Genomic DNA, 137,227 nt, shown 5'->3' with positions numbered 1-137,227 from the left:
AATGATTGATTTGACAAATGTGGCCTAAACCAAATGTGGGTTTAGGCCACATTTGGTTCAGAGAATGGTTTAAGCAATTCAGAAAAACTGTAAATGGAACAACAGTTAAGTTAACAACAACAGTTAACCATGTGACACACCAGGCATGCTACCTGGATCAAACGCTCAAACATATTTAAGATAAAATAAATAATATTTTAATCCAGGTCTATTTAGAGTCTACTTTTAGTGAGGGTGGTGAATCATTGGTCCTAGTCATTGGGTTTCCTCTTCATGTCACACAGGTAGGAAAAACAACTATACTAGGCAGACTACAAAGAGGTACTCTCTCACATACAGAACCCAGGAGGAACACTGCTCACCACAAGATGGCAGTGCTAAAATATCTAAAAATGCAATAACCAAGACAATTCATCATAGAAGCACTGAGTGTTCATTTTGTGTGTTGGTGTTATGAATGTTAATTGAAGTCTGTGGTATTTAAAACAAAGTAATTGTTTTTGGTAATGCTACTATTACTACCACCACTACTACCACCACAAACACTACTATTCCCACAAGTTGCACTCCCCTAACAGGTAAATGATTTACTCAGTATTCTGAGTACAAATAGCTTGAAGAGAAAACAATTGCTATTGGGATTAAAATGAGTAGCCTAGTTGTTAGTGCATTGGACCAGTAACCAACATTTTCCTAGTTCCAATCTGTTGATCTACCCTTTTGCCAGGTACTTGACACAAATTACTACAGGGTCACCATCAAAAAGGACCGTTCCTCTGGCCATGAGCCCACTCTGCAGTGGTGCCTCAGGGAGAGTGGGATATTCAAAAACTATTTCCAGGACACACAAGTATAATACACCTTACATGACTGATATAAGCACTCCCCTAATAATGTATTATCAACTGAAATTCTACCAGTTCTTTATTAATGTACAATAAATAGAGGATCTGACAGTGGCAATGCACATTAAATAAATCTTTTAGTCTCAGAATTGTTTACGTAGAATTTTTTATTTGCAAATGCAACAATTGTAAATGAGTTTGCATATACACTGTTAAAATGTCTTTGATCATGATAAACTAAAATAATTAAGTTATAGAAAAGTTGTTGCCCATATTATCAGTGTGTGCAAAAATACATCTATTGAAAATGATATTCTGAATTCTATAAGTGACGGACTATGGACAGTGCTGGGTTAAAAATGGTTTCTACAGCAGCTGGTGCTTTGGTAGGTTCCTGATTGCCGAGGGACTAAGAGATTTGAAGCTGTTGTAAAAGTAAACTGTAAAAGATCCATGAGTAAGCAACAATGCTACTTCTCACTTCTTACACCGGAGATTTGTGACTGAAACTATGACATCAAAACATGTTGTCTACTAACTAGAATAGACTGGGAGCACCTTACCGTTTGGTGTAATTACTTTATTTGTTCAGGTGTTGTGTGTATTGGTCCAATGTGTAGCTGTAGTGCACATGTGCATGTGTATGTGAGGGCACCTGTGTGTGTGCTCATGTCTGCACATATTCTGACATGGCAAGGAAACAACACACATGCTTGCATGTCCTTCTGCCTGGCACTGAAGAGACAAATGGGCCCTTTCGTGATAATAGAAGCATTGCTCCAGAGGCAAGTTGTAAATGGTCCATTGGGCTCTGGTTAAAAGAAGCATACTAATTTAAAAGGAAGAAGGTGCCATTTGGATGAAAGCCTATAACTGATTTACCCACCAGTGTGGGCTATCAGACAAGATTAGACTATCAGTTTATGTTCTTGGCATGGTTGCTGGAGAAATGAGCAGCTACCTAAGGCAGAGAAACTGCTGACACGTCATTGGGTAGAATCAACATCCGATAGGGACAGATTGCACAGAGGACATTGTGGCACTCACTGAGACACACACACAGAAAATACACACACGCACTTCCGTGTGCCAGTGCAGAACATACACATATCCCATGCTACGATTTTATATCTCTCTATTTACTTTCCGTTAAGGATGACTTCTGCTTGGGTTAGAGAAATTATGCAAATGAAAAGCGATCCAATTTTCTGGCATCCCGTATGGGTAATTTCATATTAAGGGGTTGTCAAACAGCATCCTGTCAGAAGAGACCTTACATGACAGGTTAGCGAGTAGGATGTGGGGAGGTAAGGAAGGGGTAAGATCAGATTGATTGAGCGTTGGTACCTGTAGGACCCGTAGAGGACAAACTGCAAGATGTTTGACGAACAGTTCTGTTGCTCTTGTCTACCAGTCCACCATCTACCCATATCTCCCTGTTTCCACAAGCTCCATGAATTGTGTCCATTATAATATGATATGTGGTATAATATGGTATTCCTAACACCACAGTCTGGATAATAATAGTCTGAATGGTAATAGTAACTACTAAAATATAATAGTTAATGTGATTCCCACAAATTCCATTCTGTTACCAAAGTTTTTATTATGGGTATAATGCTTTACAGAAATGAATTTTATTCAAATTTCCTTGACTTCTCAAATTTAGATGCTCAGCTTAATTATAACATATTGCAAATTGTGAGACCAGCAGCTCACATTAGTGATTTAATACATCATTTTAATTTTTTCCATGAGTCCATTTGAACTTAGGCCAATGCAAGTCCTGCTCCCTATGGCGAAAAGCCCTATCTTCCCCTCTAACATTCATAATATCTTAAAACAGAGGAGATATGAGGATTATTACAATACACTGGAAAACATTTCTTTAAATATTTTGGAGGAGACATTGGCTTGAAATTAGTGAAATGATATGACAAATTACAAATTACTTGATATTCAAGGCATATTTTCTAAAATAAATTTAGCTTGCTAAACAAGAAAAACAAGATAAATATACTTGATAGGACATATCTTTTCTGCAGTGTAGAGAATGTATACATAAAATAAATCTTCCTTTCTTGGTTTGCTGAATGACCTTCCCAGAAATGTTTTTTCACATAAGGCTACTGATGAGACTATGCTTTTATAACTGTTCGACCTTCAATGTTTGACACATGCATACGAATATGCTCCACCAAATTTGCTCCACGTGCAAACAAGTGTATTGTGCAAACAATTTTGTTGCTAACCACTACACTTCAGAAATTTACATTTAATGTATGTCAGTATAGCCTCTATCCTGAACAAATCTTCTTTTGCCATTGGCCATTTTAACAGGTTCTTAGCCAGTAATAGGCTTTACCAGTATCTACTAACTTACTGGAATAGTCATAGGAATTGAGCAATTGCTAGCGAGTCTGCCAAAGCTATTTAATTTCATGGCATAAGAACGTATTTTCTTTCATGGCATTACAACATACTTTTTTCTTTCATTCGTGAATGACATTGATACAATAACTATCAAGAAAGGTAACAGAAAATTTCATCAAGTGAAACGACGAGAGAATCGTGGAAATAAAATAAATAAATGTTGTTGTTCACAATAGTTTTGAACACTCCACGTGAGAAGCACTGTCTTAAACCATAAAGCCATGGCATTACGCATTTCACCAGTTGCTAAACACTATTGAGCATTGTGTTAAACTGTATAACGTTTCTTATTAAGTTTACTTTCACCAGAAATAGCGTCTATGAGCTGTTAGCTGTTTTTTTCCACTGACCGTTTGAACAGCTTATTAGCCAGTGTTCTGCTGTCCTGCTTGTAATATTGGACATCTTTAATATATGTCTATAACCCTGGTCCCCACCATGCCACCATGTAGCAATGACCAGTTGTCCTGAATCACTGTGGACAATGCCAAGCCGGGCTTGGGCTTCCAGGTCGACTCAAGCCCTTTATTGGCCTTGAAAGCCATATTTAATTTTATCTTTAGGATGTGCACATGGTTACAGCACATACCTCATACTGAATGTCAGCAGTTGGCAACTGCATTTGGCTACAAGCCAAATTTGCACTGAGCGAATATTTAGTATATGTGTATGTATGTCGGACCATACAATACATTTGAGTCTTAAGTAGAAATTGGAAATTTATTTTTATTTCCAGGTTTATCCCTGAGGCTTGACACTCACGTTCCCTATATCAGAAGAGGGGACATTTGTGGTGTTTGGCACGTGTTGTCCATGCTCTCATTCTGTGTCAGAGAAACAAACACTCTATCTCTGTCAGTTGCTCAGTGCTGGCAGATCTAGTCATAATGTGGCTGAGGCCAGGACTCCCATCCACTGTGTGCCTGGATCTCTGCACCAGTCCTGATTTATTTATCCCCTGCCTGGATAGTGCCTGGCCCTGCTGACGCAATGAAGACCCTAACCATCCCCTTATGTAAGACAGCTCATATGGAGGAAAAAAAATCCCAGAAAATAAAAGGAAAATTGTGTACAGTTGAGTTCAGGGAATTTCTAACTGACATTTGATTGAAATGTTCTCTTTCAAAGACAGTGAAAAGTGTGTATGTTTATGTGCATTTTGTGTATTTGTAGGTGCTAGCCTTAGTGTGTTTGTGTAACTAAATCAATATGTGTGGCAGAATGTGCTGTCAGTTATCTTCTTCAAACCAAAGGTGTCATTGTGGATGAAAGAGAGGAAACAAAGCCCCCTCCATCTGATAGCACTCTTATCCACTCAGTGAGTTTGTCCATGGCCACCTGACCAGCTTGAGTGCTTTGTGCACGGCTGTTTGTGCTAGTGTGTGTGTTTGTGTGTCCATGGCGTGTGTGTAAGAATATAGCCTGTCGTATTGTTGGCTTGTTAGATACTTGGTTAGATAGTGAGAGGAAAAACATGATCTGTATGAATAACACACGCATGTTTATTTCCAACTTACTCAGAAGTGTCACAGTGATCAAGTCCCTCCTCACCTCATTTGTCATATCAAATTACATGGCTTGTCTCTCTGCAAGTAAATAAACCCCCTTCATGCTTTAACCCTCCCTCTTTAATAGCACACATACACACAGACAAACTCTCCTCCACCTACCTCCATATTGGATCTTAATTTGCCTTTTATTTATTTTCTCTTTAGAATTCTCTTTAGAGTCCTCTCTCAGAGTCATCACACTGTTGTCACGTCCTGGCTGTGCCCCTAGCCATCTCTGTGCTGGGCTCGGGGCATAGCCAGGACAGGACAGGAGGTGGCCTTTAGCCACCTCTACTCCTTTTTTTTGGTTTCCCCAATTGGAGGCAGGTGTTAGTCATTGCCTCCAATTGGGGACCCTATTTAAGTTTAGTTTGTAGGCCCCAAGGCGTGGTTTATTTTGGTTTTGTTTATCCTGTGTAAGGAATACCCACGTCACTGGTTGCTGCTTTTTGTTTTGTTGGAGTCCTGCATTCTTTATTTTGTATTAAATGGATTACCTTACCTACCTCTACTCTGCGCCTGTGTCCTCTTCATCCCACGACCGTGACAGAATAAACCACCACAAAGGGACACGGCAGAAATGGACGGTAGGGGAACTCCTCGGTTGGCCTGACAGCGACACTGAGGAGGAGGAGGAGAACCCCTACCGTCCCCTGCGGCACACCGGGCCAACACAGCGTCCACCCACAAGGAGACGTCGAAAGAGGCGACGGAAGCAAACCTCCGTGTGTCCGCCCCAAGAATTTCTTGGGGGGGTGCCGTGGAGGCAAGCGGAGTGGCAGGACGCGGCCGTGCCACCCGTGCTCACGTGTGGGGTAGTCCAGGTGCCCCAGCCCTGCCCGGTGCCAGCTCCTAGGCGTCGGGCAACAACGCCGGTGGGGCCTATGAGGGCTTTCCCTGATGTAGGGAGGTGCGAGGACTGGTGGGGCTATTGGGACCCGCCGTACCGGTTCTCGCAGCCAGCGCCCCCTGCTGCCCGGGAGCCGCAGCCGGCGCCGCCAGCGCCCCACACTGCCCGGGAGCCGCAGCCAGCGCCCCCCGCTGCCCGGGAGCCGCAGCCAGCGCCCCCCGCTGCCCGGGAGCCGCAACCTGCGCCCCCCGCTGCCCGGAAGCCGCAGCCTGCGCCCCCCGCTGCCCGGGAGCCGCAGCCAGCGCCGCCAGCGCCCCCCGCTGCCTGGGAGCCGCAGCCAGCGCCCCCCGCTGCCTGGGAGCAGCAGCCAGCGCCCCCCGCTGCCTGGGAGCAGCAGCCAGCGCCCCCTGCTGCCCGGGAGCCGCAGCCAGCGCTCCCTGGGAGCCGCAGCCAGCGCCGCCAGCAACCCCTGCTGCTTGGGAGCTGCAGCCAGCGTCCCCCGCTGCCTGGGAGCCGCAGCCAGCGCCGCCAGCGCCCCCTGCTGCCCGGGAGCCGCAGCCAGCGCCCCCCGCTGCCTGGGAGCCGCAGCCAGCGCCGCCAGCGTCCCCCGCTGCCTGGGAGCCGCAGCCAGCGCTCCCCGCTGCTTGGGAGCCGCAGCCAGCGTCCCCCGCTGCTTGGGAGCCGCAGCCAGCGCCCCCCGCTGCTTGGGAGCTGCAGCCAGCGTCCCCCGCTGCCTGGGAGCCGCAGCCAGCGCCGCCAGCGCCCCCTGCTGCCCGGGAGCTGCAGCCAGCGCCCCCCGCTGCCTGGGAGCCGCAGCCAGCGCCGCCAGCGCCCCCTGCTGCCCGGGAGCCGCAGCCAGCGCCCCCTGCTGCCCGGGAGCCGCAGCCAGCGTCCCTGCTGCTTGGGAGCCGCAGCCAGCGTCCCCCGCTGCTTGGGAGCCGCAGCCAGCGTCCCCCGCTGCTTGGGAGCCGCAGCCAGCGCCCCCCGCTGCTTGGGAGCCTCAGCCAGCGCCCCCCGCTGCTTGGGAGCCGCAGCCAGCGTTCCCCGCTGCCTGGGAGCCGCAGTCAGAGCCGCCAGCGCCCCCCGCTGCCCAGTGGCCTCCGCCGCCAGCTCCACCCGCTGCCCAGTGGCCTCAGCCGCCAGCTCCACCCGCTGCCCAGTGGCCTCAGCCGCCAGCTCCACCCGCTGCCCAGTGGCCTCAGCCGCCAGCTCCTCCCGCTGCCCAGTGGCCTCAGCCGCCAGCTCCACCCGCTGCCCAGTGGCCTCAGCCGCCAGCTCCACCCGCTGCCCAGTGGCCTCAGCCGCCAGCTCCACCCGCTGCCCAGTGGCCTCAGCCGCCAGCTCCTCCCGCTGCCCTGTTTTCGCCGCCGCCAGGACCCGCCGTGGACTGGCCGCCGCCCGGGCCCGCGGATGACTGGCCGCCGCCGCCCGGGCCCGCGGATGACTGGCCGCCGCCGCCCGGGTCCGCGGATGACTGGCCGCCGCCGCCCGAGCCAGCGGATGACTGGCCGCCGCCGCCCGAGCCAGCGGATGACTGGTCGCCGCCGCCCGGGGCCGTGGATGACTGGCCGCCGCCGCCCGAGCCAGCGGTTGACTGGCCGCCCGAGGCCGCGGATGACTGGCCGGCGCCGCCCGAGGCCGCGGATGACTGGCCGCCGCCCGAGCCCGCAGTGGACTGGCCGCCTTGTCCCGCAGCGCCTTCACCTGCCCAGGAGCCCCCGCATCGTCCTACGGCGCCCTCGCCTGTCCCGGCCTCAGCGGCGCCCTCGCCTGTCCCGGCCTCAGCGGCGCCCTCGCCTGTCCCGGCCTCAGCGGCGCCCTCGCCTGTCCCGGCCTCAGCGGCGCCCTCGCCTGTCCCGGCCTCAGCGGCGCCCTCGCCTGTCCCGGCTCTCCCTGACCCTCCGCCGGCTCTCCCTGACCCTCCGCTGGCTTCCCCGTCTCCGGCTCCTTCGCCGGCTCTCCCACAGGGTTCTGACCCTCCGCCGGCTCCCCCGGCTCCTGCTCCTCCACCGGCTCCTATTCCCCCGCCGGCTCCCCCGTCTCCTGCTCCCCCGGCTCCTGCTCCCCCGCCGGCCGTCAACCCTCCGCCGGCTCCCCCGGCTCCTGCTCCTCCGCCGGCTGCCGACCTGCTGCCGGCTCCTATTCCTCCGCCGGCTCCCCTGTCTCCTATTCCTCTGCCGGCTCCTATTCCTCCGCCGGCTCCCCCGGCTCCTACTCCTCCACCGGCTCTCCCGCCGGCTCCGGACCCTCCGCCGGCTCCCCCGGCTCCTGCCCCTCCACCGTCTCCTATTCCTCTGCCAGCTCCCCCGGCTCCTACTCCTCCGCCGGCTCTTCCGCCGGCTCCGGACCCTCCGCCTGCTCTTTCGCCGGCTCTTCCGCCGGCTCCGGACCCTCCGCCGGCCCTTCCGCCGGCTCCGGACCCTCCGCCGGCTCCCCCGGCTCCTGCTCCTCCACCGGCTCCTGCTCCTCCGCCGGCTCCTACTCCTCCGCCGGCTCTTCCGCCGGCTCCTGACCCTCCACCGGTTTCCCCGTCTCCTACTCCTCCGCCGGCTCTTCCGCAGGCTCCTGACCCTCCGCCGGCTCCCCCGTCTCCTATTCCTCCGCCGGCTCCCCCGTCTCCTACTCCTCCGCCGGCTCTCCCGCCGGCTCCGGACCCTCCGCCGCCTCCCCCGGCTCCTGCTCCTCCGCCGGCTCCTATTCCCCCGCCGGCTCCCCCGTCTCCTGCTCCTCTGCCGGCTCTTCCGCCGGCTCCTGACCCTCCGCCGGTTTCCCCGTCTCCTATTCCTCCACCGGCTCCCCCGGCTCCTGCTCCTCCGCCGGCTGTCGACCCTCCGCCGGTTCCCCCGGCTCCTGCTCCTCCGCCGGCTGTCGACCCGCCGCCGGCTCTCCTGCCGGTTCCTGTCCCTCCGCCGGCTCTCCCGTCTCCTGACCCTCTGCCTCCCTGGCCTGTCCCTGCGGCTCCGCCTCCCCGGCCTGTGCCGGCGGCTCCGGGCGCTGAGCCTCCGCCGGTCCGGGTGTGGTCGTCCCGGTCTTGCGGTCGGGAGCCCGCGCCTTTGGGGGGGGGTACTGTCACGTCCTGGCTGTGCCCCTAGCCATCTCTGTGCTGGGCTCGGGGCATAGCCAGGACAGGACAGGAGGTGGCCTTTAGCCACCTCTACTCCTTTTTTTTGGTTTCCCCAATTGGAGGCAGGTGTTAGTCATTGCCTCCAATTGGGGACCCTATTTAAGTTTAGTTTGTAGGCCCCAAGGCGTGGTTTATTTTGGTTTTGTTTATCCTGTGTAAGGAATACCCACGTCACTGGTTGCTGCTTTTTGTTTTGTTGGAGTCCTGCATTCTTTATTTTGTATTAAATGGATGACCTTACCTACCTCTACTCTGCGCCTGTGTCCTCTTCATCCCACGACCGTGACAACTGTTCTCCTCTCTTTCAAGTAGCTCACCACAGATGACCTCTCAGACGTGTCCATGTGGGAAAAATGTGTCTGTCTTTTCCATAAGTTAAATAGATTGGCATTTTGCTAAGGGATGTTGGATGATAGGTAAAGCCATATGCCGACTGGGACTACAAAGTTCCTTTCTCAACTGTACCCCAATAAGGATTATAATATCAAATCCTAACTTTAACCCCTAATTTAATAGCTAAATCCAACCCTTACCTAGACAATGTTGGTTTAGGTTTCATACACTAGTTAATAACATTTCAACCACATAACTTAGTTTGATTTTGAATATGTGATAGGTTGTTGCTCTTTCTTTGTCTCTCCCCCTATTCAGTACCCATTTGTTTCTCAATCTCTTCACCCCCCTGCCGTCTCTACCCATTTCCCACCCCTTTCCCCACTCTTACCCATCACCTCCCCTTACCCTATCCCCCTCTTTCCCTCAAAATCTCTCCTAACCATGCCGAAAGAAGTCGTTCATCCTTTCACCGCTGAGTTATTGCTCCTATTCCGTAGTGTGCCATTTTCAATCACTAATTGATTTCTCTCACTCTCAGCTGCTTAATGTCCTAGGGTGGTTATGGCTGCCTCCCCAATAGCATTGTATTGCTTCCTCAATGGGCACCCTATTGACATTTTTCTGCTGGACGGAAAGACGAACACAGTAAAATATAAATTTCTAAAACTTCAGGGAATGACAGTATTTTTTTGATAGTAGATGCATGTATAGAACAGGGACAAGGATTAAGTTCTGCACAAGGTCTAGCAGAGATTTTCTTCTTTCTTCTTTGACCCAACCCCTTCCAAATTGGAGAAGGGTGGGGGGCTTGCTTCCATGAGCACCTGGAGAGCAAGAAGGATTTAATCTAGTAGCCTTTTGATTAGAGATCAGATGCCATTACCTAGGGTAGCTGGGGTACCTGCCATCCCGGGACAGAGGGGTACTGATTTGTTCCTTTTATGGTGATCTGATCCTTCACATATACAGCTCAGAGGCAAGGTGCGATGGATACCTTCCGCTCACCGCAGTGCAACAAGTCTCTCTATCCTTTTAACTTTCTCTTTTTCACTTTCTCTTCCCCCACCTCCTCTCTCTCCCTCCTATTTTCTCTCTGATCCTCTCCCCCTTTCCTTCTCTCTTTTACACTCTGTCTGCCTGTCCCTCTCCCCTCCCATATGAATGCCTCCCCGGTGCTCCCTCATGCTCCAATCGGCGGACACAGGTTCTGTTCAGCATTAGGGGGAGCCAGTTACGAGTGTGTATGTGTATGTGTGTGTGTGTGTGTGTGTGTATGTAGAAATATGGACCAGTCTACTGAGCCGAGGTGAGCAATGCTCTTCCATTATTGCTCATTGTTTTCAGTAATGCTTTTGTTTGGCCCTTAGCTGGGAACAACTGAGCAAATGCATTTAAATTGCTTTCAGTTGTTGGACATACTAGCTGTTCCCTGCTGAGTTAAATGGTGTTTGATGTACCCGTCTCTGTTATCATCCAGTATGCCAACATAATTGTTGCTCTTTCATAATTATATATATATATATTTTTTATTCCTCTAACCAAATTTAGTATTTAGATTAAACAGTTCTAGAAAGGTCCATATAGTGTGAGGAGTGATGTTTCTGGAAATTAGTTAAGGCTGTTGTATGCTTGTTGTAGCCTCTGTGTTTGATTTTGTATTCCAGCTAAAGGTGGGTGAACACTCCATGCATCGTGTGAGATATTCTGTGACAGTCAATCGGTATAAGTGGGTTGGGAGGGGGATTGCCAGACATCAGAGACCTATCTTTGATTGATTGGATATTTTATTGTGCCTTTTGGTGACATTAATCTAGCACATAAAGCAGCTCTAGACACACACACACACACACAAGTTAAAAGAAACAGGATCCACAACACTTATGGACATAAGACAACACATACTTCAAACAGACATATAGGCCATTTATCAATCCGTGTTTTTGTCCATTTTTGTGTTCTTGTGAACAATGGTTCCAGAAAATGGTTCCTGTAAATCAGCATCTGAATATATTTTAATGAGAAATGGGCATTGTAGTCGCTGAATATTTGCTTATTTTTTCTAAGAAATGGCTGATTTATAAATTTGCTCAAACTTTTCGATCAGCTAGCTAACATAGTGGAGAGGCTAGTTAACATTAGCTAAGTAAGTTAAGTAAGTTAAGTAATTACAGAACCGATTGAGAGGGACAGCTTTTTTCAAAGGCGTATTGCACAATAGCCAAGTACACATGCATCTCAATCCAGATAGGCGCGTTCTCTGTCCTTGCAATCTTGCAAGACCATTCTCGCAAGGACGCTTGGCAAGAAAGTTCTTCTCAAGGACACAAATACGTTCTTAGTGTACTTGATAAACAGCCATAGTTAAATCCAGCAAACAGGGGACAGCAAGGGGACCACAAGACACCATCTTTACTCTCCTGGGACATGCTAACAAATCATTTTGTTGGCAGGGAAAACTGCTTGTCTGTGGTTGTGATTTATGGTTCATCTATAGATTTTTAGGTATTTGGTGCTTGATCGAATTAGTTACTTGCTTTCCTGTTTTGTTCTGCAAAGTGACGTATGTCTGACTGTATTTTTGATTCAGGATTGGGTGTGTGATTTCTGTATTGATCTGTATGGCTTTGTGGATAGCTTTGGCTTCATAGTGGGGTGAGAGACTTTGACTTTTTGTTGCAATGTTGACTGTTTTGTGAACTGTGTATTTGCTAATTATTGACAGGCATACAGTACCATAATTATTAATGCCATACAAGGAATTTATTTTGTATAGTATAATGTGTCTTAGACTTCCAGGTTGACAGTTGATGATTGCAACCAGTTATTCTGGTGTTAAGTTACAAACGGATGTTACTCAGGCTCAAAACATTTTTTAGTTTTCTTGTCAGTCATTACACAGAAAGATCCTCTAAAAACCAACACCAAAGCAATTGCTATATTTTTTCTTTCCGTATGCCTGTCTCTTGACTGTATCTGGCCATTGTCCATCATAAATTAATGTGGGTGCCCTTCATATATTGAGCAGTTCTAATAGTTATTGATTGTGTTTATTGATGTTGTCTGCATTTTTAAAATATGTTCCCATCAATCTCTATTATGTGCATCAAGGTCATGTACTTTAATTAGACCAACAGAAACATAAGTTGTCCCAGAACCAGGCAAAAGAAAATATTGATGCATTATTGAAGCACCCTCTTTCTGTACCCTTCTCCTGACTGATATCTTTCAACAATGAGATCTCTCTGATAATTTGGAAGCTCTCTGCAGACCATGGCTTTTGCTCTGAGATGTAACTAAGAAAATGTCAGGAAAATACTAGAAAAACTGAACTTTTTTTGTGATTAATCGGAGTCATTTTAAATGATGGCAGGTGTGTAATGACTTCTATTTAACATGAGTTTGAATGTGGTTGGTTAATTATGAACACAGCCACATCCCCAGTTATAAGAGGATGTGCACACTTATGCAACCAAGTACAGTTGGGAGAACAAGTATTTGATACACTGCCGATTTTGCAAGTTTTCCCACTTACAAAGCATGTAGAAGTCTGTAATTTTTATCATAGGTACTCTTCAACTGTGAGTGACGGGGTCTAAAACAAAAATCCGGAAAATCACATTGTATTATTTTTTAAGTAATTCATTTGCATTTTATTGCATGACACAAGTATTTCATATCAGAAAAGCAGAACTTAATATTTGGTACAGAAACCTTTGTTTGCAATTACAGAGATCATACGTTTCCTGTAGTTCTTGACCAGGTTTGCACACACTGCAGCAGGTTGACCAGGTTTGCCCACTCCTCCATACAGACCTTCTCCTTCAGGTTTCGGGGCTGTCGCAGGGCAATACGAACTTTCAGCTCCCTCCAAAGATTTTCTATTGGGTTCAGGGCTGGAGACTGGCTAGGCCACTCCAGGACCTTGAGATGCTTCTTACGGAGCCACTCCTTAGTTGCCCTGGCTGTGTGTTTCGGGTCATTGTCATGCTGGAATACCCACCCACCAGCCATTTTCAATGCTCTTACTGAGGGAAGTAGGTTGTTGGGTTTACTGATATTTAAAAATTTACTTATATGCATTAAGAAATCACGCCCCTCAGCGCCCTGATAGTGTCAGACATTTGATGTTTCCATATACATCTGATTCTGCAATGTAACATGCAAGTACATTCAGTTTGGCCAAACAGTGGTGGCATTACAGCCATAACATAATCTGTTCTTTGTCACTCAGTGAGATTACATTTGGTACACATAATCAGGGTTGTGATTTTAGTGTGAATGATGTTTCAAGTTGGCGACATGGGGGAACCATAGGAAAGGAGAAAAACATATATGTCGTATTGCTTGCTATGGATATACAGTGGGGAGAACAAGTAATTGACACACTGCCGATTTTGCAGGTTTCCCTACTAACAAAGCATGTAGACGTCTGTCATTTTTATCATAGGTACACTTCAACTGTGAGAGATGGAATCTAAAACAAAAATCCAGAAAATCACATTGTATGATTTTTAAATAATTTTTTTACATTGTATTTCATGACAAGTATTTGATCACCTACCAACCAGTAAGAATTCCGACTCTCACAGACATGTTAGTTTTTCTTTAAAAAGCCCTCCTGTTCTCCACTCATTACCTGTATAAACTGCACCTGTTTGATCTTGTTACCTGTATAAAAGACACCTGTCCACACACTCAATCAAACAGACTCCAACCTCTCCACAATGGCCAAGACCAGAGAGCTGTGCAAGGACATCAGGGATAAAATTGTAGACCTGCACAAGGCTGAGATGGGCTACAGGACAATAGGCAAGCAGCTTAGTGAGAAGGCAACAACTGTTGGCACAATTATTAGAAAATGGAAGAAGTTCAAGATGACGGTCAATCTCCCTCAGTCTGGGGCTCCATGCAAGATCTCACCTCGTGGGGCATCAATGATCATGAGGAAGGTAAGGTATCAGGCCAGAACTACACGGCAGGACCTGGTCAATGACGTGAAGAGAGCTGGGACCACAGTCTCAAAGAAAACCATTAGTAACGCACTACATCGTCTGAAGTTTGCCAATGACCATCTGGATAATCCAGAGGAGGAATGGGAGAAGGTCATGTGGTCTGATGAGACAAAAATAGAGCTTTTTGGTCTAAACTCCATTCGCCGTGTTTGGAGGAAGAAGAAGGATGAGTACAACCCCAAGAACAACCCCAAGCCCCCTTTTTCTGCAAAGGGGACAGGACGACTGCACCGTATTGAGGGGAGAATGGATGGGGCCATGTATCGCGAGATCTTGGCCAACAACCACCTTCCCTCAGTAAGAGTATTGAAGATGGGTCGTGACTGGGTCTTCCAGCATGACAACGACCCGAAACACACAGCCAGGGCAACTAAGGAGTGGCTCCGTAATACAGTTTTAACACAGAGACTGAAACATGGGTTGGTCAAGGCTTTGAACGCATCGAGATTTCACGCACCGATGACTGATGTTCACATGGCTGCTGAGAACTTTCTGCATGAGCTCAAGTTGGAGCTGAACATCACACAAATACTGAGTGAGAACAGGGATGAATACATGGACAAATTTAATGAGGATGCTGATTGCGACACAGTGGCGTCATGGTGCCACGATAGCAAAGAGTCTGTTGTCTAAGGATGGGTAACTTCAGTTCTCATGTTAGCATGTATATAAACACACACTATGAGAAATCTGAATGTTTGTGAAACCTTTCTGAATATCTTGGGTGTGTAATTTCGAAAACTCAAATAAAACGAGGTTAAACGTATTCATTCTCATTATTGCTTGAATGCTCTACGATGTCTGAACAAGTTATGAAAAGTATTTACTACGACCCGGCAAACCCTGGTGCATATGTGGGTAGAGAGGGTTTGAAAAGAGCATACTTGGAGAAAACCGGGGAGCTCCTCAAAAATGCCGTGGCCGATGACTGGCTGCTCGCCCAGGATACATACATGCTACATAGGCCTGTAGTTATACATTTTCAAAGAAACAGAGTTATTGTTCATGATATAAATTCACAATTTTAGCTGAATTTGGTTGACATGAGTGCTTACAGTGTGGAAAACGATAACATGAAATGTATGTAAACAGGCATAAATGTAATACGCAAATACACATGGATTCGCGTGCTGAGAAATAAAAGCACTATCGAGGTAAAGCGAACATTTGAAGACATATTAAAAGAAGGAAGAACGCCACAAAAAGACCAAATGGACAAGGGGAAGGAGTTTTTTTATTCACATTTTGAAATGTTGATGAAGTACAACATAAAACATTTTGTTACAGGAAATGATGTCAAAGCGAGTATCGTTGAGAGATTTAATAAAACAATTAAATCACAAATGTGGAGGTGTCTCTCAGCTGCCAACACTCATCTCTATGTTGAAGTTATTCAAGATTTAGATACAACCATAGCTACCATTGGTCTATTAAGATGAAGCCTGCTGACTTTTGTGAAGAAAATGTTAGATTAGTTCTCAAGAACCTGTATGGTACTACAATAATGAGAAATGGTAATCACAGCTACAAGTTCCAGGTTGGGGATACTGTGAGACTCTCAAAGCTGAGAGGTGCGTTTACAAAAGGCTATGAAAAAGGGTACACAGATTAATATTTTACAATAACAGAATGTATTCCTCTTGTACCTCCTGTATATAGAATAAAAGATTACGATGCTGATGTGATAGTTGGGACCTTTTAGGAACAGGAATTGCTGAAAATAATCGTGGCTAAGGATAAAACTTTTAAAGTGGAAGCAGTTTTGAATGAGAAAGTACAGAAAGGGAAGAAAATGTGTCTTGTGAAATAGCTTGGTTGGCCTAAGAAATTCAACAGCTGGATACCATCGGAACAAGTGGTTGACCTAGAAACTGGATAAAACTCCAGGATTTAAAGGATCACGTCATTTACATTGACTGCGATCAGCATGGGTGATGGTGGCTTCTACATAACGCTGCTCAGTAACTCATCGAGACATGTCTATCCAAGCAATACGAGTTGGAGCTATACCACAACATTTGCCAAAGGTCTCATCTCATCTTCATACGCTTATCCGGTATCGGGTCGTGGGGACAACAGCTCCAGCAGGGGACCCCAAACTTTCCTTTCCCGAGCCACATTTGCCAGCTCTGACTGGGGGATCCCGAGGCGTTCCCAGGCCAGTGTCGAAATATAATCTCTCCACCTAGTCATGGGCCTACCCCGAGGTCTCCTCCCAGCTGGACGTGCCTGGAACACCTCCCTAGGGAGACATCCGGGGGGCATCCTTACCAGATGCCCGAACCACCTCAACTGGCTCCCTCTGAATTCCTCACGGATGACTGAGCTTCTCACCCTCTCTCTAAGGGAGAAGCCAGCCACCCTTCTGAGGGGTAACGCCTCATTCCCTACCCGGAGGAGGCACTCCATCGGTTTCCTGCTGAGAGCCATGGCCTCAGATTTAGAGGTACTAATCCTCATCCCAACTGCTTCGCACTCTGCTGCGAACCGGTCCAGTGAGGGCTAAAGGTCACAGACCGATGATTCCATCAGGACCACGTCATCCGCAAAAAGCAGCAATGAGATCCCCAGACTACCGAACTGCAACCCCTCCCTACCCCGACTACGCCTCGATATCCTGTCCATAAAAGTTACAAACAGGATTGGTAACAAAGCGCAGCCCTGGCGGAGGCCAACCCCCACCTGGAACGAGTCCGACTTACTACCGAGAACCCGAACACAGCTCTCACTTTGGACATACATGGATTGGATAGCCCTCAGAAGGGACCTCCTCACCCCATACTCCCGCAGCACCTCCCACAGTATCTCCCGGGGGACCCGGTATGCCAAAAGTATAGATTTGAAAGGCGATTGGGAAGTATCTTTAATAGAGTTACAATACCCGCATACGTGTAAGACTTTTACATGGGCCGCATAGTAAAACTAGTGACAGAGATCAACAGTTATATAAAACCACATGGTGTATGGGTGGGGTATGACAAATTTAAAAACAGAATGTTTCTAAAAGGTGAGCCCCATTTTAGTTTGACATTTTTTACAAATGTGGAACAGATATTGGGCTTAAAACCAGGCGAGCGGTGGTACACCCCATGGTACGTAACATTCCCCACAGATATTCTGGCTGGGTTTAACACCCTATACATCTACACAGATATAATTGATTATCAACATGTTGGTGACAGTCATGTCCCACTTTTGCAAACTGTACATATTGCAGGGAAAAAGAACAAAGTTGTCACAATAAGCCACACTACGTACCTCTTAGTAAGAGTCAATTTAATGAGATCTGTATTGAAGTAAAATCTGATCAAAACCAGCTGGTTTCATTCGTAGTGGGGAAGGTGATTGCAAAATTACACTTCAAACTCGTCAAACATTCTTTTAGAATTTAAGATGCAGCCTCAGAAACTCTACGATGATCCTCAAAGTTATGTTGAATACTACACAACACAGGCCGGTAACGGTTTACCGGGGTATCATGGTAGCGCTGCAATGTATGGGGCTGGTCTAGAAGGCCTTTTCCGAGGGCTTTTCCGGATGGCAATACCTTTGTTGAAACGAGGGTTCTCAATAGCAAAACCACATCTGAAGAATATAGTTGGCAATGTTGTCAACAGTGTTATGTCACGACAAACAAAACAACAGGACAGTTTTGGATTGATGGTTATGACACAAGGTGTTAGAACGAGACCACCTGGTAGGAGGAGCCTATCAAAGAGTAAAAAGCGCAAGAGTGAGACAAAAACAAAAGCCACGGTTAAAAGAAGACATACAGCTCAGAGGACACTCAAAGGGAACACGGCAAAGCTGATTAAGAATATATTTTAGAAAGATGGCACTCCTACACCGTATGTCTGGTGAATGTATGAAAACAGAGTTGGATTTATTCACAGTTCCATCCACACAGACATCTATTGAGAAAAATACATACCAACCCTATCAGCAATATCAGACGCAGCCCCTCTGGAGTTCTTTATTGCGAAGACTACGTTTATCTAAACAATATTTTGTTATACCTTTGTGTAAAAGTCACTAAACCGGACAGAACTAATATTGATGCCGGAGCACATGTTGGGGTTATCAACTATCCGATAGCCACGCTATTTTCACAAGTGGATGTCTCGTTGGGTGATCGTTTAATTAGTCAGAGTAGCAACACACCCCTACAGAGCCGTTATAGAGAGCATTCTGAATTATGGATGTGATACATTAAAGACACAGTTTTCAGCTGGTTTGTTTTACAAGGATGCCGCAGGTCACATGGATGTTACAGACCCTGCAGGTGAGAATGATGGACTTACGAAAAGAGCTGCCTATTCAGTGGATAGTACAACATTTGAAATGATTGGCCCTGTTCATAGCGATATCTTCTTTCAAGAGAAACTCATGTTAAACGGCATTGACATAAAAGGTAGGATGGTGCGCGGTAAAGATGAGTTCTGCCTTATGGGGGTCGTGGATGTGCGTTATCGTTTGCATATATTATCAGCGTTACTATAAGTCAAGAAAGTGTCTGTTTCGCCAACTGTGAAACTTGGACACGCTCAAGCGCTACTCTCAACCAATGCCAAGTACCCGATTGAAATAGTGTGTATGAAGACATTTCGTTTACCGGCTGGGGGTCTCGTTTGCAACCAGGAAAACCTATTTTTAGGACCTCTGCCAAAATATATTGTCATCAGATTGATGGACAATTACAGTTTTACCGGAAGTTACACAAAAAATCCATTTAATTTCAAACATTAAAATTTGGAGTTTATGGCTATGTATGTAGATGGTCAGCAATTTCCTAGCAAACCATTCCAACCAAATTACACAACAGGGTCAGCAGTGCGTGAATTTTTCCAATTGGCCTTAGCTTCAGGAAAACACCTAAAGGACCAAGCCTTGGCTATTGAAGTTTTGGAAACCCCCCAGATTTCAAGTCAATCAATGCCTTTCTGAAAACCTGTGATTATGTGGAATACAGTTCAAAACAAGTACATGACATGGTTTCAACCACTTGTAGAACCACTGTCACCATCTGGTAACTCATCGGTCAAGTCACCCAAGAATGGGCCCAGTGGGGGCATACAATCCCCATGGCATGTGACAAAGATCACTGAATCAGTGTCTGTGTAGAGTACACGTCTATCCAACTTCTCCAAGAGTGAATATAATTTGAGTCTAGCATAAGCGGTTGTGAATGCGGCAATACAAATTTTGTCGTTACGTGCTTTGATTGGTGTCCGTTTTGTGTAATGCCACTATACCATCACAACTGTGTCTGAGATGAAAGAGAAATAACCAAATTCTATTTCACTGGAAAAAAGGTAGTGGCTAAACTCCGGATCTGTAATTAACATTGTGTTCATAAGGTTAGTCCGCTCACCCATCTTACCCCAAAGACTATTCATTGCCAATTTAGCCAAAGATCGCCTTGCACTGTTTACAACAATGTTTTCCCTGTCAAGCTGCTCACACTCCTTTTCATGATATTCACAGATATACTGGTCTTTAGCCTCATAGTCAACCACAGATGGCGGGAAGCCGCTAGCTTCCTGCTTGTGCTTCAGGAATGTTCTCATGTAATCTGATGTCCTGGTGAAATCCCAGACTTCAAATATTTTCACAATGCGATAACCTTTCTCAACAGCCTTAACCAGCTCAATAGAAACCCAGGTACCGGTTAAAGATCTTTCTGAATGAAAAGATGTAAACAATCAGTTACCGGGTTTTCAGACTCTGCACATAATCTACACAAGGGAAAGAACATCTCACCGCCAACACTGTGCGGTAAAACGGGGCGATAAAGGCCTTTCGGTGGACACACCCTAGCCTTAACAATACCAAAGTAGGTGTCTAGTGTTTTAAAATCTCGAAAGATTATGTCTGGATGCCCAATCGGATAAGTCTTTGTCTTGTTGCAGAATGGGTAAAGACTACAGGCATCGTTATACTGAATAGTCTCCTCTTCTCGAGCCGGAAACTTCAGATTAATTGCATTAGTACGACCACAAAGGTCTTCAAGAAAGCTTTGACATCTGCGGATGTGTTTTTAAGCTGATTCCACTCACACTCCCATATGTACTGAACATGTAGGTTGCGTTGTTCTTTTAAAGCCTCTAGCTTTGTCAGCCAATGCTGGTGCATCAACCCGTACTGAATCTTTGTCACTGGATTGATGCTTGCTGAACAATGACACTTTGGGTGACCATGCCAGAAACAGCATAGAAATTCATAGGCCGTGCTCAACCCATCACGTTCATCATATCCATCAACGTAGTAGGCACCGATTTTCACTTCACCCTTGTTCAGGGCGTGCTGTATTGATATATTCTCATCGGAGGCCACATATTCAAGCCACTGGATTGAGCTGTTTGAGAACGGTTGTAGTTGTCTGAGGGGACCAATGCAATGGTGTCCTTGGTGAGGAATCTGTTGCAAAAGACTTTCATGCAAGCCGAAGCAATCGTAATTGACCGGAATGGGTCAACACCACCACACCCCAGGAACTCGAGTCTGTAGCGCATACAACCCTCTCTCAAGATGACCACATCATTCACGCAGTAAGCCTTCATTTCATCCTGCATGACAAAGGGGTCTGCGGAAACAGTTGCATACAATTGCTAAAACTCATCTTTTTCTTTAGCCATCATGGTATTCACACCGTAGTAATGCGGTTCCAGATTGGGGCCAGCATAGTTCTCATTCTCCTTGATGTTAAACTTGTAAGGAAAGTAGCCTTTTTTCGAATCCTTAAAACCCATAGCACATGGCAAGGCCGACAGCTTCATAGGTAGGAAGCAATGACTATCAATGTATCTCTGATTGAATGTGCTGTCTGTAAAAATCATGAGCTTGCTAACATTAGCAATAAGTGTCGTGCCAATACCATTGTTAGCAAGGTATTGCATCAAGATGTAACCATCGAAACCTTTAGAGTTGTGTGCTATAAATGTGTAGTCATATTTCGGTTGCCTAAACTTTTTGAAAAAGCAGCGACACAACCATCTCTGGCTGAACACCACGTCTCGTTATCAAAGCTTATTGCGCACACAAAATTTGCACCATTCACCGGATTGGCAATTGTCTCAATCATAAAATATGTAGCGCACACTGGGGTCCTCGGGCTTGGAGGGTTTTATAAAACACTGATGATTCATTTCAACCGCCAGATCCACGCTACAATTGTGACATATGTTAGCCGTGCACCTGTGCGCTTTATAGTTGGTAATACTAACATCGTAATAACGGCCACAATCGACACAGTATTTCTTCAGGTCACACCTGCTAACCCAACGATCCACACTTTTGTGGTGCTTGTTGTGGAAATTCTTGAACTGGTGTATTCTTGGTCGTCCTATACATGTATGAATGAGTTACTAGTCAAAGATGCTGAGAGGGATCTGGTGTTGACTAGGAGACATCCTTGACCGGCACCAGCGGATTAGAGGGTTACTCGTAAATCTGTATAACCCTTTAGTGTCTCTGTTGATTGTCCAGACATTTTGTCTCCTCAGGAGTTGAGAAGAATAAGGTGGGGGGACAGCCCGCCCTTTGGGTAAATGTTACACAAGACAGATGGGCAACAACTTACCACACTCAAAATTGCTTAAATCACCTTTCTTTCCCATTCTGACATTCAGTATGGAGTTCAGGAGATTGTCTTGACCAGGACCACACCCCTAAATGCATTGAAGCAACTGCCATGTGATTGGTTGATTAGATAATTGCATTAATGAGATATTGAACAGGTGTTCCTAATAAACCTTTAGGTGAGTGTACATCTGACTTTTACGTTCTGTTACACTGGCCTGCCAAGAAATGGTTCATAACTGACTGACTGTCTGATGTTTGGAGGAGCAGACCATTTGTGATGACTTTAGAAGTACATCTAATTGGAACCATGGAGAGGACTTTTCAGTGAATCGAGTAATTGGCATGAGAGGACTTTGTAACAGTGACTAATTGAAGAATGTATTCAGTGATAGGTGTTAACACACTCACGTGTCGATGATGCATATCCCATACTCTCAATATATGTGTCACCTGAATTCATTTCCTTTGACCAATGATTTTAACATAAAAGGTTTTGCTGTACTATGTTATGATTCTGTATAATGAAAATGTGTGATCTTGGTGTTTATACGAAAGTAATCGTCTAGAAGCATGTAAATGAGGATCCAGACATTTCAGATTTGTTCCGTTCTCTAATCATTAAGGGTAATGATATTGACTGGGTCCTGTTGTAAATGAGTACTGTTTTGTTGCAGTCTACATCTTAATGAGTAAACTGTTTAAGGGTTGATACCAAGGGTTGATTTTGGTATCAAGAGGATGGATTGTTGTGGAAATTATTGAACTGATGTATTCTTGTTCGTCCTATACATGTATGAATGAGTTACTAGTTAAAGATGCCGAGAGGGATCTGGTGTTTGACTAGGAGACATCCTTGACCGGCACCAGTGGATTAGGGGGTTACTCGTAAATCTGTATAATTATCCCTTTAGTGTCTCTGTTGATTGTCCAGACATTGTGTCTCCTCAGGAATCGAGAGGGATAAGGTGGGGGGACAGCCCGCCCTTTGGGTAAATTTTACACAAGACAGATGGGCAACAACTTACCACACCCCTTCTAACATTTGAAATAAATACGGATTGATCATGTCTTACGGCAGAGACTCCTCGGACGATTATGTTTGTAAGCGCTTTGACGCGTCTCTCTTATTTGCAAATAATGAATAAACTGTTATATTGTGCCAAGATAATTTTGTCTTTGTTTCTTACTTCTTTAAATGTCGATCGATTGAATTACCATCACATGCTTCAAGCGTTTATGCTGGCTATAATAAAAATCAGTCAGGGCACTGCTTTGTGTTACGGGGTTGGGTATGACAATCTTCATGAAGACAGTCACTACAGCTATGTTTACAACCATGATCACCACGGGTGTTGAAACCAGTGTAGCACCAGTCACAGACATAAGACACACCCAGAAAACCCGTCAGATTCATGATGCCATAGAAATGGTTATCGTGTAAGTATATAAAGACGGTTCTAGGGTGGGTGTCCTCGCTGTTCTGAAACTTGGTAAAGTGACCATCCCGTGTTCGGTAAAAGACAACCATTTTACACCCTGTCATTTCTTCAAAACTAACAATATCTGTGAATGCCCATCAACATACCCATCAAACGAACAGAAAAAACATGTAGAATCATTATTCACTTTTTTTTATTGATAATCTGCTCTATCAACAGTGTTTGAGCTTTACGTCGCGGGGCACCACCCTTGCAGTTTTTGACAATTTGTACCACCAGCTCCAGTGATTCATTAATGATAATCTCAGCATTACTCTGCATAACACTTTGAAGTAAATTACCAAACGTGCGTTCATTATATTCATCCGCTCTCATGGTCACATGTACGGGGTCTATCAGAGATTCACCAATCAACTCAATCTGCAGACGATCACCAGGACCGTGTACAAAGTCTGAAGCTCTAACGATCAAAGTATCCAAGCCTGCCATAATACTTGCATATAATGTGCCAAAATCACCAACTTCAGTATTTTGTACATTTATCAACTGTCGTAATTCAACATTGTCAAACGCATCATAGCTTTTTCACAAACTGCATTGTGGGATTGTTGAGATTGCGGATTGTTGACGAGCTGTACGCTGCCTGCTGTTACCTACCTGGCTACCTGCCAAACTTTTTTTCGAATTTACTCTATATAAACTAATTGGTCACAATTCTATTTTAAGAGTTTTACCAACGCAATATTTTTATCTGTTGACTTCTTACCCAACTTTACTACACCGGGACTCTTTTTGGACATAATTAACGGAACTACTCACCCCTGAACACCCGAGGCTAAGTATCATTAAAATGCCTTATCACAGTAATTGTTGTAGCAACAACACGGAGGAGAACTATCGTCTTCAGTTAAAGATAGCAGAGTTAGAGGCTCAGCTTCTGACGCAAATGTCAGGCAAGGATTATGCTAGTGTAGAAATAGAAAAAACTGCGTCAGTGCCACCAGGAAGAAACTATAGTTTTGTTAGCCCCCCGGCACAGCTCCTGCAGCCGGGCAAGAACTTTCTCTTGGTCACTAGGGAAGAAATGCCGTCGACCAGTTAAACCTGAATCGTTGCTAAATCCAACTGAGACTTTCAACAGGTTTCTCCCACTGGAGTCGGAGTCAAGGCCCGAGCCGTCTTCGGAGGGGAATGATCGGCAGGCATTTTCTACCGGTGGCCTTGAAAAACTGAAAACTTTAGTCATTGGCGATTCCATTACCCGCAGTATTAGACTAAAGAATCAGCCGGCGAACGTACAATGTTTAACGGGGGGCAGAGCCACAGACGTAGCCGCAAATCTGGGGTTGGTGCTAGCGAAGTCTAAAACTGGCAAGTATAGAGAGTACAGAGAAATTGTTATTCACGTTGGCACCAACAACGTTAGGATGAAACAGTCAGAGGTTACGAAGCAGAACATATCATCAGCATGTAAACTAGCTAGAAAGATGTGTCAGCATCGAATAATTGTCTCTGGCCCCCTCCCAGCTAGGGGTGGTGACGAGCTCTACAGCTGACTTGCGCAACTCAATCGCTGGCTGAAAACGGAGTTCTGCCCGTCGCAGGAGGTAGAGTTGGTAGATAACTGGCTTTCTTTTTGGGACTCTCCCAGAAATAGGGCCAGGCCTGATCTGCTGAGGAGCGACAGACTCCATCCTAGCTGGAGTGGTGCTCTTCTTTTATCTAGGAACATTGACAGGAGTCTCACTCCTATAGCCTTAACATGAGATAGGGTGCAGGTCAGGCCGCAGGCTGTTAGCCAGCCTGCTAGCATAGTGGAGTCTGTTGATAAAATAGCCAGAGTAGTTAGTACAGCTTTACCTATTGCCACTTTGACTCGTTCCAGGCTGATAAAAGTTAAACAAGGTAGTGCTAACTAAAACAACCTTATTAAGATAAAGCCTTCCTCCGCCTCGGTCACAAATAAAAATAAAAATGACTGTATCACCTCGCATCTCAAAATGGGACTCCTAAATGTTAGATCCCTTGCTCCAAAGGCAGTTGCCGTAAATGAATGAATCTCTGACCATAAACTAGATGTTATTGGTTTTTGTGAAACGTGGCTAAAGCCTAATTAATTCACTGCCTTAAATGAGGCCTCTCCTCTTGGTTATACTAGTGATCATATCCCTCGTGCATCCCGAAAAGGAGGGGGTATTTCTGACATATAAATATCTAAATATAAATTTACTCTCAAACATATCACTGAGTTTCATTCTTTTGAAGTTTCACTAATGAAGGTTACCCAGGCCGATAAATTGTTAGAAATACATTAGACACAGTTGCACCACAAAAAACTAAAGAAACACGCAACAAGAAACTTGCTCCCTGGTATACAGACAATACTAGAGCACTTAAGCAAGCCTCCAGAAAATTGGAGCGAAAGTGGCGCTCCACCAAGTTGGAAATATTTAGACTAGCCTGGATAGACAGTACACTACAATACCGAAAATCACTCACGTCTGCTCGATCAGCTTATTTCTCCAACCTGATTGAGGTGAACAAAAACAATCAAAAATGTCTCTTTGATACAGTTGCAAAGTTAACAAAAAAGCAAAGCTTAGCAAGTGAAGTGGGTCATCACTTTAGTTGTAATGAATACATGAACTACTTTGATGAAAAGATCATCACCATTAGAAAACAAATAACTGACTCCTCCTTAAATAGTTATGGTCCTCAAAATCTCAGTTGTCCTAAAAATGTCCTGAACCTCCCTGACCAGGTGTCAATGGGGACACTTGGATTTTTTGATACCGTATCGCTCAACACATTTACTAAATTTGTAATGAGTTCTAAACCCACAAACTCTCAGCTAGACCCAATTCTAACTAAATTACTTAAGGAGCTATTTCCTGTGCTACGTCAGCCAATGCTGAACATAATAAATTGTTCCCTTTCCTCCGGAGGTGTACCAAACTCACTAAAAATAGCGGAAATTAAGCCTCTTCTAAAAAAATGGATCCCGACATATTAAACCACTATAAGCCAATATCGAACCTCCCGTTCCTCTCAGAAATCTTAGAAAAATGTGTTTCCCAACAACTGAATGCCTTCCTATGTCTTCATACACACTCTTACAATTGGGTACTTGGCATTGCTTCAGAGTAGCGCTTGAGCATGTCCAAGTTTCACGGCTGGCGAAACAGACACTTTCTTGACAAATAGTGACGCTGATAATATATGCAAACGATAACGCACATCCGCGGCTCCCATAAGGCAGAACACATCTTTACCGCGTACCATCCTAACCTTTATATCAATGCCGTTTAACATGAGTTTCTCTTGAAAGAAGATATCGCTATGAACAGGGCCAATCATTTCAAATCTTGTACTATCCACTGAATAGGCAGCCCTTTTTGTGAGTCCATCGTTCTCGCCTGCAGGGTCCGTAACATCCATGTGACCTGCGGCATCCTTGTAAAACAAACCAGCTGAAAACTGTGTCTTTAATGTATCACATCCATAATTCAGAATGCTCTCTATAACGGCTCTGTAGGGGTATGTGTTGCTACTCTGACTAATTAAACGATCACCCAAGGAGACATCCACTTGTGAAAATAGGGTGGCTATTGGATAGTTGATATCTCCAACACGTGCTCCGGCATAAATATTAGTTCCATCTGGTGTAGTGACTTTTACACGAACAATGTATTGTTAAGATCAACGTTGTCTTCGCCATTCCCGACCATAAAGAACTCCAGAGGGGCTGTGTCTGATATTGCTGATAGGGTCGGTATTTCAACGTAAGTATTTTTCTCAATAGATGTCTGTGTGAATGGAACTGTGAATAAATCCAACTCTGTTTTCATACATTCACCAGACATACGGTGTAGGAGTGCCATCTTTCTAAAATATATTCTTAAGCAGCTTTGCCGTGTTCCCTTTGAGTGTCCTCTTTTAACCGCAGCTCTTGTTTTTGACCGTTACCGGCCTGTGTTGTGTAGTATTCAACATACCTTTGAGGATCATCGTAGTTTCTGAGGCTGCACCTTAAATTCTAAATGAATGTTTGACGGGTCTGAAGTGTACTTTTGCAATCACCTTACCCACTACAAATGAAACCAGCTGGTTTTGATCAGATTTTGCTTCAATACAGATCTCATCAAACTGGCTCTTACCAAGAGGTACGTAGTGTGGCTTGTCATAGAACTTCGTTCTTTTTCCCAGCAATATGTACATTTCGCAGCAGTGGGACATGACTGTCACCAACAAGTTGATAATCAATTATATCTGTGTAGATGTATATGATGTTAAACCCAGCCAGAATATTGTTGAAGTCAACACTTCCCAGAGTTGGTTTGTTGGAAAGGAGAATAAAACACCAGGAGTCAGGACAATTACCTTACCGCATATTCCGTTTATTACAAAAGCTTTTGGAGAAGTGTTGCCGCACAATGTCCAAGGATCAACAGTCAAAACAGCATTTTATACTTCAACTACGCCCAAAAGATAGAGGCGTCAAGTTAGCAAAGCAAGTGTGCCATTGGTCCAATTCCAGTTCTATACCTTTTAAGGATAAATGCAAACATCTTCTTGCCCCCTTGTGGTTTCTGTCTTGTCTGTCAGACTATGTGTATGTGTCTCTAACCTGTTTCCTGTTTCTCAAAAGACAGACATGCTAAATCTTTCTCTCCCCGGCAACCGCTTGAACAGGGTTTCCTGTTCTCCTACTTGCACCTTCAGTTTTAACTCATGTTACAAACACTTAATATTTTGCTTCATTGCTTACAACAGTCCACTAACTTATACAATCAATATATCTACAATATCTGTGGGGAATGTCCAGTACCATGGGGCGTACCACCGCTCGCCTGGTTTTAAGCCCAATATCTGTTCCAGTTTTGCACTAAATTTCAAACTAAACTGGGGCTCAACTTTTAGAAACATTCTATTTTTAAATTAATCGTACCCCGCCCATACACCATGTGGTTTTATATAACTGTTGATCTCTGCCACTAGTTTTAATATGCTGCTGTAATAACCAGTGTTGAGTTCATATTTCCAGGTTTTGTCGAGTTATTCGAGTCATGTAGTTCAAATGCGTTTTCACCCCATGTAAAAGTCTTCCACGTATGCGGGTATTGGAATCATATCAAAGATACTTCCCAGTCACCTTTCAAATCTATACCTTTGGCAAATTTTGTGGTATAGCACAAACTCGTATTGCTTGGATAGACATGTCTCGATGAGTTACTGGACAGCGTTATGTAGAAACCACCGTCACCCATGCTGATCGCAGTCAATGTAAATGACGTGATCCTGAAAATCCTGGAGTTTTATCCAGTTTTCTAGGTCAACCACTTGTTCTGATGGTATCCAGCTGTTGAATTTCTCAGGCCAACCAAGCCATTTCACAAGACACATTTTCTTCCCTTTCTGTACTTTCTCATCCAAAACTGCTTCCACTTTAAAAGTTTTATCCATAGCCATGATTATTTTCAGCAATTCCTGTTCATAAAAGGTCCCAACTATCACATCACCATCATAATCTTTTATTCTATATACAGGAGGTACCCGAGGAATACATTCTGTTATTGTAAAATTATATCTGTGTACCCTTTTTCATAGCCTTTTGTAAACACACCTCTCAGCTTTGAGAGTCTCACAGTATCCCCAACCTGGAACTTGTAGTATCGATTACCATTTCTCGTTAATGTTGTACCATACATGTTCTTGAGAATAGACCGATGAATAGACCGATGGTAGCTATGGTTGTATCCATGAACTAAATCTTGAATAACTTCAACATAGCGATGAGTGTTGGCAGCTGTGAGATACCTCCACATTCGTGATTTAATTGTTTTATTAAATATCTCAACGATACTCACTTTGACATCATTTCCTGTAACAAAATGTTTTATGTTGTACTTCTTCATCAACATTTCAAAATGTGAATTAAAAAACTCCTTCCCCTTGTTCATTTGGACTTTTTGCGATGTTTTTCCTTCTTTTAATGTCTTCAAATGCTCGCTTTACCTCGATAGCACTTTTATTTCTCAGCACACGAATCCATGCGTATTTCCTTAATACATCTATGCATGTTAACATACATTTCATGTTATCGTTTTCCACACTGTAAGCACTCATGTCAACCAAATCCAGCTGATATTGTGAATTTATATCATGAACAATAACTCTATTTCTTTGAAAATGTATAGCTACAGGCCTGTGTAGCGTGTATGCATCCTGGGCGAGCAGCCAGTCATCGGCCTCACCATTTTTTAGTATCTCCCCGGTTTTTTCCAAGTATGCTCTATTCAAACCCTCTCTACCCACATATGCACCAGGGTTTGCCGGGTCTTGGTAAATACTTTTCATAACCTGTTCAGATATCATAGAGCAGGGGTGTCAAACCGGTTCCACGGAGGGCCGAGTGTCTGCAGGTCTTTGGGTTTTCCTTTAAATTGGTTCCCAGGTCAGACCTGAACAACCAGGTGGGGGTAGAAACTAACCAATTAGTGAACTCATTAATCAATCAGGTACAAGGTGAGAGCGAAAACCTGCAGACACTCGGCCCTCCGTGGAACCGGTTTGACACCTGTGTCATAGAGTGTTCGAGCAATAATGAGAATTAATACATTTGAGTTTTCGAAATTACACAACCAAGATATTCAGAAAAGTTACACAAACATTCAGATTTCTCATAGTCTTTGTTTATATAATGTTAACATGAGAACTGAAGCTACCCTGGTCTTAGACAACAGACTCTTTGCTTTCATCACACCATGATGCCGCTGCGTCGCATACAACATCCTCATTAAACATGTCCATGTATTCGTCCCTGTTCTCACTCAGTCTCTGTGTGATGTTCAGCTCCAACTTGAGCTCACGCAGAAAGTTCTCAGCGGCCTCAGTGAACATCAGTCATCGGTGTGTGAAAACCTGATGCGTTCAAAGCCTTGACCAACACATGTTTCAGTTGCAGTGTTAAAACTGTCGCCACAATGTCATTATAATGGGCCTCAAAAAAATACGCAGGCAGTTCGAGAATGTCTTGTCTGGCTCGGGTAGTCCACTTCACATCCGATGCATGCTTTGTGTAGAATAACCCAACAACGTTTTCCAGAATCATACCCATTGTTGCTTTGATGATCTTTAAAACTTTTGGTACAAGGTGTTTGTCCTTTTTGTGATAACTCTTTTGAAATGTATGACAGATTAAGAGGACCTAGCTGATCACCAATCCGGTCAATCCAGTGGTAGTTTCTTGCAGGGTATGCTGGTGGAATCGAGCTGTCTGGGTCAGGGGTTCCGTAGAAGGCTTCAGCGTTGTCATCCCAGGTGTCACGCAGCCAGTCCTCGGCCTTGGGTTCTTCAATCACTGCTTGGTTGTATTCTTGAGACATGTTTCGTAAATTCTTCCGACTGCTTGATAGTCTCAGGCAGTCTGTCTGTTTTTATGCTGTGTTGAGGACGGTGTTAGCTTAAGGCTTCAGGGTCTTATGTCAGTCAATCCGCCCGCAGTCACAATCTACCCCGTTGACATTTTCCGGAAATAGCTCCAATCTAACAAAGTCATACTCTTTCAACCCCTCGACAACTTTAAACAGTACATCTACTGTATTATGTGGGCCTTGTTTAGGCCCCAAATAAAACACTTTTCGAAAGGTGGCCCATAATCCAGCTTTAAAAACCATTTGATCGGTCACACCAGCCTTAAACACATGGCCTTCGGGTAATTCATAAAATGCCACCTCCGGTAGCTTTGGGTTGAAAATGTATCCACCGATCCGACCAATATCCATTCCCCATTCCTTTGCCAACATATCCTGGTGTAGTTGATGGATTCGGGTTAAACTCTGCATCGGTTTCTTCGGGGGTGGATCTGACGAACACCATTTGTTGAACATCAAACAACTTACCGCTGACACAACAATTATTTATTGCCTGGGAATTTAACATTCCGGAACCCTAAGGGCCATTTGTTAATCATCAAACACGGACACATCAATGTAATCATAAATTACAAAGTCACCGGACTTGCATACGTTACTCCTGAAGACCCGCCCGTACACACATCATACAGGAAGTCCCACCCTAACATACGTCATACAGAAAGTCCCACCCTACAAACTGGATGTCCCGCCCACCTGTCACATCAATATGGAAGCCCCGCCCTCCATAAATCACCATTCTGACATTATACCCTACATTAACTACTCACATATGTTCAATTGGATTCAGGTCTGGTCTGTGGCTGGGCCATTCCAAAACATTAATCTTCTTCTGGTGAAGCCATTGTACTGTTAATTAGCCTAATTTGGTGAGGCTTGAAGCCTTTCTGACCTAATAACCCTTGGCCTATATTCATTCTTGTGGTTACATCTCAACAAGGGCCAACTCAATAGCCAAAAAATAATGTGTCATCAGCTTCAATATTAGATAGTGGGCAACTTTCATTGCAGATCATCTGACAGCATAGAGGGAGACCAATAATGTGGCACACTTTGCATGCCAGAGCAAGCATAAATTAAAAATTGCTCAGCATGACTAAAAAGAGTTAATAGAGTGGTGTCGTTCAATTTGTAAATTCAAGTTGCAAATTATCTCAACATTGCACACATTCCAGAATAATATTTTTAACTTTGGCTTGGATATTGTGTGGGGTTACATGTTAGTGCTATGACATACTTAGTTAGGAAAGGAAATACCAGATTTTCTTGTCATTGATCCATGTTGATGTGGTAAAGTGAAACATTATTTCTGTACAGCACAGTTACTTCTTTGTGTAAGACATAGTCTGCCTCCATATGTCTAGATGGGGACTGGATACACACATGGGTACAGTCTATTGTGCCTATAACATTGGGGAAGTCTGAAAACGAGGATTACTTTAAAACAGAGGCTTAACAACCTGTAGCCTACTTTACATTTATTTTAAATGAAGTTGAATATACCTACAGTTGAATAAAACGTCTTCATGATTCTTTGTGTTTTAAGATGACCAGGGAAAGTGATGAAAATATTCAGGTACTGCTTTAGAGCAAGGTGCACCCTAATTTCCTGGCATGCAATTGCCTTCCCAATACCTTTTGTATCATTAACGCTGTACAAAAATGTCCCACATGCAAAGAAACACAGAGCTATGCAGTCAGACTGAACAGTGGTCGAGGCTTTGCTACGGAGAGTGTGACACAGACACTCATCAGGGAAGCCTAGTGGAGAAATTCTGTCTCTCAAGACCCTTGGGGCAGGTGGTGTAAATGCTCTGTTTAAAATCTGAGTACCTTCATCCACAGGGTTATTGAGGAATGGACATGCCATATTTGGTTGTAACTGGCTGGTCTTTAGATGCACCGCTTATATAGTCTAAACCTATGTCAATTAACCTATTGGCTTTTGAAGACAGTGAAAGTGGTAAGACGTGAATTTCTTAATTTGTTTATTTTCATTAATATATTCTTTGGGACTAAATTAAACACAGAAATTCAAGCTAGGTCTCATTGAGAGAAAAAAGTCTGAACTTATGTTTTCCCGAACACGGACATGACAAATGTGATGCGAGCGTGAAAAGACACTGAACGTGATTTTGGGATTCTGTTTCTGCCTGTTGGAAATTCTTTGAAACATAGTTAAATTAAGTTTGACAGTTAGCCTGCAAGGGAGCAGGCTAGTTCAGATGTATAAGTTACCTTACTTACTGAGCAGGGACTCTTATAAACCACAGTAATGGAACGGATCTTTCACTTAAATTAGCCAGACTTATCGAAATAAGCCTGGATTTTCCTTTATCTCTCTTGATGGAATACCCCCCCCGGACATTCATACCACCATGCTTTTAAGTTCAATGGCAAGTCACTATAGTATCCACATGGTGATAAATTTTCCAACATATACTGTATATTGTTTACCGATTGAAATAAACATAACTTTCTTTGACACACTTTAACTACAGCCCAGAAAAGGTTGGGCACGTTAGTTACCACCGGCAATGTTATACAGCTGCAGGGCAAACATCGACATTGGCTACCAGTGGTAAACAACTCATTGTTGGTAAGCCTTTGATAAAACAACAATGCTTTGATCATTCAAACTGGCATCTTGATATCCCACGGACTAACATTAGCTAAGGGGCATGTCACTATCATATAAAAGTATGATGGGTGAGCAGTATATAATTGGGAAATATTGGTCACCATAAAATTAACTCCCTGTTGTCCCTGTGTCATCAGCTACAGTAGTTAGTCAGTCAGTTAGCTGGATGCAGACTTAAAAAAAGTTAAAGTATGATTTCACTTTGACAATCCTTGGAACCATTACCATATTTATTGAGCACCTTTTGGAGCTCCGCTCAAGCAAGGCTTTTGATTTACGTTTTAAATTAAACTGGGTTCCCCTGTTTTTTATCCAAATCTTTTCAACTTGATTTCACCAGGCATGGCTAAGTGTAACCTGGGTAAGTGGCTCATTCCCTATAAGGGATGTATCTGCACCAGGATTATCAGACCTGGAAGTCTATCTGGTTCTCCACAACGTTAATAGGCATGTTGTAAACACTGCGGGAATAGAAACTGGGCTCAGGCCTGAGTGTATGATCTATGATTGATGAGTGTGTCAGCTGTTTGGGATGGTTGGCCATTATCACTGGGAGAGACAATTATAGATCATGACTCGTTTGGATTTCACTGGAAGCTTTTATACCTAATTCTAGTAGCCTAGACTATGCAACTCTCAAGCTTTTGTATTGACTAATGAGACAGGACAGCATAATGTTAGCCTTATTAAGTCACAACTGAAAATTATGTACAGTGGATATAAAAAGTATATACACCCCTGTTAAAATGCCAGGTTTTTGTGATGTAAAAGAATGAGACAAAGATGAATCATGTCAGAACCTTTTCCACTTTTAATGTGACCTATAATGTGAACAATTCAATTGAAAAACCAACTGAAATCTTCCAGGGGGAAAAAAAACAACTCACAATAACCTGGTTGCATAAGTGTGCACACCCTTATACTAATACTAATACTTATCTTTGTCTCATTCTTTTACATCACAAGAACCTGGCATTTTAACAGGAGTGTATAGACTTTGTATATCCACTGTACATAGCACTTCTGGTAGCTGAGTTGGGGTAAATTTGAATTAAATTGGAGAGGAATTTACAAATTAAATCATAAGCACCTATTGGATGACGTGGTTTTTTTAACTCACTGGAACATTTTTAAGTTTAAAAAATGTGTTACAGTGTAAAACATACTGCTTTTCAGAAATAATATTTTGTTGTTGCATATAACTGCCCAAAATGCTGTTATAGAGGCCATTTCCTACAAGGTATTATTGGTTATATGTGGTGAATGAACGCTTCTGACTGTTACAAACATCAGTGTTTCCTTCAGGTCAAGATCTGCACTTGTGACTATAAAGGGGAATGTGGGTGTAGCACAGTACTTTTCATCACCCACTCTGAAGAAATGTTACAGTCAATCAATGTTAATAAGCGCACATTTGGGTGCATTGGACATTTACTCAAAGTGTTCATATACTTTGTCTTTCTTATATAGAGCGGGTATTACCTGTTTGCTTAAGTAGATGCTGCAGGGTAGTTTGTTACATAGTTTGAACACTTTTTAATGAGGTGCTTAAACCCCTATCTGATCCACTAAAAATGTAATTAAATACCTGTTAGTCTTTTCTTTCGCGTAGTCAGAATCTTTAGCCAAGGGCTGCTTAATCGTAATAGGAAGATTCTGAGCTGTTGGCTATATTTTCACTGATCATGGCCACAATTTTTTTTTTTTTACATTATCTATAACTCTGTCCATTGACCCTGTTGTTTACTTGGGTGTCAAAATATTCCCAAACTTCAGATTTTAATGATGAAGGATCCTCCAAATCGGTTGAATCAACCATGCATCCTACAGAACTAGTAGATGAACTCAAGAAGCATAGACCTACAATGCTAAATAGCTTAAGCCTATAGGCCCAGTGTTTCTATACTGAAAATAAATGTATTTAATGAAACCAAATCAAACGCTTCATTACAACTGTACATTGAAATACAGTTCCGGAAATATTTGGACACTGGCACAAATGTTGTTATTTTGGCTGTTTATCTAAATATATTCAAGTTACAGTTAAATAATGAATATGGGCTTAAACAGTCTCTCAGCTTTAATGGGTATTATTCTCCAAATTGGAGGAACATTAAGCAATAACCCCTCTTTTTCAAGGGACCAAAAGAAATTGGACAATTATCTCAAAAGCTGTTTCATGGACAGGTGTAGGGTATTCCTTCGTTGTTTAGGAGTGGCCAAATCAACAGTTTGGAACATTCTATGAAAATATGCACTGGTGGGCTCTGCAACACAAAAAGCCTGAACGTCCACAGAAGACAACAGTGATGGATGATCGTAGGATCCTTTCCATGGTAAAGAAAAACCTCTTCACAACATCCAGCCAAGTGAAGAACACTCTCCAGGAGGTAGGCATATCATTAGCCAAGTCTACCATAAAGGGAAGACTTGTCTAGAGCAAATACAGAGGGTTCACCACGAGGTGCAAACCATTCATAATCCACAAGAATAGAAAGGCCAGATTAGACTTTGACAAAAAACATCTAAAAAACCCAGCCCCGTTCTGGAACAGCATTCATTGGACAGCTGAAACAACCTGTACCAGAATGATAGGAAGAAAAAAGTATGGGGAAGGCTCCGGAACGGTTCATGATCCGAAGCATGCCACATCATCTGTAAAACACGATGGAGACAATATGATGGCATGGTCATGCATGGCTTCCAATGGCACTGGGTCACTAGTGTTTATTGATGATGTGACAGAAGACATAAGCAGCTGGATGAATTCTGAGGATTATAGGGATATATGTCTGCTCAGATTCAGACAAAGTTGATAGGACAACACTTCACTTTACACATGACCCAAAACATACTGTGAATGCAACCTGGGGATTTTTTGAGGCAAAGAAGTGGTATTTTCTACAATGGCCGTGTCAATCACCTAAACTCAGCCCGATCGAGCATGCATTTCACTTGCTGTAGACAAAACTTCAGCAGAAAGATCCACAAACAAACAATAACTGAAGACAGCTGCATTACAGGCAGTCATTGCCTGCAAAGGATTGTCAACAAAGTAATCTCATCTTCATCCACCTATCTGGTATTGGGTCGCAGGGGCAGCAGCTCCAGCAGGGGACCCCAAACGTCCCTTTCCCGAGCCACATTTGCCAGCTCTGACTGGGGGATCCCGAGGCGTTCCCAGGCCAGTGTCGAAATATAATCTCTCCACCTAGTCCTGGGCCTGCCCCGAAGTCAACAAAGTATTAAAAATTAACATTTTATTTATGATTGTGTTAATTTGTCCTACTACCTTTGAGCCCCTGAAATCATGGGACTGTATATGAAAATGGTTGCAATTTTTAAATGTTTGAATGTCATTTTTTTTTACTTTCTATGCTACCTTACTAAATATATTTATATTTAGTTGAAAAATTTTTGTTTTCCAGTTTGTTTATTCATAGGCTAACGTCCTGTTGTTGTTGGACCAGGACATAGTTTAGCCTCTTCTACACCTGCAAAAGCTAAGCAGGAAATTCACGTATGATTTTCATGAGAAAGACATGAGCGAGAATGTTTCTTTTGGCAACTCCTCAATCAATATGGTCTGGAATCCATTTGGTGAGAATGTTCTGTCGAATGATGTCACCCTGAAAACATGTGGTCTCTCTCAGTTGTCTCAGCTGTGAGCCAGAGTGTTATGTATTGGTGCACACTCCTTTGCATGCAGACCCCAATCTCCTTTCTATCTTCTACTTACATCACCTGTAACACATAGACAATCTTTTGGCTCAGGTGCGGGGGTGCATATGAAGGTTAGCAGGTAAGCAGAAACAACCACATTTGAAGCTTTACATTAAATGGCTATAGTGTAAAACCATTTGAGTTGGTCAATAGGATGTTGGGATTTTTCAAAACACACTCCAAACTGATCGCACTTGCAACTCATTAAATCTTGCATTCAAAACCACTGATTTTACTTTCATTTAGTTTGTATACATCTTTCAGCTCAACATCAATGATTCAAGCACTTTTTTATGGTGAAATATGATGAGTACATTATGTTTCAAAACAATTATACTAGACAATTATGAGTACATTATACTTCAAAATAAAGTGCAAATCTTAATCAGTTAGTATATTATATTAACAATCAGTTAGTGCCAAAACAAACAATGTAATGTTTCAAAATGAGTTTTTCAGGTAATCTGTTTGAATACATTGTTCACTGTTTTCACATTAGGCAAATCTCTTACTGTGCACTACCCATCTTAATTGACTGCAAATCATTTCCATATTTTTTATCCCATAATCAAAAATGTGATCAATGAAGACATCTTCTACAATCATTGATGAATTATTATTGCAGCATGTTTTTTTTGTGAAATCCAATGTAATGTTTGGCATACACAACAAATCTACATCATTCTGTCTTTGCCATTTATTTGCCATATATCATTTGGCCATGATATATTTGTCACGTCCTGGCACGGCAGACTTGCTGTGCCCATGAGATCCAAAACCCCTCCCTCATTTGGACCAATTTCTTTTCATTGCTCTCAGCTGTTTTCCTGTTCACTAGCCTTATTTAATGTCAGGGTAAGGTGAGCAGCAGCCCCACTGTGCCGTGCACCTTCAGTTCCCAGCCTCATACGAACACATCCCGGACTTGTTTTATGTCACGTCTTTAATCGTTCACACCAGGTCCCTATCATCTCGTTAGTATGTTTCCCCTCTGCTCCCCACATTTGTGGATCATTGTTCTATGTTGTTATTGTGTTGCCATCAGCTATATGTTTCAGATATAACTGATGATTGCATTCGTTATATCTGTCAGCCCTTTTCTTTTGTTGTTTTGGTTGTGCTCGGTGTTTGTTTATTAAAAAGTCAACTTCGACTACCTTCTGCCTGCACCTGGTTCCTTACCCCCGCACCTCATGATAGAAATGATCGACCAACAAAAATGGAACCAGTAGGTTGTACAGGAGGAGAACAACAAATGGAACTGCCGCCTCCTTGAGTGCATTCTTGGCTTGATGCCCTTCCGACTGCTGGAGCTGGAAGCTCCCCTCACCAAGGTGCGCATTGAGCAGGCAATCGTGGAGGCGTGTGGGCACTGTAAGATCACCGGGACCAAGGAGCTGCTGGCCCGGTATCCATTTCGGCTGGGGAAGGACATATTCCCCTCGTCCTGGAGAGGGCAGCAATGTAGGGCGAGGTGCCCAACGCCTTGTCCGCGGTTCCCCCCTGAACCGAGGCCTCCTCGGGTTATGGAGACCTAGAGGCCACCCCAGAAAATGTTTAGGGGGGGGGGCTGAGTGGCTGCCCGAGGGGGGCCTTGACAGCACCCCCTCTACTTCCGGTGCCAGCTCCAAGGCGCAGGCTCTTCCCTGCTGCTGCCCAGGAGTCGCAGCCAGCACCCCCTGCTACCTTGGAGCCGCAGCCAGCGCCCCCTGCTGCCTTAGAGCCGCAGCCAGTGCCCCCTGCTGCCTTGGAGCCGCAGCCCGTGCCCCCTGCTGCCTTGGAGCCGCAGCCCGTGCCTCCTACCTTCCAGAAGCGGCAGCTCGTGCCTCCTACCTGCCAGAAGCGGCAGCCCGTACCTCCTTCCTGCCAGAAGCAGCAGCCTGAGCCGCCTGAACCTGCTGAGGAGTGGCCTGAGCCTGCTGAGGAGTGGCCTGAGCCGCCTGAGCCTGCAGAGGAGTGGCCTGAGCCGCCTGAGCCTGCTGAGGAGTGGCCTGAGCTGCCTGAGCCTGCTGAGGAGTGGCCTGAGCCGCCTGAGTCTGCTGAGGAGTAGCCTGAGCCGCCTGAGTCTGCTGAGGAGTGGCCTGAGCCGCCTGAGCCTGTGGAGGAGTGGCCTGAGCCGCCTGAGCCTGAAGAGGAGTGGCCTGAGCCGCCTGAGCCTGAAGAGGAGTGGCCTGCACCGCCTGAGCCTGAGGAGGAGCGGCCTGAGCCGCCTGAGCCTGCCGTGGTCTGGCCACCACCGCCATCTGCCGAGGTCTCATGACATTTAAGTATTTACTTTCGAACTGTAGTGTATCGTGTTGGTCTTTATTTGGTTTCTTTATTTGGTCATGCGATTTAGTTTCAGTTTTGTTATATCTTAGTTTTTTACTAAATGTCCTTTGTTCTCCCTGCACATATGACAATGTTACAACATTATCCCACACAATTACATTGAGGAACTCACTGACTTGTGCTGCCCCAGCATTGTGAAACCCAAGAAAGGGCTTATCTCTACCATACAAAGAAGGAAACATATACAAACAACATCCAGAAACGCAGCCGCCTTGTCTGGGCCGAGCTCGTTTAAGATGGACTGAAGTGGAAAACTGTCCTTTGGTCTGATGAACTTTGGTCTGATGAATCAACATTTTAAATTATTGTTGTGAATCAAGGACACTGCATCCTGTGGACTAAAGAGGAGAGGGTCCATCCAACTTGTTATCAGCTCACAATTTAGAATATGTGATGGTATGGCGGTGCATTAGTGAAAATGGCATGAGCACCTTCTGTGAAGGCACCATTAATGCTGAACAATATGTACAGGTTTTAAATGATGTTTTTTTCAGGGAAGGGCTTGGTTATTTCAGCAAGACAATGCCAAACCCCATTCTGCACATTTCACAACAGCATGGCTCCGTAGTAAAAGAGTCCAGGTGCTAAACTGGCCTGCCTGCAGCCCATACTGGTCACTCAAACATGTTCACCCTGAACAGTTACGCAGTTGAAATCCTATATCATACAAAATGGGGAAACATTTCACTTTCAAAACTACAGCAGATGGTCTCAGTTCCCAAATGCTTACAGAGCTTTGTTAAAAGAAGAGGTGATGCAACACAGTTGTAACACATTGGTCTGAATAGTACCAAAGCTACAAAAAAATAACATGGGACTATTGGGCTCTAGTTTAAAATGTTGCACAGTATAAAGGATACTATTTGAGATGGTTGCCCAAGACTTAAAGAGTGCATTGGACAGGTTTTATGGTTGGTTTGGACCTTCTGAGCGCAAATACAGCTGGAGACATTGCTGTGTCTGACCTGTGACATTGTGATGGCGGCATTACTAGCAGAGTTGGGTTACACACAACATATATTCTTTCACAACCAACACAGGTTCTCATCTCAACACTCAAGATCAGTAGTAAAAGCAGATACATTTTCTTGCCAGTACCGGATTTATGTAAGTGAAGACACCTAAAATGTTTGGATGGGTCAAATAATATATTTTACTGTATTTTTATTTCATCTTTATTAACATAGTTTGATCTCTGTAGGTCTAGCTAGCAATATTTCCATTTCCTAAATACCAGGATTTGGATTATTCCACAATTATTCATAGAGTTCGTTTGGGATAATTTCTTATAGCATTGACATTATTGCTAGATTTCCCTTAAATTATATTTATGGGACCACATTCTCCAATATGGTATCTCCATCTAAAGTCCTATAGAATGGTTCCAAATCATGATCGAAAATGTGAAATAATGTTTTGAATAGGGTCTGTATTAGTCTTGTCACATATACATCAAACAGTATTGATATCAATCACTTCAAAAGGGGCTCCTCCTGGCTACCCTTGCACATTTTAAATACTCAAAATAATTTGTGCATCCACAGAAAATGCACTGTTACAATTTTCTTAATAACATTTGATTACACTTACATTCATGAATGTCCATAGGTACTGCCTGGACTCATCTCAGTCTCGGTCACCAGCATTTTCTGCCTTGGCAAAATGTTACTCGTCATTAAACCATAGCCTCAATTAGAGCTTTTATCGCCTGCATTCAAAATATTTGCACATTTACATGCAGCTGGCATGCAGACATGTTAAGTAATGGTCTAATTGCCAAATATATTCCTGCCATGTTGTATTATTTTCTTGCGATAAGCTCACATTCTCCCCAGCCCAAGCTATTTACTTTTGTTGGCCTTGTGAAATCAACTCGCCAGTCTCCAGCCTAGCCAGTCTCCAGACCTGAACCCAATAGAAAATCTTTGCAGGGAGCTGAAAGTCCGTATTGCCCAGCGACAGCCCTGAAACCTAAAGGATCTGGAGAAGGTCTGTATGGAGGAGTGGGCCAAAATCCCTGCTACAGTGTGTGCAAAGCTGGTCAAAAACTACAGGAAACGTATGATCTCTGTAATTGCAAACAAAGGTTTCTGTACCAAATATTAAGTTCTGCTTTTCTGATGTATCAAATACTTATGTCATGCAATCAAATGCAAATTCATTATTTAAAAATCATAGAGTGTGATTTTCGTGATTTTTGTTTTAGATTCCGTCTCTCACAGTTGAAGTGTACCTATGATAAAAATTACAGACCTGTACATGCTTTGTAATTGGCAGTGTGTATTGGCAATGGCAGTGTATCAAATACTTGTTTTCCCCACTGTATATTTACCTACAATTGACAGGCATTTAAGAATATTAGATTAATTTTCTGAAGCCATATCTGTTCGCTGGATAATAAATTACCTTATAACAAACAACCAGGAAAACTCTGAATGCCAAGCTCACTAAGGCTTAACCTAGAAAGCTTTCCCTGTCCTGCACCACTAACCTAGGACACATATAAAAAGCTTTTGGTTGCACAGTTAGTTCAATTGGAATTCCAAACAACACGTTGTACAACGTTAACAAGATTAAACCACCTTGTTGTTGCCAAACTACCTTCATACCTAGTTAGTTACTAAATACAGAATCATAAAAACATTGTTTCTGATATTCCCCTTGTGTCACGTCCTGGCTATGCCCCTAGCCATCTCTGCGCTGGGCTGGGGGCATAGTCAGGACAGGACAGGAGGTGGCACCTCTAGCCACCTCCAACCCTTTTGGTCTCCTCAATTGGAGGCAGGTGTTGATCGTTGCCTCCAAGTGGGGACCCTATTTATGTTCCTTGTTTAGCCACACCCCTGTGGTTCATTTTGGTTTTGTTCCTGTACAGGATAGCCCACGTCACTGGTCTTGGTCTTGGTCTTGGTCTTGGTCTTGGTCTTGGTCTTGGTCTTGGTCTTGGTCTTGGTCTTGGTCTTGGTCTTGGTCTTGGTCTTGGTCTTGGTCTTGGTCTTGGTCTTGTCTCGGATTATTTCCACTTCATCGACTCTGCGCCTGTGTCCTACCACAACCCCACCCGTGACGCCTTGTAGAAACTAGACATCTGAAATGACCAATTACTCCCATAAATGTGTTAACATTTGATACTTTTGCTTGCACTGCTATTTGTTCCAAAATATCCAAAACAAAGACAGTTCGGTAAACTGCTTCCTGATTGTTTCCTATCCTATATGTACTGTATTTTATGTCATTTGTGAATCCGTGTGCTCTCCTCTTTAAAGAGAAATGTAAAATTAAAATTACAAAGGGATTTTACAATGTCTACAGTGGGCTCTAAGCAGTTTGTCTATGTACACATATTTAACTTTCTTATTCAGCACTGCAAATGTATTATTTTGCTTCTGGCTTTGTGTTCAATCACTGTGTAATCCAGTCTTGATGTTTATTCCTTGCACTGAGTTGTTAACCTAAAATTAGGTTAACTGTATGATATCATGTAAGATTATATATTCCCAATGTTAAACCATTTTTTATCTTCTATGCTGAATGAAAGGTTTATGTTCTTGCCAAGGGGTAGGCAAGAAACAAGTTTCACTTTAAGAACCCACACTTTGATGTTCTTCTTTCAATATTGCTGTCCTTAATACACTGGAAATATATGGGTTTGAAAGTAGCATAATTAATTTTAAGGCTATTGAAATTCAGCATTTTGCTAAATAAACTGTCAGCCAGTACAATGTTTTCCTATTGGAATTCACTATCTAATCCATGGTACCTAGTTAGTTTCCTGGTTCAACAGGAGGGCTGTTTTGTAAAATGAGTCATAAAATTGACATTGAATGCAATCTGTAATGAAATGAAGGCAAAATGGAATGACTGGATGATCGCAGTAGGCGGCATGTAGCCTAGCGGTTAGAGCATCTGATCAGTAATGTCCCTTACCAAGCCAGTTAACAAATAGCTCTTGACATTAACTTTTTTGTTCACCAGCCACTGTGGTTAGTGGTTTTCCAAAGTTAATAGCCACTCAGTATTTTCACTAGCCACCATTTTGTTGTTGGGAAATTACGTTTTATTTGATAAAATTTGACTATGTTGTGCTACATGTAAGCTTGTACGTAGCACGTCAGTGTCATGAGATTACAGTTGTAATACATACATACATACATACAAGGGGTTTCCTGGCTCAAAATTAGGCAAATGTGGTACCCCACTCTACCGGACACCCCTCTGTGAAATACTTCATATAATGTGGCTACACACTTGAAAAAGAAAACTATTATAGTGTTAAATCTGACCTGCTGTCCAAGTCCACTTGAGCAGCTAAAGCACGCTACAATTTCTTCTCTAATATCAACCAAAATATGCAAGCAATATATCTATTAACATAACCTAGAACTATTGACATGTGAATTAGGTGTTTTATGTGAAATAGCATTAATGTTATCCCATCACATGCAGTGAACCTAGACATCACGTCCACTACCCCCTCACAGTGAGTGCCCCCTCAATATCATTGTTTTCAAATGTTAGCCAAGATATTCAAGTGAAGTAGATAACATTTCACATTGCACAAGTTTGAATAGAGAAATAAACCTATAGCTTGTATAGACAGTAATAAATACTTGCTGTTTGAAAATGTATATAATTTAAATAAATAATAACATCTACCTGACAACCTGTCACCAGACCCGGGCTTTTGGTGCTCCAGCTGCAGATGTTTTTGGTTAGGCCTGAGTGTTTTGCAAGTAAACATTAAAGCAGCTGGTCTTGTGAAGCATATGCAATTTGAGACTGTGTGCTTCGTTTTCGGGGTGCACACTTTGTTTGAATTGCACGGAGATGCATCATCGGAGAATGTCCTCAATTCCGGCAGGTCTTGGCATGCTCAAAGTGAACTACTGCTGTTGGGAAACCGAAACAACCCAACTCCTCGCCATGGTTATCATAGGTACTCTTCAACTGTGAGTGACGGAATCTAAAACAAAAATCTAGAAAATCACATTGTATGATTTGTAAGTAATTTATTTGCATTTAATTGCATGGCATAAGTATTTGATACATCAGAAAAGCAGAACTTAATATTTGGTACAGAAACCTTTGTTTGCAATTACAGAGATCATACGTTTCCTGTAGTTCTTGACCAGCTTTGCACACACTCCAGCAGTGATTTTGGCCCACTCCTCCATACAGACCTTCTCCAGATCCTTCAGGTTTCGGGGCTGTTGCTGGGCAATACAGACTTTCAGCTCCTTCCAAAGATTTTCTATTGGGTTCAGGTCTGGAGACTGGCTAGGCCACTCCAGGACCTTGAGACACTCCTTAGTTGCCCTGGCTGTGTATTTTGGGTCGTTGTCATGCTGGAATACCCAGCAATGACCCATCTTCAATGCTCATGACGGCGTAGTGTGTTACTAATGTTGTTCTTTGAGTCTGTGGTCCCAGCTCTCTTGAGGTCGTTGACCAGGTCCTGCCGTGTAGTTCTGGGCTGATCCCTCACCTTCCTCATGATCATTGATGCCCCAGAAGGTGAGATCTTGCATGGAGCCCCAGACCGAGGGAGACTGACCGTCATCTTGAACTTCTTCCATTTTCTAATAACAGTTGTTGCCTTCTCACCAAGCTGCTTGCCTATTGTCCTGTAGCCCATCCCAGCCTTGTGCAGGTCTACAATTTTATCCCTGATGTCCTTACACAGCTCTCTGGTCTTGGCCATGGTGGAGAGGTTGGAGTCTGTTTGATTGAGTGTGTGGACAGGTGTCTTTTATACAGGTAACGAGTTCAAACAAGTGCAGTTAATACAGGTAATGAGTGGAGAACAGAAGGGCTTCTTAAAGAAAAACTAACAGGTCTGTGAGAGCTGGAATTCGTATTGGTTGGTAGGTGATCAAACACTTATGTCATGCAAAAAAATTGCAAAATAATTATTTAGAAATCATACAATGTGATTTTCTGGATGTTCCATCTCTCACAATTGAGGAGTACCTATGATAAAAATGACAGACCTCTAAATGCTTTGTAAGTAGGAAAACCTGCAAAATCGGCAGTGTATCAATTTCTCATTTATGCAATTATCTAATCAACCAATCACATGGCAGTTGCTTCAATGCATTTAGGGGTGTGGTCCTGGTCAAGACAATCTCCTGAACTCCAAACTGAATGTCAGAATGGGAAAGAAAGGTGATTTAAGCAATTTTGAGCATGGCATGGTTGTTGGTGCCAGACGGGCCGGTCTGAGTATTTCACAATCTGCTCAGTTACTGGTATTTTCACGCACAACCATTTCTGGGGTTTACAAAGAATGGTGTGAAAAGGGAAAAACATCCAGTATGCGGCAGTCCTGTGGGCGAAAATGCCTTGTTGATGCTAGAGGTCAAAGGAGAATGGGCCGACTGATTCAAGCTGATAGAAGAGCAACTTTGACTGAAATAACCACTCGTTACAACTGAGGTATGCAGCAAAGCTTTTGTGAAGCCACAACACGCACCAACTTGAGGCGGATGGGCTACAACAGCAGAAGACCCCACCGGGTACCACTCATCTCCACTACAAACAGGAAAAAGAGGCTACAATTTGCACGAGCTCACCAAAATTGGACAGTTGAAGACAGGAAGAATGTTGCCTGGTCTGATGAGTCTCGATTTCTGTTGAGACATTCAGATTGTAGAGTCAGAATTTGGCATAAACAGAATGAAAACATGGATCCATCATGCCTTGTTACCACTGTGCAGGCTGGTGGTGGTGGTGTAATGGTGTGGGGGATGTTTTCTTGGCACACTTTAGGCCCCTTAGTGCCAATTGGGCATCGTTTAAATGCCACGGCCTACCTGAGCATTGTTTCTGACCATGTCCATCCCTTTATGACCACCATGTACCCATCCTCTGATGGCTACTTCCAGCAGGATAATGCACCATGTCACAAAGCTTGAATCATTTCAAATTGGTTTCTTGAACATGACAATGAGTTCACTGTACTGAAATGGCCCCCACAGTCACCAGATCTCAACCCAATAGAGCATCTTTGGGAGGTGGTGGAACGGGAGCTTTGTGCCCTGGATGTGCATCCCACAAATCTCCATCAACTGCCAGATGCTATCCTATCAATATGGGCCAACATTTCTAAAGAATGCTTTCAGCATCTTGTTGAATCAATGCCACGTAGAATTAAGGCAGTTCTGAAGGCGAAAGGGGGTCAAACACAGTATTAGTATAGTGTTCCTAATAATCCTTTAGGTGAGTGTGTATATATATACAGTATCTCACAAAAGTGAGTACACCCCTTACATTTTTGAAAATATTTGATTATATCTTTTCATGTGACAACACTGAAGAAATGACATTTTGCTACCATGTAATGTAGTGAGTGTACTGCTTGTATACCAGTGTAAATTTACTGTCCCATCAAAATAACTCAACACACAGCCATTAATGTCTAAACCGCTGATTGGGACGTGGTGTGCATGATTATGGGAGAAATTACAATGAATGTGTCCAGGGTGAGTTCATGTGACGGGAACCCCGTAATTGCATGGCACAATGGTGCTGGTCAGTACACCCCACCCCCCCAAGGGCCCGGATGCCAGACAGGCCTAACTGAGCCGCCGCCGCCTCGTATTAAATGCAAAGTGTATGTGACCGGATACTAAACATAAGTGCCTCATTTGAACATTAATCTATCCTAAAATGTGCCATAAAATATGGCAACTGTATGAAAATGTTTTTAACACACCTGAGACCCTGTAACACTAATGAGTCCCATGACACCGGGGAGGGAAAACGGCTACTTGTGTCCAATTTGGACATTTTCACTTAGGGATGTACTCACTTTTGTTGCCAGCAGTTTAGACATTAATGGCTGTGTGTTGAGTTATTATGAGAGGACAGAAAATGTAAACTGTTATACAAGCTGTACACTCACTACTTTAAATTGTAGCAAAATGTCATTTACTCAGTGTTGTCACATGAAAAGATATAATCAAATATTTGCAAAAATGTGAGGGGTGTACTCACTTTTGTGAGATACTGTATGTTCTAGTACTTTGGTAAGTGTTATGGTTAATAAAACATTATCTCCTGTACACCTTTAGGGCACATACTTGAAACAAGTGAGTGGATTCATTTGTAGTCTACAAACTGCACAACTTTCCAACCCAACCTCCTCCTTGATTACACTGTGCCAGAATTAGGTTGCTGCCTGTCTACTTGTGTACTGTCCAGTTTAGCCACACATACAAGTTCACACACAGAGTACAGTATGGCTGTTATTACTCCAAATACAGGCTCTATCAATCAGTTAGGGAGGTAATGTAACACATCATGTGAACCATCACTCGACAGCTCTCTGGGCCACTGACATGATTGATGTCACTGCTATGCCACATGCAGTATTGCAGGTTTAAGCTGCCACAGTTGGCCCCCCTGTACTATTACAGGCCAATGACAACAGATCATGAAACATTGGCTCACGATACTGATGTAATCACCCCCACCTTTATTTAGAAACAACATCCTAAATGGAATTATATTACTTATTTACACTGTCCACCAAGTATTGGGACAGTGAAACTTTGTTTCTCCTTTTGGCTCTGTACTGCTATAGTTAGAATTTCAGATAACACAATGATTGTTTTTATTAGAGGGTATTGGGTTGGTTTTGTCATTAACAGGACAGGTTCTACTCAGAACAGGCCTCACCATGTTTGACCAAAGAAGTTGAGTACACATGCTCAGCCTCATATCCAGAGGTTGTCTTTGGGAAATAGACGTATGAGTGCTGCCAGCATTGCTGCAGAGGTTGAAAGGGTAGGGGTCAGCCTGTCAGTGCTCAGACCATACGCCGCACACTTCATCAAATTCGTCTGCATGGCTGTCGTCCCAGAAGGAAGCCTCTTCTAAAGATGATGCACAAGAAAGCCTGCAAACAGTTTGCTGAAGACAAGCAGACTAATGACATGGATTATTGGAACCATGTCCTGTGGTCTGATGAGACCAAGATAAACTTGTTTGGTGCAGATGGTGTCAAGCGTGTGTGGCGGCAACCAGGTGAGGAGTACAGAGACAAGTGTGTCTTGCCTACAATTAAGCATGGTGGTGGGAGTGTCATGGTCTGGGGCTGCGTGAGTGCTGCCGGCACTGGGGAGCTACAGTTCATTGAAGGATCCATGAATGCCAACATGTACTGTGACATACTGAGGGCAGAGCATGATCCCCTCCCTTCGGAGACTGGGCCACAAGGCAGTATTCCAACATGATAACCACCCCAATCACACCTATGTAAAAACTGTGTAAAAGCATAAAAGCTGTAAGACTAATAGTTTGGTTAACTTTAAGTGCTCAGTCAAAGGCATGTGAAAAGAAAAATATTTTAAACCTGGATTTAAAAATGTATACGTTTGGGGCACGTCTAAGATCTTCTGACAATTTATTCCAGTTGTATGCAGCATAACTGCTAAATGCAGCTTCGCCATGTTTAGTTTGGACTCTACTAGCTGACCTGAGTTCATGGATCTAAGAGCCCAACTTGGTTTATAATCTTTAAACATATCAGAAAAAACCTGAACCATTAAGTCAGGGGTGTCAAACCGGTTCCACGGAGGGCCGAGTGTCTGCAGGTTTTTGGTTTTTCCTATAAATTGGTTCCTAGTTCATACCTACACAACCAGGTGAGGGTAGAAACTTACCAATCAGTGACCTAATTAACCAATCAAATACAAGGAGAGAGCAAAAACCTGCAGACACTCGGCCCTCCGTGGAACCGGTTTGACACCTGTGCATTAAGTGATTTATAGACTAAAAGCACCACTTTAAAATGTATTCTGTAATTGACGGGAAGCCAGTGCAAAGATTTTAGAACCGGATTGATGTGCTCTGTTCTCTTGGTCCTGGTTAACATTCTAGCCAACAAAATTTTGAATGAGATGTTTTCCATTCTTTATGGGGAGTCCTGTTAAGAGCCCTTTACAGTAGTCAAACCTACTTGAGATAAAAGCATGGATGAGCATCTCTTGGTCCTTGATTCTGGCTATATTTTGAATATGATTGAATGTTGTTTTGGTGATCACCTTGATTTGACTGGTGAACCTGAGATTTTTGAGCCAGAGAATCAAGCTCTTTACTAATACTAGTTATCTTACCTTTGTTGCCAAACACAATAATCCCTGTTTAATCTTGGTTTAATTGTTGACAATTTTGGTTCATTTAGGTATTTATGTGCTCTATACAGTGACACAGTGAATCTATTGAGCTATAGTCATTTGGTTCGAGAGAGATATATATTTGAGTATCATCTGCATAGCTATGGTATTTAATGTTGTTATTCTGTAGAATTTGGCCCAGAGGTAGCATATTGAATATAAACAGAAGCGGTCCGAGAACTGATCCCTGGGGAATTCCACATGTCATAGCCACCCTATCCAATTCACGATTGCCAATGGTGAAAAAGTTACTCCCGTCATCTAAATAAGATCTGAACCCATTAAGGACTGTGCCAGAGAGTCCTACCCAATTTTCCAGCCTGTCCAGATGTGTTCCATGATCTACAATGTCAAATGCAGCACTGAGATCTAATAGAAGCCGAACAGTTATTTTACCCAAATCAGTATTTAGCTGTATATCATGTTAGACTTCTATCAGAGCCGTTTCAGTACTGTGATGAGGTCAGAAGCCTGACTGAAATTTGTCTAAAAGACCACTTGAGTTCACAACATTGGTGAGTTGATTGAAGACAAATTTCAATGATCATGGCTATAAAAGAGAGATTTAATACAGGGTTAATAGTTGTTCAATATAGATGCATCCTGTGTTTAATGGCAGCTGTTTTTAGAGGCTGGGAAAATGCCTGATTGCAGAGAGCCATTAAATATATGCTGCAGATCACTGTGATACTGTTAAAAATAGTAAAAGAAAAGTCAGATGGGAGTGTGTCAAGACAATACAGCCCCGAAAAAAAAAGGACACCACTGCACCTTTTCTTTCCTTTCCCAAAGAATTTTAAAGGAAAGCTTTGAATGAGGAACAGAAGTGTTCAATTTGCAGTGGTGTCTTAATTTTAACTCTCACTCAAAACCTTCCTTTTTTCCCCCCTTTTTTTAGAGCTTTATGTGGATGCTTTAAGATGTCAAATTGTTTCTTCTAGGGCTTTTTCATTTTATTGTTGAGTGAGTAGTGCAAAAGATTTTTTGGTGTTATTGTCCATATCATTATCTATGTGGATGTTAAAATCCCCTGTTATTATGATTATGTTGTAATCAACGGTTATAACAGTGAGTAGTTAAGCAAAATCATCATAAAAATGTGCGGAGTATCTTAGAGATCTTTAAATGGTTAAAAACAATATTTTGGGAGCACCCCACAAAGTAAAACAGAGGTATTCAAAAGAAATACATTCACCAGGGGTATTTTCTTTGCACTGGAACGTATCTTTGAAAAGGGCAGTTACTCCTCCCTTCCTACCATTTCGACACATTGATATAACCTTCTTTTTTGGGTGCTGTCTCATTGAGAACACTAGCACTACAGTATTATGTTAGCCACGTTTCAGTGAGAAACATAATGTCTAAGTTGTAGGATATAATTAACAAAGAATGATTTGTTGGCGAGAGATCTGATATTAAGTAAAGCCAGCTTAATAGAAATAATAGGGGTCCCTGGACTAGTAGGTTGATGTATTACAGATAGCAAATTAGATTGGTTTACCTCAGAAGTTGCATGCACTTGATTCCTTCTATTTCTCATCAACACAGGAATAGAGATACTGGGTCCCAGCTTGTCAGGACACTCTGCCATACTATTTTTACAATTGCAAGGACCTGAAGCACATCACTGAGTGTATTCTTTGCTCTGTGAGAAAAAAGACAAGGTTGTTGACAATGTGGTGGGATGAGTGGGACATAGGGAAAGAAGTGCTTTTTGCGTAGAACTACCTCCTTGATTGGTGAGTGTGGTGGGGGGTTTTTGTTGAGCCCCCGCTTGGGACCAGGAAAACCTCTGCAAGCATTGGGTGATTTGTGTCAGAGGGTCAAGAGAGTGGGGGTGCGTACTCCCCCTTTTGAAGAATCTACTTTGATGAATCTACTGTAATATATAAATCTATTGTTATACAATTTTTTTGGTGACTAAGTGATTACGTTTGTGTTATTTAAGAGTTTTGATGTCTTGACTATTATTCTGACATGGATTAGGTTTTATACACTCTGGACACAACCCAAATGCATTTACTAATTATTACAACTTGTACTCTTAAAATGTTCACCCAGCACAGCCAGAGGAGGACTGGTCACCCCTCCGAGCCTGGTTCCTCTCTAGGTTTCTTCCTAAATGTCTGCCCCTCTTAAGGAGTTTTTCCTAGCTAATGTGCTTCAACATTGTTGTTGCATGCTCTTTGGGGTTTCAGGCTGGGTGTTTTGTAAAAGCACTTTGAGACTTCTGCTGATGTAAAAAGGACTTTATAAATACATTTTATTGATTGATTCTACAATGTGGAAAATATTAAAAATAAAGAAATACTCTTGAATAAGTACTTGTGACCAAACACACTGGTACAAAATGAAATTAGAAACGACTCTATTATTTCTCCTGAAATATGCTTGTAGCAGCAAATGTGTTTTATAAACTGTCTATAATATGCATAACCAAGGGACTAGGAGCAGGAAGGGAGATGGGGAGGACCTTCCCCCCCTAATGTTAGAAGCCGATAAATTGGTCTCCCCACAAAAATGTGAACACAAATATTTGAAATGCGTCCCCCGCTATATGAAACTCACTTCTGTGCTCTTGTGCAGAACGTTAGGAAAGCATACCTACATATACAAGCTTCTCTCATAGGAATCTCCACCATACGGTTCAGATTTTTTTCCACACTGCACTTTGTACCAGAAAGTAATGTGGGTCAATGTGCCTGTGGGCATGTTCACTCACCTGACAGCCTCAATTAGCTTCGCAGGTACCCGAGCCGCCTAAGCGGCTATGACATCAGGAAATCCCAGCTAACAATGCATCGCTGCTCCCTGGGGAATGCAGACCAATTTGTCTTGCTGCTAGGGCTTCTCAGTCACTCGAAAGCTAGTAGTGAAGCCAAGGTACAAACCTAGACTGTGATGGTCAGTGCTATGAAAAAAAGTCTCCTTCGGACTGCAAAGAGGATAATTAATATTGTTCCCGCACCAAGTGACACGCCTACAGAACACCTGCCACTGTCAGTCACCCCACATACATTTTAGCCTTTTGTGCCTTATTGCTTAGTTGCCAAATCATAGTTAGGAAATATTCAACCTGCAAGTCTAGCATAAAAGACTGGAAGTGAGGTGATTTAAACACTGGTATTTGATTTTAATGTTAATGTACTCAGTCTTATGAGCATGATGGCCCTACTATTACTTGCATCTTTACATCCAAATTCACCTTAAGCTAAGACACAGGCATCAGATAATCTGCTCCCCCCTGAAATTGAAAAAAAAACTATTCCAAATACGGTGTATTACTTTTAAATAGAACCAATAGATCTGGTCCAAATACAGTTGTGCTCAAAAGTTTGCACAGCTAAACGAGAATTGGTAATATATGTACAATTTGTAAAGTAAAACATGAGTGAGCAAGCAAAACACGTCTTTTATTTCTTATGGGATTCACATTCAACTGTAGGTCATAAAAGTGCACAATCATAAAACAAAACATGGCAACAAAGAAAAATTGTTATTAATTGTTATTAGTTATTAATACTGTGTATTTCCCCCTTTAGCATCAATGACAGCGTGCAGTCTTTTGTAATAGTTGTCTATGAGGCCCCGAATTCTTGCAGGTGGTATAGCTGCCCATTTGTCTTGGCAAAATGCCTCCAGGTCAGGCAAAGTCTTTGGTCGTCTTGCATGAAACGTGTGTTTGATATCCCCCCAGAGTGGCTCGATGATATTAAGGTCAGGAGACTGTGATGGCCACTCCAGAACATTCACCTTTTTCTGCTGACACCACTGGAGGGTCAACTTGGTCTGGTGCTTAGGGTCATTGTCGTGCTGGAAAGTCCAAGGGCATCCCATGCGCAGCTTTCATGCAGAAGAATGCAAATTGTCTGATAACATGCTGCATTCAACTTGCCATTAATTTTCACAAGATTACCTGTGACTTACACATCCCCAAAATATCAGAGAGCCACCACCATGCTTCATAGTGGGGATGGTATTCTGTTCACTATAGGCCTTGTTTACCCCTCTCCAAAGATAATGATTATGGTTGTGAACATGAAGCTCTATTTTGGTCTCGTCACTCCAAATTATAGTGTGCCAGAAGCTGTGAGGAGTGTCAAGGTGTTATCAGGCATATTGTAACCAGGCTTTGTTTGTGCCATTGGTGCAGTAAAGGCTTCTTTCTGGCAACTCAGCCATGCAGGGTTTTTCTTTGTATCCCAAAACATTCTTCAGGCAGTTTTGGCTGAAATACTTCTTGGTCTACCTGACCTTGGCTAGGTATCAAGAGATCCCCGAATTTTCTACTTCTTAATAAGTGATTGAACAGTTATGACTGGCATTTGCAAGGCTTTGGATATCTTTTTATATCTTTTTCCATCTTTATAAAGTTCCATTACCTTATTACACAGGTCTTTTGACAGTTCATTTCTGCTCCCCGTGGCTCAGTATCTAGCCTGCTCAGTGCATCCACGTGAGAGCTATCAAACTCATTGACTATTTATAAACAGACACTAATTGCAATTTAAAAAGCCACAGGTGTGAGAAATTCACTTTTAATTGCCATTTTCACCTGTGTGTGTCACCTTGTGTGTCTGTAACAAGGCAAGACATTCAAGGCTATGTAAACTTTTGATCAGGATCATTTGGGTGATTTCTGTTATCATTATGATTTAAAAAGGAGAAAAACAACTATGTGATAATAAATGGCTTCTTATGATCACTATGCTTAAATTAAAGAGTTTTTTTTTGCATGATCAGTCATATTTTCAAAATCAATGCAAAATGTTCACAATTTCTGCCAGGGTGTGCAAACGTATAAGCACAACTGTGTGTGCATTTTGCCATCTAGTCTCCATTCCCCCCAGAGCCAGGTGTCTGTCTCCCTTGGAGGTGTTGTGAGGTTTGGCTGTAAAACAGAACTTTTAATAATATAACCTGATCTAAAACCTGGATATGGAACAATAACCTGAAATTGATTGAGAAAGTCCATGCCAACTATGCAGTTGGATTATATGAGTGATTGTACCACCCTGTTTTGAAAAAAGTTGGGACGCTGTATAAAATGTAAATATAAAGAGAATGCAATCATGTGCAAATCATTTAAACCATATATTGAATAGAAAATTATACAAAGACAACAGAGCCTATCAAATGTTGAACCTGAGACATGCCCACTTTGAATTGGATGCCAGTAACAAGTTTCAAATAAGTTGGGACAGGGGCAACAAAAGACAGGAAGTTGGTAAATTGGGAATAGGTCAATAACATGATTGGATATTATAATATCATTCCAGCGAGGATGGGTCTGTCAGCAGTAAGGATGGGGAGGGGTTCACCACTCTGTGAAAGACTGCATTGGTGAATAGTACAACAATTTAAGAATAACGAGTTTGGGGATCTCATCAAGTGACAGTGCATAATATCATAAAAAGATTCAGAGAATCCAGAGACATCTCTGTATGCAAGGGACAAAGCTGAAAAGGAAAGTAAAAGTTGCAGTGGTCTCTTAATTTTTTTCGGAGCTGTATAAACAGGATCCAGAACTGCCACCGCCTTTTCTAGACCTGAGCTTATTTAAGGTGGACTGAGGCGAAGTGGAAAACTCTCCTGTGGTCTGAAAAATCTAAAGTTTAAATTTTTAAATCATGGACGCCACGTCCTCCATCCAACTTGTTATCAGTGCACAGTTCAAAGGCCAGCATCTGTGATGGTATGGGGGTGCATTAGTGCACATGGCATGGGTGACTTGCACATCTGTGAAGGGACCATTAATGCTGAATAATATATAGTATACAGGTTTTGGAGCAACATATTCTTCCATTCACATTCTGCATGTATCACAACAGCATGGCTCCATAGTAAAACAGTCTGGGAGCTAAACTGGCAAGCCTACAGTCCAGACCTTTCACCCATTGAAAACATTTGGCGCATTATGAAATGAAAAATACAGCATAGGAGACTCTGAACTGTTCAGCAGCTGCAATCCTATTTCAAGCAAAAATGGGAATACATTACACTTTCCAAACTACAGCAATTGGTCTCTTCAGTTCCCAAATGCTTACAGAGTATTGTTAAGAGAAGAGGTGATGCAACACTGTGGTAAACATGTCCGTCCCGGCGGCGTAAGCGGAGCCGGCTAAGAAGAGTGAATGTCTCTTACTGAGTGACTGACTGACTGACTGACTGACTGACTGACTACCTCTCCTCACAGGCAAAGCCATGTACACATTATGAATTATTCTGTATAACTGAAACTTTTCTGGCTAAAACTGTTAGTATCTACATTGTATTAGCCTGAAATAAAACAGTTTACGGTTATATTGCGACTGTTTCTGGTGGATTTCCGAAGTACGCATCCGTGCATGCATTTTGGGTCAGGATAGACAAACATATTTGCTGGCTTAACAATGTAGTTACATTATAGTAAGTAACTGAAACTGTATATGGTTATATTGCGACTGTTTCTGGCATGTAATTGTTAATCTTCAGTCTTGCTAGCAATTGCTCAATTCTTATGATTATTCCTAGGAAGTTAGTAGATATTAGTAAGCCTATTACTGGCTAAAAAGCTGTTAAAATGGCCAGTGGCAAAATAAATACAGTTCATAGACGCTATGGTGGAGGTAAACTTAATAAGAAACGTTTGTCAGTTTAACACAATCCTCAATGGAATCTAGTGGCTGCTGAAACTTGTATTGCTGTGGCGTAGTGATTAAAGACAATGCAATGCCTCTTATGTGGAAGACGTAAGTTCAAATCTATTGACAGCAATGACGTTTATTAATTATTTCTGGTAGATTCCACGATTCTCTCGTCTTTTCACTTGATGAAAAAGTTAGTTATCGTCATCTTTCTTGATAGTTATTGTAAACGTCATTCACGAATAAAAGAAGAAAGTATGTTGTTTAGCCATGAAAGAAAAGAAAAAAATTCTTATTCCATGAAATTAAATAGCTTTGGCAGACTCGCTAGCAATTGCTCAATTCTTATGAGTATTCCAGTAAGTTAGTTGATACCGGTAATGCTTATTATTGGCTAATACGCTGTTAAAATGGCCAGTGGCAAACGCAATACATAGCCGCTATTTGTTGTGGAGGTAAACTTAGTAAGAAACGTTAATCAGTTTAACTGCATCAATGTCATTCACGAATGGCCAATTAACTATTAAAACGGCCAGTGGCAAAAGAGGATTTGTTCAGGATAGAGACAGAGGCTATACTGACACCCAGCAGAAGTACAGCTCCGTAGTGTAGTGGTTAATGACACAGCCTTTCATGTGGGTGACCCGTGTTCATATCTCAAGATGGCAACACTCTCTATTGCGGGCTGGCTGAACTAGGCTTGCCTCACTTCTTGTTTGAAATGTGTTGCTGGCATCAAATTCAAAATGGGCATGTATTTTTCCAAAAGCGTCTCAACTTTTTTGGAAATGGGGTTGTAACTGACAACATAACTAGCGATTATCTGAAGGGTAAAAAAATCTGGTGATTGACATTAACATTATAGACTGATCTTTCTGTCTTTGTCATTGCACAGCATTGTTTCAAGACCTCTGCCCACTCATAGTGTGGGTGTGTATTGTATTTGTGTGTTTTGGGGGAGACGGTGTGCGTGTAATTAACTTCACTTATGTATCTTGTGTCACACAAGGAGGGTTGCAGTGAAGGAGGTTCCACTGAGACTAGATTCGCAGATCTCTTTATGGGTCTAATCATCAATGCAATTTAGGTGGCAAGTAAGCAATTCTCTATTAATGAGCTCACACATTTCAATCTCACTTAGTCATTGAAATACTGTTATACTTGAAAGCATGAAAGGTCCCCGGCTACCTTTGGCATGGATATACCTTTTTGTAATCAGGAATCCAAAGCTGGATTTCATTCAAAAACAGAGGGGAGTTAAAATACATAGAGAGAAGTAGTGGGTCATTTCTGATTTAATGGTAAAATGCTTGCATTGTAATTTCTGAAAATATCCTTTATATGTCTGCAGTTATAGCATCATTTAGAATTATTTAGAATTATTCCACAAAGCAGCAACATCCCACGTGTAGCACAAGACACTTTATACATAGTAACCTAAAGTAGAGTGTGCATAATATTCTTATGTTTTTTATGCTGGTCCCCTGTGGGAAACAAACCTATAACCCTGGCATTGCAAGCCCCATGCTCCAGTTTCAAGCATTTTAGTATTTTTATTTTTTTTTAAATAAAGAAATATATAAAAGTAAATAACCAGAAATTGTCTTAGCACCCCCATGTATTGCTCAAAATCCTGGCACGGTGCCTGATGCTCTACCATCTGAGGTACATGGGACCTTAAGAACCTACCCCCTATATCAACACTTAAGCTTAATGCACTTGTCTTACTACCGTTCTGTCTACATCATGAGCGATTGCCATTACTGCTCATTCTTCCTCCTACATGCTGCTTCAAACTCCATCCTAACTCCAGACTCAAATTTGTTTGGCTTCTACTCTCATTAAAGTTTTTCCAAAATTCATATTTTTCTCAAATTTCACTTACCAATGAATTTTCCAGAAGGCACATTCATTCACTCAGTCATTTTATCAAATAATTCATTATTCAGTTCTGTCCCTGTCTGCAATTAACATTATTATAATTTTCCAAATTTATGAACGGAAATGTTTCGTACTGCTATCACAAAGCTGCATTGCAAGCAGAAAACTATTACAAAACACTTCAAACTACATTCAGTAATCTGTCGCGATAGCATAGATTTTTTCAACTCTGATGAAACAGACGATGGAATTGGCTGAATTCAAACTGGCACTAGCAAACTATTTCTGACAGCCAACATTCATAGACTCTTCGGTAGTGATGTAATTGAGGTGAGCATGAACTATAACCTCAACAAGCTATGTGAAGATAAGTTGCTTCACCTAGCTGGCCCATCAGAACAACATTTGTAATTGTGGAAAATGCTAATTTTGTGATAGCTTTCTAACATTCTTTCTGTGTTTATACGGGTGGTTGTGGAGGCAAAAACTCGGGCCTGGGAGGAGTTCGGTGAGGCCATGGAAAAGGACTATCGGCTGGCCTCGAAGAGATTCTGGCAAACCATCCGGCGCCTCAGGAGAGGGAAACAGTGCCCTACCAACACTGTTTACAGTAGAGGTGGGCAGCTGTTGACCTCAACTGGGGATGTCGTCGGGCGGTGGAAGGAGTACTTCGAGGATCTCCTCAATCCCGCCGTCACGTCTTCCATTGAGGAAGCAGAGGAGGAGGGCTCAGAGGTGGACTCGTCCATCACCCGGGCTGAAGTCACAGAGGTGGTTAAGAAACTTCTCGGTGGCAAGGCACCGGGGGTGGATGAGATCCGCCCTGAGTACCTCAAGTCTCTGGATGTTGTGGGGCTGTCTTGGCTGACACGCCTGTGCAACATCGCGTGGCAGTCGGGGACAGTGCCTCTGGGATGGCAGACCGGGGTGGTGGTCCCTCTTTTTAAGAAGGGGGACTGGAGGGTGTGTTCCAACTATAGGGGGATCACACTTCTCAGCCTCCCCGGGAAAGTCTATGCCAGGGTTCTGGAGAGGAGAATACGGCCAATAGTAGAACCTCGGATTCAGGAGGAACAGTGTGGTTTTCGTCCAGGCCGTGGAACACTGGACCAGCTCTATACCCTCTACAGGGTGATGGAGGGTTCATGGGAGTTTGCCCAACCAATCCACATGTGTTTTGTGGATTTGGAGAAGGCATTCGACTGTGTCCCTCGCGGCATCCTGTGGAGGGTGCTTCAGGAATATGGGGTCCTGGGTCCCTTGCTAAGGGCTGTCAGGTCCCTGTACGACCGAAGCAGGAGCTTGGTCCGCATTGCCGGCAGTAAGTCAGACTTGTTCCCTGTGCATGTTGGACTCCGGCAGGGCTGCCCTTTGTCACCGGTTCTGTTCGTAATTTTTATGGACAGAATTTCTAGGCGCAGCCAGGGGCCGGGGGGGTGTCAGGTTTGGGGACCACACGATTTCGTCTCTGCTCTTTGCGGATTATGTTGTCGTGTTGGCCCCTTCAAGCCAGGACCTTCAGCATGCACTTGGACGGTTTGCAGCCGAGTGTGAAGCGGTGGGGATGAAAATCAGTACCTCCAAATCCGAGGCCATGGTCCTCAGTCGGAAAAGGGTGGCTTGCCCACTTCAGGTTGGTGGAGAGTGCCTGCCTCAAGTGGAGGAGTTTAAGTATCTAGGGGTCCTGTTCACGAGTGAGGGAAGGAAGGAACGGGAGATTGACAGACGGATCGGTGCAGCTTCTGCAGTAATGCGGTTGATGTATCGGTCTGTCGTGGTGAAGAAAGAGCTGAGCCGCAAGGCGAAGCTCTCGATTTACCGGTCAATCTACGTTCCTACCCTCACCTATGGTCATGAGCTTTGGGTCATGACCGAAAGGACAAGATCCCGGATACAGGCGGCCGAAATGAGCTTTCTCCGCAGGGTGGCTGGGCGATCCCTGAGAGATAGGGTGAGAAGCTCGGTCACCCGGGAGGAGCTCAGAGTAGAGCCGCTGCTCCTCCACATCGAGAGGGGTCAGCTGAGGTGGCTTGGGCATCTGTTTCGGATGCCTCCGGAACGCCTTCCTGGGAAGGTGTTCCGGTCCCGTCCCACCGGGAGGAGACCCCGGGGAAGACCTAGGACACGCTGGAGGGACTATGTCTCCCGGCTGGCCTGGGAACGCCTCGGTGTCCCCCCGGAAGAGCTGGAGGAAGTGTCTGGGGAGAGGGAAGTCTGGGCATCCCTGCTTAGACTGCTGCCCCCGCGACCCGGCCCCGGATAAGCGGAAGAAGATGGTATGGTATGGTATGGTATTTATGATTTATGATTTAGCTTATCCTAGTCTGTATCTTCGCCTTCACTTTTTTGACATATACACTTGTATTTTGGATTTTGTCTGCTAGCTTACATTGCTATACATGCTTTATCTATAATATTCAATATGTCTACCCATATTGTTCATATTCCCCACCCTACTCTTGCTGCTAATTTACACTGTTAGGTATATTATTGCTATTTTTCCTATTGCTATTAATTCTTACTATGTAGATGTTGTGTGCCATGTCACAAGAATTTAATTGTGCAGGATGACGCTGTGTTATTTGGTGCATTTGATAAATAAACTTTGAAATTCTAGATTTACTTTGTTTCTATTGCTGTTTGACTTCAGCCTGCTCGTTTGCCTGCTCGTGGGTCTTGAGTTGAAATTATATTCTACCCGCTCTGCAATTGGAACAATACCTCTGCCTCACTCAAGTCATATTTTGGGAGAATCAATGGAGCAATTTCAACAACAGTACATACAGTTTTTGCAAGAATAATTTTAATACAGAGGATCATGACCCACGTTTACCTAAAGGAGGACTAAAGGCTAATGCAATTCCATCAAGTTACCAAGTTTACCCGTGGAGACAAGACAGATTGTATGTAATCCTTCTGATTGCTATTTTATATTACACAAAGTACACATTGCCTCCGGATATTTTGGGCAAGTGTTGTGGATTAACAGGTTCACCATTGCCCCCCTTTAGTTGATGTCCAAGCTTCTGTTTGATCAATTTGTTATCTGTGTACTATGGTTAGAAACAGTAAGGCTCTATCCCCTGAAAATGTTCTTCCTTGTCGTATTCAGTTTCCTTTTTCTCTCAAGGAAATAAAGTTTGACTGTCCAAGGTGAATATCAAAGACGAAATAGATAAGTTACATTCTAGCTAGCGAATACTAACATTTGTTTGCTGTGATGTATACACTTGCTCCTCTGAACAAACGCATGGATTGATACAATTGTGAACAAAACTGACCGGTAAACACAGGAAGTACCCATTTATTTGTAGTGCGAAAATTTTAACTTTATTTAGAGGAATACAACATTGTCATGTTTTTTGAGGTAACCAAAACCACTTGTGTTTTAGAGTATTTTTCAGCTTGCGATAGAGGTGTTCATTCATGAATTTGTATGATGCTAATAACACTAATTACTGACTGAGACAGAGCTGAATAATGGATTGTTTAAAAAAATTACTCTATGTGCCTGAAGGACCAACACGGGGTAAGGGGACTGTCACCGAAATATGATTTTTGAACAAACTATCCCTTTAAGCTCTACATTCAACAATACAAGGTTAAGACAACATGAACATTCATGGTACCAGCATGTTGCTGGATTCGACTGAATTAGCACTGAAAAAGGTGATCACTTTGGTTTTGTAGTGATTGTTCTAAATCAATTAAACAACGTATTTGTAAAGTAGTTAGCAGAAACTCATTACCATTGTGTTTATTTTTTACTTTGTGATGCTACCATGTTAAAAAAGGGGCATTATAATCCCTCTTGGCAGGGATTAAACCTTGTATTATTAAACATACATACTAAACTTTCTGTTAGCACCTAGGACCATGTACCTTCTCTTACTCTTACCTTCTGTAAAGTTATATATTTTCTACATTCTACACCTCTTTCCTCTTGTTATATTTCCTAATACTTCCTTCCTCATACCTATATGCAACCCTCCTCAATACCTGCTCTAAACAATTCACTTTCTACCTCCTACATTTAACCTCTGTAAACCTACTGTAAACCTCTTAATCTCTGTCTACATCTCACCTTCCACCTATGAACTTCTACAATACCTGCTCTAAACCCCTTACCTCTTGCCCACATCTTACCCTTTACTTCTGACATTTCATCTCTTCAGCAACTGCTCTAAACCCCTTACATCCTGTCCACATCTTACCTTCTACCTCATACTTTTAACCTCTACAATACCCTCACCTTCTTCCTTCAACCTTTACAATAAATACTCAAAACCTTCATCATTTATTGTACTTCCAACAGTAACTACTCCTAAATATTACCTCAGACTGTTTACCTCTGCTGTTGCCGCTTCTCTTCCATCTGACTGAGTCTGCCAGTTAGCACGGTGGCTCTGCCACCCCCTCCCCCCCTGGCATCAGCCACCTCCACCCACACCCCGCCCCCAGCGCGTGGTCCCTTGTCCTTACAGTAAAGCTAGCAGTGACAGCAGCAGAGTGCCAAAGAAGACCGGGAGGGGAGTTGCCTGCATGTACTCCGACGTATTCACCGGCACACTTCATTGTGCAAACATGCTTTTAGGTAAGTGGGACAATCGATTTGTGTTGCAGCTGTTATCAGAACACCCCTGTTTCAAGGAGATATTGTTTGTTTGTTCTCATTTTTAATTGTCTTTGGAAATGTTAATGTTTTATGTAGTCCAAAAAGAATGTTTCTGTACAATAGGTGCGCTATCCTCTGTTTGCAATAACATCACCAAATACAATAGAAAACTGTTGTTGTTTTCTCCTTTATATATGTGATGTGGAAGCTCCCATCACACAGTGACAGTGTTTCTTTAGTGAACAGCTAGGCGAACTGAGGATGTTGCACAATATATTTATAGTGAGGTGTGAAGCTGTTCGTGTGTTGATGACAATCCGACTTTGCTTCAGATTTTTTCCTTGGAGATTGCACACTCGTTAGCAGGCCAAGCATTTCTCCTCCCTTTGACTACACCACAGAGGATAGCACATCTTTTGTTATTATGGAACTTTGTGTCTTCCTGGAATCTTAAATTGAATGATAACAATGCGCCACTCTGAATATAGAAGCAGAACATCTGAAATATCACACTGATTGAATGACTGAACTGTCACCCTGTGACTTGTTGAAATTGTGTTGGCAATGATATTGAATAGCTCAAGTAACATCCTGCTCTGCCATCCCAGTAGACCAGTTTCCACTGCTGACACTGAAAGACTGTATTAAGCCTGTGAGTGTGTCTTTGTGTGTATGTGCCTGAGCACGCGGATGCATACCTATGTTTGTGTGAGCGTGTGTGTGTGTGTGTCCTCATAGGGCCCTGGATAACACCAACAGGGTCTGTACCAAACTGACCCTGAGACACTGCCTGGATCACTCGACCTGTCTGGCAGATGGTCCAGAGGGCTAACAGTTGCTCCTTTCAGACATGACTTAGTTCAGCTGAGGTAGAAAAATGCCAGCATTTTCAGCTGTAGTTTACAGCTGGAGGCAATAAGGCTTATCGGTGTATCGACATAGTCCTATTGTTTTTTTTTTACTAACAACAGCTTTGTTGTAATTAATTTGGTGTATCCCAAATGTTGCACTATTTTATATAAATCCTGGATGAATGTATTTTACTATATTAAGAATAGGGTAAAATTATCGGGGAAATCCTTGTTTGTTTGAGATATTTTGTAGGTCAGTAGCTTTCAACTCTAGGCCATGGGAGATCTGCTGGTTTTCATTCTAGCCCTCTAACCAGAGATTGATACAGACCTTGGACACCTGGTGAATGCAATTATCTTCCAAGTAGGATAGAAACCCAGATGTTCTCGGGGTCTTCAGACTTGAAAACACTGAAGTCATAAGCAATATGCAGTGCCACCACTACTTTGTGTTGTTGCCATGTGCTGTTCTTGGTGTTTGAATCACTAGAATATAAGGCTGTTTCACTTAAGCGAAACGAAATGCTTTGTAGACAGTGGGGGATGACAGTACTTAAAATGCTACAGTAGCGATAATCCATACTGAGTGCCCCAATTTGCATTTACTTGATGTACTGTATTCATTCAGCATACTGGGAAATGTCAATCTGTGTTTGATGAAGTCCTAACACTTTAGTCATCTTTTGATTACATGCTTGGCAGGGAAGAGATTCAATTTGGCCTTGTATGTTTTGTGTCACGTTAATTTGAACATCTGAAAAGGGCTTATAGACTTATAGACTTCATGCTATAGATACAATGGTATTGTATTGATCGTGGAGCTTGACATTCTACATTCTACAAACTTGGAAGGACATTTATGTGTGTTTCATCTATGTTCTTAGGTGTCCTTGCATACAGTCCTTAAAAGTAAGTCCCTATTGAATTGTACATTTGATTTGTAGGTTCAAATAAAATATTTGAAGTGTGTGTTGAACTGTGCCTGTATGGGGACTACTGTAAATTCCTGAGTCAGGAGAAAATTAAGGCTTGGTTCTTCTAATATTTTGCTTCTTGTTTTCTATGGAAACATTAGAGCTGTGACAACAAGAACATGCCCCTATTAAAAACATGTTTTTTTGTATCAGGTCAGTTGACTTCTGTGACTTTCTTTTGGCAAGTGCTTGTAATTCCCACTGTTGGTGGAAACCCAACCAGAGCCATCATTGGCGTTGATACTCAGGCTGGTTAAATATCCAATATTTCATGCATTTGTTTAGTACATACAGCTTCGGAAAAAAATAAGAGACCACTGCAGCTTTTTCTTTCCTTTCCAAAAATGTAAAAAAGGAAGGTTTTGAGTGAGGAACAGAAGGGTAAAAATTAAGAAATTGTTTTTTTCCGGACCTGTACACCATTAATAGGATCTCAGCACTACAGACTTATAGGACACCATTTTCAGCCAGAATGTATGAAGGAAACTGAAGAGCAGCAGTATTGAATTCAAAATGAGTTGAGGCACACTATTTTCTCATAATGTTTACAATGTGAGTCATAAAATTGTTCATTGTCTTTGTCTCCTATTTTCCCAATATTCAGCAGGCAATGACTGTTCAGACAACTGATTTCACAAGCCATTCTGAGATACACACTGTATATGTGAGATTTGTAGGGTCATTGGCTGCCAAAATTGAGACAGGTCTGATTGGAGCTGAATTTTACATGTCTGTATGCTGTCTGCAATATTTTACCTATATATATTTGTCTCAATCAACCAAATTTATTTTATAAAGCCCCTTTTACAACCGCAGCTGTAAAAAAGCACTACAGCAGATACCCAGCCTGAAACCCCAAAGAGCAGGAAACAAGAATTGATGCACTCCCTAGTAGGGATGCCACAACCAGGAGTACTTTGGACTGGGATAGTTATGAGTTGTCATGCACTGGTAATTCTTAGCTCATTTTCTTTGTCTTATGAACATCACATCCATTGTTATGTAGGCTACTGTTTTTTCCGACTGTTGTTTCAGTAACTTTTTGATGCATCGGTAGCAATATGGAATTAACAGTCAAATAAAAACCTAGTATGTTTTTTATTATATAAAAGCATTTTACTAGATTGCAATACTTGTGTTGTTCTAGTTTGGCTTACTTGCAATTGTATGATCTATATCTTATAAAAACGTGATTGTAGTCTGTTTTCCAATTGTTGTATGACTAGCTTTGACTTGGCTATGATCCTAGCTATGTTTATTATCCATGTAGATGGTTTGTGGTCCAAAAGTGTTTCTATTTATGTAGAAAGAAATCCTGGGTGGTCACCATATGTATGGCATCATTCACACTGCATGTAGGATTTACTAATGGTTCCCACATTGAGAGTCCACCACTCTGCATATTTTGCCCACATGTTTGATCCATCTTTGCATTTTTCTATATTAGCCAGCTATATTTAATACGCAGTTCCACTTTTCACATATTTTCTGTTTACTGACCCTTTTCACTGCTCTAACCAAACTCTGCCTCAACCAGTTAAATCATCACAAACAAAATGGAAACCTTGTGCCCGGATGGTCTCTACTTATTAGCCTCTATGATTGAATCAGTTCTCCCTTGCATGCCGACCCAATCTGGTGACAAGCCCTAATTTAATTTCACCAAGGCTGCATCAGGTGATTCTAATACATGGAAGCAATGTGCATCCTCAAATTCTGTTTGAACCTACAGTATTTGGCTGTTCTGACTCTACCCCGTTATTTGCACATAGATTGAGTTTAGGAAATGTTCTATGAAGTTAATTGAAATGGTGGAGGATTAGGCATCTAGACATGAGACTCACACTTTTTTGACATAGCAACCTTGCCTCACAGCATTTGGTAACATTCTGTACGTACAGTATCTCAGAGACAATTTGCTACATCATGCCTATGAGCAGGCCAGACTTCCTTACATTACTGATGCTTATGTTTTACAAAACTTTTGTTGTTGTCTTGTTTCGGTATGATTTAACTTTAGATTGTTATTATTACTTTAATAATTGATATCCTCTTATTTTCTAATTCTCATGTAGCTTAGTTAGTAGAACATGATCGCCAATATTGTGGGTTTAAACATCCAGCTCTGGAAAAAATTAAGAGACCACTCTTAATTTTTCTTAAATCAGCATCTCTACATCTATGGCAGCCATTCCAATCCAGTGTCTGTTAAATTCCAACACAGGCACACCTTATTTTACTTAATGAGGTACATATTAAGTGAACCAAATCTTATTTAACGAGTAAAAGTATAAAAACCACTGCTGTGGTCATCACTTTCCTCTGGCAATAGGACCAGCTGGATGGCAAAAACAGTGCAAAAAATTACCTCAAATGTAATTTAAATAAAAATAACTATTCAACATGAGTAAATAGTTAAAAAGAAATGCTTTGAGTGAGGAAAAGAAGGGTTCAATTCTGGATTTACTGGCAGAGGGATACAATGAGTGTCAGGTTGCTTCCACCCTGAAAAGACGGCGGAACAAGGTCAAGAAACAAACATTGGGGACAACAAAGCTACAGAGGGTGAAAACGACTTACCGAGATGACCGTCAACTCATTTGGCTGTCACTCAACAACCATAGGATGACATCAAGTGTCCTACAAAAAGAATAGCAAACAGCATCTTGGGTGAAGTGCATGGCGAGGACAGTTCGAAACAGGCTCCCAGGGGCAGGGCTGAAGTCATGCAAAGCTAGAAAAAAGCCCTTCATCACTGAGAAGCAAAGAAGAGCCAGGTTGCCAAAGACCATAAAGATTGGACCGTAGAGGAATGGAGTGAGGTCATCTTCTCTGACCAGTCAAATTTTCAGCTTTGCCCAACACCTGGTCGTCTAAGGATTAAACAGAGACCTGGAGAGGCCTACAAGCCACAGTGTCTCGCACCCACTGTGAAATTTGTGATGATCTGGGGATGCTTCACCAAGGCCGGAATCAGGCAGATTTGTCTTTGTGAAGGATGCATGAATCAAGCCAAGTACAATGTCCCCCATTATATTTTTTTCCAGCAGGACAATGCTGCATGCCACACAGCCAAGTCAATCAATGTGTGGATGGAGGACCACCAGATCAAGACCCTGTCATGGCCAGCCCAATCTCCAGACCTGAACCCCATTGAAAACCTCTGGATAGAGGAAGATAGATGGTCACAAGCCATCAAACAAAGCTGAGATAATTGAATTTTTGTGACAGACTGGTGGAGAGCATGCCAAGACGCATGAAAGCTGTGATTAAAGATCAGGGATATTCCACCAAATATGGATTTCTGAACTCTTCCTAAGTTAAAACATTATTATTTTGTTTGTAAAAAATGAATATGAATTAGTTTTCTTTGCATTATTTGAGGTCTGAAAACAATCCATATTTTATTTTTTATTTTGACCAGTTGTTATTTTCTACAAATAAATATTCTAAATGACAAGATTTTTATTTGGAATTTGGGAGAATTGTTTTCAGTAGTTTATAGAATAAAACACAGTTAATTTGACTCAAACGCATACCTATGAATTGTAAAACCAGAGAGAATTGCTCTGGATTACAACATCTGCTAAATTACTTGAATGTAAAGTAGAAAGGTCTTTTAACTAGCTAGTAATGCAACATGGCATGGCATAGCTAATGGACTGATAATCAGGCTAACTGCTAGCTAGCTGGCTAACTCAATGTTTGAAAAAAAAGATTTTTTCTGAATGCAAGTATCCAAGACTATATGACGTTATGTCCATCGGATCCAAAACATTTCAGGCATGGTGGTCACAAATATCAGTTGTGATCAAATGTGAAAGGCCATCTGTTTGGTCATTTATGATAAAAATATATTCACAGTGTGTTCAGGACAGGGCATTGCAACAATGTTACAGTTTGTTATTTTCCACTGTAAAAAGCTCAAGGGTAAAGTGTTCAGCCAGCCAATTTTATAATAATTTTACTGAATATATGCGGCAAACATTTTTTTCATATAGTATGGACAATGGACAGTTCTTGTTCATACTAAACATTATTGTAATTCATATTCAAATAATTTAAGTTATTCTACTGTAAATACAGTAAGTTGATGTAGATTTGGGTTTTAACAATGTGTTTAAAGAAATAAGTTATATTTGCCTTATCAAACACAGCAGGTAGGAATATTGAGTACTGGAGCAATTAAGAAAATAATGTATTATTTCATATGAAATGTAATCAAAATTATATTTCATACATAACCTTATATTATATATTGGCTATGCATTATTATTATTATTGCTAATTCAGAACATTTCAGTGTCCTACAAATGACTGAGTTAGGTCTCTTTATAAACCTAAATTACTCTAATAGACTAAAATCGTGTGTCTGAATAATTTACTGTTGGCGATGTTACAGTTTAAAAAGTCTTGTCTTCCGTCATTAATTTATTGCAATAGTCAGCTTCAGGGTAGTATTAACATGCATATTTGATGGAATAAGTAGAGAGATCTTTTTGGAATAGAGCTGTTTCATGCTGTGCTCTCCTGTGTTCACTGCATCCAATCTTGTGGAGCTCTGGGTGGCGTCCCAAGCACCACCGTACTCCCTATTTAGTGAACTACATTTAACCAGAAAGTAGTGCACTATACAGAGAATATGTGTTATTTGGTACTATGGACCAAAAGCTGCGCTCAGAACAGCAGGATCCATCCATGCAATATGGAGAGAAAATGTCACAGCTCTTGAGAAATGACTGATCTGCTCTTTGCCTGCAATAGAAATTCCCCCAGAATGGTCTGCAATTAGACTGAACTATTGGTTCAGTGTATTGCCATACATCAATAACAGTCATGTGGTACAATGCAGCATTGTCCACCAGTTTGGTGTTTGACCCAACAGGAGTAAGGTATATCGGTCTTGTTTGACTCAGTTAGTAAAGCTGTGGTGCTAGCATTTCTGAGGTTGTGGGGATACATTAAGGTATTTTTAAGATATACAGCACTATTTCATCATATCTTATTGAAGTGCTTAAACCTTTATACAACCACGTTTCCAAAAAAGTCGGGACATTGCGTAAAATATAAATAAAAACAAACTGCAATGATGTGCAAATCTTTTAAACACTATATTCAATAGACAATTGTACAAACCTGTTTCCAAAATAGTTGGGACACTGCATAAAATGCAAATAAAAACAGAATGCAATGATGTGCAAATCTTGTATCCCTATATTTAATAGAAATTAGTACAAAGACAACATATCAAATGTTGAAAATAAGAAATGTTATTGTTTAAAAAAAAAAAAAATCCCATTTTGAATTTCATGCCAGCAACACGTTTCAGAAAAGTTGGCACATTTACCACTGTGTGGCATCACCTCTTCTTTTAGCAATATTCAGAAAGTGTTTGGGAACTGAGAATAATTGTTGCCGTTTTGAAAGTGAAATGTTTTCCCATTCTTGCTTGACATAGGATTGCAGCTGCTCAACAGTCTGGGGTCACTTTTGTCATATTTTTCATTACATAATGCGCCAAATGTTTTCAATGGATGACAGGTCTGGACTGCCAGCAGGCCAGTTTTGCACCCGGACTCTTTTACCATGAAGCCATGCTGTTGTAATAAATGCCGAGTGGTTTGCTGAAATAAGCAAGGTATTCCCTGAAAAAAGACGTATGGATGGTAACATTTGTTGTAAATGATATACAACTCTGGAGAAAATGTAGAGACCACTGCACCTTATTCTTTCCTTTCCAAAAAAGTTGAAAAGGAAATTCCCAGGAAGGTGTTCCGGAGGCATCCGAAACAGATGCCCAAGCCACCTCAGCTGACCCCTTTCGATGTGGAGGAGCAGCGGCTCTACTCTGAGCTCCTCCTAGGTGACCAATCTCTAAGGGATCCCCCAGCCACCCTGCGGAGAAAGCTCATTTTGGCCGCCTGTATCCGGGATCTTGTTCTTTCGGTCATGACCCAAAGCTCATGACCATAGGTGAGAGTAGGAACGTAGATTGACTGGTAAATCGAGAGCTTCGCCTTGCGGCAGACTGATACATCGACCGCATTACTGCAGAAGCTGCACCGATCCGTTTGTCAATCTCCCGTTCCATCCTTCCCTCACTCATGAACAAGCCCCCTAGATACTTAAACTCCTCCACTTGAGGCAGGCACTCTCCACCAACCTGAAGTGGGCAAGCCACCCTTTTCCAATTGAGGACCATGGCCTCGGATTTGGAGGTACTGATTCTCATCCCCACCGCTTCACACTCGGCTGCAAACCGTCCCAGTGCATGCTGAAGGTCCTGGTTTGAAGGGGCCAACACGACAACATAATCCGCAAAGAGCAGAGACGAAATTGTGTGGTCCCCAAACCTGACACCCTCCGGCCCCTGGCTGCGCCTAGAAATTCTGTCCATAAAAATTACGAACAGAACCGGCGACAAAAGCCCAGCCCTGCATGCACTGGGAACAAGTCTGACTTACTGCCGGCAAAGCGGACCAAGCTCCTGCTTCGGTCATACAGGGACCTGACAGCCCTTAGCAAAGGACCCAGGACCCCATATTCCCGAAGCACTCTCCACAGGATGCCGCGAGGGACACAGTCGAATGCCTTCTCCAAATCCACAAAACACATGTGGATTGGTTGGGCAAACTTCCATGAACCCTCCAACAACCCATAGAGGGTATAGAGCTGGTCCAGTGTTCCACGGCCCTGACGAAAACCACACTGTTCCTCCTGAATTCGAGGTTCTACTATGCACCAACATTCCATAAGGTAGGCTGGCTTTTGAACTGTGAGCTGATGAGAAGCTGGGTGGTCTCTCTTCTCTTTAGTCTGGAGGACTCTGCATCCATGATTCACAAAAATAATTTCATGATTCATTCTGATTTGTCAGACCACAGGACAGTTTTCCACTTTGCTTCAGTTAACTTGAATAAGCTTGGGCCCAGAAAAGGCGGTTGTGTTTCTGGATCTTGTTTATATATGGTTTCTTCTTTGCATGAAAGAGTTTTAACTTGTATTTGTGAATACGACATACTGTGTTCACAGACAATAGTTTTCCAAAGTGTTCCTGAGCCCATGCAGTGATTTCCACTACAAAATTATGTCTGTTTTTAATGCATTGCCATCTGAGGTCCCGAAGATCATGGCCAATTATTATTAGTTTTCGGGCTTATCCCTGGTGTACAGAGATTTCTCCAGAATCTCTGAATCTTTTTATGATATTATGCACAGTAGATGATGAGATCCCCAAACTCTTTTCTCAATTTTACATTGATAAATGTTATTCTTAAATTGTTGCACTATTTGCCTGTGCAGTCTATCACAGAGTGGTGAACCCCTCCCCATCCTCACTTCTGACAGACCCATCCTCTCTTGAATTATATTTTAATAACCAATCATGTAACTGACCTGTTGCCAATTAACCTAATTAGTTGTGTGATATTCCACAAGGTTTAGTTCTTTAGCAATACACAACTTTTCCAGTCTTTTGTTGCTTCTTTCCCAACTCTTTTCAAACATGTTGCTGCCATCAAATTCAAAGTGGGCATGTACAGATGTGCACAGAATTTGCATACCCTGGCAGAAATTGTGAAATTTTGGCATTGATTTTGAAAACATGTGCAGTGGGGAGAACAAGTATTTGATACACTGCTGATTTTGCAGGTTTTCCTACTTACAAAGCATGTAGAGGTCTGTCAATTTTATCATATATACACTTCAACTATGAGAGACGGAAAAAATCCAGAAAATCACATTGTATGAATTTTTTATAATTAATTTGAATTTTATTGCATGACATAAGTATTTCATCACCTACCAACCAGTAAGAATTCCGGCTCTCACAGACCGTTCTCCACTCATTACCTGTATTAACTGCACCTGTTTGAACTTGTTACCTGTATAAAAGACACCTGTCTACACACTCAATCAAACAGACTCCAATCTCTCCTCAATGGCCAAGACCAGAGAGCTGTGTAAGGACATCAGGGTTAAAATTGTAGACCTGCACAAGGCTGGGATGGGCTACAGGACAATAGGTAAGCAGCTTTGTGAGAGGGCAACAACTGTTATTATTAGAAAATGGAAAAAGTTAAAGATGAAAATGGAAAAAGTCAATCTCCCTCGGTCTGGGGCTGTATGGAGGAGTGGGCCAAAATGCTTGCTGCAGTGTGTGCAAACCTGGTCAAGAACTACAGGAAACGTATGATCTCTGTAATTGCAAACAAAGGTTTCTGTACCGAATATTCAGTTCTGCTTTTATGATGTATCAAATACTTAAGTCGTGCAATAAAATGCTAATTAATTACTTAAAAATCATACAGTGTGATTTTCTGGATTTTTGTTTTAGATTCCGTCACTCACAATTGAATAGTACCTATGATGAAAATTACAGACTTCTACATGCTTTGTAAGTGGGAAAACCTGCAAAATTGGCAGTGTATCACTCCCCAGAGTATTTTATTTAAGGATTGTGATCATATGAAGCCATTTATTATCACCTAGTTGTTGGCTCCTTTAAATCACAATGATAACAGAAATCACTCAAAAGGCCCTGATCAAAAGTTTACATACCCTTGAATGTTTGGCCTTGTTACAGACACACAAGGTGACATACACAGGTGAAAATGGCAATTAAAGGTGAATTTCCCACACATGTGGCTTTTTAAATTACAATTAATGTCTGTGTATAAATAGTCAATGAGTTTGTTAACTCTCATGTGGATGCACTGAGCAGACTGGAATCCAAGCCAAGGTCAGGTAGAACAAGAAATATTTCAACAAAAACTGCCTGAAGAATTGTTTGGGATACAAGCAAGTTTATTTACATAGCACAATTCATACATCGAAGCAATTCAATGTGCTTTACAAAGAAAAATATATGGAAGTACAATAACATGAAAACAAATACTCAAATAAAAACATCAAAACAAATGAATACATCATAAAAATAAAAAATACAATAAGAAAACATAAAGATTAAAAATGGGATAAAAACATAGGGAGCTAAAAGACTAAACAGTAAGGTTAGGTTTAAGTACTCAGTCATAGGCACGTGAGAAGGGAAGTGTTTTTAACCTGGATTTAAAAATGGATATGTTACAAAGAAAAACCCACAGGTAACCTCAGGAGATAAATAGGCTGCTCTGGAAAAAGCCTGTGTGGTTGTTCAAAGAAGCACAATACAATGATACTATAACAAAAATGAGCTGCACGGTCGAGTTGCCAGAAAGAAGCCTTTACTGCACCAAAGCCACAAAAAACCTTGACACACCTCACAGCTTCTGACACACTATAATTTGGAGTGACGAGACCAAAATAGAGCTTTTTAGTCACAAACATAAGCGCTATGTTTGGAGAGGGGTCAACAAGGCCTATAGTGAACAGAATACCATCCCCACAGTGAAGCATGGTGGTGGCTCACTGATGTTTTGGGGATGTGTAAGCTCTAAAGGCACAGGGAATCTTGTGAAAATTAATGGCAAGATGAATGTATCAGAAAATACTGGCAGACAATTTGCATTCTTCTGCACAAAAGCTGAGCATGGGACGCTCTTGGACTTTCCAGCACAACAATGACCAATGAACAATGACAAGACCAAATTTACCGTCCAGTGCTTACAGCAGAAAAAGGTGAAGGTTCTGGAGTGGCCATCACAGTCTCCTGACCTTAAAATCATCGAGCCACTGGGGAGATCTCAAACATGCAGTTCATGCAAGACGACAAAGGCTTTGCATGACCTGGAGGCATTTTGCCAAGACGAATGGGCAGCTATACCATCTGCAAGAATTTGGGGCCACATAGACAACACTTACAAAAGACTGCACACTGTTTTTGTTGTTAAATGGGGCAATACACAGTATTAAGAACTAAGGGTATGAATACTTTTTAACAGGGGCTTGTTCATTGTTTCTTTGTTACCATGTTTTGTTTTATGATTGTGCCATTCTGTTATGACCTACAGTTGAATGTGAATCCCATAAGAAATAAAATACATGTTTTGCCTGCTCACTCATTTAGTTTTCTATACAAATGGTACATACACTCACCTAAAGGATTATTAGGAACACCTGTTCAATTTCTCATTAATGCAATTATCTAATCAACCAATCACATGGCAGTTGCCTCAATGCATTTAGGGGTGTGGTCCTGGTCAAGACAATCTCCTGAAATCCAAACTGAATGTCAGAATGGGAAAGAAAGGTTATTTAAGCTATTTTAAGAGTGGCATGGTTATTGGTGCCAGACGGGCCGGTCTGAGTATTTCACAATCTGCTCAGTTACTGGGATTTTCACGCACAACCATTACTAGGGTTTACAAAGAATGGTGTGAAAAGGGAAAAACATCCAATATGCGGCAGTCCTGTGGGCAAAAATGCCTTGTTGATGCTAGAGGTCAGAGGAGAATGGGCCGACTGATTCAAGCTGATAGAAGAGCAACTTTGACTGAAATAACCACTCGTTACAACCGAGGCATGCAGCAAAGCATTTGTGAAGCCACAACACGCAAAACCTTGAGGCGGATGGGCTACAACAGCAGAAGACCCCACCGGGTACCACTCATCTCCACTACAAATAGGAAAAAGAGGCTACAATTTGCACAAGCTCACCAAATTTGGACAGTTGATGACTGGAAGAATGTTGCCTGGTCTGATGAGTCTCGATTTCTGTTGAGACATTCAGATGGTAGAGTCAGAATTTGGCATAAACAGAATGAGAACATGGATCCATCATGCCTTGTTACCACTGTGCAGGCTGGTGGTGGTGGTGTAATGGTGTGGGGGATGTTTTCTTGGCACACTTTAGGCCCCTTAGTGCCAATTGGGCATTGTTTAAATGCCACGGCCTACCTGAGCATGTCCATCCCTTTATGACCACCATGTACCCATCCTCTGATGGTCACTTCCAGCAGGATAATGCACCATGTCACAAAGCTCGAATAATTTCAAATTGGTTTCTTGAACATGACAATGAGTTCACTGTACTGAAATGGCCCCCACAGTCACCAGATCTCAACCCAATAGAGCATCTTTGGGATGTGGTGGAACGGGAGCTTTGTGCCCTGGATGTGCATCCCACAAATCTCCATCAACTGCAAGATGCTATCCTATCAATATGGGCCAACATTTCTAAAGAATGCTTTCAGCACCTTGTTGAATCAATGCCACGTAGAATTAAGGCAGTTCTGAAGGCGAAAGGGGGTCAAACACAGTATTAGTATGGTGTTCCTAATAATCCTTTAGGTGAGTGTGTATTACCAATTCTCCAAGTGTATGCTAACTTTTGAGATTAACTGTATTTATCAAGAAATCATAAAAATTTTCATTTTCAACATTTAAGATGTTGTCTTTGTACTATTTTCTATTGAATATAGGGTTAAAAATATTTGCACATCACATTTTATGCAGCGTCCCAACTTTTTGGAACCGGGGTGGTATCTGTTATGTGTTCACTCCCGATTTTTTATTAACTATAACACTTGTAAGCATAATTTTCTATCAGCATTTCAGATTACTGCACATGGACACGAAGACACAGCATTTTATGTTACCAACAGCCAATGCAGTGTTTACACTAGCATACAGGTCATCCGCTGTCTTGGTACCTAGCTAGCTATTGTAAACAAACAGTATCCGTTTATACAGCACTCCAAACTTTATGCCTAAACATCCTTTAGGAATAGACTACCCACCCTCAAAAGGCCTATCGTGTTGTGTAATCTTTCTACTGGCACAAATATCCTTTCTTGCTCAAACAGAAGAACTACCAGACAACCACAATGAATCGGTTCAAACACACAGGCAAAGAGGGACAGTTTGGATTGATGGGTTGGTTTTCCATTTTTAAATGAACCTCTTTATGTGCAGGTGTTAAGATGAGTTGCTATTCTAACTTTCAACTTTTTTTCCGGATAAACAAAAACTTTGCTGCTATAACCTTCAGCATCTACTTTATAGTAAGTGAACAATAAAACTCTTTACGTTATATTACGACTGTTTCTGGTAGATTTTCGAAGTACGCATCTGTGCATGCTTTTTGGGTCAGGATAGACAAAAACGTAACTGGCTACAACATTCAGTAGCTACGTTATAGTAAGCCTAAACTAAAACTGTTTACAGTACTGTAGGGGATTCCACGATTCTCTCGTCTTTTCACTTTATTAAAAAGTTAGTTAGGGTTAACCTTAACCCTTTATTGATAATTGTTGTTTCAATGTCATTCACTAATGAAAGAGAAACACATGTTTTTGGGCCATGAAATGAAATAGCTTTGTCAGGGAAAAGTTCATCTTCAGTCTCGCTAGAACTTTCTCAATTCTTATGACTATTCCTAGTAGGTTAGTAGATCTAGTAAGTCTATTACTGGCTAATAACCTGTTAAAACGGCGAGTGGCAAAAGCAATACAGTTCATAGACGCTATTTGTGATGGAGGTAAACTTAATAAGAAACGTTAGTCATTTTAACACAGTGCTTAATGGTGTCTAGCCACTGGCTAAACAAGTAGTGCCGTGGCGTAGTGGTTAAAGACAGTGCCTCCCATGTGGGAGACTTGAGTTTGAATCCAGCAAGGGCAATGATGATTGTTAATTTTAATTGGGGGCAGCTGAACTAGGCTTTCCTGGTTCCTTTTCTGGTTCAATTATTATATTAATTGCACAGCATAATATTACAGCTGGTTTTCAGCTTCAGTTCCACTTTAAGGGATTATACTAGGCAATCAAGTAAATTATGAAAACACTTACAAAATACTCAGCCTTTCTTTTTCTATGAATAACAACAAGTCCTGTGTCAGTGTAACCACCACTAGTCTAGGCTACCGCAGTTTCAGTGGACCACGCTCAAGAAAGACTGATGATGGACAATGTGTCATCCTTCTCATTCACCTTGGTGTTTCTGCTGAAAATTGCATAAGTTGGCAATTTGGATATTTCACATAATTTCTTTCATAATTCAATTACTGTCTTATTCTCGTGTGGTGTTCTGTGTCCTAAGTGGCTAATAGATCTGAACATACTGTATTAATAAAAAATTCCAAGCCACAGACCTCGATAATAAATTCCCAAAGGCATTGGTTTCAGTCAGCAAATATCAAATCAGTTGCAGTTAGCCTGTATGTAAAAACAGCTTATGTTATAAAATATAGATTGCTAACTTAGTAATTAGCTTCCAGCCTAGTCAAAAGAAGCAGTAATCTAATTCCAATAGCCACTGTTTGTTTAAAAAAAATGAATAGAATGAACTTCCTGGCCCTCTGTGATAAAGCTGTTGTGGGTGCCAAATGCAATTAGTGAATACATTTTCAATCAGTATTTGACTATTTCACCAGGACATTGGCAAAATAAAGGAGTTGACAATGTTAGATTATCCCATTCCAAGCTTCCACCATATCCCATCTCTCATAGCCTACATGCTATTCATGTTTTGTTCAATATCACCATGTAAGATCACTTCCAAAAATAAATTATTCAAATCCTGATGATCTATTCTTTAGCAAAATGTATATTCAGTTAGCTAGCTAACAATACATAGTTAATTCCTTGGTTGAAGGAGGGACTATGCCGGTGGAGGAAGAACAAACCTACTAGAGTTGGAGGAAACATTTTGACATGTTCTACATTGATTATTGTATCTGCTCACAGGAACATTGCTGAAAGACATTCAATTGTTTTATATATTAAGGACAACCGCAACTACACACAAATTGACTGCGCCATCGGTTTGCAAAATGAACGAAAACATGAATACATTCATTTGTCAGATCTCACTTGTCCTTCAGTACACATTCTGATGCAACAGAATGTATGGTTAAGCATGCAAAGTCCATTCCCTTCTCTCAAACATGATACAAAATGACTAAGGGTCCCCTAGGGTAAAATGCCGCTTCAAAAAATGTATTAATAGATTAAGCTTGATGTTATTTTGAGTTAGATGCCAAATTGTTTCCGAATTTGACATTGAAGAGGTACAAACTATTTGCCCACTGGCAACTATAGTTTCTGCATATGGGAAAAAAAACTGGGGAAAATTAATTTAGAACATGTTCATAAAGGACTATATTAACATGACAATATGAATTAAATCTTTGGGACAAATTTGGGCACAAATGGGTTAATGGACTCAAGACAGGGTGGTTTATAGATCTTAGATTCTCAGTTAGTCACCGTCAAAGTAGCCTCTCATTTGTGCAGTCTCCAGCCATGTAAATTGACATTAACATTGCATGAAATTAATTTAGAAAAGGACACATTTTCTCCAGACCCTATAAGCATGTGTGCTAGTTAGGAAGCTCCTCTATGTCACCCTGCAAATTCGATGCATTATTGTAAATATTGCTCATTGTTTAATTTGGGATTGTATTAATTGTTTACTGGGTGCAGAATTACCATGCTGTCTCAGCATAGGTGCATTCTGGTCCATTGGTGCAGGGTACTGTACGTCATGATTTATTGTAGGGATCCATGTGCTCAGTAGTGGAGCTAAAAACTCTGCAGTAGGGAATGTGTGTGTGCGTGCGTCTGTGTGTGCTACAGCTGCATAATTAATCACATTTATGTTGTAATTGCAATATTGACATTTACATTTTTGGTTTTTGATGCCGATAGTAACTCCAAATGACATTTTGGTACTTCTGAGCCCATAAGCTTCTTAAATATCCATTACTCATGATGAATACTCCTTTTATAAAATAAAAAGGGGGGGGGGGGGGTCTATACAAATGTAATGTAGTGTCTATACAAATGTATATACAATTTTGCTATTGTATATGTATGCTTTGAACAAAAAATTACTCATGCACATGGGTCTGAGTCATGTCTGTGTGTGCCTGTTAAAAACACAATAAAGGCCTTTAGCATGCTGACTAACCACACATATTTGCTCTTCTCTCATCTCTTCTCCTTTCCTCTCTTATATACCCTCTCATCTCTTCTCCTTGTTTCACCCCTCCTCCACGGCCTCTGGTTCTCTCCCCTTCATTGACTTCTCATATCTTCATCCCACCAACCCCCACGCTCTTCCAGGCTTCCAAGATCCAGTTAGCCAGCCTACCTGCCAGGGTTCTACACCATATGTCCCCCCCTGCAACACCCTACTGAGACGCAAGTGCTCCAATGCCTCGTTGAAAACATGATAAATTTCTCCCCCACCCATCGTCACTGCCATCCCTCTCCATCGTTAATCCACACAGCGTTGTCCGTAGGAATTAATGACGTGTAGGCAAGCGCGTGCTGCAAGAGTACGGGATAATTTCTCTGGCCTCTTTCTCCCCTCTTTATCTCATTGTCTTTGTTTACTGGCACTGACTTGTGTTTTTAGTCTTTATCGCTTTGTCACTCTTTCTCTCTCCAGGTACTTCCTGCCACAGCAACTCTCTCCCGGCCCTGGTGCGGACCCCTACGCTTATGATGCAGTCCAGTCTGGATATGAAGTCCTTCATGTCTTTTCCGGTGGACACCTCGTCAGCAGTGGGACTTTTCCCCAACTTCAACACAGTGAGTCTCCTATCAAATGTTTCCATCAGAACCAATCTAAACTCCTCTGGTCTGAACAGATAATGGATTCTAAAGGACTTTGCCCGTAACTATTGAAACATTAAATATCTTATACTACAAATGTTTCTTTTTATCAAATAATAACTATAAGGCAGGACTAACTACGAAGTATAGATTCTACCCTTCGTTAAGGGTATTTGGGTACATAATGGTTTCACTATTTAGAAATAACACATTTTATACAATCTGCCTATTTCAGGGCAAAAGCATTGTCAGTATTCAGACACGTTCACTTTCTCCACATTTAGTTGTGTTATAAAAAAACATCTGCCATCAATCTACACACAAAAACACAGAACGACAAAGTGAAAATATTTTTTTATTTTTATTTTTGCCAGTGTATTGAAAAAAGAAAAAAAAAGAAATATCTCATGTACATAAGTATTCAGTGCCTTTGGCTGCTATCACAGCTTTGAGGCTTGACGGGTATTCCTCTATCGGATTTGCACACTAAGATTTGTACAGTTTCTCCAATTTTTTCTTGTATATCTTCTCAACCTCTGTCAGATTGGATGGGGAGTGACAGTGAACTGTAATCTTCAGGTCTTCCCACATATGTCCACTGGGGGTTGTTAATCCGTTCTTCTTTCCCTCAATTCTGACTAGTCTCTCAGTCCTTCTATTGAAAAGCATCCCCATTGTATGATGCTCCCACTATCATTCTTTACTGTAAGGAGTCAGGTGATGACCAATACCCATTTGGGCTAATAGAAAAGACCACATTTGGGCTAATAGTTCATATTTTTCCTCAAATGGCATGTGATATGCCTTGTACTCGGATTCGGCTTACGTCTAGCCACTCAACCATAATAGCCTGATTGATGGAGTTCCGCAGAGATGGTTGTCCTACAGGCAGATTCGACCATTTTAGCAGAGAACCTATAAAGCTAAGTTGGAAACCTCCTGACCAAGGCCATTTTGTGCCTTTCTATGTCATGTCCCAGCAATTGAATTTGCTACAGGTGGACTTGACTCCAATCAAGTTAAATTGTCATCTCAAGGATGATCAAAGGACACAAGATGTATCTGAACACTATTTGGAATAAATATTCCAGTTTTTCAATAAATTGGCACAAATGTCTAAAAAAGTGTTTTTGATTTTTCATTAGGGGATATTGTGTGTAGACTGATAGCATAACACAACAAAATGTGGAGAATGCATAGAGGTATGCATAATTCCAGAAGGCAGAGTATATTAGCAGATAAAGATTATCTCATAACATGTAGCTTTCAGTCAGCCACGTTAGAAGACACAGAAAATATACCTGGCTGAGAACAACAGAGGGCATGTACTGTATGGCTTTGATACAGAAAAAGAGAGATGTCCAGGGGTTTAAGTAAATACTAGGTTTCTCATTATCACATGCTGCTTTTACACTTGTGCTGGCAAGCCGCTTAATAACAAGCAGAAAGGCAGATGACACGTTCATGACATTAATTATCATACTGAGAATTGCTGCGATGAGGCATGGGCCTATGCACAGTGGCAAGAAAGACATAATAGGTATATGAAATAACACAAACAGCCATACAAAATACAGTATAATAATACATATTATAAATTAACTGACAAAAACATACAATACATTGTATTTCTTTGTGGCATCTCTTATGTCATGCTTGGAATGTCAGGTTAGGCGCTCATGTGGTGCTCCCTGCCCACTGCTGGCATCTCTGACAGTGCTCCCAGACTGACTGTCATGGCCTGATATGACAGGGCCTTTTAGAGCAGTTCGTGGAAGCCTCGCGCCAGGGGCCTGCGCTGCCTGTCAGCATCTCTCTATATCAGACAGCTTAGTGTTCCCAGCTGAGCATGGTTTTGGACTCTAAATCATGGTTTAGGACACTCAGTAAGACAATAGTAAGACTGGTTTGTTTCATCTTAACATTATTAAGATGGGTAAGAATTACTGGTTAAGAAGATATCATACAACTAGTTTAAACAAACTATTATAACCCATATTGATTGTTTTGTCCAAAAAATGAAATTCCTAATTCTACCATTGCCCTTTTACGGATTGTAAGAGTTAGTTCTTTATTCTTTTGATGCCAAAAGTTAATATTTAAAATAAAGATTCTGATAAAAAACACAAAACAACACCATTCAGACATTAAAATACGTCATATTCATGGATTGCACTTCTGTCAAACATTTGCCATGGTCATTGCCATGGTCACTAACGTGATAGCCATATTGATTATCAGAAGTTGAATGGGGGCTAAAGACCCTTTAGACCCAACCGAATTTTAGAAGGCTGCGGATTACAGAGAAAGAATTAGATTTACAAAAGTACTTTGTTTGAAGGAGGACATACTCTTCATTAATTTCAGAACACATTTGGTTAACATGGAATAGCACCATTCATTTTTTCTTCTATTGTGCAGTAGTGTCTGCCCATCAAAAACCATTAAAACTGAAAACAATAATATAATTATAGAATTGTAAATATTACTGAATTACTCACTCATACATATATATTTTGACACATTTTCAGAAAATCTTTCCACAAATCGATAGAACAAATCTATCCAAAAGTGGCCAGAGGACATTATTCAGAAATTATTCCTAACCCCACACAATGAAAGCAATTGAATTGGCAACAACTGTTGTGTTAGCAAAGGAGGTTTCAACACATTTCCCATTTTTTACATAAGGTTGTTCTGCCTGTATTTTCATAGGTTGTCATTTCCTGAGCTGTTGACAAACATAGAAAGTATATTACCTGTCTGTAATTCCAGCAGCACACCGACATGTTATCAATAGACCATTTTATACTCTTAATACAGAAACCAGGGCCAGTCAAGGAATCACCACATTTGTATCCCCCACTCAAACATTAGATCTGAGGAAAGGGAAAGCACTGTTATAAACAGGTCCAAAGCACTCTTGCCACTGTTGCTTTAAACCCTGGCTGTGTTGTGCAGGGAGGATTGTTAGGAGTTGGGACAAGTGGTGTATTCTCCCTCTTTGTCTTCTTTGTACCATCCCTCATCCTTTCCTTTTTACTAATCCAATCCCTGCTTCATTCCATTTAACTCATCTTCCTCTTTCTCTCCACTCTCATTTCCCTCTCTCTGTACACTCTACTCATGTTCCACTCCTCCCTCCTCTTTCTCTTTGTTTCACCTATCCATCCCTCCAATCATCTCTGACTCCTCTTCATTTCTGTCTTCTATTGCTGGGCCCTAACTCTCCACCATGACTTTCCTCCTTTTCACTAACTTAAAGGAACAAGTAATAGACAGGGAATATGATGAAAATAGGATACATGTGGTCAGGATAATAGTCTCTCTCTGTTTCTTTCCGTCTCTCTCTCATACATACACACACACACACACACATACAGTGGGGAGAACAAATGTTTGATACACTGCCGAGTTTGCAGGTTTTCCTACTTACAAAGTATGTAGAGGTCTGTAATTTTTATCATAGGTACACTTCAACTGTAAGAGCCGGAATTCTTACAGGTTGGTAGGTGATCAAATACTTATGTCATGCAATAAAATGCAAATTAATTATTAAAAAAATCATACAACGTGATTTTCTGGATTTTTTTGATTCCGTCTCTCACAGTTGAAGTCTACCTATGAAAGAAATTACAGACCTCTACATGCTTTGTAAGTAGGAAAATTGGCAAAATCAGCAGTGTATCAAATACTTGTTCTCCCCACTGTATATTGTCCAAATTATGAACTCATGTTTAATATGTTATACCATATTCCAAGTGCACAATGACTACATGAAGCTTGTGACTTGTTGGATGCACTTGTTTTCTGATTATGTTGGGCATAATTGCAAAGAATGGTTTGTCATTTTATAGTCACTTGTATTTTAAATAAGAGTATGATGTTTCTATGTGCATGTTACCATGATCACAGATAACCAAGAATGTATCAGAAGTAATAATGAGTGGGGAATTAACAACAAGAAAGAACACTAACCTGTCCTATATTATCATGGTAAAAGGTTAACATGGCTTAGATGTTTGGTATTTGTGCTTCTGTAACTTTTTCACTTGTCATTATTCACGATTCATTTAGGATTCCCCATGGATTTGCCATGCATTTCTCATGAAAACAGCAAGCAGGGAATTATAATTAGCAGGAATTTCTTGTTTCCAGAGAAGGAGAATAAGCAGTATAGCGATGTGCTCTATATCTCATGCTCTCCTAACAGTCATTTTGTGTGTGTGCATTTGTGTGTGTGCGTGTGTGGGTGTGTGCGTTTCTAACAAACAGGCACTAGGATTCCTCCCATAAAATGTTAATGTTTAGACACACCAGGCTGTATCATACAAATGTGTTTGCTCCGAACAAACGAAAGTGTTTGATATTCTCCAATTATGATCTTAGTAATCTTCTGGGGAAGCAAAGTGTCAGTGTGCACTTGTGTGATTACTTGTGCATGGCTTGGCACACTGGAAATTATTTCTACATGATTGCATCATTGCCTCGGAGCTGGCTTGTGCCCTCCATTTTCTGTAATCAATACTTATTTGAAAGCAAACAATAATCATGTTCCAATATGAACCCTGTTGCCTTCATAGTGCACTGCCCTTGATCAGAGCCTTTTGGACTCTGGTCAGAAATAATGCACTAAATTGGTAATAAGGTGTTATTTGAGGCATAGACAAAGGGAACCAGGAAGACAGACAGGATAAAAAAGGCTTGGATGAAACAATTTACAGATATGATTTTGTTTTGTGAAAGGGTTAGGTAAGAAAAGCTGTCTTCATATGGTGTGGATGGACTAAAAACAAGTACACTGTAAACCCAAATGAGTAAGCAGAACAAAAAAAAACTAAGGTAATAAAAATATTTTAAGTTCATTTTTAAAGTGAGAGGTTTTCAGAACGTACAACTTTAGGACTAGTTAAATATTTATATTTTCTTTGCATACTACTTAAACTATTAAGAAAGCATATGCAAATATTTTCAACCAAATTTGGTTTGACTGCATTTCTTATGAACAGAGACATGGATTAAACTCATTAATTTGTAATCCTTTGTCAAGCATCATTTGCCAAATTAGTTCCTTGACAAATGTTATGAATGTTTAACTTTTAATTCATTACATATCTGATAAGGCCATATTTTGTAGTATTGCTTTGCATAGTACATTGACCAGAAAGTCATGGTTGCAAAATTCTTAAAACGTTCCCAAACCTTGATTTCCAAACAAACACAGCTTGTTTTGGGATATCTGTATAATCTGGGAACTTTACCAAAGTTTTGAAGCCCTTCCTGCCTCCAAAGGGATGGGTAATTCCTATTGGAATCCAGTTTAAGTTTTATCAGCAAGATATACTTATTATTTAATTGGAACAATCAATTCCAATAAAAAAAACTGAATGATTTGCTTACTATAGTAAAATATGTGTTTTTAATCTTTGAGTAGCTAAGATTAGAGGCACAGAGTAGAATCCTGCCTCTAAACAATAACATGACTTATTGCCTCCTCATCTTCCCTTACCGAACAAGACTGGTAGAGTACTAGCTAGGCCAGGGTGGTTTTGGATAGTACTGCGATTGTACTGCAATTGTTGAAAGTGAGTATAAGGAGATTAGAATTCATTGTAAATTGACAGACTGATAGCTACAAGCAAAACATTAGTGACCAGATTCAATAGGGTGAAATACGGTACAGTCTGATTCAATAGGGTGAAATACGGGATAGTCAGATTCAATAGGGTGAAATACGAGACAGTCAGACTAAATTTCCTTAATGGTTGTTACAGTTTGGGAATTGCGCGCAGGGTAGGGATGGTTTGTCCATGACAATGTGTTCATTTTGAACAAATCTTTTTGGTGAATCGTGATTCAAGATTCATCTCAGTAGGATCTTCCGATCTTCGAATCTCGTTTGCCGGAAGGAACGATGAACGAAATGAATGGTGATCCATGGCTCTTTCGGATCTGCGATTCTCGTTCACCGGAAGGAACAATGAACCAAAAGAACAATGATCAACAGATCTTCAAATCTCATTAACTGGAAGGAATGATGAACAAAATGAACGATGATCCAAGGATATTTCAATCATGAACGTAATGAAAGATGATCCACGGATCATCAAATCTAGTTCATAGGAAGGAACGATGAACAAAATGAACAACAATCGATGGATCTTTCTCAGGATCACCTGAGAATGCGAAAGACTAATGAAGAAATATGTCTTTCAATCTTTCTGATCTCCAGGTATCTCATTTATTATCATCTTTAATGTTCCAATGTAAGAAACATTAGCTACAATAAATATTAGGACAATAGACTGTCAACTGATTATATTGTGTAGGCCTACATAAGGCTAAATTGGCTAAATTGTTTACCAATTTATGTAATGTTCTAGCTAAGTATTTGACCCGAGTAGCAGCCCTAACATTTAAAGTTAGCGTGCTACTTTCAGCCTATGTTGAGTTTTCATCAGTTGTGCATAATAAAGCATTTCAGTGTTGTACAACATTACATTATAACACTCCCTCCCTCACACACACCTGCACACACAGTCCATCACACACTTACTCTCTCACCCACACTCACACATAAATTTGACTGTTTTGGAATACCTGGTCGAAAGTATTCTCGGTTGTAGTATTCTCTATTGGAGTTTAAGTAAATGTTCTTACTACACTATTAATGTGTATGTGTCCTTTACACCTATATTCTGAGTCTCTCAAAATATTCAGTGGTTGGAATTAGGTTAATGCTCCTGCTACTTTCTGATTATGTTTCTGGCTACATTTAAAATCAACACATATTGATCACAAAACATCGGATCTGAGACCGTATATTTTGGACACTCGGGTTAAGAGAGGGGCGGAGCTGTCAACCGATCACCATCTGGTTGTGAGTTGGGTCAGGGGGTGGGGGAAGTAGTGCGGGTGAACTGGGAACGTCTGGAGGAGGCCCCTGTCCGAAAGATCTTCAACTCACACCTCCGGCGGAGCTTTTCTGCCATCCCTGTGGAGGTTGGGGGCATTGAACCTGAGTGGTCCATGTTCAAAGCCTCCATTGCCAAAGCTGCGGCGAGGAGCTGTGGTCTAAAGGTCTTAGGTGCATCAAGGGGCGGTAACCCTTGAACACCCTGGTGGACACCGGTGGTCAGGGAAGCCATCCGACTGAAGAAGGAGACCTTCTGGGATATGTTATCCTCTGCGACCTCTGCTGTGAAAGAGGCAAAACAGCGGGTGTGGGAGGAGTTTGGGGAAGCCATGGAGAAGGACTTTCGGACCGGCACCAAGGTGTTTCTGGAAAACCGTCCACCACCTCAGGAGGGGGAAACGGGGAACTATCCAAGCTGTGTACAGTAAGGATGGAACACTGTTGACCTCAACTGAGGAGGAAATTGGGCGATGGAAGGAACACTTTGAGGAACTCCTAAATCCCACTAACACACCCTCTATAGTGGAGGCAGAGCCGGAGGCTGATGGGGAAGCATCATCAATCTCCATGGCAGAAGTCACTGAGGTAGTCAAACAACTCCACAGTGGCAAAGCTCCGGGGATTGATGAGATCCATCCAGAAATTATTATTATTATTATAACCTTTATTTAACCAGAAAGATAACTCGTCCTGGCCAAGACAGGCAGCAGCACAATTAACAAGGTTGCAGACATAAAAACATATAACATCAACATATAACAAATTATGGCAATAATAAATAGTGAATTTCAAGGTCATAAAATATCGTAGTTTCATTAATGTTTATCACAAGCAATAGACAACAGCAAGGATCATCTGAATAGTCAGTCATAACATCTACAGCCGGTTTGTGTAGCCTGCATGTCATTTAAAAGTAATTTAAAACCAACTAACGAAACCGGCGCTTGAAGTTTCAGGACATTTTGCAGCTGATTCCAAGCACAGGGGGCTGCATACTTAAACGCCCCTTTTCCCAATTCAGTCCGGACGTGAGGGACAGATAAAATTATTAGATCCTCAGAACGAAGACAATATCTTCCGGTACCTTTCTTTGTGATGTAAGATTGAAGGTATGGGGGAAGCAGACCAAGAATAGCTTTATAAATGAAAATGTACCAATGATTAAGCCTACGGGTGGACAATGCAGACCAACCAACCCGATCATACAAAGAACAGTGATGAGTAAGTGCTCTAAAGTTTGTGATAAACCTCAGAGCTCCGTGATAAACAGTATCCAGCAATTTCAAGCCCTGTATAGGACGCATGCATGTATATAACATCGCCATAGTCCAGCACTGACATGAACGTAGCAGCAACAAGCCTCTTTTTATCCTCAAAGGAAAAATATGACTTGTTTCTAAAATAAAAACCCAGTCTCAGCTTCAGTTTTTTCACCAACTGCTGAATGTGAGGTTTAAAAGAGAGTGAATCATCGATTAGGATACCAAGATACTTGTATTGAGATACAAACTCAATCTCGGAGCCCTGAGAAGTGGTGATAGGTAAAAGATTCTGTGACTTTGATTTTGCACTGGAAAACAACATAAGTTTTGTTCTTTCGTCATTCAAAACAAGTTTTAAATTGAACAAGGTACGTTGTACAGTATCAAAAGCAAGTTGTAGCTGACAGAGAGCTTGGTTGGGAGTTTGTGCAGAGCAGTATATCACAGTATCATCGGCATAGAAATGAAACTTTGCATTGGAGACATTTTGATCAAGAATGTTGATGTATAATATAAATAGGAGTGGTCCCAGCACTGACCCCTGGGGCACACCCTTGGATATACTAAGAGGGCTGGAAGTGAGACCATCTGCCTGTACGCACTGAGATCTACCTGATAGATAGCTTTCAAACCAGCAAACTGTATGTTCTGACAACCCGACTCTGAGAAGTCTTTGTTTTAATATTGCGTGATCCACAGTATTTTGCTGTGTATTTTACGAAAACCTGATTGAAAATTAGACAGAATATTGTTGGTAGTTAAGAATTCTTTAAGTTGTTCATTCACCAGAGTTTCAATAACCTTGGCCAGGACAGACAGTTTTGAGATGGGTCTGTAATTGTTTAAATCTGTCGGGTCTCCCCCTTTTAACAGAGGAAGAACAAATGCAGATTTCCAAATAATTGGAATTTCATTGGTTTCCAGAGATAGATTAAAAAGATAAGTCAAAGGCTGTGCAATAAAATCAGATGCTAACTGTAGAAAATAAGGCTCCAAGTTATCAGGACCAGCCGATTTTCTAGTGTCTAAAAGAGTAAGGGCTTTATGCACTTCTGAGACTAAAAATGGATTAAAACTAAAATAATTACTGACTCTAGTATGACCCTGAGTATGGCCTTTAGGATGATTCTGTTGCGAGATGTTGAGGGAATCGAATAAGGAACCAGAGGAAATAAAATGCTCATTAAAACATAAAGCATTTCAGCCTTATCAGATAATTCACGGGAGTCCTTAAGAATACATGGTGGCAGCTGGATGCCAGTTTTATTTCCAGCCAAGGATTTGATCGTCTTCCAAAATTTTAAAGGATTATTAAAATTGTTTGAAGTTTCCGTTAAAAAGTGGTCTGCTTTAGCCTTTCTAATAGCCACTGTGCACATATTGCGTAGTCGCCTAAAGAGCAGCCAATCAGAATCCAGGCTTGTTTTCCTGGCTTTTGCCCAGGCCTTATTACGCTTGTGAAGAGAGCTGGCTAGATCTACAGTGAACCATGCATTGTTTCGGCCTTTTACTCTATACTTTCTGAGAGGAGCGTGCTTGTCAACAATTTCTTTAAAACCATTATAGAAAAAATTCCAAGCATTTTCAACATCAGCAATAAGATACATTTTATCCCAGTCAAAATAAAACAGGTCATAAAAAAAACCTTGTTCCGTAAAATGTTTCGTGTCACGCTTAATAATGATGCGTGGCTTAGTTTTGGGAATTTTTGTGTTTCTGACTGTGGCAACAACACAGTGGTCACTAATATCGTTTGCAAAAACAGAAGCTACTGAGTATTTATATGGAACATTAGTTAGGATAAGATCAATTAAAGATGATTTTTCTGGAAATTTCAGATTAGGTCTAGTGGGACTATCGACAAGCTGAAAGAGATTTAACGAGTCACAGTAAGCTTTAAAATCATCAGATACTGGATGTAACCAGTTCCAATTTAGATCACCAATGACTACAATTTCATTCAGGTTCAGTCCTGATAAAAGCTGCATTAGCGAAGGCAGAGCATTCCTCACAGCTGAGGGTGTCCTATAGCAACTAACTACCGTAATGTGGAGAGTCCTAGAGACCTCAAGATCAATGGCTAAAAATTCGAATTGCTTACTCACCGATTTAGAGAGAAGCACATTTGCACGAAACTTACTTTTGATATATACTGCAACAACCTTCTGGGACGATCAGTCCTATATACATTATAACCATCAATACTGATATCCTCATTTGGAACAGATTTGCTTAACCAAGTTTCTGATAAAACAATTACATCAGCATCAGTTGAGTGTGCCCAAATACGAATCATATCCATCTTTGTTATCAAACAACGAACATTCAAGTGAATAAAACCGAGACCAGCCCTAGATTTAAAGTCAGCAGGGGTATTAAAACTTATAACAGATTCTGGGCCTGGATTGGGTTGCACATTTCCAGAAATCAACAGCAATAGAACAATTAAACACCTCAGCTTAAGTGATTTAAATGATTGATTAGAGGGTTTGTTCTTAGAACTTGTTTTTAGTACAAAGCTACAAAGGCAGTTTTCAGAAATAGTAAAATTGTCTTGTAAGACTGATCAGATGGGCCAAGTCTGCAGCATCAGAGAAAAAGAACAGAGGCAGGGGCATTGATTTAGTGTCCGACACACAGACAGATGTGCACGTTCCCCAGCGTATTGTGAGTGTATTTGAGAGACCTGCACGGGAGTAGTTGGTTCTGTGAAGGCTTCCACACATTCCGCTCAAGGTTAGTAAAAACAATACAAAAAAGGGCAGCACCATTGCACGTTCCGTTCCTAGCTGATGCCTTAGAAATCCAGTCCAGTTTTCGACCTCCTGAGACAGATGACGTTACAACACGTCACATGTAAACAGGAAATCAACCCAATAAAGCAATGGTGTGAATAAAGTGATTATATATCAGGACCAGCAGAGATTTAAAACCATAAAAATGCAGTTTCAAGCACAAGTCACAAAGGCAAGAAAAAAAAAGCACTTCCCTATCTTGTGAAAAGTTTAGACTCGTAAGACTCAAACGGCATGTCAGGGATTTGTCTCCGTTGAACAGGATCCAGGTTCCACACTGACAGGATGGTCCTTGTCATCCAAAATGGCAAGGGAGTAAGTTTCACCTCAGTTAAATGTTGAAAGCTTTGGGTGTGGAGGGGATGTCTTGGATGACACGTCTCTTCAACATTGCGTGGGAGTCGGGGGAAAGTGCCTAAGGAGTGGCGGACCGGGGTGGTGGTTCCCCTGTTCAAAAAGGGGGACCAGAGGGTGTGTGCCAATTATAGGGGTATCACACTTCTCAGCCTCCCTGGGAAAGTCTACTCAAAGGTACTGGAAAGGAGGGTTCGGCAGATAGTCGAACCTCAGATTGAAGAGGAACAATGCGGATTCCGTCCTGGTCGCGGAACAACCGACCAGCTCTTTACTCTTGCAAGGATCCTGGAGGGGGCCTGGGAATATGCCCATCCTGTCTACATGTGTTTTGTGGATCTGGAGAAGGCGTATGACCGGGTCCCCCGGGAGATACTGTGGGAGGTGCTGTGGGAGTATGGGTTGAGGTGGTCCCTTCTGAGGGCTTTCCAATCCCTGTATGTCCAAAGTGAGAGCTGTGTTCGGGTTCTCGGTAGTAAGTCGGACATGTTCCAGGTGGGGGTTGGCCTCCGCCAGGGCTGCGCTTTGTCACCAATCCTGTTTGTAACTTTTATGGACAGGATATCGAGGCGTAGTCGGGGTGGGGAGGGGTTGCAGTTCAGTGGGCTGGGGATCTCATCGCTGCTTTTTGCGGATTATGTGGTCCTGATGGCATCAACGGTCTGTGACCTTCAGCACTCACTAGACCGGTTCGCAGCCGAGTGCGAAGCGGTTGGGATGAGGATTAGCACCTCTAAATCTGAGGCCATGGTTCTCAGCAGGAAACCGATGGAGTGCTTCCTCCGGGTAGGGAATGAGGCGTTACCCCAAGTAAAGGAGTTCAAGTATCTCAGGGTCTTGTTCGCGAGTGAGGGGACAATGGAGCGGGAGATTGGCCGGAGAATCGGAGCAGCGGGGGCGGTATTGCATTCGCTTTCCCGCACTGTTGTGACGAAAAGAGAGCTGAGCCGGAAGGCAAAGCTCTCGATATACCGGTCAATTTTCCTTCCTACCCTCAACTATGGTCATGAAGGCTGGGTCATGACCGAAAGAACAAGATCACGAGTACAAGCGGCTGAAATGGGTTTTCTCAGAAGGGTGGCTGGCTTCTCCCTTAGGGATAGGTTGAGGAGCTCAGCCATCCGTGAGGAACTCGGAGTAGAGGTGCTGCTCCTTTGCATTGAAAGGAGCCAGCTGAGGTGGTTCGGGCATCTGGTAAGGATGCCCCCAGGACGTCTCCCTAGGGAGGTGTTCCAGGCACATCCAGCTGGGAGGAGACCTCGGGGTAGGCCCAGGACAAGGTGGAGAGATTATATTTCGACAATGGCCTGGGAACGCCTTGGGATCCCCCAGTCAGGGCTGGCAAATGTGGCTCGGGAAAGGGAAGTTTGGGGTCCCCTGCTGGAGCTGCTGCCCCCGCGACCCGATACCAGATAAGCGGATGAAGATGAGATGAGACATATTAATCATTTAATTATTGTCGACAAAGAGCTAAAATGTTTGTTTTCAACCTCCAAACAGGTGTTCAATGATTGTTAAATAAATTATTGACTGCTAAATGATTGTACCCTAATTGAAGTAGCTTTTTGTAGAATTATGATTTTGCATACCATTGCATGAATGGCTTCCTGACACAATTTATTATTATATTTATAATTAACAAACAAATGACTAATTATTTTAAACTAGTTGCTATGAATAATAAATCCATTAGATTAGGTCACAGCTGCCATCACAATTCTGATACCAATGTGGCAAACAGTAGGGCAAAGAACTGAATCTGAGTCGCTGGCACAACCTATTTGTTTGGAATTGAACTATACCATCAAATGGTAAAGCCTAACCCTCTGCTCCAACTAAACTCCTCTTCCTCAACACATTTCACTTTTGCTGGACTAATATGTATTCCTCTTCTTGTCCATACGCTGCCCAGCACAAGGACTGCCAAGGAATTCATCTTAGAGGAATTGAAAAACATATTCCCACGAACATGTGCAAATGATGTAATCTTAATTTCTGATTTTATTCATGATCAGAAAATAATATGTGAGTAATCATTAGGAAAACAATCTTACTTTGAGCATTGATACCACTTTTTATTGCATAAACCTACTAAACTGTAAGTGCTTACGTCAAAGCAGAATTTCTGGGATTTTAACATTTGAGAATGAAGTTTAAAATTTAAGATTTTAAAATTAGGATTATGTGGACTTCTGGACTTCTAGACATTTTGCCTTATTTCAAGAAACTTTATGAAGTCAGATTTTCTTATTGCACTGGCAGATAATGTTTTATTTTAAATCACATAAGTCTGTTTTTAGTTTTTTTTGCAGTATGTGCACTCTGTCTGAAGAGATAACCGAAACGCACTTTAAGTTTGATTATGAATATTTCTCCATCATGGATGGATACAACTGTGTATTGTGATTGTAATCCACAACCGTTTATATAACGATACATGTCCAAGAAACATTGTATTTGTATGGACAATTTGTGATTTGTGAATATTATCATGTGTATTATTAACAGGATATCAATATTTAATTTATTAAATATCACGGTTATCATCAATACTGGTATATCGCGACACCCCAAGTAACTGGAAATACATTTTTTTAAGATATTAAATATATCTACAGAGGCATACAGAGTCCCATTATAAGCAACGATCAGCCGTATGTTCCAAAGTTTATAATTTTAAAAGGGCAAATTGATCATTAGAAAACCCTTTTGCAATTATGTTTGCACAACTGCAAACGGTTATGCTGATTAAAGAAGCAATTAAACTTGCCTTCTTTAGAATAGTTGAGTATCTGGAGCATCAGCAATTTTGGGTTCGATTACAGGCCAGAAACAAAAACATTCTTCTAAAAAAAAACGTATTTGTCAGTCTATTCTTGTTCTGAGAAATTGCTATTCAAGAAATTGTCAAGAAACTGAAGATCTCGTACAGCACTGTGTACTGCTTCCTTCACAGAACAGTGCAAAGTGTCTCTAAGAATAGGAAAAGGAGTGGGAGGTTCCAGTGCACAACTGAACAAGAGGACAAATACATTAGAGCATCTAGTTTGAGAAACAGATGCCTCACAGGTCCTCAACTGGCATCTTAATTAAATAGTACCCACAAAACACCTGTCTCATTGTCAACAGTGAAGAGACAACTCCAGGATGCTGGCCTTCTAGGGAGAGTTGCAAAGAAAAAGCCATATCTCACACTGGCAAAAACAAAAAAAAGACAAAGATGGGCAAAAGTCAATGGACAGAGGAAGATTGGAAAAAAAGTGTTATGCACAGACAAATTTAAGTTGATGTGTTCGGATCACAAAGAGGAACATTTATGAGACACAGACCAAATGAAAAGATTCTGGAGAAGTGCTTGACGCCATCTTTCAAGCATGGTGGAGTAAATGTGATGGTCTGTGAATGCTTAGGTGGTGGTAAATTGGGAGACTTGAAAGAGTAAAAAGGATCTTGAAGAAGGAAGGCTATCACCTCATTTTGCAACGCCATGCCATACATTGTGGACGGTGCATGATTGGAGCCAGTGACCCAAAGCACAACTCCAGGCAATTCAAGAACTATTTAGGGCAGAAGCAGTCAGATGGCTTTTTCTCTGTAATGGAGTGGCCAGCAAAGTCATCGGACCTTAACCCCATTGAGCTGTTGTGGGAGTAGGCTGACCGTATGGTACGTAAGAAGGACCAAGTGAAGCATGGGTGAAATCTCTTCAGATTACCTCAAGAAATTGACAACTGGAATGCCAAATGTCTGCAAGGCTGTAATTGCTACAAATGGAGGAATCTTTGACGAAAGCAAGTTTCAAGGACACAGTTATTATTTCAATTGAAAATCATTATTTCTAACCTTGACAGTGACTATATTTTCTATTCATTTTGCTAGATTTCCTGTTCAAACTGAATTCATGTATGTTTTTTATGGAAAACAAGAAAATGTTTCTATTCAAATGTTTGACCCCAAACGTTTCTATGGTAGTGTTACATGGTGTAAACATGTACCATGGTGCCAGGAATGGTCAAATCAATCTGCTAAAACTATTTGTCTTGTTCCAAGCATTTTGCCTCTTTAACATTATGGTTGTTTGCTTTGTATTTTGAGTTGCTTTATTTTTCACTGGTGCTTCTCTAAATCCTCTAAAGGTGTGTGATGGAATGAGCCCTTAAATCCATTTAATATAACATATTATAACAGCAAAACATTGGAAACCACCGTTGTGTTTGTATGTGCATGCGTTTGTGTCTATGTCAGTGTGTGTGTGAGTTTCTTTGAATAGTACTGTTGTTGTTACTACTGTTTGCTACAGCCTGACCATGTTTCACGCATCCCACAACACACTGGCTCTTTGTTCAGGTGCCAGAGCATGTAAAATCAGTGAGCCTCTTCTCTCCAAGCCAAGCATTCTTGGCCTCTGACTCTGCATTTGCCGCACAGAACTTATAAACGCCAGTTAAATGAACAAATGCTCACCGGTGGTTTCAAGTGTTATGCTCGCTCTTGCTCTTTCTTTGTTTCTGCTCAAACTATTGAGTTTTCATCCTATCCTTACCCTTATAAGGTGGAGTTAGGACTTATAGTCTGGCTGCTGTTTAGTTCATGCTGATGCATTAAAGGTGAGGCACAACCCTCCATTTTCAAATATTAATGGTTTTAATGCAGATCCATTTGCATCTAATAAAAAAAAATCTAATCAAAGGTACCTAACACCTTGCCATTGAATGCATCGTTTTATTAATAATGATTTTGGCATTTTGGATTTTGGCAAATAACAAGTACTTTGTTTAAACCTCATATTTTGGTCTAAATGTGTAAAATATTGTATATGTGCATAAACTTGAAGTAGGATCCATATCATACCTCAGTTAGTCAAGACAGACCCACTTCTAAAACAAGAGGCCAGAAACCCCATATGTGCATCATTAATGAAGCCCTTCAGAATTATTTATTTTTTTAGCTGGGAGTGATGTAAATAGGTTTTCATTGGCAGGAAAGGATTTCCCTTTAGTCAAAATATACAGTGGCTCTCAAAAGCATTCCCGTTAGATTTTGTGTTAATTAATTTAATTAGAAGTTTTTGCAACTGATTAATACAAAAAATCGCATAATGTCAAATTGTTCTAAATTAATTACATATAGAAAACAGAAAACAGTTTAACAAGCATTCACCCCCAATTGTCAATATTTGGTATAGGCACCTTTGGTAGCAATTACAGCCATGAGGATCTGGAAAAGCCTCTACCAGCTTTGCACATATAGTCACAGCAATATTACTCAAGCTGCATCAAGTTAAATAATTAGTCCGCTTAAAGTAACTGCCCAGTGTTTCCAGAAATCATTTTCAATGCACACTCAAAAATGGAAGTACGAAACAAGAACAGTTCTACACTTTTGAAGAATGTTCCCTCAAAGGTACAATTTTGGTCTTTATGGGAACCGAAATGGTACACAGTGAATTAAAACAGAAAGAAAAAACAAATGAGTACCATTTCAACCCAGAATTGGACCATGCAGAATTGAAAACGTGTGTAGGTAATTTGCTGGCACAATTTGATAAGGTACAAAAATGGACTGGCACTAAAGGGTACATAATTGTGTCTCAAAAAGGTACCCCCCCAGCGACAAGCATTTGTACCCTTTTAAGTACACACCGGTACTTCTATTTCTGAGTGTGTGAAATATGATTGACCATAAAATACATTACATTGATTTCATTCCAAAGATTTGGAACATTATATATTTTTTTGCCACTCATTAAATATGAGTTGAACAGACAGTGAAAAAACATATTTCTTTGCATTTTATGGAGTGAAATAAGTATTTGGTCCCCTCTCAATCTGAAAGATTTCTGGCTCCCAGTTGTCGTTTATGCCGGTAACGACCTGAGATTAGAAGCACACAGCTTGTTACCTGTATAAAAGACACCTGTCCACAGAAGCAATCAATCAATAAGATTCCAAACTCTCTACCATGGCCAAGACCAAAGAGCTGTCCAAGGATGTCAAGGACACGATTTTAGACCTACCAAAGGCTGGAATGGGCTACAAGACCATTGCCAAGCAGCTTGGTGAGAAGGTGACAACAGTTGGTGCGATTATTTGAAAATGGAAGAAACACAAAAGAACCATCAATCTCCCTTGGTCTGGGGCTCCATGCAAGATATTACCTTGTGGAGTTGCAATGATCATGAGAATGGTGAGGAATCAGCCCAGAACTACATGGGAGGATATTTTCAATGATCTCAGGGCAGCTGGGACCATAGTCACCAAGAAAACAAATGGTAACACACTACGCCGTGAAGGACTGAAATCCCGCAAGGTCCCCTTGCTCAAGAAAGGCCTGTCTGAAGTTTTTCAATTAACATCTGAATGATCCAGTGGAGAACTGGGTGAAAGTGTTGTGGTCAGATGAAACCAAAATCGAGCTCTTTGGCATCAACTCAACTCGCCGTGTTTGGAGGAGGAGGAATGCTGCCTATGACCCCAAGAACACCATCCCTACCGTCTGGGGAACAGGACAAATTCACTGCATTAAAGGGACTATGGACAGGGCCATGTACCATCAAATCTTGGGTGAGAACCTCCTTCCCCTCAGCCAGGGCTTTGCAAATGGGTCGTGGATGGGTATTCCAGCATGACAATGACCCAAAACACACAGCCAAGGCAACAAAGGAGTGGCTCAAGAAGAAGCACATTAAGGTCCTGGAGTGGCCTAGCCAGTCTCCAGACCTTGATCCCATTGAAAATCTGTGGAGGGAGCTGAAGGTTTGAGTTGCCAAATGTTAATGACTTGGAGATCTGATCTGCAAAGAGGAATGGGACAAAATCCCTCCTGAGATGTGTTATAAAACCTGGTGGCCAACTACAAGAAACGTCTGACCTCTGTGATTGCCAACAAGGGTTTGCCACCAAGTACTAAGTCATGTTTTGCAGAGGGGTCGAATAGTTATTTCACTCATTATAATGCAAATCAATTTATAACATTGCGTTTTTCTGTTGTTATTCTGCCTCTTACTGTTAAAAATAAACCTACCATTAAACTGATAATGTCTTTGTCAGTGGGCAAATGTACAAAATCAGCAGACGATCAAATACTTTTTTCCCTTACTGTAGACTGACTTGACTATTTTTGGAGAATGACATGGTCTTTTTAGTTTTGAAGCTCTTTAATCCTCTCCTGAATCCAGGCTGACTTCACTCTAGGACCTCTCAATAGGTAACTGCCTTTTAGCTTTAGTGTCACAGCGTGGTAAGGAAGGACACCAGGCGCAGGATGAATGATGAAACAAGAGTTGACTAATGCTGAAGAGCATAAGGCGTAGTACAAACAATAAATGCCTAAACAAGTGCACGAGTGAGCGAAAACTAAAGAACACACACAGAAAACTAGCAGACAATACTCCACAAAGACACAGACAAACACAGGCTGTGGTAATGGTGAATGGTGCTAGCAGCCGGAGTAATGGAAGGTGGTGGCTAATAAGCAGGCGACAGGGAGGGATGTATTCTATCTTCCCTGGAGAGAGGCATGATCATTGGAGGCACAGTGGGGGTATTTCAGAAAGCAGGGTTAACATAAAATCTCTGGGTTGACTGAATTTGAGCTGTTAAACTCAAGAGTTGACGGTTTCAGAGCAGGTGGTAACAATTATACTGAACAAAATTATAAACGCATGTTTTTGACCCCATTTATAATGAGCTGAACTCAAAGATCTAAGACATTCTCTATGTACACAAAATGACTATTTCTCTCAAATATTGTTCACAAATCTGTCTAAATCTGTGTTAGTGAGCACTTCTTTTCCAAGATAATCTGGCATATCCAGATGCTGATTAGACAGCATGATTATTGCACATGTGCCATACACGCTGTCTGCCATCTGCCCTGTACAGTGAAAACCGGGATTCATCCCTGAAGAGAACACCTCTCCAAAGTGCCAGACGCCATCGAATGTGAGCATTTGCCCATTCAAGTCGGTTACAACGAAGAAATGCAGTCAGGTCGAGACCCCGATGAGGATGACGAGCATGCAGATGAGCTTCCCTGATACAGTTTGTGCAGAAATTCTTTAGTTATGCAAACCAATTGTTGCAGCAGCTGTCCGGGTGGCTGGTCTCAGACGATCTTGGAGGTGAAGATGCTGGATGTGGAGGTCCTTAGCTGGTGTGTTTACACGTGGTCTGTGGTTGTGAGGCTGGTTGCATGTACTGCCAAATTCTCTGAAACGCCTTTGGAGATGGCTTAAGGGTAAAGAAATTAACATTCAATTCACGGGCAACAGCTCTGGTGAACATTCCTGCGGTCAGCATGCCTCTTGCACACTCCCTTAAAACTTGTGACATCTGTAGCATTGGGCTGTGATGGAACTGCACATTTTAGAGTGGCCTTTTATTGTGGCCAGCCTAAGGCACACCTGTGCAATAATCATGCTGTCTAATCATGCTGTCTATCATCTTGATATGCCACACCTGTGAGGTGGATGGATTATTTCTGCAATGGAGAAGTGCTCATTAACACAGATTTAGACAGATTTGTGAACAATATTTGAGAGAAATAGGCCTTTTGTGTACATAGAGAGTCTTAGATCTTTGAGTTCAGCTCATTATAAATGGGGGCAAAAACAAAAGTTTTGCTTTTATTATTTTGTTCAGTGTATTAATGAATGCTTATGCAGAATATATTCAAGAAAAAAGCAATACAGTAGCAACAGCAAAAGAACGTGAGCTAGCTTGGCTGAAAAAAAACAAGTCAATACATTAAATGTTGTTGTTTTTTTACTCTCAAGTGTTTTTTTTTACCACTCATTAAACATTTATATAATGTATTTGTTTGTGGGTGTAATATCATGTTCAAAGTCTATTTATCATATGCACTGAATACCACAGTGTCATTCTGAACAGTGAAATTCTTGTGACATGGCACTGACATCTATGTAGTAAGAATTAAGAAATATAAAAGCAATAATATACATAACAATGTAAACTAGCAGCAATTTTAAAGAGAGTTGGATGGGGAATACGAAAAATATGGGTAGAAGTATTGAATATTATAAACATAATGTGTGTAATATGCCTATGAACGGTAAACACAAAATAATATTATAATGTACATTCTATGTACATGGAAAGACATCAAAGCATTTGGAATGTTCATGTATGATCAGTAAGGAGCCTTATGGCCTGAGGGGGAAAAAATGATGTGATTCTGGAAGTGCGTGCCCCGATGCTCTGGTAGCGTCTACCAGACGGCAGCAGTGTGAACAGACCATTGCCTGGGTGGCCGTAGTCTTTGATGATTTTCTGTGCTTTCCTAAGGCATTGTGTATGGTAGATGCCTTTCACGGAGGGGAGATGGCAGCCAGTGACGCAGACTTTACCCCCCTCTGAAGGGACTTGCGATCTGCAGCAGAGCAGCTGCTGTACCAGGCAGTAATGCTCTCAATGGTGCACCTGTAGAAGTTGGTTAATTTTTTTAAAGACATGCCAAACTTCTTGAGTCTCATCAGGAAGTATAACTTCAGTCTCATCAGGAAGTATATTTTTGGGCAGTTTTCACTGCCGAGTTTGCTTGCCTGGACCAAGTGAGGGTGTCTGTTTATGCAGGTGCAACCCAACAGACACAAAATGTACTTGGCAGTAACTGAAGATTAAATATACTTAAAATGGAATGGTTTAATTTCAGTACAAGCAGTTGTGATGTTGTTTAGGTAGTAAGTAAAATCTTAATTCTCAAAAAGAAGTACAGTTCTTTTTTGGCCTACTTGCATATTAAATGCTGTAGAAATATTTCCTATTCACATAATCTCCTTCATTTACTGAATATGTTTGCCATCTATGCAGCCAATCACAAATGGAATCCCTAAAATATATACTGATTAGTGCTTCAAGTCTCAAGGCTTTTTACTAAATAAACTGATTAATGCTTAGACTGATACCTGCAATTCCTTGGAATTTTTGGATGAGTCTTCTGGGTCTGTGACTTGGGAACATTACAAAAGTGGACAGTAAATGTGTCAGTGCAAGAGTCACATCTCTGACAGCCCGACAGATGATTGCCTTGGAAATATGCTCAGTGTCACCAATGTTATACAGAAAACTGCAACACAAAGAATTTGTTCCGAACTGAGAACATGTCCATGATGTGTCTTTGGAACGAAATGAGGGCTGAGAATATGTGACAGAATTCGGAAAACTGAGCTTATGTCGCATGTCACTACTTTTCAGGAGAGCCATTTGTAAGAAGAAAAACATGTTCTGGGACATTTAGTCTTTTTTGCAGAAATGCCTTCTTCAAGATGTGAACTTTAATGTGACTTAATTACAAACTAGTAATGTTAATAAACTAATAAATGTTAAGCTAAAACCCTTGTTTAACCTGTGGAAAATACAGGACTTTTGCTTCCATTGGCTGAGATAATGAAAGGGCTGGACATGCTGACATAATGAGTTCTGATCTATCATGTAAACAGATTTTGTCATAACATGACTGCTTTATTGACTGCTTGGTCAATAAATTATTGTGATCCTGGGATTTAAAAAAAAATTGACAGCTGTGATCCCATTGCTACAGCTGTGAATCACTGCCCTGAATTTTGCTGACAGAATTCGGCAAACTGGTCTAACCCCTTATAAAAATGGGGTTAAAATTAAAAAAGGGGGCTTTAAAATGTGTTCAAGGATAAATGTGTGCATGTGTGTGCCCACTTTAAACTATTTTCAATCTCCTCAGGTATGTGCTCCCTGCAGACAGGGTTTGGTTCAATTTGGCACCACAGAAATTGCCATCATTTTTTTATTTTATTCACAGCTAATTTTACAGTTCTGAGTAAAATTGGCAGATGCTAACAAGCCACTAAAGGCAATGAAATTGCCTGTGATTTTCTGTATTGTCCAGCATATTGACTCTACACTTAGATATTCAGAAGACATACAAACTTGGATATAGAGTTTTCATTTTGTGCTTTTTTGTGGACAGCATGAATAACTAAAATGTTTTTAAGTCGGTTCTCCAAGCTTACCCTCTTTCTCTCTACTTAGTCCATGATACTGTATCCTAAATGGAGAGCCATCTCTATGGCCCTCGGGTAAAAAGCAGTGCCCTAACCAGGAAACAGAGAGTCTTTGGTACACAACTTTTGCACAGCTTCTTTGAAGTGTTGTGGTGGTACCTGATCTCTGCTTTTATTACACACAAAAACTTTAAACCATGTACATTTGTTTTGTTCTTACATTTGTTGTTATCGGGTTTCTATGCTTTTAGGGAAAAATCCTAGAGATCATAGCAGAGGGACTGGGACTTTCATTCAACCCAGCCTCTTGACCCCTGAACATTTATTTGTTTAGCTCATTAAAGGATAAGCATTGTGGATAAACATATTTGAAACTGTATCTGCTGCTCTGGCTCACAGTATGAATGACTATGCAGATTTTCCGTCTCACTGCGTCCCTCCAGTTTGCTGTCATCCCCCTAGTGATTAAATACATTAGTTCTACATACAATTACAAAAGGATTTGGTTTGACTCCCACTTGAAATATCATATTCTCCTCCTGTGCATTCTGGATGACTTTGTCTTTGTACAGTACAGTGCATGCATCTATGCGCACATATTCTTCTAAATAGCCTCCTCCTCCACAGACACACACATACACACAAACTCTCTTACACTCCCTTCTCTCTGTATCCCTTTTTACCATGTTTTTTGTCCTCCTTTCTCACTCTATGTATCTGTTATCTGCTTGTATTCCAGATGGACCCTGTGCAGAAGGCTATAATAAATCACACATTTGGAGTGTCCATTGCTCCAAAGAGAAAGCAAGTTATTTCCTGCAACATCTGCCAGCTTCGCTTTAACTCAGACGTGAGTATATGGGAATCCCAACATTCTCTTCCAATCTTGGTGCCTCTAGATATAATGGATAGGCCTTGTGATGACCGGGACATATTGACACACTGTGTATTGTCATTTGTTGTTAGGTATATTGACTTTTCTGATGTGTGTATTTCTTAAAAGAGTGAAAAGCTTGTTCATGTAAGTACTTAGCACTAACGATGCAAGGTGCTAAGAGTAACCTTAACTTTACTCCATAAGTGTCATCCATTTTGTAAGGGTATTTGTTGATTTTATTGATGAAAATTCAAAGGGGATACAAACAAGTGGAGATACTGTTGAAAGGGTAGATATCATAACACTGACAGGCTGTCAGAGACTTCATACTGACAACTGACATCCTTAAATTGCTGTAGGTACATCATAAGTTATAGGTCAAAAGAGTTGAAAAAGTGGTAATTACGTGACACATATTTCATACTGTAGTTAGATCACCCTCTTATGGCATCAACTGAGTCTTTCCACAAGATGTCTGGCTTTTAGGATGGCAGATGGCCAGGTACGAGATATTCATAGTAACAGAGCCAGGGGGCAAGCATTTACCAGCAGTTTAAGTTTAACTCCTGCTTGTTCTGCCTCCTGTTTACTACTTCTAACTTCCTTCACCTCAATGATCAGAGTTGGTCTTTGCTGTCAAGTGCTCTCGCTCTCTGTCATTCTTATGCTTAGACAGACGTGTAATGATTCAAGGTGTTTGAGATTGGTGCAGACAGGCTGTGTTCAGGACCCCTTAAATATTACAGTGTTTAAGTGTTGTTGAACTGACATTCCTTGCCATGCGTAGCCAAAGCTAGTAGTTTGGTTCTGAGGGACTCATCAAAGAAAGGCAGGGAAAGAGAAGAGAGCGACAGAGAGAGAAAGTTGGGAAAAAGAGTGAGATATTGTGTGAAATGCTGTGGATGGTTGCACTGTTCTCGACTCATTACCATACAATCAAATAAACCACACCACAAACAGGTCTTGATTTACTGAACCAGTGTCATTGCAAAGGAAAATGCCATCTCACCAAATATAAACAGTATGAAAAGGCCTAATGTAAGAAGACTCACAAGACATCAACTTTAATTTTTCTGGATTTACCTAATTCATAGAACAGAAAACCTATTCAACCTGACATTTTATGGCCTCATTTTATGTATGAGTTAGGCTTTTTTTATATAAATACTTATGTATTTATGTATTGAAATTGTTGCAGGATTAAATCTTTTAAGATGCAATCTCATTTTCAAATGTTCAAATACAACTGTTATGTCACTTCCGATTCCTCTTACTCATTCCAGCAATCGGTATCGCTAGCCTTCTAGGTCCTACCGACTGAACGACCCTTCCCTGCATGGCCATAGATCCAAATGGCTTTTTGATACTACCCCATCACATCTGGACTCTTTGTCGTGTCTAAACATAGTTCCTTATAATTCTGTGTTATTCTTACCTTATTAAAACTACCACCTGCACTTTCAACTTGCTACTCCTTCCCTTCACTTAATGTTACAGTTTAATTATAATGCATGTTATAATATCAATCAAATAATGATACAAAAAACTAAAATGTAAAAATCCCAAACAAGTTAAAAACTGATTTACAAGCATGTACTATACTACATAGAGTAGGTATATAATTCATAGAAATGTCTACATCTGTAATACTACTAATGATTAGAAGTACATTATTAGAAGTACTTATTAGAAGAACGTATTATATTTATTTATTTATTATTATTATATGCAGATACCTGGTCAGTGCTTACCAACCATAGTTTTCAATGGTAGTAGAGTCCGGGGACTGAAATGGTAATTGCAAAAATCTAAATGTTTGTTCTATAGTACTCATCCCAAGCATTATCCTTTTCAAAGTGTTAACTCAGCGCTAACCCAAGGCATATGTCTGTTTCATTTTCAATTAGCGTAGCCAGTTCAGCCAGGAAACCCAAGTGGTAATTTGGCAGTGACACATCAGCTGCTATCAGATTGCTCCTATCACATTGTCAGATTTATACCTGTCTATTTAAATGTCAGGTTACTCAGTCTGATATACTGAAGGTCATACTAGCATGTGGGTCAAATCCACTCACCACACCTGCCTCCTGTTTGGTTCTGTGTATCCTTTATGGGGGGGATCAGTACTGTGTACCTTGCTCATTGCCTGGGGATTGCAATTAATAATATTATGGTGATGTTATTGTTTGCAGTATCTAATACACGATCATGTCATGGCAATGAATTACCCCAAAGGACCAGAACCTAATGCCAAGACATTGCGTGTATATTGCTGTACATAAGTTATCCAATAAATGGTTGAACTAAGTTCAGAAATAAGGTAATCTCATGATGGAAATAAATGATCGAACATTTTGGCTACCCTTTCTACAATTTTTGACGTACTTCAGCAACACCCTTTCGGGTTTCGATATCACAGGAATGTCTGTGGTACGTATGTCTGTGGAAGTGTCAAGGGTCGTGATGCTGTCCTTAAGTCCTTTCCAGAGTTTTCCCACTTTCAGAACCATATGTCCTGTGAGTGTCTTGCACTTTCAACCTCAAATCCTGTGGCAGCTACCTGATTAGGGGTCGGGTGGCGACCCAGAGTTTAAATGTAATTGATAGTAAAACATCCCTCAAATATCCACCACCGTACTTCGAAGTAGGGGTAAGTTTGTTTCTTCATGACCATCCCCTATTTTTACACCAAACCCACCTGTGGTGTTTTAATCATTTCTATTATTGTCTCATTTGAGCATAGAGTCTAGTGCTAGTAAAATGTTCAATAACGCTTAGCAAACTGTAGGCACAAACGTTTATGTCTTGATAAGAATAGAGACCCTTTTCTAGCAAAATAGCTGGTTGGCATTAAGGTGGCATCTAATTGTAGTTTTGGAGACTTGGTGACCCCAAGATTCATTCAACTTCTTCAACTATGATCCATGGAGAATTGTTTATCTCTTGAACCATCCTCCTCACTGTCTCACTGTGTTGAAACAAAATACACAGTAGAGTGTATTTTCTAAATTAACACTGTTCAGAGTGGATGCATATACACACTAACACCAATGTTAAATTAGTTTAGTGTTAAACCATTTACCATTGGAAGGTACTATCACAGCTCTAGTTGCCCTTATAGTGGAGATGGTTATTTTCAGTTGAACCTGAAAAATATATAGCAAAGATATATACAAGTCGGTAGATACTTGTCCATGACAATTTCTCAGGGAGCCAATAACTGTGTTAAGGAAAAACAATTGTTAACATGTTTCTTTTTTGTTAATTATTATTATTATACTTATACAAAAATAATATTAATTTGACAGTGCCAAGAAAGATACCTAATTTATAACCCATGAACTGAGCCCTGAGGAGAATGCATCCCATAGCACCAAAGCCAAAGGAGAGTGACCTAGTTTAATGTCTAAGACTTGAGGACAAAAACTAAAGAAGGTACTATAAGAAAATAATTTCAACACTCAGTATTACACTGTAAACAACCTATTTGCATCCCTTACAGTCTTGTGTACTTTCCCAGTCGTTTTCTCCCTCTAAGTTCATCCAGCTGGTGTCATCAAGGTCCTCGTTGAGAAAGATATAAATGGGAAAGGTATTTCTGCCCTAGCACTTATCTGACCCTACTTTATGTTGTTTTCACATAAAATACAGTTACATAAAATCAGAAAAGTCCTTTACATCATCCGGATAGGGGCTTAAAATTGGCTCATCCTACTGCTCTGGCTCGGGCTGCTACTTTCCTCTTTTGCTTGTGTTCCTTTAGTGACGTTCTACATTTTCTGCTTGGGTTTTCAGCTTTACCATCTCCCCTTGACTGCTCTATTTCCAGGGCCTCCTGTACCAGAACAGCTATAAGATTTCCTGGCGCTAAAGTATTTAATGTACCTGACACTACAGACCCCTCGGCATACAAGCTCCCTCATCCAACCTTATAATTATATTCCTGTCAGGCTTTGTTACCAAGAGCCAATCCGGCAAAGCCCTGTAATAATGTACATTAACTCTGGTTAGTTGTACTGCATTTGCACAGATCTGTGTGTACAGTATGTACTGTGTGTGTGTGTGTGTGTGCGCGCGCAAGTTTAAACGTGGTACAAATATTACCGGAAATCATTAGTTGGATTGATTGATCCTGGCTGACACAATGGAACCAATAGAATAGCTGCATTAGCAAAACACATTACATACAGTGGGGAGAACAAGTATTTGATACACGATTTTGCAGGTTTTCCTACTTACAAAGCATGTAAAGGTCTGTAATTTTTATCATTGGTACACTTCAACTGTGAGAGACGGAATCTAAAACATTTTTCTTTTAACTAATTAATTTGCATTTTATTACATGACATAAGTATTTGATCACCTACCAACCAGTAAGAATTACGGCTCTCACAGACCTGTTAGTTTATCTTTAAGAAGCCCTCCTGTTCTCCACTCATTACCTGTATTAACCGCACTTGTTTGAACTCGTTACCTGTACAAAAGACACCTGTCCACACACTCAATCAAACAAACTCCAACCTCTCCACAATGGCCAAGACCAGAGAGCTGTGTAAGGACATCAGGGATAAAATTGTAGACCTGCACAAGGCTGGGATGGGCTACAGGACAATAGTCAAGCAGCTTGGTGAGAAGGCAACAACTGTTGGTGCAGTTATTAGAAAATGGAAGAAGTTCAAGATGACGGTCGATCTCCCTCGGTCTTGGGCTCCATGCAAGATCTCATCTCGTGGGGCATCAATGATCATGAGGAGGCATTAGCCCAGAACTACACAGCAGGACCTGGTTAATGACCTGTAGAGAGCTGGGACCAGAGTCTCAAAGAAAACCATTAGTAACACACTACGCCGTCATGGATTAAAATCCTGCAGCGCACGCAAAGTCCTCCTGCTCAAGCCAGCGCATGTCCGGGCCCGTCTGAAGTTTGCCAATGACCATCTGGATGATCCAGAGAAGGAATGGGAGAAGGTCATGTGGTTTGATGAGACAGAAATAGAGCTTTTTGGGGTCTAAACTCCACTCGCCGTGTTTGGAGGAAGAAGAAAGATGAGTACAACCCCAAGAGCACCATCCCAACCGTGAAGCATGGAGGTGGAAACATCGTTCTTTGGAGATGCTTTTCTGTAAAGGGGACAGGACGACTGCACCGTATTGAGGGGAGGATGGATGGGGCCATGTATCGCGTTGAAGATGGGTCATGGCTGGGTCTTCCAGCATGACAACGACCTGAAATACACAGCCAGGGCAACTAAGGAGTGGCTCCGTAAGAAGCATCTCAAGGTCCTGGAGTGGCCTAGCCAGTCTCCAGCCCTGAATCCAATAGAAAAATCTTTGGAGGGAGCTGAAAGTCCGTATTGCCCAGCGACAGCCCCGAAACCTGAACGATCTGGAGAAGGTCTGTATGGAGGAGTGGGCCAAAATCCCTGCTGCAGTGTGTGCAAACCTGGTCAAAAACTACAGGAAACGTATGATCTCTGTAATTGCAAACAAAGGTTTCTGTACCAAATATTAAGTTCTGCTTTTCTGATGTATCAAATACTTATGTCATGCAATAAAATGCAAATTAATTACTTACAAATCATACAATGTGATTTTCTGGATTTTTGTTTTAGATTCCGTCACTCACAGTTGAAGAGTACCTATGATAAAAATGACAGACCTCTACATGCTTTGTAAGTGGGAAAACCTGCAAAATCAGCAGTGTATCAAATACTTGTTCTTCCCACTGTATATTTAGCAGACACTATTAAACATTACAGTAGTAGGTGCAAACAATTTGGTACTGGCCCTTGCAATGCAAAACCAGGCCATGCTTTACCAACTGAGCTACACTGAAACGTTCTATTAATAGATAAGATAAGCTTGAACAGAGGTATTGTGTGTGTGTGTGTGTTAAAAAAAGATCCATGCATGTTGCCCTCAAGGAATATAAAATCAAAATCCAGAAATATTTCTCAAACCAAGGTTCTTGATCATTCTTGAGGGGTTCTTCACATTCTAAAGGGTTCATCATAAAATGTCCCCCACAGTTTGAAGAACCCTTAAAGGATGCTCCAGGGACTTTTGTTTTTATAGTGTAGTGAAGCAAATTTTCCCCAGTGAGTGCACATTTGCTAAGATTGTATTTTCTGAGGGGAACCATTAGACTGAACTGGATTTTATTTTCAAGCTTATTCCTGTTTCTTCTCAATTTAATAAATGTTCAGTTAAAATCACAGTAACACCCAGCATCCTTGAAATAACACATTTTAGTTACATATTTTACAAAACACATTGGATGCTTTTCTGTTTGTCATCATAGTGCTCACACAACCAGGAAGTCTATATCTGAATCCTTATGTGCCAGAAGGAACACAGCCTTCTACCTGAAATGAGCTCACACGTACTCTTATCCACCACATTGACAAGGAAAGACAATACTATTCACTTACTAACCCTACAAACCCAAGTGGTGCTGGTCAATTGCACTGCCTGTCAAGGTACCTCTGGATGAATCCACAAAAAAGATTCAAACACTGGTCTCACATAAAATTACCAGGTACACATTGACAAACTACTCATGCAGGTGCAGTGATCACATCATCAGCATATCAAAGTTTTAAAAATGTTGTTATAGCCTTTGGCAGCTGAAAACAGATAAGAATGACTGCCAAAGGCAATGTCAACTTTTAGCTGTGAGGTATCTCAACCTGTGCCTATTTGCACAGCAAGCTGTTATCAAAATGCAATGGAGTAATTATTGGAGAGGGACCCAGAGCAAATAGTTTAGCCTGATATGTGCACATTTGCATAACCCTGAGGAAGAGTAATCCTACACACAAAACACCAAAAATATTCATACTAATACAGCAAACACTTAGGTACACAATCACACACACACACACACACACACATACCTACATTCTTAATTGTATTTATTTATTTTAAACATGATTGTAATGATAATTGTATGAATCATTTTCTTATTACATAGTGAAGTGCTTTGGCAACACTACTGAAAATTGAAACATTAATTCCAATAAAGTTGAAAATTTAGTTGTTGGTCTGGAAAGACAGTGAACGGTGTAATCAAATACCAAGATATGTGTAGGTATTTACATACTCTAAATCAACCATTTAAGGCATAAAGGTTTGTGGAGCAGGCTGGTAAAAGTAATTTCCGGTTAAAGAGCATGCCTTTTGTTTTACTGAGTGGTTGGAGATCAAGGATGCCATGTTGTCTTTTATTGAAGCTATGTTGAAGGGTGGTTCAGCACAGGTGTATACAATATAGTTGTCTGCATAAAGGTGGATAAGGGAGTCACCAGCAGCAAGTGCCTCATTACTGATAATTATAAAGAATAAGGTCTGCCTGAGATTTGAAACTGGAGGAACCCTCATTAAAGCAGCCAGTGGTTTAGACAGTGGGCCCTCAGAGGTTCAGGTTATATATTCAATAGTGAGTCGTACAGAAGTGACAAACTGAAAGGGAACTAAACCAATATAACAAATATTCTGAATTAATAACGTAAGTAGGTAAAATATTTGTATCTTGTGTTGTTCAAGCATCAAATTTGACAGTGACAAGCACAAACACTTGAGATCTGCATGCCAAGCTTTTGTTGTTCTTGATAATTTTCTTACATTTTTGTGTTGGATCGTTGTATTTCATGTAAGGCATTGTATTTTCACCACAGACTTAGTCTGGGATAATTTTACCATGTACGGGAGTGTTGAAATGCAAATAGCCAAGGTCATGCACAAGCACTAAGGCTAATAACAAGTGATAATTATCAATGTTGACCTGTCGTCAGATCGTTTCATGAATTCCACTTTTTCGCTGAATATGAGCATTGCCAATTGCATTCATAAGCACAAATGTAGCATAGTTTCTAAGCATGCCAGATAAATGAGGCCCCTATTGTGGAGGAACTAATTGTACGCTGGACTTAAGAATGGGGTAAAAAAAAGGGTATAATAATAAAAACATACATGGAAATGACACATCAGCTACAGTACACACAAGCCTACAGGTATCAATACAATATCCATAATATGGTTTCTTTACAAGTACATTTCTTTAAGCTCCAGAAACCCCTGGTAGGTTCTCTCCCCTCATATTTACGTTTTAGTAATTTAGCTGATGTTCTTTCTTACATTAGAGTACCTAAAATGCCTGAATTAACATGTTAATCTTCTTTAAAACAAGCCCTCTTGGCCTGGAATATTGGACTGTTTGATGTGTTTCAAACTTTTTTTGCACAATAGGCCTACGGCATTAGAGCTTTCAGTATTCATGTATTCATGTCCCATTTTTATATAATATTTTGACAGTTCTTATTAAAATCCTTTTACTATCTGCTAGCTTTGTTCCCTTATTCAACTGAAATCCCATTCCAATATGTCTCAAAAGAAATGTCTCCTTCATGTAAAAAGGGTCTCCTCTTTCAATGGAAGAGCCTCACTTTGATCTGGAATAAAAAATAAAGGAAGCCTTTGGTGCTACGAAGCAGAGTGAGCTGTAAAAATCCTTAATCCAGTCTAAGCACAAAATTGGGCCAGTTATTTTTCTCACCAACAGGGCTCACATTCATTGTCACGTACCAGAAGAAAAACAATGAAACAAGGAGAAACTGCTTCAACAAGTTTTTCTCAAGTTAGTAGGGTAAGCGTATCTATTAAATCCACCAAAATCTAAGTTTAGACATTTCTATTATATTCTGCTCAACATGTTCCAAACGAAGTGGAGGTAAAATAAAAAATTACTCTTATTTGAAGTTATAGGAATGTACCATTTTATGTCAGGTAAATTGATGTTATATGTGAAGAGTCTTCTAAGAGTAGGCCTAATGGGTACCAAATTAAGGCCATGTGTGTTCCAAATAATCCCATCTACGTATTTAGTGTTAAAATACTGTATATATACATTTTCTTTTATTTATAATAACATTATTATAATTATTCAATTAAATTAATATACTGTATCAGATAACACTATACTTATAACGTTATAAATATTATTGCAACCAAAGGATAATAATTTCTGGAAAACTAAAGGTATGGCCCATCAGTATAGTAAATATTAGCTGTCAGGCGCTGCTGGACACAAGTAGCCCACCAGATTAGTGGTGCTAATGTTCAGTAATGCAGAAGTCAACTTTCAAATACACAACTCATGCCATAAAGGTTAACTACAATGAACTCTAAAAAGCAGACAATGGCACACTTGCTTCGATTGAACTGATGTATGTTTTTTCTAATCGTTATGTCAATGGTCAATCACCCCTAGTGTGATGGTCCCTTCCTGAAGGGGCTATTCCGCTTCGTGTCTTCTGTGTTTCCTTGTCTTGTCCTTGTATGTGTAATGGTCCCTTCCTGAAGGGGCCATTCCGCTTCGTGTTTTCTGTGTTTCCTTGTCTTGTCCTTGTATGGTCTTTCCTGTTCTTGTTTCTGTTCAACGTTATATTCAGTTCACCTGTGTTTTAGCCCCCACCTGTTTCTGTTTTCCTCGTTTTCTCAGTGTATTTAGTTCAGCCCTTTTCTCCTTGTCGGTCATTGTGTGTGTGTGCGCCTGTGCGCCTGTGCGCCTGTGCGCCTGTGCGCCTGTGCGCCTGTGCGCCTGTGCGCCTGTGCGCCTGTGCGCCTGTGCGCCTGTGCGCCTGTGCGCCTGTGCGCCTGTGCGCCTGTGCGCCTGTGCGCCTGTGCGCCTGTGCGCCTGTGCGCCTGTGCGCCATTGGACTTTTCGTAGTGCCCGGCACTCAGTTTAAGTTATCCATTCTTCTTTGTTTAATAAAAAAGGGGGAAACCCTTCGAACCTCTGCATTTGCCTCCGTCTCCATATCAACCGTCGTGACAGAATGACCCACCGACCAAAAAGGAGGCAGCAGAAGTGGACGGTAGGGGAACTCCTCAGATGGCCGGATTCCGACTCCGAGGAGGAGGACCCCTACCGTCACCCCCTGGACCGCTGGATTCCCCGGTGGCCATCCCCCAGCGCAGGCCCGCGTCAGCCACGGCAAAGCCGACCCAGAGAACCGACCACCAGAGACCCATTCCGGTCGGCACCCTGTCTCATTTCCCAGGTTCCCTGAGCGGCCTGGCGTGGTAGCAGGCTGGCCATTCGGCGTACCCCGCTACCCACTCCTGTCCCGCGGTCAGCCCAGGCCTCAGCGGCGCCCTCGCCCGGCTCCCCCGCCGGCCCCTGCTCCTCTGCCGGCTCCCCCGCCGGCCCCTGCTCCTCTGCCGGCTCCCCCGCCGGCCCCTGCTCCTCAGCCGGCTCCCCCGCCGGCCCCTGCTCCTCAGCCGGCTCCTCCGCCGGCCCCTGCTCCTCAGCCGGCTCCTCCGCCGGCCCCTGCTCCTCAGCCGGCCCTTGCTCCTCCGCCGGCTCCTCCGCCGGCCCTTGCTCCTCCGCCGGCTCCGGCTCCTCAGCCGGCCCCTCCGCCGGCCTCCCCGGCTCCGGAACCTCCGCCGGCCTCCCCGGCTCCCGGAACTCCGCCGGCCTCCCCGGCTCCCGGAACCCCGCCGGTCCCCCCGGCTCCCGACGCCCCGCATGGTCCCGGCCCGCCTCCGACCCTCCCTGGTCCCGGCGCTCCCTGCTCCCGCCGCCCGGCTGTCCCGGCTGGGTCTCCTGGGTCCTTGGGGCCGCCGGATCGGGGCTCTGCTGGGGGTCTCCCTTGTGTTCCGGTCCCTGGTCCCCGTCCTGGGGCCGTGTCTCCGCCTTGGTGCCCTGCCCGTCCCCCCCTTTGGGCGTTTGGGCGCATCCGGGGGTCCGCGCCTTTGGGGGGGGGGTACTGTGATGGTCCCTTCCTGAAGGGGCCATTCCGCTTCGTGTTTTCTGTGTTTCCTTGTCTTGTCCTTGTATGGTCTTTCCTGTTCTTGTTTCTGTTCAACGTTATATTCAGTTCACCTGTGTTTTAGCCCCCACCTGTTTCTGTTTTCCTCGTTTTCTCAGTGTATTTAGTTCAGCCCTTTTCTCCTTGTCCTTGTGTGTGTATATACACCGGTTGTGCTCCTGTGCTCCTGTGCTCCTGTGCTCCTGTGCTCCTGTGCTCCTGTGCTCCTGTGCTCCTGTGCTCCTGTGCTCCTGTGCTCCTGTGCTCCTGTGCTCCTGTGCTCCTGTGCTCCTGCCCCATTGGACTTTTCGTAGTGCCCGGCACTCAGTTTAAGTTATCCATTCTTCTTTGTTTAATAAAAAGGGGGAAACCCTTCGAACCTCTGCATTTGCCTCCGTCTCCATATCAACCGTCGTGACACCTAGCACAAATCTCTTACTTAAACATTAAGTATGAGTCCTTACAGAAAATATCACAATATCAATGTGATTATCTGGGGGTTTTCAAAAATGTTCTGGAACTTCTAAAATGGCCATCAGAAAGTAGAGTTTTGTGGACATCCATATCTTAATCATGGTATAGCTGATAACATTTATAAAAGTATTTTTTTCTCTTTTTGATTTCTATCCAAAGTTTGTAGTGGGCCATAAGGGTACAGTATGTGGGCTTAATAGGTATGCTTACCCCATAGAACACTTATTTACGCTTGTAAACACATCTCTTCAGGATATTCCGGTTAATGTCTCTTAAGAATGTGACTGCCTGCTACTGAAAGTGATGATTTGTGTTCTTTTAAACATGTTTTGGTTTAGAGAGTGATTTTTGATCTCTCACTTATCTTTACTTCTGGGCTCGCCCGTATTTTCATTTCTATTACTGTCAGATAATAGTATAGTTCTGTAAACGTGGACAAAGCCTATTCCCCGCCTGAGGCTGAGTCAATTAATTTTTGTGTGTTTGTGTGATCTTGTGTATCTTCAGGGCACTGCAGACATGTGGTCTCACATCTTCAGTGCATGTGTGTCTGTGTTTGGCTGTGTTTTCTGTGTGAAAAACGAGCCTGACTGGACACTTCATTTGTTCTCCTTTGTAGAGCCAAGCCGATGCACACTACAAAGGCAGCAAACACGCCAAGAAGCTCAAAGCGCAGGACACCCCAAAATATAAATTCCTGAAAAACAACAGCGTAGCCAGCCAGGACGGAGGAACACATATCATGCCCTCTGCCACCACCACCTCTTCTGCCTCCATCTCCTCTTCCTCCAGTATTGCTATCACTGCCTGCGGCTCTGAACAACCAGGTTACTAGCGCCTTTTGTTTTAGATTATATCCCTGACACTCTTTATCGTGCGCTCCTTTTGACCATGGCCCTTTCTGGTCAGTATTAGTGCACTATTGATATCTACATGCCTTTGGAAAGTATTCAGACCCCTTCACCTTTTCCACATATAGTTTTTTTTAAATGTCCGAAAATGTATTGAAAATGAAAAGCTGACCTCTCTTGTATGTAAGTATTCAGACTAGAGTCCACCTGTGGCAATTTCAACTAACTGGACATGATTTAGAAAGGCACAAACCTGTCTGCATAAGGTCCCACACTTCACAGTGCATGTCAGAGCAAAAATCAAGCCATGAAGCCAGTCTCCGTAGACCTCTGAGATTGTCCTCTGACTCGCCAGTCGCCACAGTGTGAAGTCAGATACAGTTTGTTTAGATTCTAAATCGACTCATTTAAGAGAGTATTCTAACTTTTAGACAAATTTGAGAGGCAAAAGCTCTGAATCATTTGAATACAAATGGTCCCAATTCAGCCTAATGGCTCAGTCTGGCAATTTATCCCTCCAGAATACAAGTGGTGTATCTGTGTGAGTGTGGGATCTATATATTGCTTCTTATCTAATAATACACACACAAAAGCTCAGAACTTTAGCTTACTAACTTTGTGTTGTCCTTCATTGAGTCAAGTGAGTTATGAGGTTTTTGAACTATCTGTTTGATTTTCAGAAAAAAGAAGATCATTTCCAAATGGTCTCTGCACACTGGCATCTTCAAAACCATTATTCCCAGCAGCTGGGCTGGCGTTAGTGCCCTCACCTAGCCTGTCTAAGCCTCTGTGTGAGCCTATGCCTGCCAGTCCAGCCCCAGAGATGCCAAGACCCACCCTCACCATGAAAAACAGCAATAAACCAAGCCCAGCGCCTGATGCCCCTTCCTCCTGCGAACCTTCGCATGAATCAGAGGAGGAGAAGGCCAAGAAACTCCTTTACTGTTCGCTATGCAAAGTAGCTGTTAACTCCCTGTCCCAGCTAGAGGCTCACAACACAGGTTTGCTCAAATTACATTTACTAGTTGCTAACTGTTTAAGTCAAATTGAAAGCTGCATAGGGGTTTATACAGTGCTGTTTGAAAGTATTTGAACCATACAGGGATGGTCTAAATCCCAATTCATAATAAAGACATTCCAGATAAAGGACAAAAACTAAAACATATGATAGTTTCATCGTTTATTTTACAATAGTGGTTTATTTAACAATAAAACACTCAGATTTCATGTGTGTAAATATGTGAAATACTTCATTCAATAGCGTGTGGCACCTCGATTAGCAGCAATATTTTGGAGTAAAATCTGAGTCTTGACTGATGGCCTGAGGTCCTGTTCAATAATCTGCTGGTATACCTTAGAATTATGATATGCAGTTGACCAGGTCCAGAGTAAAATGTATTGTTGTGATAAGGTTCTTTTGATGGTCGAAAGTGATTCCTTTTTGCCAAACATAGCAGTTTTGATTGTGACCAAAAAGTTGGTCAGTTAGTTTTTTTGACAGTAGAGGCTTCTTCTTAGAAACCCTGACAGAAATGCCTTTTTGATTCATTGTTCTTTATAATGTTGAAGCATGCACACACTAATGCATTGATTTTGAAAATATGACTGATCATGCAAAAACAAAAATATGTAAGGATAGTGATTATATGAAGCCATTTATTATCCCAGTTGTTTGGCTCCTTTTTAAATCATAATGATAACAGAAATCAAATGAAAACCGAAATGGCCTTGATCAAAATTGTACATACCCTTGAATGTTTGGCCTTGTTACAGACACATAAGGTGACACAAAAAGGTGAAAATGGCAATTAAAGGTGAATTTTCCACACCTGTGGCTTTTTAAATTGCAATTAGTGTCTGTGTATAAATAGTCAGGCTAGATACTGAGCCATGGGGAGCAGAAAAGAACTGTCAAAGACCTGCGTAACAAGGTCATGGAACTTTATAAAGATGGAAAAGGATATAAAAAGATATCCAAAGCCTTGCAAATGACAGTCAATACTGTTCAATCACTTATTAAGAAGTGGAAAATTCGGGGATCTCTTGATACAAAGCCAAGGTCAACTAGACCAAGAAAGATTTCAGACAAAACTGCCAGAAGAATTGTTTGGGATACAAAGAAAAGCCCACAGGTAACCTCAAGAGAAATACAGGCTGGACTGGAAAAAGACGGTGTGGTTGTTTCAAGGAGCACAGTATGCAGAGATGGGGACAAGTCACACATGGTCAAGTCCAAGCAAGTCTCAAGTCTTAACCATCAAGTCTCGAGTCAAGTCTCAAGTCACAGTTCAGATAAATCAAGCAAGTCAAGTCAAGGGTTCACCCTAAGCAAGTCAAGTCGAGTCCTTATAAGTTTCAAGTCAAGTCAAGTCACAGTACTAAAGAGATGAACACACACACATACACACACACTGTCCTCTGTTTCTGACGTGCGCTCGGTGCGAAGCTCGATTTCAAAATCAAATATTTTTCTCCTCCGCGGTACAATTTTTTGGGGGGACGAAGCGGAGGGATCTTGAATCAGCCTGAAGGGGTTGTATTCGCTATAACAACCACCTCGCTATACCTTATCCCGCTTATTACATGGCTACCTACCAAATAAATCAATAATTTGACACAAAATATTGATTTCAAAAGGAATTTATTGATTTAAAAACGATTGTATTGCTTCCTCTAAAGAAAATAGTCCGTTCCGTCTCTGGTTAGAATCCTGCTGCGTCCATAGCAACGCGCTGTTTTTCATGGCAACGGTCTGTTATCAAGAAATAACTCGCATTCTGCACTGGAATTCAGCCAATCCATGTAATAAGAGCTAATAATAACAACCTTATAAACTAATTATTGTGACTGAAAAACTGTCTAATATGTAATTACGCTGTAATTATTCTTGTCTGTATAAGTAAAAAAAAAAAATCTAAATGTTTAGGTGCTAGTAATCACATCGGCGCCTCCATGTTAGCATTTCATGCAGTAAAGTTAACTGTTAACTATGGTGTAAGCACAATGCTTTTTAGTTTCCACACGCAGTCCACAAACACTTGAAAATGCGCACATTTAATACAGACATTATAGCCTACGTGAAAAAAACTAAAACATAATATGCATCCAAGGCCAAATTATGACAAACAAAAGATTAATTCATTACATAAGTAACTTAATCGTTATAGATCTTAGTGAAACTGATTATAAAGAGATTACATTCTTACCTTTCCTTGTGGTTCTTAAAATGACGAATGAAATTTGACGTTGTTGCATATTTTGCATCTGGCAAATCTTTTTTTATTCACACAGTCCAGTTCAATGTCCTTGTATCCAAACGATAGTATTTGTGGAGCTCCACTAAAGTTACTGTCTGCCATGTTTGGCGCGTTTTGAATTGTGCAGCGTTAAAGGCACATACGCTGATTAGTGGTGCTGATGTCACAACATATAAAATAATTTTATTGCTGTTTGTTTTTTATAAGTTCAAGTCATTGTCGAGTCTTCCACTTCAAGTCAAGTCTCAAGCAACTTGTTCTCAAGTCAAAGTCAAGTCAAGTCATTTTCATACTTTAATCAAGCAAGTCACAAGTCCTGAAAATTGTGACTCGAGTCAGACTCGAGTCAAGTCATGTGACTCGAGTCCCCCACCTCTGACAGTATGATGATATTTGAAGAAAAAGGAGCTAAATGGTCAAGTTGCCAGAAAGAAGCCTTTACTGTGCCAATGCCACAAATGTGGCATTACAATGTGCCCAACAACAACTTGACACACCTCACAGCTTCTGGCACACTCTAATTTGGAGTGACAAGACCAAAATAGAGCTTTATTATCACAACTATGTTTGGAGAGAGGTCAACAAGGCCTATAGTGAACAGAATACCATCCCCACTGTGAAGCATGCTGGTGGTTCACTGATGTTTTGGGGGTGTGTGAGCTCTGAAGGCATGGGGAATATTGTGAAAATGTATGGCAAGATGAATGCAGCATGTTATCAGAAAATACTGGCAGACAATTTGTATTATTCTGCACGAAAGCTGCACATGGGACACTCTTGGACTTTCCAGCACAACAGTGACCCTAAGCACAAGGCCAAGTTGACCCTCCTGTTTTTACAGCAGAAAAAGGTTAAGGTTCTGGAGTGGCCATCACAGTCTCCTGACCTTAATATCATCAAGTCACTCTGGGGAGATCTCAAACATGCGGTTCATGCAAGACAACCAAAGACTGCATGACCTGGAGGCATTTTGCCAAGACGAATGGGCAGCTATTACACCTGCAAGAATTCGGGCCTCATAGACAACTATTACAAAAGACTGCATGCTGTCATTGATGCTGATGGAGGCAATACACAGTATTGAGAACTAAGGGTATACAGACTTTTGAACAGGGTTCAGGTCATGTTCTTCTTTGTTGCCATGTTTTGTTTTATGATTGTGCCTTTCTGTTATGACTTACAGTTGAATGTGAATGTGTTTTACCGGCTCACACATGTTTTTCTTTACAAATGGTACTTATATTACCAATTCTCCAAGGGTCTGCAAATTTTTTAGCACAACTGTACTTCATACAATCTGATTTATAACAGGTAGACATAAGAAATAAATAAATAATGCAATACAAAAAAATAAATTAAATCTTTACAAAATAACATAAATGAATGCAAATTCAGTCAAAAGAAACACTAATATATCCTTGAAACTTGTTCAATTTAGTAGTTTTCCGTCACTCTTTTTCATAACATAAAGCTTGAAACCAGTGCCTAGTAAACAGCACTGTGTTTGAACTCTTCAAACATTAATTGGAGTGACAGGTTTAAAAGTCAGTAAATTAGATTTCTGTACGAATAGAAATTGATGGCATTTTGAATGAATGAAAATTAGTGGAACAGTAGTTTAAAAACATTCTTATCATTCTCACAACATAATACTTTTGAAACCAGTACCTTGGTAACAATACTGTGTATGAACTATTCAAACTTTACTTGCAGTGACATGTTGAAAAATCAGTCAGTGTGAAACTGTGTATATAGATGAGACTGTTGTTTTGCTGAATTTTGTTTGTGTGTGTAAAATAGTGATGAGAAATACATGTTCTGTCCTGAAGAATTACTTAGTGAAGTGACTGTTAAGCTTCAAAAGAAGTTGGCTCTCAAGGTTTTTGTAGTGAAGCTGTGATCTTTTGGCTGTGAACAGGAGCCCAGCATGACTAAAAAGTCTCTCACAGGCAGATGCTGGAAGACTTGAGCAACAATGTCTTGATTTGAGGAAAGGAATGCAATAGATCCATACCTCCAGTGGACGGACATGAAAGGTCCCTCTCAAGCTCTCCTTTTTGCGAGCTTCCTGACTTCATGGATGCCAAGAAATCATCTTCGTCAGAGTGGTCGCTGTTTGGGCATCCAAGCCAGTGTTTAAGTTATTTTTTATGCAGTTCAGGCAAGATAGATAGTTTTACAAAAAAGTATGTCTGCACCGTTGTCTTACCCTTCTACTGTATAAGCTGCCAAGCTGCTGATTTTTGGTATTAAGAGCTCTCAGAGCATGTAACTCTTGCCAACTTGTAGTTTGTCACTGACGCAATATAAACCTCAACGACAATAAACATTACATAGATTAATATGTGAAGATCTACTGATATTGAATTGATACATAAGTATATTACCAGCTTTTAAGATGCTCTTTATGGTCCAGTATGTTCTGAATGTTGGTAGAAGTATAGCTGCAGCAATCAGCTCAGGTTCTTTCATGACCTCCCCAAAACGTTTCTGGATTCCATGCTGCAGGGCGTAAAGGAGAGGTATACACACTTAGTAAGTTAACTCCAACTTCTTCAGCTTGTCCTGCAACTGGTGAAGGGCTGGCAGCAGGAACCCCATATTTTCAGATGATTCCCCTTGGAGGATCCTATGGGCCATAACAACAGGCTTCATTACAACAGCGTACTCAGCCAGAAATCCCATTTCAGCTGGATTGAGCCTGTAAAACACAGTTAAACACAGAAACACAGTCAAACAATTTAATTAAAATCAACTACAATTATCACACAACCATTTAAAAAAACTAAATTATAATTGAAACATTTCAAATAGGTTCAAAGTGTAACTTAAGTGTTGTTGCCACTTAAGATATGTGGATTCACCCATCAGTAATGCTGACACGTGTTTCATTACTCTTTAACAAATAATTAGTTCTGACAACTTACATCTTTATCTTTAATGTGGGACATACATTGCAAATTGCTTTTTCTCCTTGCTCCTTCTGGATGCACACAACCCTTTCTACAGAGAGGAACAGGGAGCTCCAACAGGTCTGACTCGGTCAGAGGAACTGCAATTTGCATTCAGGTTCCACTGTTTCAAAAGCCATGGTTGACCTGCTTGAACATTACATTACATTTTGCAAAAGCAGACAGAGACAGCCCCTTGTATGTTTTGCTGCAAGCTTCTGCAGCAGTGGTATCAACTGTTGAAATAAGATTGAGGAAATGGCATGCACACTTTTGATGCCTTGGAAGTTGGTACTCGAGCACTATGTCATCATCCAAAATAGCAGACATATCTTGATACTCCACCTCTAAGTGACTTTGGTCTTCTGACGCCTCATCAATCAATCAATCAAATGTATTTATAAAGCCCTTTTTACAACAGCAGTTGTCACAAAGTGCATTTACAAAAACACCCGGCCTTAAACCCCAAGGAGCAAACAACAGTAGTGTTGAATTTTGTGTGTGTCAAGGATGGAGTCTCTCTCCTCCTGTCCATCAGCATCTTCTTCCTCTTTCTCCTGTCCATACACTCAAAAGACCTTCAGGAAGTTTGAGCCACTGTCTTGTCGTCCTGGTAACCTTTTCCCTGATGTGGTATTCAGGTTGTATATTCTCTAAAGCTGAAGCAAGGACAACAAATGTGTGCGAGCCTTTGACACGTCTGCAAAACCAGTGCATCAGAGTGCCTCTCTAAAAAGGTGTGGTTTATCCAGTGACTGGTGACACCTAAATAACTATGCTGTCTGGCAGACCAGCTGTTGTGGTAGCAACGTGGTTCACAGCGCTCAACTTTTTAATGATCATGCTCTTCACTGTCTTTGCAGCTTCTTGTATCTTAAAGCACAACGTTTTCCTTTTCATTACTGTACACTGAGGTTGCAAGGTTTGTATTATACTCTTGAAGGATGGTATCTCAACCAAAGAAAATGGTTGGCTGCCTTCACATATAAAATTTAGCAAGAGCTTATCAAGCGTTGCCTGTGCTACCCGTGGGACAGTGAGGGAAAATGTATTTGTTATCTTTGCATTCTTCATAGGAGGTTCGTCAGAAGAGGAGGATTTTTGCTTTCTGTTGGACTCTATTAAGTCTGTATACATCGTCAGTTTGTTGGTGTGAACCCTCTGTTGACAGAAAAAATATCAAGTGAGGCTACAGGGCATTTATACATACAATTAAACTCATCATCACAACAAAAAGGAGCCTTGACAAATTCAAACAGACATTTTCTATGTGGGAAGTATAATGCTTTATAGAACCATTATTGTGCCTTATAATGCCCTATCAACACTGGTATAACAGGGCTCCAGAGTGATTCCATTTAGGAGATTTTTCCTACTGTTGGTGGTGATTGTACTCCTAAAATGTTTATCTACCAGTGCTAGTTGCACTGCCCCCTTCTTATATTCATTGTAAGTTATAACACATTCATTTCTAAACTGTTCATCCGGAGGCAGAGAATTAGTGTGTTTGTGTGTGTTTTAAGTGAGTTGGCCTGAGTGAATTTGAATGTATGTTCTCCTTCTGTAAAATATCTTTATTTATCGAAGTAACTATAAGTTAAATAAAACAGCCTTTATGTCATCTAAATGACTGTTGTGACAAATTGCAAGAGCAAAGCATATGACATACTGTATATACTGTTGCTTGCTTGTACAGTCATGGTATTTATTTTGAGTGCTTCTTTTTCTAGCTAACATGGCTTATTTAATTAACTAAATAAATGGTCAACTAATTATCATACCTAGCCCTGTAACAGGACCCTCTGGGAGTCTTTTCAATTCGGTCGCAGACAACAATCAAATTTATAAGCCTCCTGTCCAAGACTACGGTCCTGTAACATGGCTAACGTTATCTATCTACAGCCAAAACGAACCTACAGTATGAGTTACTGCCGCATGTTCGAAGTTGAGTAGGCTGAAATGTCCACATTTTTGGCAGAATTAAAAATATGGAAAAATTCAGTTGTGTTCTCTGACCTTCAAAAGGTTGCTGACCTTCATAAATTAGGCAATGGCTATAAATAAAATCAGGACACACCCATGTCCACTATGTAGACAATACTTTTATGCGTTTATTACCTGGAGCTGTGATAAACCTTCCTGAAGGAGGGCACACATGTATTTTGCACCCACACACAGTGAGAGGGATTGTTTTTACTGTTGTTTTGTTTCCATTTTAATGGAAAACTGTACAGTATTTCCCATTCATATTTGCCTTTACACATGGGTGTGACGAGTTGTGCCGCTTTCTTCCCAGTAAGTAAATGTATGCCTTTTTAGCCCAGTTGCACCCAGTCAGTGTTCCATATATAATGAATCTTATTTTGCACAGGCCTCAGAGCAAGTTATACTAGTGAGTGATACATTTAAAAAATATATATACTAGTCCCTCGTGGGAATTAAATCCATAACCTACCATTGTAAATATCATGTTCTACCAAGTGAGCTGCACAGAGCTTCTTTGATTTCTTTACTTGCTATTTTACATCCTTACCAGGTTCCAAGCACAAAACAATGCTGGAGGCGAGGGATGGAGCAGGGCCCATCAAGGCTTATCCCAGGCCAGGGGCCAAGCTTAAAGTCCAAGCCACCATCACCAAAGGCTCAGGCTTGCAGAACAAGACGTTTCACTGTGAAATCTGTGACGTCCACGTCAACTCAGAGATCCAGCTCAAACAGGTTAATGGACAATAACAGACAAACATGTTCATTGTAGACCCTTATATATTTTTTATGAATAGACTTATATACAGTGTATTTCTGGCTTGACAAACTGTCTAAATCCGCTTCTTTCTAAAGACTGACAATGGTTGTGGTTTTGATGTTTCTTTGATGATTCTACAAACTGCTAGTATCCAAAGTTCTGACTACTTGCACTTTTCAGTATATCTATGTTCGGGGACAGAAGCTATAGGGCTTTCTAAAAAATTCAATTTTGTAGCCAAATATCCTATTTAAAATGTGGTTTTAAAGCATTGACTGATGTGGTATGATGGATGGTTCACTGAGCAGTTTTAATGTTACATGCACATTTGTTTCCAAAGTTGGCCTTTAAGGCAGGGCTCAGCACCTCCTTCACAGCTGCGTTAGATTAATAAGCTTTTTTTTAAGCCAAACATTTAAACAAACTGATGAGTTAGTCTTTATTTAAATCAGCTATGTGCTAGTACAGTGCTGGAGTGTGCACATATTGCAAGCCTGCAGGACCAAAGCTCCCCATCCGTGAGGCTTGTCCAACAATGAAGGGTTCCATTAAATTGTATTGATTAGCTCAGAAGAATTACAAAATCACTGCAATTATGTGATACTCTCAAGGTAGTCATATTGAGATTGTGACTGAATTTAATCTTTGCAGGACTAGTGATAAACTTTTCTTCTACTTGTTTCAGCACATTTCCAGCAGAAGACATAAAGACAGAGTGGCTGGAAAACCCTTGAAGCCTAAATACAGTCCTTACAGCAAGCAGCAGCGCAGCAGCACCACCACCACCCTGGCAGTAAGACAATATTATGGTATCCTCAGTTGTTCCCCTAAGCTTATTGTCAGTGGGGGTCAATATAAAAATGAATGCAATTACTACTGTAAGTTGCTCTGGATGAGACTGTCTGTAAAATGTTAAAAATAAATAAATTAGAGGATGTTCAGTAAAAGACAATGTACTGACAATATTACCAGATAATGCCTCGATTTTATTTCAGCTGACATAAAATTTACAGTGTCGACCTTATTGTCTAATTCAACAGCTGGGCTCTTATGCCACCTTATCTACTTGACACATATCTCACCAATTTTAGATTTGTCTCTGAGTTATGCTACATAACAGAATGATGGTATGGACTACAACAAAAAATTTTTATAGACAGATAGGCCAGCAGTCCAGAAGAGGGAGGTGTTTATGAACAAGCAGGAGATATGCCTGATATATTTCACATAAAAGTAGTATTTGTAATAGATGTTGGTAAAAAGTTCCGGTACGCCTCCATGCTTCAGTGGACAAAGACAAGGAGGGGTGCTCAACAACAGTGACAAAAATCGTGAAAAAGGCTTACCTACCTAAAGGGGTTAGTTCAAGACAAGATGTAGTTGGAGCACAACTGCTCCAACTACTCCTTGCCTCAGATTATATTTGTAAGGGGGAATGTAAGTTCTGTTAGACACACAGTATAGCTGTAATGCATTACACTTTCCACATAATACCTATATAGCACGTGACTCATGTAAATTGTTTTCTCATGGGGCTGTTCTTTTACCCTCAGGCTAAACTGGCATTCCAGAAGGACCTAGTGAAGCCCATGCCTCAGGCTTTCCTCTCCTCCATTTCCCTCCACCCGCGACCCAACACCTCCATCTTTCAGGCAGCCAGCATCCCTGCCTCTTTCATGCAAGCAGCTCCGGGCCCCATCCGGCCCACAGCAGGGTCGATCCTCTTTGCTCCTTATTGAGCTTTGACCCACCACACCATCTGAACACCTGAGCTCAGAAAGAGGTCCAGCTCTTGTCCAAGAGGTCCAGCTCTTGCACAATGTCCATTATAGGGCATCCTAATTCACAAGCAGTTGGTGTCAGGTTGTTCCTCAAAGAGCTCTGAGAAGTGTATTGGAGATACATAGCCCCTTCGATGCTGTTGCCATCGCAACGTTCACATTGGGCCAGTTGGGATTGCCGATCTTGAAACGATAACATGTTTTTCCTAAACCTGCTAAACTTGAGGGGAGTATCAAGCGGACTACGTCCTGATTGACTTGAATCACTGCAGAAGTTTGACTCAATGTAAAGAGTCATGTACATTGTCCATATTAGGACATACTCAGTGTCACTTGGTGTCACTTGGTGAGTAAAAATTGGTCAGTTCAAATTTGCGGTAGTGTAGGAGAAGGTGCAGTGTTATTTCAGAAGAAGGGGGTTAACTGGTCTCCAGTGTTTTTGGTAAGGTGCAGATAGCTATGGGGATGCAGTGTCATGATTGGATTCGAGTCAGTCTTCAGTAATTTGAGCGAAGTTTTTTCTTTTTTCTTACTTCTGTATCCTGAACATCTGTGACCACAGTTCTTTGCTTTCTTTTCCAGCAAAACCTTTTTTTTCCCTTTTCCTTTGAATTCATTGTTGTTATAAATGAAACAGTCTTTCCAATGACAAAAAGGAGAATTGCACATTCACGGTGACCCGCCTGTTGTCTGGCAGGGGTGACATAGGCCTTTGATTTCTATGTGATGTCTTTGTTTTTGTCCGGGCACTTTTTTTGTGACCCCTTTATTGCAATAATGTAAAGAGTTTAAGATACATCTATATACAATATTATGTAAGATAGACAGAGAGTAATACAAAACTGAGCTCAGGCACACATTGCAGTTTGGAAAGTTTTAGAAATGTAGCTAATGCGCTTATATAAAGCAGCATTTTGTTTGCATACATAGTGTCCATAGTACTTAAAATAAAACTGTTAAATCATAGGAATGTTATAGTTGTATTGTTGGCTAAAGATCAACATTTTAGAACTTCCAACTTTTAATGATACAGTGAGATCCTTTGATATGCAAGTTGTTTAAATATTTGTAAATTTCGAGTGATATTGTATAAGGTTAACACTGCTACAACAATAGCAGGGTTCAACCTGTGGTGTTTCCATATAAGGACAGCTTTTGTCTCAGTAGGACTTCAGCTATCCCAATATATACCCAGTGAAACAGAGTTAGTTGCAATAGATGGCAGCAAGTTCCCTTTAGGTCAGTCACTCAGAACAACAACACTATGGGTTTGCACTCATTAACTGAACAGTGATAGCATCACTCTAAATAAAATACCCTTCGACTTTCCTTTCACTTCTTTCCACCCAGCCAGATGCCTTTATTGTCCAAAGGACTGGCAATTGTCCAGTGGTTGATGGGCAGTTCATTACCTTATGTTGTAGAGTGGATGAGTATTATCTGGTCCTTCTCTCTGAACGGAGAAAATTCAGGATTTGTGTTAGTATCCTCCCTCCTGTCCAGCTAACATCAAATAGCAGTCTACCTTTTTGTTCAGACTTTCTTCATGAGCTGAAATTAATCTGGGCATGTCCTGGGTCTGCAAAAAGGAAATTATCCAGCCCTATCAAGTTATAGGGGAATGGAACATGCAGGTCTCATGAGGTTGGCCCCAGGTGGACAGGAGGTTGGCTTTTTACCTGATGCACACTGCAAACTAGAGGGTGCACCAGACCCCTTGATTCCTAAAAAGCAATGTGTTGAAAGAGAATATTCAAAATTATTGTCAGCTATGGTTAAACATTTCAAGGTTGTGCAGAGTTGTGGTCAAGTGGTATTGCACAAGCTGGGTTCATTAGCCATCTCCACCCGATTCCTTCAGTCAAAAGAAACAAATATAAATAATTAGTAGTGACTGTCAACTCTCCTTTGAAAATAAAAACCGGTTCCAGACCAGGATAGACAGGTGTTTGAAGACCAGGTGATGTCCTCCAACAGGTTTTTTGGTTCAACCACTGATTAATTTGCTCTCTCCTTCCAATAGAGAAAGTGTATGCTCTTCATCAGATCTCAGAATCCCAAGATGGTTTGGATGGCAGCTATTTCTTGGTTTCCGATGGAGCATTCTAAAATTACGTTCCCTCAAAAAGGTATCTCAGATTCTACAAATTCATGATGCTTACAGAGGGCTACTATTAGTCTGTGTCCCCAATATTCACATCAGCTGTTTTATCGGACACATACCGTGGTTATAGGAAGCCACCACCCTTTTTTAAAATGTTTACCTTTTGATGACTTACAACCTGAAATGAAAACGCATAAAATCAGATTTTCAGACAGCAACACATAAAATCCAAATGAAAATCTAATTTAAAACAGTAAAATGCCCTCTTTGGATAAGTGAACACCCCCACTTTGAATTGCAATTGCAAACTTGCTGAGGTATAACCACAAAAATAGCTAATTGGCTTCCATCTGGGATCAGTTGTAGTTATTTTGATTAGTTCAAAATATAAGCAGTTGTTCAGCACTGCTTAGAGGTCTCCACTGTTTAGTAGGGCAATTCAAAGCAATTAATCCACTATGGGCGGAAAGGCACTTTCAAAAGAACTGAGATATAGTTGTGAAAAGTCACAGGTCTACAGAACCCTGAAGTTTTTGATGCTGCATCATTACGTTATTATTGTAATTTTGAGATTACTATCTCATAATAACCAAAATAACTTCGAAATGCAGCAACAAAAAAAGTATTTGTTTTTATTTCAAGATAAACAAATTCTCTGATTCATTGCTATGCAAAGCATGTCATGCGTTGTTATTTTCAGAAAGTGGATGGTTGTATTCCTTTCATTTTTTTATCATTTGCTGGCAGTAACATCTAGCATTTAGGCTATATGAGTCGATGAGTTAGTTAGTTACTCTTTTCAATAATATTTTATTTTATATAGAAAATAAAACAACACATTAAGTGTACTTTGTATTCCTATAACAGAAGAAAACAAAAAAAGAGGAAAACATTAACAAATGGAACCTTGAATTATTAAATGGATAGGCAACTTTGACTTTGAACAAAGTTGCCTTTGCTGTTACAGTGAATCACAACAATGTTCTCCATCGCTGATATCTCTCGAGGATGTTCTGTAGCTGATGCTTTCCATATGCAAAACTAATGCTTGAATTAGTGTTTTTCCATTTCAACATACAGCCTACATCCACACAATTGAAAATGATCACACCAAACAGGAGAAATATATTTAACAGTAGAACCACATAGACAGTCATTTTCAATAGGTGAGTTTTCATTCAGAAATGCATTGACTGTAAACACCCAAATATGAAGAATGTCTATAAACTATTTCCTGACTGCATTCTGCTACAGCACCCCAAACTATACTGATAAAAAATTCCCTTTCACAAATATAGATTTGGGCTAGATACGTTTAAATTGCCTAACTGGCAACTATATTAATATTTGCCAAATCAAAAATAAACAGTTCAGCGCTTTGTTACACTTCATAATCCAATAGACACGTATAGGGCCGATCCAACTGAAGCTGCGCATTCTAAATGATCCTTGCCAAATAACTCTCATTAATGCTCAAATGGCCTCTGTTTTAAAAAAAATGGTATAGCCGCAATACAGCTCCAGTAGGTATAGGTTACAGAGTAGCTTTGGTTAACCTTCCACTTTATTCATTTTTTCTACCAAAGTCTAATCTTTGAATAATTAACAAATAATGTTCTGGATACTATATGCTCAAAGCAACCTGTAGGTTACATCCCCCAGGGCAAGATTGTATGCATGTAAAGTCCCGGAGCGCATTTCACTGTCATGTGTAGTATAACATATAACACCCCTCCAGTTCAGGCTTCAATTAAAAACGAATCACACCATATCTAAATAAGAAATTAATAAAGAATCGGTTACGGATCTATCAATGGTAGAAAATCAGCCAGACACAATTCCTAATGGTCAGTTATGGCAGGTCCATTTCAAATGCTTTTAGTGTCTTTTAGGATAGATGTAGCTGCCAACACATGATGAAGAATCCACTTTCTGAAAATAAAGACAAATGCATGAGGCGCTTTGCATAAATGAATCAGAGAATTGGTTTATCTTGAAATAAAAACAAACTTCTTTTTTTGCTGCTGCATCTCTAAGTTGATCTCGTTATTACAAGATATTAATTATTTTTGGCTATTACGAGCCCAAAAAAGTTTTTCACCTTACTGTTTTAGGCAAGTACAAGTCAGTATCAATATAGAAAGATTTCAAAGGCCTTGGAACACAGTTAAGAACATTAATAAGAAGTGGAAGGCACTGACTGCAATGAAGTTGATAATGGGAAGATGGTTTCAACATGACAATGACCCCAGGCAAATCCCTAAAGCCCCAACCTAAATCCCACAAGAATCTGTGGAATGACTTGAGTGCAGTCCATAAGCAGTCACCATGCAATTTGACTGAGCTTGAACGATTCTGTAAGAAAGATTGGGCAAATTCTGCACAGTCTTGGTGTGAAATGTTAGTAGAGACGTATTCAAAGAGGCTCATGCTGTAATTCAAGCAAATCTGGTTCTACCAAGTATTTACTCAGGAGGGTGTTCACTTATCCAAACAGGGTATTTTACTGTTTTACATTTTCAGTATATAATAAATGTTTTCTCTAAGATATTCTGGGTTACTATGTGTAAATAAAGCCAGATAAAGTCAGATGTGATATGTTTTCATTTCAATCTGTAAAGCATCAAAAGTTGAACATTTTGAAAGGTGGTGGTGACTGTCTACACCCACTGTATATAACGTAACAACAATCCCAGGCAAGAAAATACAGAGTTTCCATTTCTATGCTATAGGATACTAATTCATGATTCTCTGATTTGCTCTCTCCCTTACACTTTTCCAAGCAATCCAGTGCAGTTCTGCAACTGTTTACATTTCCTTCTTTAATAGCTCTCATACAGTGGGGAGAACAAATATTTGATACACTGCTGATTTTGCAGGTTTTCCTACTTACAAAGCATGTAGAGGTCTGTAATTTTTATCATAGGTATATTTCAACTGTGAGAGATGGAATCTAAAAAAATCCAGAAAATCACATTGTATGATTTTTAAATAACGAATTAACATTTTATTGCAAGACATAAGTATTTGATCACCTACCAACCAGTAATAATTCCAGCTCTCACAGACCTGTTAGTTTTTCTTTAAGAAGCCCTCCTGTTCTCCACTCATTACCTGTATTAACTGCACTTGTTTGAATTTGTGACCTGTATAAAAGACACCTGTCCACACACTCAATCAAACAGACTCCAACCTCTCCACAAGGGCCAAGACCAGAGAGCTGTGTAAGGACATCAGGGATAAAATTGTAGACCTGCACAAGGCTGGGATGGGCTACAGGACAATAGGCAAGCAGCTTGGTAAGAAGGCAACTACTGTTGGCGCAATTATTAGAAAATGGAAGAAGTTCAAGATGACAATCGATCTCCCTCAGTCTGGGGCTCCATGCAAGATCTCACCTCATGGGGCATCAATGATCATGAGGAAGGTGAGGGATCAGCCCAGAACTACACTGCAGGACATGGTCAAGGACCTGAAGAGAGCTGGGACCACAGACTCAAAGAAAACCATTAGTAACACACTACGCCGTCATGGATTAAAATCGTGCAACGCACACAAGGTCCCCCTGCTCAAGCCAGCGCATGTCCATGTCCGTCTGAAGTTTGCAAGTGACCATCTGGATGATCCAGAGGAGGAATGGAAGAAGGTCGTGTTCTGATGAGACAAAGTAGAGCTTTTTGGTCTAAACTCCACTTGCCATGTTTGGAGGAAGAAGAATGAGTACAACCCCAAGAACACCATCCCAACCATGAAGCATGGAGGTGGAAACATCATTCTTTGGGGATGCTTTTCTGTAAAGGGGACAGGACGACTGCACCGTATTGAGGGGAGGATGGATGGGGCCATGTATCGTGAGATCTTGGCCAACAACCTCCTTCCCTCAGTAAGAGCATTGAAGATGGGTCGTGGCTGGTCTCAGTAAGAGCATTGAAGATGGGTCGTGGCTGGGTCTTCCAGCATGACAACGACCTGAAATACACAGCCAGGGCAACTAAGGAGTGGCTCCGTAAGAAGCATCTCAAGGTCCTGGAGTGGCCTAGCCTGTCTCCAGACTTGAACCCAATAGAAAATCTTTGGAGGGAGCTGAAAGTCCGTATTGCCCAGCGACAGCCCCGAATCCTGAAGGATCTGGAGAAGGTCTGTAGGAGTGGGCCAAAATCCCTGCTGCAGTGTGTGCAAACCTGGTTAAGAACTACAGGAAACGTATGATCTCTGTAATTGCAAACAAAGGTTTCTGTACCAAATATTAAGTTCTGCTTTTCTGAAGTATCAAATACTTATGTCATGCAATAAAATGCAAATGAATTACTTAAAAATCATGCAATGAGATTTTCTGGATTTTTGATTCAATCACTCACAGTTGAAGAGTACCTTTGATAAAAATTACAGACTTCTACATGCTTTGTAAATGGGAAAACCTGCAAAATCGGCAGTGTATCAAATACTTGTTCTCTCCACTGTATCTCTCAGTCTACTTTGGATGCACACATTTCAGATCAATTCCAAGCGCCTGAAGGTATTCTATCTCCTAAACTGGGTACTGAGGTAAAAAGACAAAATGACAGTGATAGCACATATCAGTGCCGATAGTAAGAGCACACATCAGTGAACCTGGCTTGTTGCCTCTGTACAGTTGGCTAATGCACCCTTTACTAGCTTCTATGCATTATAGTGCCAAGAAAAAAGGTGTTGCTCCTTCCCAGAGCTAAGTGGAGAGACATAGTTTTTTCCTGCAAGTGCTAAAGATGTATTCTGCTGTGATTTTTCTGCACACCATTGGGAAATTGGAGGTGCCATTTAGGGGTTTCATCCACTTAAGATATTGGGTTGTGGGATTTGGCTTAGGTTCTGGTAATGATGTGTGCTCCCCTATTGAGCCGTTGGAGTCTGCAAAACAATTTCCTACACGACTGCCCTTCTTTTGACTCTGGCTTTAACCAAGCAGGTTGGTGGTCCTCAAGTGATATCTTTATATCTATCCCCTGCACGTACTGCAGCATTCCCTGCCAAGGATATGATGTGGTCATACTGGTCAGTAACTTTTGAGCTGATTCATTTCTTGAATGCTCCATTTGCTTCAGAGGTGCAATGTAGGTTCCATGATGTGTCCTACTAGTGCACAACTGATACTTAAGGTGGATCAGTATTTAATATATCACCTGGGTGCCGGTGGGATCAAAATTTGACTTGATCTTGTTTTAAATGGTTGATGATATAATTGTTCAGAGCATTCAAATGTTTTTGTGTAAATCCAAAGCAGTTTCATATTTTGTTTCCTCCCTCAGGGTTATAACTGAAATGTTTTATGTATCTATCTATAGTATTGTTCCACAGTGAATTTTTTCATTGCATAAATCAGAATTTACCAAGCCCTCCTCAAAGATTGCTTTCAGTTTTAAGATAAACCATGAATTGATGTTTCCAGAATGTTTAGTCATTCACACTGCTCAGATGACACAACAGATGTTATTTGTATTATGTGGGGACATGTTAAGTGTACAAGGTTTATGTAAGTGAGATAATTAATAAAAGTACATTCATACATACATTTTCAATAAAATAATATATTTGTTTCAATCTGCTTCAATATCATTTTTATTTAACTTCACATTAACAATAATCATTTATTCAGTACTGTCACCGTTGAATCTCAGTGTGACTAAAAATAAATAAAACTAACTGTAGGCTGTGTGTTTCTGACTGTAGGCTTTTGTTGGTTTTGTGCTTGGGAGATTTAGAAATGGTTATTACCCTCTTGTCGGCTGAAGCAGAACACTAAATTATATTATTATTGGTCTTGTTTCTTTTCTTTTGCCCTATTTTTTATAATCTTGACACAATGTTTGCTGTTTTGCTAGTCCGCAACGGTTAATTCCAGATCAGCACCAGGTGCCAACTGTTTGGAAATCCGGCCTGTAATAAAATAGCAGGTCATATGGGTTTATCTACAGATATGAGTAAGTATTATTTCTGTGACTCTTGCCACAGCAGGATTTTGTTATGCAAGCAGGTGATGTAAAAGTGTTTTATGTGCTTTTGATCCTTCTGCTGAGTGCGGTTTAAGAAACTGTTTTAATTGTCAGTGGATGCACAGGAGACAGTATATGCATTTTCTACATTTAAAATATCCACAACTTGGCGAAAACTGTGTAAAAGTCAGTGCCATCATAGTGTTCTGCCTTGCTGCTGTCCAGAAGCGTCGCTAGGATCACAATACATTCATGCCCAGGGCTAAAACCTTGTTCAGAAGTAGGTCATTTTACTACTGTTTAATTTACCATGTCTGGCCCGTCTAAATCTGTCACGTAGTAGGTTTTTTAGGTATCTTAAAAGGGCACTGTGTAGAATTCTGCCTCTGAACAATAGCCAGACCTGTCTCTTCTTCGAATTCCCTTACCAAATGAGACTGGTATAGTGCTAGATAGTCCAGGTTGAAAGGATAATACTGCAAGTGTCTAAAGTGAGTATAAGGAGATTATAAGTCAATGCAAACTGACAGACAGACCAGTGAGAAAGTTTAAATGGGGAATATGTCAGTCAATGTTTAATACTGTAGGAAAATATTATTTAAAACATTAACTGCAGATGTCTTCTGGTCATTTTTGTTGTTTTTATGCTAGTAGTACAGTAAAAATCTTACACATTGCCCTTTAAAACAAATCTAGTTTAATGCAAAAGTACATACCTCACACACATTATAATAGGCTTAAACCAAATAAAACACCATTACTATGTCAAACATAGAGTGGAAGTATGTTAAAGTTTTATGCTTGAAACTAAATATTACACTTCATATATGTACAACATAATTCCAAGGTTTCTTGATATCCACAATATCTTGAACTAAGCCAGCTATCAGTGTAAACAATCTGACAAGTATATGCTGTTAATCCCTCCTACATTATGTAAAGTCCCAACTGAATGTTATGCAGTTTTTGATAGAATAGATCAAAAACATCCACAAAATGCAGTTGCTCTCTTGGGTTTAGTATTGATCTGGTTCAGAAATGATCTCATAAAAAAAAAAAAACCTAATCTGGGGTCCGTCAAGGTTTGATTTTGGGGCCTATACTGTTACATTTGTAATTGTTACAACTACCCAGCAAAGTATAGGATTCATTTTCACAGCTACACTGATGATACATAATGGTAAATAACATTTCTATAAACTGTTCATTTCAGCCCAAAAGACACCTGGATTAAATTCATCATCAACATAATTCCATGTTTGGAAAGGACATAGTCCCTGCATTGGCTGCCTGTTAGTTTTAGATTCTATTTTAAAATAGCTTCACTTTTAAAGGACTTAATGGACTGGACTTTCAAAATGGACTTGCAGCCATTTGTCTTTGATCACTTAAATTTTACAGTTATATTTTTATTAATTCTTATTCATGTGCATATATTAGACATTGTTTTTTATAATTTGTAATGTTTTAGTTATCAAGTCTTTGTACAGTGTACAATTTATAGGTATTTTCTGTTTATTTATGGTAGAAAGATTAGTCTATTATATATGTAGTTCTTGTAACTCATAGATAAACACACAAGAAATGTTTTAACAATTATGCATGTCAATTACTGTCACACTTCCCAAAAAAATATTTTTCTATCATGATTTGAAAACATCCTACAGGATTTTTATTTCCTACGAAAATCCTGTTGTAATGTCTAATTGTACAGGTTTTGATTCTATAAAAGTAGTAGACCAATATGAATTAAGATTTTCAGTTTTCTTCTAAACCTATAGAGTAAACTGGAGTAGGCTACAAAATAATGATATGCCCTAAAACACCATGTCTTTCTTTACTACGCTGAACCCTATGGACTGTGCTAATTAAGTGCCCTTAATGGAAACAGAGTGCCATTTGGGAAACATTCACTCAGTTTAAAATCAGCCTGGAGTGCTTTTTATCCACACAACAGCAAATCCTTTGGAGACGGGGAACAACATTTTATTGTATCTGTACAGTATTTAAGCAATTACATTGGGTTTGTTTGTTAACCCTTTTCAACAAGTACATTGACATTACATTTCTGTTATGCACTAAGGACCTAGGCAAAAGTAGCAGGGGTAATGAGATTAAAGAGAATAGGCCTAAATGACACTTGGATATAGACCACAGCAACAAACCCCAGAGGTGCCCTATTGCAATTATAAACTAACAGTCCAGACAGATAATTTGTCATACTTTAAGACAATCATCATTCAGGGATGAAAACACCAAGTAATCAAAGATTCAGTCAACTGCATCTGAAGAAGATGACTATTCCAGCCTTTTCAATTGTTCATATGATCTTGTCTCACCAGGATTTGTACCTTGTATCTCAACTGCAAACAAAAGTGATTTGATGACTGAGCTTTGTACCTGTTTCTTATGGTAATATGGCACCCTCTACTGTTACATTTGGTAAGTGGGTGACAAAGGTGTTAACGATCAGGGTATTCCCTCATTGCAGGAACTCCCTGCTTGACTGAGAGAGTCAAAAATGTAGATGTGTCTTACGATGCGTATCTCTCCAAACTCTTTTGTTTCACACAATGTTTGCTCAATCCCTATTTAACAGTACCTACACAGTGGTGGAAGAGCATATTCAACGGTCAACAACAGCAATTGACCTTGCAGACATGGGACAGTAGATGTTGAGATAAAGAATGTTTTTTCTAAAGTTCCTTCTATAGAAGGAACACCCTCTCTGACCATCTAACTCAAATGAGCTCACAGGCACCATATTGCAACAAATAGTTACTAGAGCACAACCATATTCACTTACTGACCTGCCAAATCTGAACAGTGTTAGCCAATTGCACCATCCATCACAGAACCCCTGGGCTAATACACATGATTTGAAAACTGGTCCCTCAACTACGCTGCTAACTGCAAAGAAGTGACTTTAGAGCTGTGCCATTCAGGGTTCCCAAAAATACACCACCTTTCCAAAGTTTGTCACTAGACACAATGTTAAAATAACATTGAATTGATCAGAAATACAGCATAGACATTGTTAATGTTGTAAATTGTTGTGGCTGGAAATGGCTGATTTTCAATGGAATATTTACATAGGTGTACAGAGGCCCGTTATCAGCAACCATCAGTCCTCTGCTCCAATGGCACATTGTGTGTGCT

The 137,227-nt window shown here is 41.3% G+C and overlaps 1 protein-coding gene across 1 annotated transcript; it reads left to right on the top strand.

Annotated features, from left to right (window-relative positions):
- The first annotated feature begins 62,512 nt into the window (after window positions 1-62,512).
- LOC105007766 (zinc finger protein 385B) lies at window positions 62,513-128,702 on the top strand. The gene is made up of 8 exons (XM_013132719.3): window positions 62,513-62,577; window positions 79,758-79,900; window positions 102,990-103,100; window positions 115,032-115,239; window positions 115,944-116,264; window positions 124,008-124,189; window positions 124,900-125,007; window positions 125,768-128,702. The coding sequence occupies exons 1-8, from the start codon at window positions 62,526-62,528 to the stop codon at window positions 125,951-125,953; spliced, it is 1,311 nt and encodes a 436-aa protein (XP_012988173.1). The 5' UTR covers window positions 62,513-62,525; the 3' UTR covers window positions 125,954-128,702.
- The last annotated feature ends 8,525 nt before the right edge of the window (window positions 128,703-137,227 follow it).

This window comes from Esox lucius, chromosome 22 (assembly GCF_011004845.1).
Source record: "Esox lucius isolate fEsoLuc1 chromosome 22, fEsoLuc1.pri, whole genome shotgun sequence".
NCBI classification, from domain to species: domain Eukaryota; kingdom Metazoa; phylum Chordata; class Actinopteri; order Esociformes; family Esocidae; genus Esox; species Esox lucius.
Note: the sequence above shows the minus strand (reverse complement) of the source record. Positions and strands in the feature narration are given on the sequence as shown.

Bases quoted from the DNA above. Each gene is read 5' to 3' on its own strand.
- LOC105007766 (XM_013132719.3), top strand. From the start codon at position 62,526: ATGTACTCCGACGTATTCACCGGCACACTTCATTGTGCAAACATGCTT. The intron at 124,190-124,899 runs GTTAATGGACAA...TACTTGTTTCAG, and splicing joins CAGAGATCCAGCTCAAACAG to CACATTTCCAGCAGAAGACA. The intron at 125,008-125,767 runs GTAAGACAATAT...TTTTACCCTCAG, and splicing joins GCACCACCACCACCCTGGCA to GCTAAACTGGCATTCCAGAA.